Source organism: Archocentrus centrarchus, chromosome 22 (assembly GCF_007364275.1).
Source record: "Archocentrus centrarchus isolate MPI-CPG fArcCen1 chromosome 22, fArcCen1, whole genome shotgun sequence".
Classification (NCBI taxonomy): Eukaryota; Metazoa; Chordata; class Actinopteri; order Cichliformes; family Cichlidae; genus Archocentrus; species Archocentrus centrarchus.
The window spans coordinates 7,932,756-8,076,934 of record NC_044367.1 but is presented as its reverse complement, the minus strand read 5'-3'; the positions used below and the strand labels follow the sequence as shown (position 1 = coordinate 8,076,934).

Below are 144,179 nucleotides of genomic sequence, written 5' to 3'. Positions count from 1 at the left end.
TCCTGTGATGACACAATGGCCCAAACTGATTAAAATGACTCTTCTTCCCTCCTGTTTTTATTTCATAGTCAGCACTGACACATGTTCATATTGCTCAGTCCACTGGATTAAAATGGAGGCTCTGCTATTTATTTACCCACTGCTATCATATTATCGAGGCTCCATTGATGAAGGTTTTCTTTCCTTACGCATGTGTTTAGCTCAGGGTGAACATACTCAGAGTTGATTGAACTCACGCTGATCAGCTGTTCTGGAACAGGAAATTCAGGGCGTTGTCGATCTCAGACTTATTCAGCTCAGAGTTATTTTTAAATTCAGTGTTTGCTGAACATGCTTCCTGGAACAGGGCCCTGCAAAGTTCTGAAAAGGTTTTATTAACCAGAAGACTGTGGTTTGCATCCTGTTTGGACCTTTTTCATTTCTACTAAGTTTGTACCTGCTTATAAAGTTTAGACAGATAAACTACTTGTTCAAGGTTAGCAAAAAATTGTGGTTAAAAATAAGTTCTGAGTGACAGCTCCATCTCAGGATACCACATTGAGGACATATTTAGATACAGTTCTGAATGAACAATTATCCAAAAAACATGTCCAGTAAAAAATGAGAATGTTTTGGTTTTGCAATTAACAGACCCAACGAGCAGACTCAGACAACTGGAGAAAGATTTCAAATATTTATTTACAAACTGGACTGAATAATGCGCTGGCAGTAAATTTATTGAGCAGGTGCTAACTTCAATGCTGATGATCAAGCAGGCCCTGCAGAGAGGGAGAGAGGCTATTAACGAAGGGAAACAGTAATTCCACTGTGAATTTTTGTTTTGAGTCCTTACTTGAGAGCTAATAGAGTTGCTCTGCAAGCAAGGTTGCTGGGGGTTGGGCTGGAATCCAGAGATGACTGAAGAGGTTCAGCAGAGAGTGGGCTTCAGGTAAATGCTTTTTTACATGGAGATCCACAAGGTGAGAGTGCTGATGAAGAGAAAGTCTGGCTGAGAGCTTAGGACTCCACAAGAGAAAACAGCTAAGTACCTCAGGTAGTGAGGCAGGAAATACAGGCAAGGAACTAGAGACCAGATAAGAAATATGTATTACAGAGCAAAACGTATGAAGCTGAGCATCAAGCTGGGGGGGCATTTTACCACCATAGAGGCAACAATCTGCAGACAATCACTGTCACAGCCAGTCCTTTAATACTTAGCAATTGCAAGTGTGTGAGAACCGGGGAGGCTGGGAAGACTGGCTCTGCCCATGGGTGGAGGAACAGAACATCCACCCACCTCTACACTCCTCTCCTGAGAGAAAAGCAACAAAGGAGAGAGAGAGAGAGAGAGAGAGAAAACCCCAGCTTGCCCAGACCCTAACATAAAAAAAAAAAACACCCGTCCATTTGTGCAGGTGTAATTGTGAGAACTATGAGCGCATGACAAAAAAAAAAAAACCCTGCCATTTGATGGTATGACAACAGTTATCTATCCTTTGGCTTTGGCTGAACCAAGGACGTCAGTAGCCTGAGTGTGTCATCTTTCATCTGTGGTGACTATCACACTTGGAAACCAAACAAACATCCCTTCTGAGAAAAACCTGGTTGTTTGATGGATTGTGTGAAAGTGCCCTATAAGGTCAGGGGAAACACTCTTACATAAAGAATTACAAGTGTCATGCTAGGTCCAAATGAGGCAAATGTGCCTGTCAAAACTGCTTTAATATGAAAACATAATCAAAAGAACTGGTGGCATGTCAGAACAACATACTGGCTATTTTGTGCAGACACAGGTGGGACTTGAAATTATAGCTAACCCCCTTTTTTTTGTGGTGCAAAATGTTTGAAATCTACGCCCACTGACAACATTCAGAGATGACCTACATCCAGTGATGGTATACTTGCCTTAAAAAGTAATGCAATTACTGATTACTCCTTTAAAAAGTAACTTACCCACTTTACTGATTACTTAATTTTAGAAGTAACTAAGTTAGATTACAAGTTACTTTATTAGTTACAGTCAACAGATGCCGGTGTTGTGCCAAAAAGTGATCGTCTGCCATAAAGTGATTCTGATGTTTCTATTTGCTTTTATGTGTAATTCTTTGCTTATATTGGTAAATAGAGTGCAGACAGCATGATTTATGAAGGGCTTATATATAAAATGAAGAAATAACTTTATAAAACTGATATCCTTCACCAGATTTCTGGCACAGGGCTGGAGAAGGTCAAACCCTGAAATGTAAACTGTCCCATCTTCTGAAGGTTTGCAGCAAACACATTATACTGTATATTTGATATGCTGAAGTAATAGATTTTTTGTTGTTGTTGTTGTTGTTAAGATGGCTTCTGACACAGACAACATAAAAAAAACAGATCCACAAGAACACATTTGTCTTTATTTTCCACTTGTTTTTTTTCCTTTGACATATAAAAATAAACATTAAGCCTACAATAATGAAAAAGCACAGTAAACAAAATGGAAAATAGAGTTGTCTATATCAGTTATTGAGACACAAGCAGATTAACAATGAAAACAGATGCAATGGATCTGTGTCATATTGACCAGGTGCCGTTTTCTATCCAACCAGAGACTGAGTTGGGGACTCTTTCATCTAAGGTTTTCATTTGCACACCTGTGTCACAGTGACCAGAACAAACCATCTGTTCTGAGGAGCTTTCATTTCAAAACAATCATCTTGACATGTTCCAAATCTTGATCACTCATAAGCTCACAATGTTATTGAACTTCAACTATTAATATTTTGAGAATATGAAAACATTTAAGAATGTTTAATGGTTTCATGTTAAAATTAAATCTAAAGATATGAATCTGAAATAACACCTACACTAAACTGTTTAGTATGTATTTAAAAATGCAAATAATCTCCATTGAGTCTTGTTCATAAGACATGAGACGGAGAGCTCCGAGTAGGATCCTGAGATATATTTCTAAGATAAACGACAACAGTGAACTGAATTAAACAGTAAGGCATTCTTTGCCACTGTGAGGAAATTTTTTAAAAATCAGATTAACTTCAGAATTGACAGCACTGCTCTTGTAAATGGAGGACAAGCTACTCAAGGTGCAGATTATTTACTGTTTGTGACAGCTTGGTCACAGTTTGAGCTTAAGTGACAGTTTGTTTATAGACCAAAAAAAAAATGGAACAAAAAAAAAAAAAAAAAAAAACACCTGCAGGCATTCTAAAAGCTCCCATTGCCTCTCACCTGTCGTCAGAGTAACTGCTAGCTAACAACAGTTTTAACCACGATCCTAATATGATCTCTGGAAGTTCAGCTACAAAGTATAATGCATTTCTGTTAGTAATGAATGTTATTTATCTGAAGGTGAAAGAAAAAAAGGTTGATCACTAAGCCCATTTCTCACAGAGCATGAAAAGGAACTGACATGGATGAAGCAACGGGCATATTAACATCCACCAAGTCATCAGTGACAAGTATAGGGTTAGGATTACATTTACTGCTACCCCTTTATAAGGATTTTCACACATTATATATATATATATATCTCCTAGTTTCTGAAATTGTGACCGCTTAGCATGTAGCTAAATGCAACCTAACTCTAACCCTAACTAGTTCACTGGCAACCTGACTTAAAAGATTAACAAAAGTGCCACTTCACAAAACTTAGCCAAAGCATTCAACTTTCAGTACACAACATCCAGGACTCAGGATACAAGCTTCATTTGCTGATATTAAATTCTGTACATGTTAATACCTATAATCCACCCTGAGCATCTACCTATCATTTCTGCCTAATACCAGCCCGTGGGACCTCCCAAACTTGTCCTTAAGTCAACAAAGGTGCTTCTTCCTATACAAACCATGCAAAACAATTTTATAATATGTAAATGTGATTTCTACAATGGTTGGGGTACTTCGGTCTCTAGCTACATGCAAATTAAGCATCCAGTTATGATCAGAGGCGTTTAATGGTAATCTGTGCATGCAGTTATTCACTGTGCCTACACAATATTTTTGGAGGACGTTCAGTGTTCATCAACACTGAATCAAACTAGATTTGTTAGATTTAATGTGGCTGTTACACCCTTTAGTTAAAACAGATTTTTCCAAAATAATCTCAGGTAAAGCTGGGTATGTAGCAATAATAATCTTTCACCATGTTGTTACTCAAAATGTTAAAGAGGGAACTAGAGTACTCCACCTTCTCTGGGCTTTATTTTATCTAGTTACAACTACACACATCAGCCAATCCCAGGTCCTCTTAAATCACATCAAGTGAGTATTAAAAAGTAATAGAAAGTCCAGAGAGGAAGAAGCAGTGCAATGCAGACAACTTTTATGGAGAGCAGAGTTTTAGCTAAAAGTAAGCAGTGCTTTGAGAAGGGAGAGCTCTAGGATTGTTTATTTTCAAATGTTTTTCTTTTTGAGACTTACACCCACCGAAGCTTTGATTACAAATACAATATAATTCAAATAAAATTATTGAGCCTTGCTAATAATTCCTGACTTGTATAGTAACAAAAATAATAATAATTAAAAGATTTATTCCATCAAATACACTCCATTCATGAATATTTTGCTAATTTGATAACATTTTACTTGCCAAAGTCCTTCTAGATGCAAGTTTATTCTACAAAGGATGTTACGTGATCAGTTCTCCAAATCAACTTTAATTTTAATGATTGTAAAAATCCCGTTTATGGTTTGCTAACTTTTTCATAGAATAAAGTTTAAAGTTATACTTCTGCCAACATCAGTGCTGTTGCAGACTTTTCACTTCTTTGACTGCCACGTCTAAACGGCTCATATAACGTCTCTGTTATCTCAGTACGACCAACAGCGAAGGCAGTTAATGATAATGTACCAAAGTGCTGAGTGGAAAAGAACGTTCAAGGGTGTGTAATAAGTCATTATAGTTACTTTTTGAGAAGTTATTTGAATGACTACTATTACATCTGCTTAAAAGGTAACAGCACTATTTCTTCCTGAAATGGACACAAAAAGTTTAAGAAGTAAAAAGAAGGGAATTAATTATTCTCTCAAGGGGCTTCAGTTAATTGCAGAGCTAACTTTTGGAGAGTCAGAAGCAGTGCATGAAGATATAAAACCATATGCTAGAGATATAAAAAACAAGCAAAGTAAAAGGAGGGAGAGAAGAAATCTGAAGGTCACTGAACATCCATTCAGCTCCACTTAGTCTACAAGTTGTGTCTATAAAACTTCTGTGATTTGAACAATGGACCATATTAGAAGGAGTGTATGAAAGAGCAACATCCTCTCAATGCCAGTCACTGAATAAAATGTCCTTCTTTAAAAAGCCAAATGTCCATGTGACATGTCTGAGCATGGTGCTAGATTTTTTATTCTGTTTTTATCCTTAGTTTCAATGAGTTTTTACTCACTCTTCCCACAGCCAAAGGCCACATAGACAAGTTAGAGAGCTGTAGGAACAGTATTTTGTAACCAAAAAACAGAACTTTCTTTGTAAATGAGAAGTGTTCTGTTTGGAGAAATTAAAACACTGCATATAAGCCTTGGACTTTAATATGAATAACTGCCTTTATACTTTAGTACAGATATTAAGCTCTCACACTTTTGAGCAAAAGTAAAGTAAATCTTTCCAGGAGAGTAGTAAGAAAGTGAGAAAAGAAGAAACCCAGAAGAAAGATGTGATGCAAGATACATGGTACTGGAGAAAAGCTTTGTTTTCCAGCAAGATAATAAGCCCAGGAAGTCAAAGCTAAACTGGAAAACTAATTCCTTAACATCCACCAAATCACCTGTGACCTGGTCAGAGTTGGTGTTTGGTTCTGATGTAACCCCACACTAAACCCTGAGCTTCCTGAGCAACAACCATTTGGGGTGGCTGTAGCTCTTTAGGTCGGTGGTTTGATCCTTGGCTGCTCCGGTCTGGATGCCAAAGTATCCTTAGGTAAGACACTGAATCCCAAATTGCTCTCCAATGCATTCGTCAGACTGTGGATGTGTGTGAATGATAGAAATGATGTGTGTAGAAAAAAATGCTTGCATGAATTGGTGTGGATGGATGAAAGAGGCATGTTGTATAAAGCTCTTTGAGTGCTCGAATAGAAAAGTGCTATATAAGAACCAGTCCATTTACCATTTACCAATTTAAAAGGCTTGGCCTGGAAACTGGAAGACGTAGCATTTCAAATAAAGTTGTACATTCAATTTTGCATTACATTTCTTCGATGAAAAGCCCTTCAATTTAGGTTTTAGAAAAGTGAAAATGCTATAGACACTAAAAGGTACAGGAAGTAATTTTGTGGAGTTATTTAATAGAAAAAAAAAGAATTTCATAAAATAAACATTGATGAGTGTTCAATTACGTCTTCAAACAAACTGATGCGTTCTCACAAACTTAGACTTAATCCATTAAAAATACATAGCTGCAGGCCCTGGTTTGCCACAGTCTTGCACTGCCATCTTAAATGCAGTGGCCAAGATGGACATCACCATTCTGTCTAATCACCTTTTAGATATTTTTGTGCATGTATATTTTCATTAGCACTTTCTCATTATGCAGTGTTCTAGTCAGCAGTTGATGCTGGACTGAGAATTTCACTGGTTCCTCTGATAGCCGGCAAGTATATTTATGAAAAAGGTTCATAAATATACTTATTTATTCCAGTTATTGTTACAATAATTTATTGTCAGCAGACAGATAGACAGGCTACCCTACCGTTTCTGGACTGCTGACAATGAGATCTGTTTTACTTTTTACATTAAACTATTTTCTATTGGTCAGTGTGAAAAAGCCACATTAAATCTACTTTGATCTCTTTCAATATCAGGAAGTAAACAGAAGATCTCAGTGGAAAACAGTTTGTTCTTATATATTGAGTTGTGCATTAAAACATATACCAGTGAGCTTCAACATTAAATCCACATGATATATTGTAGGTCCCCTTCACACCACAAAAAGAGCTTTGACCAGTCAGGGCATCGATATGGGACCTCGTCACGTGTACTTCGGGTCCTGTGTTTTGTGGAGCAGAGCCTCTGTGGATCGGGTTTCTGCCACTGCATAGCAACAATTGGATTGTTTGTTTTCTGAGCTTCTTTCTTGTGTCTCATTACTTTATTGCAGTGTCCTGCTTTGGAAGACTATTGTTAGTGGAGAGTGCAATTACCATGGGGCAGGTGCTGGTCAGAGTATGTTAATGTGAGGACTCAAAGTTTCACAGCAGCACATTGATCACTACCTGTTCAGTTCAATTCAGTCAGCAGAATCTGGTGCCTGACCGGTGTAAAAACATGGTCTATAAAATCTAACATTTATATTGCCATAAGAATATGCAAAAAAGGGGGTGGGGGGGGTGGGTGAAATGGAGATTATTGATTTCCATCATTCATTTGGAAATCATACAAAAAATGATTTTAGCAGCAAAAAGAGGGCACAAATCCAGACGAAACATATACAGTGACAGCTTCATATGCTGCCTCTGATAAGCTTGCTAATGTGGATCATCACTACAGGTCACGTTCATCTCAGTTTCTATGAAATGGTGTGTGAAATTGTCTGATTTCAAATGCAAACCAAAATGTTTCCTTTGCAATTTAAGAATTCATACTAGCGTTATGTAAATGATACCATCATATCACATCATTTCACTTTTCTTTTTATGCTTATACAAAACCAAATAATCTGTTTTCCAAACTTTGAAAAGGCACTTGTCTTCCTCTCAACTTGTCCTTAGGTACTCCTACCGTCTACCATAGCTCTGTTCCAGCCACTGCCGCACATCCTTCAGATTGTAAAAAAATGGCCCTTTGCCGCCCAGGTAGGCAATTTTTTTTTGTTGTACTATACACACCCGTTCATAGGACACACCATAAGCCACATTAGCATTGTTGTCCATGCAGTCGGCGACTAGTTGACACTGCGGTGGTAGGGAAAAGTGCTCAGTGAGTTTACGTGCCGCTCCCAGTCTTTCCTCCAGGTTCTGGTGTTTCCGGAAATTGAAAGAGCAAGGACCCATTGGAGGAGCCACCCAGCCATCAGATGGGTGAGCCTCATCGATGTACACTAACAAAAAATCAGCCACATCGCTGAAGTCTTCCACTAACTGCCGGAAAGCTGGCAGGTGGCTGATGAAGGGGGGTCAGGTGGCTGAGCCAAAGTTGACCACCAGGGGGCGATCTGATGACTCAAAATCCAGAAGGCGGCACTCACCCCCATTTTGGATCCTGATGGTGCTGCTCCACCGAGGGCCATCAGGCACCTTCACCACTTTGGAATTGGGTGCCTCACAGCCAAGTTTCACCTAAGGGCGTAAAAATATACATTAACAATTATGTAGACTGTGCACATCTAGATAAGATGTAGAAGAAGAAGAAGAAGAAATGAGGTTTGCATTTATGCTTTATATACTTTTCTTGGTACAAATATGCATATTGGGCCTGCTATGGTTTCACAGTTGCAAACTATCCAGCATTGTGCTGGAATTTCAGTGTGGGGTTGTTATAGATATGACATATAATGACATACAACATATAATTATGAGTACAAGATATTTTTTTTTACTTTGTATTTGTAACTGTCACATAGTAACAATATGGTCCTGTATGTATAGTGCCATTTTGTATTAAAAAGGTTTATCTACTTAAAAAAAAAACCTTCTGTTCTGATCTTTCTGGTATAAGACTTGTAACTCATAAAGTGCTAGGCTATGTTTTTATGTTTTTAGCATCTCATACCACCAAGCGGGGAATGAAGGGATATGTCCCCAACATTTGGAAAACCCCACTAATGAAAAGATTTTTTTAAAAAAAGGAGAGGACTTTCTACCATTGTAAGTTTATATAGACACAACAGTGACTGACAGATCACTGTTGTGAGCTCAGCATCAGATGCATCTCTGGCATGAGCGCATGCAGGTTGAACACCAGATGAACCGCAAGTTAGAAGGAGAAGCAAATAAAGTTTTTTTTTAAAACCAAAGTCTCATGTACTTGAGTGCTTTAGCGCTCGCGTTTGCTGTTCCCCCTGTGTTCTCTCCTTACTTGTAAAAATTAATAAATAAATTTTAAATTTAAAAAAGTCTCAAAACAAAGTAAGTTATGAGTATAACTTAATGACTGTTAAAAAGCGTAATCAAGGCCAAAATATTTAATTATTTAGATTCCTGAAAGTAGTCACTTTGTCAGTTATCAAGGCAAATTCATATTAATGCCCCAAAATCTTCAACTTTCTAGTATTGTGTTATGTTATGTAGTGATAAGTGTAAGGCCTTTATTTAACTTAGTTCAGTAGAAAAGACATTTAAAGTTTGTAATCAATATTGCATTGCAATTTTCATCACCATTATGTCAGGGAAGCAGTTTTGCAACAAATCATGTTTTGATGGAGAGCCGCTGTTGACAGTTGACCACTATCAAATTGGATCACCTTGCAAGTTGTGGGATGGGATTGTAAAGAACTTCACTACATGATAGGGCCCAACATCAGGATGAGCCACTGTTCCCAACAAAAGCAATATGCCCAAAAAAAGCATATAAATTTGGGCATTAAATACTGAACGGCTTCCCATTACTAGGGAAAAATAACAGCAAGCGCAGCAACCCAATACGTAAGAGAGCATGTGTCCCTGACGCAGGTGGAGATCTTGGTGAGGGAAATAACACTAACAAATAAAGATTTTTTTGACTATGTCTAATGTGCTTCCTTCTGAAAATACAAGACATTTTTGAGGCATGTTTGCATTATTATTATTATTATTATTATTATTATTTAAAATAGAAGGGTGTCATTTAAATTGATTCAACTTTGTACCCACTGGCCTAATGTAATAATATTATAAATGATTTTATAAATGAGTTAATGTCTCAAATTATTGTTAGTGTTACCTTTGGTTGTTGGATGCTGAATTCGCTCTTTGTCTGGACCCTCACCCAGGACCAATTTACCTTGCTAGACCCTACCAGGGAGTAAAAGACCCCGGACAACAAAGCCCCTGGGTTCCCTGGGACACACAAACCCCTCAACCACAATAAGGTGGCGATTCGTGGAGGAGAATGTATCGAACAACCCCTATGAGATATAGCGTTACTGGGGCCCCCACCCTGGAGCCAGGCCTGGGGAGGGTGGACGAGAGGTTTGCTTCCCTGCACCTTTGGGCCAGGGAATGGGTCCTGAATGTTGTTGTATTTACGTGCTGAATGACAGTTCAGAAGACCCCGCCTTCTTGAGTTGCTGGGGGCGGTGCTCAAGGGTGCTCCGTCTGTAGGCTCCATTGTCCTACAGGGACGATTAACTTAACTCAAAAAGATCAATTGGAGGAAAAGACTAAATAAATATCAGCAGTACTGAAGGTAGCTGAACACAAACATACATTTGTGAGATGTTATGTATAATTAGTTTTGCGATGTTTAAAACAATTTATTTGTGAAGAAATTCATGAAGTTGTTACTAATTAAAGTTAAAGGAATATTCGGCTCAACAGAGCTCTGACTCTGTGTCAGCCTGGCTCCAGTGCTGAAAAGAAACCTGCGGTTGTTCTTATTTTCTTCAACCAATGATGAACAAGAAGATGTCCTCACTTTATGGAGGGCTTTTTTAATAGTGCAACAAACTCTTTTTCCAGGCTAAATTAGTCTATATCTATTGGAATGATACGATACTATGAGGCCTTTAAGATAAGTTGGAGTCTGATTATTCAAGACCTTGTAAATGAGAAGAAGGATTTTCAATTCAATTCTGGTTTTAACAGGGAGCCAATGAAGAGAAGCCAATATGGAAGAAATCTGCTCTCTCTTTCTAGTCCCTGTCAGTACTCTAGCTGCAGCATTTTGGATCAGCTGAAGGCTTTTCAGGGAGATTTAGGACAGCCTGACAATAATGAATTACAATAATCCAGCCTAGAAGCAATAAATGCACAAATTAACTTTTCAGCATCACTCTGAGACAGGATGTTTCTAATTTTAGAAATATTGCACAAATGCAAGAAAGAGTCCAAGGAAAAGAGGAAGAGAATTGCTTGGATTAAGAAGCAGAGTGACCTGTAGCTTTTCAGGTCACATGGCTTCCACAACTTCCCGATCTTAACCTAGCTGAGATGGAGCGACAAACAGCCAACGAGTGCTCAGCACATGTTTGAAATCTTCCAAGAGCTGGAAAAGTTAAAGTTGATGATCTCAAGAAGGAGGCAATGAGAATGAAGAGTGTGTTACACTGTTATCAAAGATAAAGGCGGTAACTATGAATAATTTAGCTTGTAATGTACAACCCTAATTCCAAAAATGTTGGGTCCTGTGTAAAATGTAAATAAAAACAGAATGCACTGACTTGGTTTATGAGATTTGCTTACACAAACCCATATTTTAATCACAATGAAACATAGAAAACATATCAAATGTTTAAACTGAGAAAATGTACCATTAAAAAAAACAATCATTTTGAAATTGATGGCTACAACATGTCTCAAAAAAAGTTGAGACAGAGACGTGTTTACCACTGCGTAGCATCCCTACTTCTTTTAACAACAGTCTGCGAATATCTGGGTACTGAGGAGAGCAGCTGCTGGACTCTTGGGAGGGGAATATTGTCTCATTCTTGTCTGCTTCAGTATTCTAACTGCTCAACAGTTCTGGGTCTTCTTTGTCATATTTTCCATTTGATGATGCACCCAGTGGTGCACCCAACTGGTGAAAGGTCTGACTGCAGGCATGCCAGTCTGGCACCCTGACTATACTGCAAAGCCACATACTGTTGTAATAACTGTAGTATGCATTGTCTTGCTAAAATATGAATGGGAAGCATATGTTGTTCTAAAGCTCGTACATACCTTTTAGCATTGATGGTGCCTTTCAGATGTGCAAGCTGCCAAGTCCATAGGTACTAATGCACCCCCCCCCTCCTCCACCACCACCCCAACACCACCACCACCCCTACCACCATCGGAGAAGCAGGCTTCTTTAACTGATCACATGGCATCCACGTCTTCCAAAAGGAATGTCACATTTCAATTTTTCTGACCACAGAACAGTTTCCCACTTTGCCTCAGTCAGTTTCAAATTAGTTTTGGCCCAGAGAAGACAGTGGCGTTTCTGGATCATGTTCACGCATGGCTTCCTCTTGCATGACAGAGCTTTAACCTATATTTGTGGATGGCATGGCAACATTGTTCACAGGCAATGCCTTCTGAAAGTGTTCGGAGCCAGCACAGTGACGGTATTGTGTCTGTTTTTAATGCAGCATTGATCACGGACATCCAATATTGATTTTTGTCTCTGTTCCTTGCGCAAAGACATTTTTTCAGATTCTCTGAGTCTTTATATGTGCTGCACATGATGACATATTTAAAGTCTTTGCATTTTTAAACTGGAGAACATTATTCTGAAATTGCTCCACAAATGGACCCAATTTTTTTCCAGATTAGTGAAGCCCAGTTTATTTGTGAGAAACTCTAACCTAATCATGTTACTGACCTGTTGCCAATTAATCTAATAATTAACCTAATTAGTTGCATAACGTTCCTCCAGCGGTTTCTTTTTAGTACCACTTATTGTTCCAGCCTTTTGCTGCCCCCATCCCAACTTTGATGGATATTTTTCACAAAATAGTAAAATTTCTCAGCTTCAACATTTGAAACGTTAAATGTTGTTCCACTGTGAATGAAATGTAGATAAATGAGATTTGCAAATCACTGCAGGACTACAGACTCCAGACAGAAAGGAAGGACCGGCACCAACTGTTAGCAGCACCTGACCTTTCAAAGATAAACATCAGTGTTTGCAGAGACTATTATCAGAGCCATATTTATATATAAAAAACAGACTCTGGTAATAATTATCTTTGCATATGGACATTGTGTGACTATCTGTTCACAGCTATTTAGTAACCAAATACGTTGTTAATCAGATTTTATTCTATCAAAAAACAAAGATACATGTATTTGCTTTTCTATTAACAGTTGTATGATTTATATCATTTTCATTAAGAGCGAGTCTGGCTAGATCACCAGTGTACATGGAAACAACATCTGTCTGCCTGTATTATGTTTTTTTGCTTGGACCTGTCACTGTTTTGAGCATGTTTGCTGGGATAATGCTGTCAGGACATTCACTGGGCTGCTGCTCTATCACTGGCTTAGCTTAGGCTTAGAGGTTTTTAGTAGACCTGTTCTGCTTATTTAGAGTAGCTTTGCATGATTCACAGGTCAAAATAATCCTTATGTATCCCATACTGGGCCTTAATGCAGCTCCTCATTTTACTTCTTAATCAGACTGTTTTAGTTCTCGCTCTCTTTAAATGAACTTTCTTCCATTAGACCGTCCCTCCTAAAGACTGATTTGCAGGTGGGCGGGGCTTCTATACTTTAGGCCAAAGCTACAAGCCTGAGATATTCCTTTTCTTTTCCACCATAAATGGAAAAGGTTATATAAAAATGTCTGGCTGTTTAAAGCAGCCTGAAGCTGCTGAGCTGCTGAGCTTTGGGCTCACTGGAATTTTTTTTCAACATACACTGATCTCATTATTCAAAACTCTGGCCAATTTTAATAGGATCTTTACAACAAAGAATAGAGAAAAGTAAAAACCTAAACCTTTAAACCTAATCTGAAGCTACAGTTTAAACTGCAGGCAGACTGTGATGTTTACATAGTGGGCTCCTGCTGTGGCAGAGGAATAGGATCTCTGCTGCAGAAATGAACCAGGGAGAATATACAAATAACTGCTTGGAGGTAAAACAGACAACGTGGTCTTACAGTGGGTCCCTGGCAGTTACCAGAAGGAAAGTGTGGGGATTCAGACAGACCCAAATGAATCCCTTGTGACATATTTCCCAGGATGAATGCTGCCAACAGGAACTCCTCAGTAGGGGTATACAGACTGCACTTGTCTTACTGTGCAATAATCACATGTAAGTTTTATCCATTCCTTGTCCCTGATACATGCCCTATTTAAGATTTAAAAAGTGCTCCCTAAACATTGTAAACTAATTAGAATTTGAGGTTTTCAAGTTATGTAATAACACTCACAGAAACACTGACAGATGTCAGTCAGGCATGGACTGTGTAAGCTTAAATGAAGGCCTCAGAAGACAAATAAAGGCTCTACACACCCATGGTACACCCAGGTGTACCATGGGTGTGTAGAGGCTTAACAGAGCATAGTAATCCGCAGAGATTTGTCTGTAGCTTCTTTTTTTAAGTAATCTTTGGGAGTGCAAATCTCAGGAAATCAAAATATGCAGGATAGTGGAACCTAGCTCCTCACGGAGTCTCTCTTTCATATTTTGATATTATTATAGCACAATAAGTTGACTTTAAAAAATGCGCAACTAATTTCTGATGATAAAACACACAGTGTTTTGTCTTGTGACATAAAAAGGGCCCTACATCCCTATAGGTTCAGGATGTCATGCTAAAAAAAGTGTGTCCAAGGTGCAAAGCTAAAGGATAAACACAACCAACACAGACTGAAGTCTGGCTACCGCACAACCTTTTTAGAAGCCTGCTGCACACTCACGTAACTAGTGTCATGCACCAACTACTCATTTCTAGCAGAACATTTTTGCTGAACCACTGTTTCACAAGGTCTGTCATTATATTATGAGCCTAATAATAATGTATTAACTTTATTAACAATTACCAAAAAACAAAGGGTCACAATAGTGTTTATTTCCATGGTAGCAAGAACTCCAACTCTCTGGACTTCCTGTTCCATTGGAGGCGCCTGATCAAAGCGGTTGAATCTCAGATACAGTTTCTTTTTTTTTTTTTACAGGTTGTGACTGCAATAAAATATATTTTTTGTATTATGAACATCACAGCATCATCAGTCACTTTCACTGAAACGTCACACAACCATCACAATTCTAAATTCATGCATTACATAAACATCAGGAGAGATATACATGTTGTTGTTTAACTACACTTCTAACGTCTATAAACAGGTGCCATCAACAGTGTCCTTAAAAAAATGACATTGATTTGTGTCATTTTAGTTCAGCTCACACATATAAATACTGTATATTTAAAATCGAAAATACAGTGGGGACTCTTACGTCCAGAAGAATATATAAATCATAATTTTAGCTGTATTGCGTGACTGTTATTTATTGAGGACTATCTCACGGGCGCCATCTGCTGCATTCCCAGATGAACTGCAACTAATTTCTATACAATGGGATAAACAGGGGGGAGAATAGCCCCCAGATTTCCTCCATGCATGCATAGTCTGTTAGTGACAAAACATGAACTAGTTTGCCTAGAGTGATTTGTCATGCATAAAGCTGAGACACACGCTACTCTTTGGGTGTTCAGCCTGGCTATCCTTTGGCTCCGCCACTGCTATGCGCCCCCCGCCCCCCGGTTTCTCTCTGTCACGCACTCGCGTGCGCACGCTAGGCTACAAACACGAAAAACAAGTTCTGCTCAATATGCGCGTCGACAATGAAAAAGCAAGAAAGTTTTCCGAGGGTGTGCCGCAAATATTCATGTAGACTATGGCGCAGACAGGTGTGGAAGCAAAAACACTGGACGTCTTTTAATAACAGTTGTGAGTTCCGTGGATCGACGTCAGTGCATCGAGGTATTAAAAGCACTTAGAGCCCCAATAAATAAACAGCAGAAACTTTACCTGCTTATAGGCGTCCAGGAGGAAGCTATTCCAGACAGAGCGCAGCCCCGCCGAGGTCAGCATGCGGCGCCACTCTCCGCAGCCGGCGGACCGAGAGCAGCTGAGCAGCGAAACGACGCGCTTCACCAGCACCACTGAGTCGTACAGGGCAAGGAAGAGACAGTTGGAAAAGAAACCGGGCAGTATCTGGAGTGTCACGAGCAGATCCTCGCCCGCCGTTCCCATGTCCTCTTTGCGTTTACACGACCGCCGGCGAATTACTGAAGAGCCTTCATCGCGTTGTGCCACAGCTCTTATGTGCTCAGCTCATAGTTTGGGATCTGTTTCATGCACTGGGCCAGACTGTGTGCATAAAATGAGAAAAGTGTATGAAGCGCGTCTTGCAAAGCGTCTCTCAGTTCGGCAGTGTGCGCACCGACGACAATCCCCTGGAGCGCTGTCGTTCTTTTTGAAAGGATGAACATTGTAGTTAATATTAAGCCTCACGGCTTATCTGTGCTGCAAGATTCTGACGTCAGATGTAGTGCAATCACTGTCTCCTCCTTCTCCTTCCTCTCCCCCCTCAGCTTCATGCGTAGTTTCTCGGCAAAGCCCCAAATCGACCCCCCGCCCCCCTTTTTTTTCCTACAGTTTTAAAGTTGTTCATAGTAGATTTCTATTTTCCACTGCCTGCTCGAATCTTAATTGGCTTCATGGCTTTTGTCATCCAGTTAACTGAATTTTATGGTATAAGGATGACAGTTGTGACTTGTAAAAAGTGTTATTTATTAAGTGGTGCTAATTCAAATAGATATGTGATATTACCGATTTAAAATATAATGTATTTAATCCATACCATACCAACACCTTTTGATATACTAACTTTTTTAAAGCAAATGTGTATAGTGTTTTGCATAGTAAGATGTTGGCGGTTCTTCTTCTACATTGCCTGCTGTGAGAGTGACCTCTACAAAGTCAAGTCAAATCAGATTTATTGGTATAGCACTATTCAGACACAACGTAATTCAAGTGCTTTACAGAGAGAGAGGGAGATAATGTATACATGTACACATACAATATAATTTAACCATACATGTACAATCATGATAAAATATAACAACAGTACTGAACGCAAAAAACATAGTAGAGATGTTTCCCATGTTCACAGGTGTCTACTGTCTAGTACAGTGGTTCCCAAACTATGGACCGCGGCCCCCTGGTGGGTCGTGAAGGTACTGCAGCGGGGCCGCAGTAATAACAGAAATTCAGTGTGAAATTACCTCGAAGTATGCATACTTACATATTTATATAAATGTATTTATTTATATAAAAGTGAATTAAAACTGACAATAGGAGGTGGTTAATTTGTTATATTACTCATTCTGACCTACATTTACTGCTCTTGTATTGAAGTTTATGTCCCAGTGGCAAGTGGATCACATATTGGCATGAGCACTTTACGTATGACTGGGTAGTATTAGCAATTTATAGCCAAGAGCCTGTGTTGTTTATGTTTTTGAATCAAATTTTCAAGGAAATACATCACTTTCTTTTGTGTTTTTATGAGAGTGAATACAGGAAAATTTCACAGGCCAGCACTATCAGATGACTGGGGCGATGGGGGACCCCATGGGATTTTCTGGTTTTTAAGTGGGCCTCAGCACTTCTGACTTTGGGAACCACTGATCTACTAGATGCAATTGTCAACACAAATCGAGACATTGCTCTCACCAAGGTTGTTTCTGCTACAACCTTAGTAAAAGCAATGTCAATACAGTGGTAGAACTATGGGATGAACCATGTCCCCGGGGCAGCTGTTTTAGGCTGGGATTAAGTGGTCTTGCAAATGTGTCCATCTGCATACAGGTTTCCATTCAGACAGTGTACAGAGAGGGGTTTTTCCCCACTGTAAATGTGGTCCTGTGCAGTGCTCCAAAATTCCAACTGTATGTTGCTAGACCCGAATGACCAATGCATTGATTGAATGCTGATTGGTTGGGCTGGAATAGGGAAAGGAATGAGCATGGAGTTCACCAGGAAATGGAAAAGCATGAAAAAGATCATCAAAGATGAAAAGTACTACACAAAAAGTATAGACAGTGGCTGTGATGGTCACTGGCTGACAGAACGCAACATGCAAGAGTAAGGCCTGAATTATGCTTCTGCCTCGGGTTTTTGCAGGTCCAATGTACGTAACCCCTCTGAAGCCTATGACATAACCTATGACGTAACCTAACATGCACCACACGAAAAATGTAACTACACGGTGGGTCGATGCATCCTGCATGGATTGTGATTACCGTTTAGGGTTCAGAGGGGATTTCCAGTTATGCAAGTAGGTAAGTAGGCCCCGTAAAGACTCAACGCAGAAGTCTAAATCAGGCTTAATGCTTGCGTTATGCTTCAGCTGCGGCAGCGCAAAGGCAGGTCTGTAGAGTTGTTGTTGTTGTCAGATGGAGTGTCAAACCAGTGATCCAACCAGTCTGTGGGCTACTCTTGCTTGAGCTGTTCTTGGTCCAAAATGCAGATGGACCATAAATTACACTTAACCCGCAGACTGGTTTAATAACATGTTTTTGACACTGCCTACATCTGAGAACCCTCTGCAGATAGACTGCCCCCCTCAAAAGATTATACCTTTCCCATCCACAAGCCCATTAGTCCACTTGAGTCTGCATGATGTAAATTTCATCATTAGATGGTGAATGTAAGGGTCCGTGTGGATGTCTGCATGCCTGCTTGTTTTTTGTGATCATATGGACTGTTTGTGGAGAATTTACATTACAATTCTCCAACTATGCATGCACCCCAAGCAGTAGACTTCAAATGGACGTCAAAGAAGCATAGAGCTCTTGAATTGTAATGCATTCTAGATAGCCACTACCATATAGTTCACGCAAAACAAAACAAAGACAGATGTCAACAAGTAATAAGGAGGGAACCACACTAACGAGTGCTGAAAAAACATCTAAATGACCTGTGAGAAGATCAACAGCATGACACGACAGAGAAAAGCTAAACAAGGCTGTAGTAATACCACAGCTGTGGTTGAGGAAACACACTTGGAGGCCGGAATTCTCTTCATGTGATGTGCAATTTATTTACAAGTGCTGATTACAAGGCAGGTCAGGCTGGTGATATGACCAAAAAAAAAAAATACAAAAACAATACAAAAACAAACTTAAAACTGTCCAAAAGAATTCAACATCAACTAAACCCAAGAACCCCACCCCCCCACCCCCCCACCCAAAGGTTAGGCCCAAAGATGTGGAATCTTCCATATCCTGTTTGGCAGTCTGTATCTCCAAGATGGTGGGAGCATGGAGCAGAGCATTCATCAAACATTTTGGCAATATTGATATGACGTGACTTTGTACTAATAATCTGTGGGCCCATTGTATCTTTATTTTTTATAGCATGGAAATAATGACAACGTTACTGCCTAGAAAAAAAATGACAGAAAATCTGCATCCTATTGAAAATAACTAAATTTAAAGTAACCCAGTGAAGGACTCGACCACAGTAGCGTTGGCCTCACATTCACCACTAAAAAACATCTATTTTGCCGGCAAGATGTCATAATAGTAGAGTCCTTCCATTGTGTTATTGGCCATTACCACATTTAGTCCTCTAGGGGCATGGGTTACCCTGTGACAGAGGCAAACAAGTGTTATTAGGAGAAAATAATGGTAATAGGAGGGTTTTTCCTTCTTCCAAATGCTACCCACACATACCTGGTTAACTATGCAACTTCAACTCCTTGTAGCTGCTTCCAAAGCACAAAAATCTTATTGCAACTCCTTGATTATTTTCTTTTTTCAAACATTTTATTGTAGATTTGCTGGTGTGCTTTGAATAATTGTCCTGTTGCATGACCCAGATTCAGCCAAGTTTTAAATGTCAGACAGATTGCAGCATGTTTGAGTCTAGAATGCTTTGGTATACAGAGGAGTTTGTGGTCAATTCAAGCCCAAATTACCACCCCCTCCATGTATCAGATTGTTTGTCCTGAAACCAAACATGGTACTCTGCATGGCTAAACATCTCCACTTAGACCTGGAGTGGCCAAATGTCATTGTTCCATAAGTCTTGTGATTTGTTCAGATGGAACTTTGAAAACCTAACCTGTGCTGCCATATTTTTTCAGAGAGAAGATTTCTCCTGGCAATCCTTCCAAACAAACCATACTTACTTGTTCAGTCTTTTTCTAATTGTACTGTCATGAACTTTAACATTTTACATTGTAACTGAGGTCTAAAGAATCTGAAATGTAGGTCTTGTTTTTTTGCAGTTTCTCTGAGGATTGCATTGTCTGACCTTGGGATGAATTTGCTGGGACAGCAACTCCTGGGAAAATTGTCCTGAATTTTTTTTCCACTGGAAAATTATCTTTCACATTGTAGAATGATGGAATTTGAATTGTTTGGAAATGGCCTTATAACCCTCCTAAAATAGATGTACCGTATTTTCCGGACTATAGAGCGCACCATACTATAAGCCGCACCTACAAATTTTTTGGAAAAAACTGGAAACGTACATATATAAGCCGCACCGGGCTATAAGCCGCTGGTATCTCCGCCGCTCTCGGTTTTCCACAATTACTCGGCACTCAGCAGAGGGGGACAGACAACCCCAAATTTGAGTTATAACAAGTCAATTCACCATTGATTCGTTCACGCCGAGCTTACGTGCAGCGGCTCTATTTCCCTCCTGTAGTGCCAGGTCGATAGCCCTCAACTTAAAAGCGGCATCATAGGAAGTTCTTTTTGTGGTTTCCATGATGAGGGAGTTTGAAAAAAATCTCTTTTGTGCCTGCTGCTAGCACTTGTTGGCGCTTTCTTCTTTGATTTCCAACTTTGACGTCCCATGATTCATATCCTGCTAAAGAGCCCCCTGGTGGTTAAAGAAAAATCCACAGAAACGCCGCACCGGGCTATAAGCCGCATGGTTCAAAACGTGGGAAAAAAGTAGCGGCTTATAGTCCGAAAAATACGGTAAATGTGTTTCCTCCTTGACCAACAAACTGCCAAAACTTCTGCTTCGATAGAGGTGGTCACATTCAGTGATCATCATTTAATCAAGTTCATTTGTTTAACAGCAACTGACTGCTACTTACCCTAGTAATTACTATGGAAGCAGTAAGACTGTAACACTGTTAGCATGTACAGACACACACACACACACACACACACACACACACACACACACACACACACACACACACACACACACACACACACACACACACACACAAACAGTCTGGACTCGAATCAGACTGAGATGTTTTGGGATGACCTTAAACAAGCCATTCATGCTCGAAAATCCTCCAGTGTGGCTGAATTAAAACAATTCTGCAAAGAAGAGCAGGCCCAGATTCCTCCACAGTGATGTGAAAAACTCATTGCCAGTTATCACAAACACTTCATTGCAGTTCTTGCAGCCAGCGTGGCACAACCAGTTATCAGGTTTAGAAGGCAGTTACTTTTTGACACAGGGCCAGGTTGGTTTGGATAACTTTTTCCTCTTAATAAATATAATTATCATTTAAAAACTGCATTTTGTCTTTACTTGGGCTATCTTTTTTTTTTTATTAAAATTTGATGATCTGAAACATATGAGTGTGACACACACACACACACACACACACACACACACATAAATATATATATATATATATATATATATATATATATATATACATATATATATGTGTGTGTGTACAAAAAAAAGGGAAAGAAACGCTTTTTATTCAAAATATAGCATCAACTCCCCGCGTGACCCTTTGTGTGTGTGTGTTTGGGGGGGCGTCACGGGCTTTCTGCAACAGAGTAAGTGAAATTACCGTAATTAACATATGCTAGTTGTGAAGCATAATAGAACAAATCATCACGTAATTACAGTAATGTAAAGTTGGCTTACACAAATGTGTCAGCGACAATACGGTTTAAATTCTGGGATATTGATCTGGTGAGCTAAGCTACGTGTTTTCCTTAAATTGCTGGCTGTCTGAATGGAGTCCAAAAAACTCCGGGCTTTATAGATAGTTGGGAAACCTTCTGGGGAAAACCTGGTCTTGTTAGGAGAGACGGCATCCATCCCACTTTAGATGGAGCAGCTCTCATTTCTAGAAACGAGGCTAAATTTATTAGCCCCCCAAGAATTAACTATCCAGAGTTGAAGCCAGTATGGAGATTTGCAGTCTAACACACCTTTATCCTCCAGTTTTCTTTTCAGCACTATAACCAGGCTGAAAAAGAGTCAAAGCTCCGTTGAGTCGAGTATTCTTTTAATCTTCATGAATTTCTTCACAAATTAAATTTTAACCATTAGAGAAAAAAATATTCATAACCATCTCACAGACATATCTTTGTGTACAGTAACTTTCAGTACTGGTGATATTTATTTAGACTCTTTCCAGTTGATCTTTCCAAGTTAACTTCAGTAGTTTCTTCCTACAAACCATCAAACTGCCATTAGACCCCATTCCCATATGACTGCTCACAGAAGTCCTATCATTAATTAATGCTACGATCATAAATATGATCCACCTTTTGTTTTGGAAAAGGAGAAATGGAAGGGGAGCCTTCAACATGCAAACAGAGTGCTTCTAGGAGGTTTGCAGAGAGGAAAGGACAGTGTGGCACACCAGCCAGGTCCAAATCTTCCCTGGCTCAGGGAGCAGAGTCACACCTCAGCTCTGCACCCTGAATGACACTGCCCCAGCAGTAAGCAGGTTCCAGCCACGAGAACACCAGGAGTCCAGGTTGGGTCACTTTCCCTCCATAGTTCAAAAGATCCTTTTCTATAGTTTTTTGCCACTGACACAGGCAAGGCAATTTACACCAACATCAACAAAAAGGCTGCAAAAAATAAGGACTTTGGGAAGAATACAAATGGACTGACAATGAGATGGAAGAGCTGTACGTTTATTTACATGAAGTTGGTGTCACAGTCAAGTTTCCAAGACTACTTTAAAGTGAATCATGTGTTGTCTGTGCCCCGTCCATCTAAAGTGATGTCGAGAGATAGGTTCCAATCAATATTTTCGAACATCCACCTCAGTGATCCTGAGGAGGATGTGCAAAATGACAGAAAGAGGGGAACACCAGGCCACGACAAACTGTTTAGAGTCAGGACTCTTTAAGATTAAGATTAAGATAGTGTTTATTTGTCACATGCACAGTTATACACAGTACAATGCACAGTGAAATGTATTTTGTACCTGCAACCATATACACACACACATATAAATAAGAAGAAGAATAAAAATAAAAAAAGTAATTCACACTATACACTATACTCTATATACTATACACTATACACACTTTTACGTGGAATTATAGATTATAAATTATAATATTTACATTGTGCAATAATGGTCCAGTTAGGGCTCAGAGTTGAGCAGACGGATGGCTTGTGGGTAAAAACTCTTCTTCAACCTTTCAGTCTTAGTCCTCAGGCAGCGGTAACGCCGGCCTGATGGGAGCAGGGAGAAGAGAGAGTGTCCGGGGTGGCTGGGCTGTTTTAGGATCTTCATGGCCCTCAGCCTGCACTGCTTGGTGTAAATGTCCTGCAGGTTGGGGAGGGTGGTTCTGATGGTCCGTTCAGCTGAACGAACCACCCTTTTTAGGGCCATGAAGTCCTGCTTGGTGCAGTTTCCCATCCAGGTGGTGATGCTCCCACGCATGATGCTCTCGATGGTGCAGGTGTAAAAATTCCTGAGCACCTTGAGTGGGAGCTTGAAGTCTCTCAGCCGCCTGAGGAGGTAGAGACGCTGTCTGGCCTTCTTCACAGTGATGTTTATGTGATGAGTCCAGGACAGGTCCTGTGAGATGGTCACTCCCAGGTATTTGAAAGTGTCCACTCTTTCCACCTCAGCACCACTGATGACAAGTGGATGGTAGTCCCTCTGCTGCTTCCTGCTGAAGTCCACGATCAGTTCCTTCGTTTTGCTGACGTTGAGCAGGAGGTGGTTCTCCTGGCACCAGTTCTCCAGGCAGGAGACCTCTCTCCTGTAGGCTGTCTCCTCATTGTGAGAGATTAGTCCCACAACAGCAGTGTCGTCAGCAAACTTGATGATGACGTTGGACTCTGACGTGGCCTCGCAGTCATGGGTGTACAGTGAGTACAGCAGAGGGCTGAGCACACAGCCTTGGGGGGATCCAGTGTTGAGGGTGAGGGAGGATGAGGTGAGGTGACCCACTCGTACCACCTGTGGTCTGCTGGTCAGGAAGCTGTGAACCCACCTGCACAGGGATGGGCCCAGGCCCAGGTCCAGCAGCTTAGAGACCAGCCTGGAGGGAACTATGGTGTTGAATGCTGAGCTGTAATCTACAAACAGCACTCTCACATAGTTCCCCTTACCAGTGTCTATGTGTGAAAGGGTCTTATGGAGGAGGAGGGATATGGCGTCATCTGTGGATCTGTCTGGCCGGTATGCAAACTGTAGTGGGTCGAGGGTGGTGGGCAGTGAGGAGGTGATGAATGTCTTGATGAGTCTCTCAAAACACTTCATCACCACAGAGGTGAGTGCTATGGGCCTGAAGTCATTGGGGCTGCTGGGGTGTGGTTTCTTTGGGACAGGGACTATGATGGACTTTTTAAAGCAGGTGGGAATCACACACAGTTTCAGTGAGAGGTTGAATATCAGTGTAAACACAGGTGCCAGCTGGTCAGTGCAGGTCTTAAGGACACGTCCACTAATACCGTCTGGTCCATGACGGCATCCTCTGGTCCATGACGGCATCCTCAGTGTGTGCAGTGTGTGTTGACTTGGCTGAGTCAAGCAGTGAACAATCACGTTCACCATATACACTGGCAAGAGTATAAAAGCAAGTAAGCACGGGCTGTCTTATGAAACTGATTCAGCCATCTTGTCTTTGCACTGGGTACCATATCTACATGGACAATTTTTACACCAGTCCCAAACTCTTCATGGGCCTGGGCAGCGAGAAGTTTGGAGCATGTAGCACCTACAGGGAGAGCAGAAAAGGATGCACCAGAGGGAGGGCAAATGCTCTCACCAAAAAAAAAAAAAGTGGACAAGGATCAGTGAGATGGATCAGAGAAGGCCTACTTGTTTTTGTAAAGTGGATGGACACATGGGAGCTGTCTGTGCGCTCCACCATCCATCCTGCATTTTCAGGTGAGACAGTGTAGTCAAAGGTGAAGGATAGAGACGGACACTGGGCTGTGAGAGACATTCCCTGTCCCACACCAGTCATGGCCTACAGTAAAAATAATGGTGGTTCTGGCCTGTCAGACTAGCACCCACAGAAAAACTGCTCACTGGTATAGGACCGTGCTGTTGCACTTCCTGGACGTTGCAGCAACAAATGCCTTCATCTTACACTGTGAGATAAGCAGTGCCAAGCAAGTCATGGCCATTTAAAAACCAGCCGTGGCACACAAAGACTTTGTGGCATAGACAAGGCAGGTGTTCCCCAGAGCTAGAGAGTTGATCATATTTCTGTGCCCGTTGTCACAGTCGCAGATGCTGCCAAAAAGCCACCAAAGGCAGACTCAAATGCAAACGCTGTCTCCAGGTGTACAATAAGAGGAGTGACACACCTGAAGTGTCAAGCCTGTGATGTGCTCATCTGTCTTGTGGAGGACATGATCTGTTTTTTTGGAGTGGCACAAATAATTTTGTGTGCCATCTGTTGTATCCAATCGGTCTAGCCAGCAAAAAAATGGAGTAGATCCGTGTACGAAATGATCACCTTTACTTAGCAGAAAACCAACGGTCACATCGGTACATCTCCATTACGCAACAACAACAAACACAGTGCATTCTGGGACATGAAATGCATCTTGGGAAATGTAGTTATAACTTCTGCTCAAACTAAGTTCAAACTGCAGCGTTAAATTAGGAACATACATTAACAAATCCTTTAACTAGTAACTGTTCACTCATGTAAATAAATCAAATATAACATGAAATCCTCAGTTGACTATAGTCGGTATTATATGGGAATATTGCCTTACTGTCCTTCAAAGTCCAACCAAACAAAGTTGCAACACCATCTTCTTGTGACATCTGATTGTTGTAAATAATTGTATAAAAATGCCTGAGGCATTGCTTGCATTTTAATGTAAATAGTTGTATCTAACTTTATTTGTTAAAATTTGTACATAAGTTTTTGTTGAAATCTATATTTGTGTTTTAATTTTAAAAATTATGCGTTAAACATGTTTGTGGTTATCACACTAAAAACATTTTTTTTTCTATTCAAATTTTATGTTTTTGTGGATTTTAGGTACAATGTGTTAAATACAGTATGTCAAAATAAAAAAACAAAACAAAACAAACAGTACAGTCACACAAATGTTACCAAGCAAGGCGAGATAAAACAGTTTTAAAGATGAAATTTAAAGATAAAATCAAAAGTAGCTAAACACCAGACAATTTCTCCAGTTTGCACAACATTCTGGAATATCTTCAGGAAGTTGGGGACTGCAAGGGATTGGTGGGATGCTGCCTGACATAAGAGCCAATCCTGGAAAGAATTTCATGATCATTTTTGTGCTGCCTTTCTTTATGAAGATTATGAGGATGAACTGACTGAAAGAGTATACATCAGAGAGAATGAAAGATTAGAGATCTTGCTTATATGTATCAGTCATTCTGCAAACACTGGAAAGCAGACAAACAAGAGGCAAAAATCATGAACCTGATTTTGAAAAATATTAATCCCTATCTTCAGATGTAGCAGCCTTACTTCTGTAGATGATCTTCTCTGCCTTGGTCAGCAACTGAAAAAGGACAAGGAAAACCAGCTACAGTATGAACAAAGAAATAACTCACAGGGAAAATCTTTCAAACTCCCTGTAGCTGTCCCTGCTGCAACAACCTCAACCTGGCAAGATCAGCTTAGACCCACTCAAGTGTTCTGCCAGCACTACAAAGGAAGTCATCCACCGACTTCCTGTCCACAGTGGAAGCCAGGAAAGAACTGATTAAACCCCCATAGAGCAGTGCAGCAGCAAGCAACTCAAATACCTGCAGAGACAGCTCATGCACCAGAAGGAAGGACGAGCTACACTTGACTCCTCTCTTGACCGAGTCACGTCTTGGCACCCTCCACTGCAAATTACTCTCCAATACCTGTTTGCTTCCCTGCCAGGTAATGGTACCATGAAACATCAGCCACTGGCAAGGCCCTGCCATCTTGGACTCTGGTTCATCTTACACTCTGATAAACAGAACTGTATGCTCAAGAGTGACAGGACCCCAAGATGTGCTAAAGCCTAGGGAAAGGGAAGCCTTGTATTTGGAAGATGGAGGGGAAAGGAAACCCTTAGGATGGAGTGAGCAGACTTCATATGTAAAATCTTAGATGGTAACCTTACCCTGTGTCATCTTATCTGCAGTGATCTTTTTCTCTGGACTACTCTGGTTCAAATCAAACAAAGCACCGGTAACAGTTCACTAGAGAAGGATCTGCCAGACCAAATGATCACCCACCTTTGCAACTTGTTTTTTTTCTCTGCAGTGGCACCATCAGACCTGATCCCTCTTCCTCCATGCTGGGGTCTCCTAGAGACAGCTGCCCATTATGCCCAACTGGGTGAGTTTGGGCCAAAACAATTGTTCAGTTAACTCCAAAACAATTCAGATGTCTGTATACCGACCCTAGGATGCATCACCCACAAAATTTATCTCACTCACAATTATTAAATAGAAACTATATCGTCCATCACCCACTAAGCTGCAGATAATAAAAGAGCACGTGGATTAGATGCCAGATAAAGGAACACAACAAACACAACAGTCACCTCAAGGCACATTATATTGTAAGATTAAGGCCCTACAATAATTACAGAGAAAACCCAACAATCAAAATGACCCCCCTATGAGCAAGCACTTGGTGACAGTGGGAAGGAAACACTCCCTTTTAACAGGAAGAAACCTCCAGCTGTGCATTTGTGAGTTATACCAGGGAGTCAAGCACTTCTGATTTAAAGCGTGCTTTTTCAGAGTATCATAGTCATAACATGTGAGGATGTGAAACTATTGACGAGATAATTGACCTCTGTGGGAATAGAGTTTAGGTAGCTGCTCTGCACTCTGTTGGCACATGGCATTGAAGAGCATAATTATGGAGGAATTATATCCTTGAACTTAGTTGCTGTTGTAAATTTTATTCCAGATAAATTTCATAGAAAAAGTCAGAGAAATGCCAGAAATACTGAGTATGGGCCAGGTGGATGATAGATAGCATAAATAAAACAAGTTTTTGAATACTCCAGCTAGGGTAGACAAGGCTGAGAGTCAGGATTTGACATTAATTAAAACTCTGTCTGGATTTTTGGTTAATTAATAAGCTGAAGTGAAAAATTGCTGCTCCTCCTCCTCCTCGGCCTGTGCTTTGAGGAAGCTGACAGTATGAGTTGGGGATGTTGATTCATTTAAAGAAGCATATTCATCCTGCTGTAACTATTGTCTCTGTAAGGCATAATCAATCAATTGTTGATTGTTCATCAATTATTAAATCGTTTACTATCAGGGGCTTAGAAGAGAAAAACCTAATGTTTAATTGTCCACATTTAACAGTTTTACTCTTTGGTGCAGTTGAGGATGTTACACTGTTTTTTTGTTTGTTTGTTTTATGTTTTTTTGTTTGTTTGTTTTTTGGCTAAGTTTGGTTTGTTTTCTGCTGCAAATCTGCTTACTGGTCTCAACTGTAGACAGTCACATTTTGGGGTGGTTCATAAATTTGGCCAGATTTCTAGAAATGAGAGCTGTTCCATCCAAAGTGACATGGATGCCATCGCTCCTAACAAGACCAGGTTTTCCCCAGAAAGTTTCCCAATTATCTATAAACCCCACATCATTTTTGGACAACACTCAGAGAGACAGCAATTTAAGGAGAACACATGGCTAAAGATGTCGTGCCTGGTCCAGTTGGGGTGGGAACCACAGATAAGTCCAGAATTAGACACTGTTTTGGCAAGGTTACACACATATTAATTTTTGATCTGATAGGCGTACCGATTAGCGTACATTACTGCCGACATGAATGTGTCAGGGTCTGGGGGGGGTTGACTCTGCTAGATTCAGACTCACCTCAGCCTAACAGCTGAATGTTTAAAATTCATGGTATAAGCAAAATACCACTCACACTGTAAATACACATGGTGAGCTGCTATGACTGAAAAGCTCAGATGACAGATGCTCCTGTTGTCTTTGTCTCCTGCTTGCTTACACTCATTTTTGCTATGTTTGGTGTAATATTTGTTGGTGTCTTCTTTAATTTATCATTTTATTTACATTCCCATTGTCATTTTTTTAAATTGTAAATTTTTAAATGTATTTGTTTGTTTTGTTTTTATATAATTGGGTCATGTTTAAGTTGAGTCTGGTGCAGCCTAAAACAGTTGCTTACTCACAGATCAGTACTTGGTATCAGCAGGTACTCGAAGCCAAAGTATTGGTATTGTGTGAGAACTGGAAAAAAGTTGGATCAATGTATTCCTAGTAAATGTATTGCATATTTAAAGAATTTCAGATTCATGTTAAGAAGTTTTCACAGTGTTTAGTTAATAATAAGAAATAGACTATCATGCTATTCAACCATCAAATTTGAAAGTCACAGATTCCAGTCATTAAACCCTGCATAGCAGGTGATCTTCACATGTTTAACAAATCAAAGATGCAGATCATTGTTGTGTCAACTTCTCATTCCTTGTATGGCTCGACTTCCCAGTATTCTGTGAATGCACTAACTAGAATGTTCCACTGCATAAACGTCCATATCAAAGCCAGATGTTTACTCAGTAAACAGGTCATAGGCCACTATTAGTGTAAAAACAGACAGTGACTGAGTGTGCTGGTATATCAAACACTATCACCAAAATGTCTACCATTGCATGTAACAAAAATTTTCATAATGCACTACAAGGTAAGATAATAATGTGGAAAATATGTGTTAGTATGCTAGTCTTAATACTGAAAAACACAAAGTCAATGATGCATGTGTAAAATCTAAAAAAACAAAAACAAAGGTTTACTCAATTGTTATAAGTCTTACAAAAATATATTTAAAGCCATAACAGCCAACTGTGATACCTCACACAGCTTTTTTCAACCCTTTAAGGCAGATAGTCTGTATTGTATCGGAGGTGGAGAAAACATGTCCCAACTAAAGTCCCAATTTTTAAAAAGGCTGATGCAGCATTTGTTACTGCATTTACACAATGAAGACCAAAGTTATGTGACTAAATCTTCCAAAGAAAGGGTAACTGTTATTTAGTGATGCCTACACATTCCCAAGTGAGGTGCAACTGACTGATCTTTGCTAGTGAGTGGGAGGGGAAACATGCAGGATTTGTTTAGAGAGTGTGGTTATGCAATGTTCGATAACGTTATCCTTGAACAACATGTGTTGTGTGAACTCAATGGTATATTTACAGGCTTTATCAATGGGCTCCTTCAACTAAAATTAAGGCGAGTTTTATCAAATTCAACACTTTCATTAAGTTTAATCTGATGGGAAATAAGTTTAATAAAACTGGAACAATATATATTAACAATCCAGTGTATATTTATAAAAAGTTATTTTTTCCACAGTATTTTTACTGTATAATGAATCAGTGTATTATGTTTGTTTCTCTTGTTTTGTCCATTGCCCAGATGGAAACTATAAGACAAGCGCATACATAAGAGAGTGCACCTGGAGAAGAAGAGATCCACAAATGTGACACAGTATGCTGAACTCTATTACCAGAGCCATCATTTCAAGCCTCAGCTGGGCAAATATGTAACAGTGAGTAAGTCTGTGCAAGTGGTGTAATCTTATATAATGTTACGAAAGACTGGGTTGGAGTTGGAGTTCATTCACATAGTGTCTGGTTGTTTCGCTACATTATGACCTTGTTAATCATTTGCAATTTAACCCCTTTGCATCTGAGTGCTGGTGAACCACTTTAGGGTAGGGTTAGGGATAGGATGTCTTTCAGAAACTAGGAGTTATCTTCTAAATCAAGTCACTTTAATATTTTGGCCTGTTGATTTACACCTACTGTTACAAGATTTCCTGTGGGATATGCAAATAGGTGAAAATTAAGTATAAAAGGGTAGGACCTACCCCTCACCTGAAACATATCACTGCCTGCAGATTCCAGTTGATAGTCTTCTTTTCACTAATAATTCAACCATTTGTGATGCTTTATATTTTGTATAACTAGGAGTGGTTGTTAATTTCTGACATTTAAACATGTTTTGAAAGTCATTCTATTTGAGACCAGAAGGTGGCTCTGGGAATTTGGAGGAGTGATTATGTCTTTAAATCTGCCTGGATACGCCACCAACAGGCCATCTTATATGACCATATCTACTTAGGGTGGAAAAGTCATGGTCAGGATACCAGGATGAGAAGAGTCCTTGATGATACTGCACTTGTCTCAGCCGCTTTCATTCCATCCATCTCAAAGCAAGTGAAGCAGTGGTTGAACTCCCCAGATAGCAAGTCACCATTGCTGTGTTACATGTCTATAATAATTTATAGAAAAAACATACACGCACAGCAGACTATGCTGGTTTCTAGTTTGGCATTTAACATGTGATGGGCAGTCTACCTTTTATTTGAAAGTGACTTGGCAACACCATTGTTAAGCAAATGCTGTAAGCATAAAAGTAAGCTAAATTTTTCACAGTTCTGATCTTGGTCCCAGATAATAGTCTTTTTATATTTTCCATTTTGCTACCAAAGTAACCATAAAAAAAAAAAGTCTGTTGTGGTATTTGAACTGCTGTTACCTTATTTTCTAAGAGTTTTAATTTTAATTTTTAACATTTTTAACATTTTAATGATGCTTGTATAGCCTCATTCCTGTCTATTTGGAGTGGGATTGTGTGTGAATGTTAGATAGAAAGCACTTAGACGTAGATAGTGACATAGAGCTGGAAAGTAATGGTTAAAAAACAGCAAACAATCTTTGAGAATATCCTTCCTGGTTTCCCAGTCTTTATGGAGATACAATTCCTGTTTCTTTATGGTAGTTACCATATTATTCTACTGAATTCAGCACAGCTTGTGACTTTTTTCATGCCTGAAAAAACTCCCTGCCGGGCATAGGACCCAAACAGGCTTAATCTAGAAAGAGGGGTAAAAAGGCTAAATTTCACAAGTCGCTGCTACTTTTACTGATTAGGGGGAATACAGCTGTTATTAACAGGCAAGTGAGGTACAGAAGTTACAGGAAATGCAGTGTTATTCAGTGAGCTTTGCATTTACCACTATCAATCATTAAAAATGTGTATACTAAACAGAAAACTAATTTTCTGCATTCTCAGAGGGCACCGTTTGAAATGATGCATTGAGCAATGGAATAAGAACAACAGTCACTCACTTTTTAGTTCTGTTTTGACGGATAGGTTAGGTTCTAAGAAAAGTACACTGCTCAAAAAAAACAAAAAAAAAACAAAATCAAGGCAACATTTGATCAGCAATATAATTCAAAGTCAGTTCAACTTCAAGGATATCGATCTGTCCACCTGCTTTGTTGTAAATGAACGTGACAACAGTTGGACCGGAGACTTTGACTATATGTTGGGTCGACACAGCCCATAAGGACAGTCATTACACGGTAGGTTTCAGGGGGAACTTCTGGTTACATACGTAGGCCCCGTAAAGACCCGATGCAGAAGTGTAAATCAGGCCTAAGTGGTGGTTGTGACTCAGGAGGTAGAGTGGGTTGTTTACCAATGGGAAGGTTGGTGGTTTGATCTCAGGCTCCTCCAGCCTGCAAATACTACTACTATAAATATACTGAACTCCAAGTTGGAGTGTCAGTGTGCGTGTGAATGTTAGATAAGATGCTTAGGCACAGAAAAAAGTGCAGTATGAATGTGTGTGACTGATCCTTATAGTAAAAAGTGTAATTACGGTAGAAAAACACTCAAAATACTTGGTAAGGTTTAGGAAAGGCCTAACCCTACTGTAGCTCTAGTTAATGCTAGTAACCTTGCTCTTTGACAAGCAGTTGAAAGTGACAGATCATTTTCACTAATGCTATTACCCAGAACATTAGAGCAAAGATGCTAAAGGAAACCTTTATTATCTGTGCCCTGATGTTCAATTCCATTAGTGCTCTTTTGTCAGCACTAATTCAGTGAGGACAGATCACTTGAATGAATATAATAGAATTTATTGAAGTACAGACTTTGAGTAATAAGCTATGTGGTGATTAGAGTCCAATGAAGCAATATGCAGCCTACTACTTACTGAGTTCAGACAAGACTACCTCTTTGTTTGTACTTCATGAGCCATCAGCAAATCATTCTAACAGGTCTACCAGCCCCTGGGATCACTGTGACAGCTAAATTGTCACAATGCACTAGTTGCACAATCACTTCCGTGTTCTTTGTAATACTGCGCCACTGTTTCCATTTAAACAATGGTGGCATTCTACACACACTGCCTAAACTAGCTCCCAAAATTGAACATCACTGATGTTCATTGGATTTGAAGGAAGATGAAAACCCCAGCTAAATTATATACTGCATCATATATATAAACAACTATGAAGGTAACAAAACAGCAATTAACTGACAAAGCAACATTAGCTAGTATTTAAATACCAATATTGTATTAAGTTACTCTTCTATTTGTTTACAACATTACCTCTCAACATATGTTCTTAAACTGTTTTGCAGTTGGAGTTTTGTCACTCTTATTGTTAGCCACTGTTAGAGTAGCGTTATAGGGAGTTAGCTATCTAATGCTCATCTTGCTGTGTGTAAAGTAAGTGTTGATGTGAGTAATATAGAAATAATGCTAACAGGACTTGCATCTGTGACTTTATTCAGTGTCCAATAAAGATAAGTTGTCAGGGGAGATCAGCGTGAGAGTCTTGGGCTACACGAGGAAGAGTGAGGCACCACAGGGGTTTAGAGTAGGCAGGAAGCTGTATAATGCTACTCACCGCATTCAGAGGGGTTCAGTTCAATTCATTCCTAAAGGCCCACCAACTTGAATGTTTTGTCTCCCTCTTTTATCATACCTAATTTGACTGGTCAATGGGTGTCTGGGTGATCAGAAATAAATTTATGTTAATACTGCTAATATATACCAAAGCTATTAAAGTTATCAAGGATGGTTAATTGGGTTTGTTTTAGTAGGGTGAGAAGGAAACACTAAGCATTGAGGAGGGTATGCCTGTTTTAGGAGCGTGGGTCAGTAACCATAACACTGAACCATGCTCCTGTTGGCACTTTCCCATGACAGTGATGTTAAATTTTGAATTTTCTTTGTCTTTCTTCTTTCTCTTCCACAGCAGATCTTTTGTCCTGTCTCTCTCCCATCAGACCCAACCGGTCATGGCAGATGACTGCCATCCCTGAGCCTGGTTTTGCTGGAGGTTTCTTCCTGTTTAAAGTTTTTCCTTCCCACTGTCGCCAAGTGCTTGCTCATTGGGGGGTCGTTTTGACTGTTGGGTTTTCTCCGTAATTATTGTAGGGTCTTTACCTTACAACATAATGCCTTGAGGCAACTGGTTGTTGTGATTTGGCACTATATAGATAAAATAAAATTGAATTGAATTGAAATTAAGCTTCTGGATTCATCACCAGTGGTACTGATGCAAAGCCAGTGCTCCTCTGTAGCAGGCACTGTTCTTCCAAATGGCACATTACTCATAAGTCAGAGTCCCGGATGTGCCTCCTGTGCATAGCTGCACCGAATCTGAATAGCAATGGCACAAGTTGCTCAATGGCAAATTAAATGAGGTTAAAGTTTTTCTATTAGTCCATATTTACATATAAACAGTAATACCATTCATAGTAAATGTGTCTTCTGTTAGGGTGTGAAATCAGAACCCATCAACTCCATGGTCTTGGTCTTCACTAAGCCATTACCAAATAGGATGATCCAGAATGGACTACGGTAAATTGATTTGTAAAATTTGGTTTCCTATGTTGCAAATGTATGTTGGTATTTGTTCATACATATATGCCAGGGATAGGTATTAATTTACATACAACATTATGCTTTGAGAAGGTAGCTGACTCATAGTCATGTAGAAATACAGTCTCAAACATCTGCACCAATGTTTCACACCTTTGTTTTTTTAGTATAGTTCTAGGTTAATATAATAATTTTGTTCCTCACATTATTAACTGGATAAGGCCATCAGTACATTATTAGCATGGTGGGTCAATTACCACATCCCTGCATTTTCAGAACAACAGAGGCCTATGCACAATTTAATATTGAGAACAGGCCACTTGTGACCACGATGAATATGAGACCTGACAAATCCCTTTTTGAAAGTGCCTTTGGGTTGGTGCAGGAGAGCAGTGTCATATCATCAGCCAGTTTTGATATCCTGATGCATCACATTACACCATGACGCACCACCAATACTGCACTGGCCTCTGGAGAGTCCACTGGTCCAGAGTGACTGCTTCTAGGATTCGTGAAGTATGCCATGTCAGAGGCCAGATCTCCATAGAGTGCACTGTGAAAGAAACAAGGCAGACAGTAGACGTGAGGAGAGATGCTGAGCAGGAGCCTGCAATAGCAGCTGAATACAGTAGCCTAATGAATGTTAACTACTCACCCTGTGGTCTAGTCATTCACCCCACTGCCCCCTGGCTTGCTACATCTCCTGATAGCATTGTTCTTGACCCCAGTTTGGTCTTGTTAAATTTAAATGCCCCAATGTACAAAACTTTATTGACTGCAAATATGCACAGATAGAATCTGGTCCCCCTGTACTAAAGAAGACCCACGCATATTACTGGCAAGTGCAGGGACATTTGCTCATTAGCGGGATGCAGTGATGTGACTTTGTTGTGTGGGCACAGGAGGACTATCATGTGCTAGAAATATACATGGATACAGATGTGCAAAGAGCAGTCAGAGAAAAAAACTGTTTCTTTTCCCATACATATAACAAGGTATATATCAATTTAGTGTTTTTATAATTTTGATAATTTTGTTCAATCTGTATAATAATGTAATAAAGTAGCATGACATAATACACTGCTCAAAAAAATAAAGGGAACACTCAAATAACACATCCTAGATCTGAATGAATGAAATATTCTCATTGAATACTTTGTTCTGTACAAAGTTGAATGTGCTGACAACAAAATCACACAAAAATCATCAATGGAAATCAAATTTATTAACCAATGGAGGCCTGGATTTGGAGTCACACACAAAATTAAAGTGGAAAAACACACTACAGGCTAATCCAACTTTGATGTAATGTCCTTAAAACAAGTCAAAACGAGGCTCTGTATTGTGTGTGGCCTCCACGTGCCTGTATGACCTCCCTACAATGCCTGGGCATGCTCCTGATGAGGTGGTGGATGGTCTCCTGAGGGATCTCCTCCCAGACCTGGACTAGCGCATCCGCCAACTCCTGGACAGTCTGTGGTGCAACGTGACGTTGGTGGATGGAGCGGGACATGATGTCCCAGATGTGCTCAATCGGATTCAGGTCTGGGGAATGGGCAGGCCAGTCCATAGCTTCAGTGCCTTCATCTTGCAGGAACCTAATGGCAGTCATGCTACCTCTGGCGAGCACATGGAGGGCTGTGCGGCCCTCCAAAGAAATGCCACCCCACACCATTACTGACCCACTGCCAAACTGGTCATGCTGAAGGATGTTGCAGGCAGCAGATCGCCTCTCCACGGCATCTCCAGACTCTGTCAGGTCTGTCACATATGCTCAGTGTGAACCTGCTGTGAAGAGCACAGGACGCCAGTGGCGAATTTGCCAATCCTGGTGTTCTCTGGCAAATGCCAAGCATCCTGCACGGCGTTGGCCTGTGAACACAACCCCCATCTGTGGACGTTGGGCACTCATACCATCCTCATGGAGTCGGTTTCTAACCGTTTGTGCAGACACATGCACATTTGTGGCCTGCTGGAGGTCATTTTGCAGGGCTCTGGCAGTGCTCCTCCTGTTCCTCCTTGCACAAAGGCGGAGGTAGCGGTCCTGCTGCTGGGTTGTTGCCTTCCTACGGCCTCCTCCATGTCTCCTGGTGTACTGGCCTGTCTCCTGGTAGCGCTTCCAGCCTCTGGACACTACGGTAACAGACACAGCAAACCTTGCCACAGCTCGCATTGATGTGCCATCCTGGATGAGCTGCACTACCTGAGCCACTTGTGTGGGTTGTAGAGTCCGTCTCATGCTACCATGAGTGTGAAAGCACCACCAACATTCAAAAGTGACCAAAACATCAGCCAGAAAGCGTCAGTACTGAGAAGTGGTCTGTGGTCCCCACCTGCAGAACCACTCCTTTATTGAGCGTGTTTTGCTAATTGCCAATAATTTCCACCTGTTGTCTATTCCATTTGCACAACAGCATGTGAAATTGATTGTCAATCAGCGTTGCTTCCTACGTGGACAGTTTGATTTCACAGAAGTTTGATTTACTTGGAGTTATATTGTGTTGTTTAAGTGTTCCCTTTATTTTTTTGAGCAGTGTAGTATTATTAATAGTCAACATTTGCAAAGAGTTAGAAGGATCACTAACTAGAATGTAACTATCAGCACTCAGGTATCAGTTCTGTAATCAGGCTTTGTTACCTGAAAAGCTGGTGGTTCAGGGGTGCATGGCCAGATGTTTCGGTGTGGTTGTTGACCCACTCCCTTGGAGGTTGTAGTCTGGGATGGAGTGGCCTTTTCGTCATGGATGGGAGCTCTCCTGGGTGCCGGAAGATTCTTGGGCGCTTGGGGCCCTGCCGCCCTCTTCTCGGCTTGCACTGGGATGGCTTACCTCTGGCGGGGTCGGCTACCCATTGCCTCTGGTTCTCTGGTTCTTTGGCCATGGGGGCTCCATCTGGGCCTCCCTCTTCCTCCATCAAGTATGTTTCATGACAAACACACAATACACAGACGCTCACACACACTCTTTCGCTCTCTCACACACACACACACACACACACACACACACACACACACACACACACACACACACACACACACACACACACACACACACACACACACACACACACACAAAGCAAGACTGTGTGCTTGTTACTGCTTGTTACTGTTTTTCTCTCTTTGATGTGTTGTTTGTTCTTATTTTGTGCTTTGTTACAGATGCACTAGTTGGCAACCCATTATTTGTGCTCTGTCTTATTTTATTTTTTTAGCGGCAAATTACAACAAACAGACACCTCATGGTGCATTATATTGTATGGGGCACCTGGGTGGCTTAGTGGTGAAGCCGGCGACCACATACATATTCTGCGTTGTGGTGCGGGCGGCGCGGGTTGGCGTCCCGGCCCGTCGCCAGTTTGCTCGCATGTCTTCCCCTGTATCTTTCCCCCATTTCCTGTCTCTCTCTACTGTCAATAAAAGCTGCTGTGGCCAAAAATGCTACCTCAGTGATGGACAAGTCATCCCCCTCATCCCCACACGGTTTCCTCTATAGGAGGTGTGTCAGTGGGATTTAGGAGGTCCTCAAAGTATTCCTTCCACTATATCCTCAGTTAAAGTCAGTAGCACCCCACCCACACTATACACTGTGTAAGTAGAGCACCACTTTCCCTTGTTGAGTCAGCTGACAGTTTGCTACAATCACTTCAAGACAGACTGAAAGTCTTTTTCCATGGCCTCACCAAACTCCTCCCACACCCGAGGTATTGCTTCAGCCACTGACCAAGCTGCGTTCTGGTTGGCCTGTTGGTATCAGCTTCCTCCAAAGCCCTACGGGCTAACCAAGCCTGATAGGGCTCCTTCTTCAGCTTCATGGCTCCCTTCACCTCTGCTGCCCACCATCTGGTTCAAGGCTTACCACCATGACAGGTACCAACCACCTTGCAGCCACAGATCCGTCCAGCAGCTTCAACAATCAAGGTATGGAACATGGTCCATTTAGACTAATGTCCTCAAACTCCCTCAAAACTCCCTCAAAATCTTGTGACAGGTCTGCCGGAGGTGGGAGTTGAAGATCTTGCCAACTGGAGCCTCTGCTAGATGTACCCAGTGCATGACCCTGGTGCACCCTCACTCTAGGTTTAGGTGTGCCAGGTCTGTCCAGCATTCTCCATCCAACTCACCATCAGGTGGGGATCAGTTAACAGGTCAGCTCCTCTCTTCACCTGAGTTATGATTACAAAATTGATCATCAGCCTGGGACCTAGGGTGTCTGGTGCCACATGCATTTATGAAAATCCTTATGTTTGAACATGGTGCTCGTTATTGACAAACTGTAGTTTGCACAGGAGTCCAATAACAGAATACCACTCTGGTTCAGATCAGGCAGGCTGTTCTTCGCGATCATGCCCCTCCAGGTCAATCAGTCTCCATGGATGGGTCTGCCAGAGCCTCCACCTTTGACCACCACCAGACACGCATTACACCCGACCCTTACAACAAGTCCAGTGGGTGGTGGGCCTACAGGAGGGCGGGCCCATGTCTCCTTTTAGTGCTGTGCCTGGCTGAGTTCCACGGGCTAAGGCCTGGCCACCAGACACTTTCCCTTTAGTACCCTCCCCAGGTAACCCTATGCTGAGCAGGTTAAACTGTTCCCTTGATCTTTCTTCCATAAAGTCATCTGGATTGGTTTTCGTTTGGCCCCTCACCCATAATAATAACTAATGATTAAATGCAGAGTGGTGTATAATAATAATACATTTTATTTATAAGCGTCTTTCATGACACCCAAGGACACGTGTGTGCAGAGTGGGAGAAAGCCTGTTCCCCATGGTGCTGAGGCGGGCAGGGGGAACAGTACGGCGGATAGAGGAGGAAGAGCGGAGGGTGCGGGAGGAGGAGGTGATGTGAAGTTACAAGACAATGAGCAAGGATGGAGGTGGTATGCGGGGAGAGGGAGGGGCAGAGATGATTTATGTTTCATAGGTGGAAATATGCAGACTGGGTAATATTATTGATATGGGAGTGGAAAGAAAGAAGAAGAAGAAGAAGAAAGAGTGCTGTCAAGGATGACACCCAGACTCTTAACCTGAAGGGAGGGGGAAACTGAGGAACTGTCAACTTTGGATAAGGTGGATTTTGCTCCAACAAGGAGGAACTCAGTTTTGTTGCTGTTTAATTTAAGGAAGTTTGAGGTGAACCAGGATTTGATTTCCCATGATGCACTGAGTGTTTCATCTACACTCATCTCTTTGTGTGTTTATATACCATTACTGTATTCAATCATTAGTAATTATTAAACTCTGGCTCTTTCTCCCATAGTGGGTCTTTTGTCCCATCTCTCTCTGCACCTTTCTCTTTCCATTCACCCAAATCAGTTGCAATAATGGCTGCCCTTCCCTGAGCCTGGTTCTTCCAGAAGTTTCTTCCATGAAAGGGAGTTTTTTCCTTCCCACTATCACCAAGTGCTTGCTCATAGGGGTTGTCTGATTATTGGGGTTTTCTCTGTTATAGGGTATTTACGTTACAATATAAAGCACCTTGAGGAGACTGTTGTTGTGATTTGGCACGATATAAATAAAATTGTATTGAATTGAACTCCATAATTAACCTTAGTGTGTGAAGAAGACTCCCCATTTACCTGAACAAATTGGAATCTATTAGATAAATATGATTTAAACCACTACAGCACAGTACCGTTAATACCTACAGTGTGTTCTAATCTCTGTAATAAAATATTATAGTCAACTCTATCGAATGCTGCACTGAAGTCTAGCAGGACAAGCACAGAGATGAGTCCACTGTCAGAGGCCGTAAGAAGATCATTTGTAACATTCACTAATGCTGTTTCTGTACTGTGATGAATTCTGAAACCTGAGTGAAACTCAAATAAACCGTTCCTCTGCAGATGATCAGTTAGCTGTTTTACAACTTTTTTGAGAGAAAAGGAAGGTTGGAGATTGGCCTACAATTAGCTAAGACAGCTGGGTCAAGTGATGGCTTTTTAAGTAGAGGTTTAATTACTGCCATGTAAAGTTATTATTGTTAACGAAAACAAACAAAATAACAAAAACTGAAATTGAAAGAACATTTTGAAAGAACTGAAATAAATGAAAATGGTAATTAAAAGGAAAAAATGATAACTAACTGAAACTATATTGTGGGTTTACAAAATGAACTGAAATTATATATAAAATGCCCTTTGTTTTTGTATTTGTCATTTTACTTAAAAGCCTTGTGGATTGATGTGAAATCATTTTTTCCCCACTCTAGCAGTTTTAGCTGGGAGCGCCATCCAGCACCTCACTGTGTGTGTGTGTGTGTGTGTGTGTGTGTGTGTGTGTGTGTGTGTGTGTGTGTGCTCACCATCCCAGTCTGCAAAATAATAGCAACGGCAAAAGATGGGTGAAAGTGGCAGAGTCCCATATGGGATTTCTTTGAGTTCGATAGCGAGACAGAAGCGAGTGTCTTGTTGTGGATGATGGTAAAATGTGTGAAACAGTTGTCAAGGGGGAAAAACCCACAACCTCAAAGTCCACCTGAGAAGTGCGCACAAGGCAGCTATGGATATATATATGTATATATATATATATATATATATATATGTATATATATATATATATATATATATGTATATATATATATATATATATATATATATATATATATATATATATATATATATATATATATATATATATATATATATATATACACACATATATATACATATATATATATACATATATATATACATATATATACATATATATATATACATACATATACATATATATACATACATATACATATATATATATATATATATATATATATATATATATATATATATATATATATATATATATATATATATATATATATATGTTTGTAGCCAAAAAAAAAAAAAAGAGCGTCGGCACAGGACTGCAAGGTAACTAACACACATAATGCAGCTCACACAAGCATAAATACGGCAACAATGTCAGCCACTTACGTAGGTTTTGTACAGAGGCCCCGCAAAGTTTTTACAGAAGTCTAATTAGTGAGTATCTATCTAAGCTAGCTCTCTGAGCAGCTCCAGGGAACCAGCATCGCAAATAAAAAAAAACTCACACAGTCTTTAAAAGCTGTATTTGAGCTTTGACTCCTTCAAAGACTTCAGTTTGTTTTTGTCAAACATTTGCTGTTTTCTGATGTTACACACCACATGCAAGGTTTTGTTAATCTACTGCACTGACGCTGAAGTTTATTGGGAGTTTAATGAGTTTTGGAGTTTATGTTTTTCTTTATGTTTCTCCCTGTTGATGTCTGATGATGTTCATGTGTGTCTTGAGTGTTACACACCTTTAGCACATAATGCTGCTGTCTTGTGAACAGTTGGTTGTTGATTGTTAAATACAGTTTTTTAAATGGTATCTTTTGTTGAGTTCTTATTACACAATAGTTACTCTTGCACCATGAATCTTGCACCTGACAAAGTATGAAAAAAACTAAAACTAAGCATTAAACAAAAATAAAAACAAGCAAAACTACTCAAAAAACAAATTAAAACTAACTGAATTAGAGAAAAATGTTACAACAAAATAATACTAAACTATAATATAAAATCCAAACCTTTTATAACCTTGCGGCCATGCTAAAGACCTGTGGTATGTAGCCCATTAACAGAGACAGACTGATGATATTTAAGATCACAGCATTATTTAATGGTAGGACATCTATGAGTAGTCTTGTAGGAATGGGGTCTAACAGACCTGTTAATGGTAGGAAGTAACTGCTGGAGTTAACTCAGATCAATCAGAGGGAAAGAGTCTAAATAAATATCAGTAGTGTTGAGAGATATGTCTGTGAAATGTTGTGAATATTTTTTTCTCTAATGGCTACATTCATATTTGTGAAGAAATTAATGAAGTCATTACTAGTTAAGATTAAAGGAATACTTGGCTCAACAAAGCTCTGACTCTTTGTTAGCCTGGCTACAGTGCTGAAAAGAAACCTGGGGTTGTTCTTATTTTCTTTAATAAATAGGAAGATGTCCTAGCTTTATGGAAAGCCTTTTTTTTTTTTTTTTTTAATAGAGCAACAAACTCTTCTTCCAAGCTAAATGAAGTACTTCTAGTCAGGCACTTCTGATTTTTGTGATTCAAGGCTTTTTATTTTCAGAGGAGCCACGGTATCCAAAGTCGACATAGCACTGTTAATGAGATAACTGACCTCTGTAGGAGTAGAGGTTAGGTAGCTGCTCTGCACTGTGTTGGGACATGGCACCGGGGATAACAATGGAGATATTATAGTTTTAAACTTAGTTACAGGACTTTCAGAGAAACCTCTACTGTAATGAAATTTATTCCCTGTGTAATCCATTATTGCAAATTTAAACATTATTAAGAAATGATCAGTATATGAAATGATCATGTATATATTTGAGTTTGTATGTATAATTTTGACCTTGTGTGGTCTCATGTTGAAAAGGTGTCCTTCCTTCTTATCACTGTATAGCGAGATTATGTGAACACTGTAGAGCCTTATTGTTGGGATTATTGTAAGGTCTTTACTTTCCTATGTAAAGCACCTTGAAACAACTGTTGTTGTGAACTGGTGATGTATAAATAAAATTCAATTCATCACCTAAACTGAGCCATTTTCTTATGTTTGTAATATATTATTGAACAATCTCAGCAGCAAACACATTTCATGGCAACATTGTCCATCAACACCTGTGTATGCTTTTATGACTGGCAGCTTGACTGATAACATAACAGCCAAGCAGATAAGATGAGAGCAACTGTCACACCAGAGTTTTGTCAAACTTTGATTGTTTCTTGTAGAAAATACACACCAGTGTAAACTTAATCGACTCCTTGGTGCCAGAAGTCACAAATTTCTCTGTTATATAGTTTTGTGCTTCAATTGTAATGGAAGCTTAGAAATGTCACAAGGAGTGCATCCTTAACATGGCAGGTGTTAAAACCTTCCTAAAAGCATCTTCACAAGCTTAAAGTCAGCCATGAACACATTAGAAATCACCATCATAGCAGACATTTCATTTCAAAGAAGGAGATCTGATCCATAGCAAAAGGAATTAACACATGTCATGTGCCCCTTTGTTTGGCTAAGTGACTGGCAGAGTATGAAAGAATTATTGACCTGTCTGAAAGGACAGACAGACAGCAAACATCCAAATAAATAGAGGCAACTGAAAAACAAACGGAAGCTCAGCAGGACAGATCTAGTTATTTATTCTATGTGAATGAGATTTATTTGATCGTACGTCTGGTCAACATGCCCCTCCAAGGTTATCTTTTGCAATGGCCTCCTGTGACTGGTTGCTGACTGGCAAGAAACCAGATAATGATGAATGCATGCAAGCACAATGTAGTATGTGACAATTGTCCTGGTCACCAGTGCAGGTATCCTACTGACAAATGAAAAAAAAACACAAACTGCTTTGATGAAGATATAAATCAATAAAAAAAAAAAACAGGCACCAGTGACATTTATTAGAAAAGCATAACTGTGCACACCATTAGAAAGCAACAGAAATCAACTCTGCGTTCCTTTTTGCAGAAGCCACTGCATAAAAAATGGGATTTCTATCAGCAAGCAGCACTATAAAATGATGAGAAAGTTTAGGTTACCAAGTTAAAGGCAGTACCAAGAACTTCCACAAACTTCTGCAAATTCTAATTGAATTTGAATATCTGCCATTTTTACCATTCGAGGACCTCCTTAATCCCATTGGCATGCCTTCTGTAGAGGAACCAGAGTCTGGGTCGAGGGGGATGACTTGTCCATCACAGAGTGGATAATGACATTTATTTGGCATTTTAAGTGACTTTTCATCTGGCTATGACATTTTCAGCGTTCCAGATAGTAAATGGACACTTTTTAAATTTACTGGATTAGTCAACATCTTCTTTGTTGTTTGTTGGACACACTACACATCATGCCCAGATACTCAGCTAATTGCTCTTTGGTAAAAGTACTATTTTATGCCTATCAAACTGTTATCGTTGACCTTTTTTTGCAGATTCAACAAAAGTGCCAAAAGCTACCATTTAAATCAGATTATTTGCTAAGTTGTCTGTTATGTGTAGACACAGCACTGGTTCATCCTTTGAGTTAAGTGTATTTTTTTATGCTTGAGTGATTGATGGGTCTGTGTTAAGTGGCTTAGGAAACATAAAAGAAAACTTCCTGGTGGGCCTTCCTAAGGACAGCTGTGGTGTTGGTGCAACATGTGAGTCTGCTGGTGACGTAAACACTGAGGTGCTTGATGGAAGGGATCATTTCCACCGCTGTTCCCTTAATGTAGAGAGGAGGGGGTGCCACCCCCCCACCCAGAGTACGCACAAGTAATTTGGTGTCATTACACTTTTGGGGGGTGCTGTAATTAACCAAAGTGTGCTTTACCATACAGCTTGCTGGCAGATCTTAACACCTCCTACTTGCTATTTTCACAACTTGTTTCCTAGCAACTGTCACGTCTCACTGCTTAGCCCCCTCATTGCTGCCTGCAGCTATATTTTTGGTAGCATTCACAACTTAGGCACCAGCAATTTCCCCTGAAGTGTCACATCTAATTTTTGGTGTCATGATTGCTATTGAATCACTATGCCTTTTATATTATTATTATTTCCCCCAGTCAGAAGGGTGGATTTTTTAACAAAATGCAATAAAACTTGGTAAAATAATACAGAAATTTATGCAGTATATGTAATTTATTTATATTTGGTCATTCCACTATTGTTTTTCTCTGGAAAAGCTACATTACACTAATGTATATAAATTAGATATTACACTACTTAAGTCACAGCAAACCAAATCCTGACTTGAAATCTTCCATCTAAGAATAAAAGATTCAAAAGGTTGAATTTTCTACAAACTGTCCAACAGTCCACAAACTGTTCTTAATAATATAAATTTTAAAAAAAATTACTAACTATGAATAATGTATTTGTAAACATGTTACATTTGTTTCTTGTGTGTCAGATGATGAGTTCTTTTGAAAAAAAAAAAATTGAAAATTTACTGAAGAAATATTCATATTGTTTTACCATACTGTAAGTCCTGGCTCTTTCTCTCCATAGTTGACAGCCTAAATTGGAATTCTAGATCCAGTACTTAGCACTAGTAATCAATTTGGTTTAAGGTTATCCAACCCAATATTACTTGAAAAAATGGCAGATAAATAAGATGGACTACCTGACCCTAGAGAGGAAAACATGGGATCTGACAGATTAAGCAACTAAGCTCCACATCACAACTGTTGAAAAATATTCTTAAATATCAGTCATCGTGGTCCAAAACTATCATTTGTGATTTGATTCTAATAAAAATTTAAGTCAGGGGGTTACTATTTAATAATAAAAGAACAAAGTACATTTGGAAATTATTCATATGTACTGTACAAATGCACTGACACTTTATAGGTTTATGTGGCAACAGCGAAGTATTACAAGCCCCGTGTTTATAAAAGTGAAAGAGTAATGCTGCCATCTAGAGATTGAAACCTGGACCTTCTAACATAATGGAGTTGCAGTGATTCAGCGATTCTAGGATGGTTTCCCAGACAGTTCCGCTTTTTCAGTCCATCCATCCATCCATCCATCCCATTTTCTACAAAATCCAGGAACTCAAGGCAAATCTCATCCACCCCAGGAGCCCTGCCACCAAAGAGTTGTTTAACCACCTCAGTGACCTCACCTCCAGTGATGGACAAGTCATCCCCTTCGACCCAGACTCTGCTTCCTCTACAGAAGGCATGCCAATGGGATAGGGTTAGGTCAGCCTTTTGCTATTTTTTCTCTGTATCTCTTCTGTTTACATTTTAACAGCACGGCTGCGAGTCTTTTGTTATGGAGGAAAAAAGCATTAATTTATTTGAGGAGCATTATTATTTAAATATGCAAGTGGTTTATTTTTGAGCAATTTCTCACGTACATTTACAGCTGAATGTTAATAAAAGTTTCTGTGTGACATTTGGGACATGTAACTTTGACTTAACAGTGCCTTTTGGTTTATACCTTTTGGGAAAAAAAAAATATCAAGATATATTTTGTATTTCACCATTAAGGTAAAAAAATATTGAGATATTATTTTGGTCCATATTTTTTTTGTCTCTTCAAAGATGTTACTCCTCTCTCCTACAGCCTCGATTGCAACTACATGCAAATAACCAAGTATGCAAATTCGGTGATGACGTCACACAGCGACTTTTAGGACAGCCAATAGCTACTTTCCTTACTGAGGAGTCGGCAACAGTGGACACGGGAGCGTTTCCAGGAGTGGAGATTTCTAAAAAAGAGGTTGTGAAATTTGAAAAAAACAACTGCTCAAGTATCGAAAAACGACCTCCGGTGGTTTTCGGTGAGATGTCAGCCCTCAATCAGCTTCACCCGTGGGTGACCGCTATGGTAAATTGTAGCAATAAAATATATTTAAAGTCACACAGAATCAAGTGCACATTAGAATGACCTTTAATCGCTTACAGTGATTAGGATTGGGATTAGGACTTCATGAGTGTGAAAATGTCATGTGAAATATTTATGCCAGACCTGAGAAACAATTTTAGGAGCCGCAAAAGGCTGTTTACTGTCTCAGGCAATCAGATGTTTACTTTAAAGACCGGAATGATGGTGTGTTATTCTTTGATTCTTGATTGTGTTACATTCCATTCTAGTCTGTTCTCTTTGTGTGTTACTAAGAGCGAATGATAATGGAAACATAAAAAATGAAACACAAGGATTCAGTTTATCTGCCCTCTTCTGTCTAAATAGCTGTTTAATGTTTATCTTTTTTCATCTGCTGTTTGCCTTATAGAGAGCAGAGATCGGTAATTCTTTTCATTTAGACAGTTTGTGCTGAAGTTACCCAGATAGCAAAAAACAGCGGCCACGGCAAGCGCCTTTTCCCCCGCTTTTTTCCCCCTGCTGGAGGACACGGCTGTAATGTACTTATATTGTGTACTAAATAGACAGGAACGAGCTTGTTCTCAACTGGCGCATTCTTTTATTATTCCACAAACATGGCCGGGCCGCTTTCCTGACTGCCCCAACTGCTAGGTACGGATACCCATTAGGGACATACAGAACGCGTACCACACACGCACTTTCCAACAATACATTACATCCCCCTTTCTCAACAGTAAAACAAATGCAGTGCTACATGTAACAAACTGAAAGAAGCATTCCCCTAAACACTACCCCAACTGAAATTATCATTTAGCTTCACAACAGTGTAACCATAACCGAACAATACTTTCACTGATACAATACTTACTTTCACTGATACCTGTAATCTTAATACAGTGAATATTAAGCTTATTACTGAACAAGTAGTCAAACTAAACTAGGAAGGAGAGGTTACTAGCACATCACTTCCAACAGACGTCTTACCACGCCTGTCCCTGACTAAGACAGTTCATAAGTTGAGCCTCTCAGGTGGTCTTACTGTTCTGCCCAGCCTAGTGCGAAAGAGTCCACCTGTTTGGGCCTGCGTGAGCCGGGGTACCTCTGAGGGTGACAGAGGGGACGCTGGCGGGCCTGCCGATGACTGCGGCTCCTCAGCTGCTGGTTCGTGCCAGGGCTCATCAGGCAGATCATGCCGGGACTGATTGGCAGTTTGAGTGGCTCTGCGGAGATGTTGCATATTGCGCCGAAACAGCTTGCCCTTGCTGTCCACAATGTACGACCGAGGTGAACTGTGCTGCTGAGTGATAACTCCAGGGGCCCATCTCTGATTGCCTGGGTACGGTGCCATCCTGACCTCGTCCCCAGGACGTAGGTCTGGACGCGAGCGGCTTGCTCTTCTGTCGTAATAGAACTTCTGGGTGTCTTTAGTCTTGTCTAGTAGGTGCTTTACTTGAGGGGGTCATAGGTCATCGGTCTAAGTAATGCACGAGCAGTTGGCAGTTTATTGCGGGGTCTCCTGCCCATGAGCAGCTGTGCTGGCGACAGGCCGACTGACTCAAGAGGAGTTGTCCTGTAGTCCAGTAGAGCCAGATGTTTGTCAGTTGCTTTGCTCCACAATTTCTTAACTGTTTGTACTGCCCGCTCTGCTTCGCCATTGGAGTGTGGCAAATGAGGTGAAGATGTTTTGTGCAGAATGCTGTAGCTTTCGCAGAACTCTTTGAATTCCTCTGAAGCATACTGCGGGCCGTTATCTGTCCGCAGAATGGCAGGGATTCCATGTCTGCTGAACTGAGATTTCAGGGCTTCAATAGCAGTGCGGCTGCGCTGGTCTCTTAACAGTTCAACCTCAATGTATTTAGAATGATAGTCCACTAGTATGATGTACTGTTTGTCCTCAAACTCAAACAGATCAGAGGCCACAACTTCAAACGGTAGCTCAGGTGTTTCTGTTGGAATGAGTGGCTGCTTAGGAAGTCTGTTCTGAATCTCAGCACACTTACAACAATTTCTGATCGCGTTTTCAATTTCGGCACTCATACCTGGCCAATATAACACTTCACGTGCTCGTTGTTTGCTCTTCACCATGCCCAGGTGAGACTGGTGTATTAGCTCCAGCATGTGTCTTCGCATGGTGGGGGGGACAACGATGCGCATTCCTTTGTACACTACGCCGTCGGTTATAGTCAGCTGACTTCTTGAGTCCCAGTACGGCTGGACAGGGATGGGTAGTTCCCTCCTGTTGTCTGGCCAACCTTGCTGGATGATTTGCTGGAGAGGACTTAATTCCTCTTTGGTGTATTGCTGCAGTTCGGCGTACTTATCGCTACTTACAGACAGAAAGCTGAGCATTGAGACACATTCCAGGCTGCCTGCCTCTGGGGTCTTATCAGGCAGCTGTGCCCTGGACAGTGTATCAGGGAGCTCCATGTCTTTCCCTCTTCTGTACTTAACCGTGATGTCATACCACTGCAGTCGCAAGCGCATCCTCTGTATGCGCATCGGAGTTGACAGTAACGGTTTCTTATAGATGTCCTCCAGTGGCTTGTGGTCATTGTATATTGTGACATGTTTCCCAAATATGTAGTGGTGAAACTTGGCGCAGGCATGAACAATGGAGAGCATCTCCTTCTCAATCTGTGCGTAGCGCGTCTCGGCATCCGTCATAGACCTAGATGAGAAGGCGACTGGTTGATCATCCTGTATCAGAACAGCTCCCAGTCCTGTGCTGCTTGCATCACAATATATCTCCACAGGTTTCGTCACATCATAAAACTTCAGCACGGGGTGACGAGTGCATAAGTGCTTAAGTTTGTCAAATGCCTGCTGCTGTGCTGGATCCCATGAGAACTCCACATCGCTTTTTGTAAGTTGTCGTAAGGGAGCATCAATCTCACTAAGGTTTGGAATTAACTTTGACAAATATGTCACAAATCCCAAGAAGCGGCGAACACCGTCTTTGTCAGTTGGTGGTGGCATGCGTCGCACAGCTTCTGTTTTAGCAGGATCTGGTTTTCAATCCGTCAGCTGTTATTAAATGTCCCACATATGGCACTTCTAGCTGCCGGATGTGGCATTTGCTGAAGTTTAGCCTCAGATTGTAGCTCGTGGCTCTCTCTACAACTTTTCTGAGTATTTTGTCGTGCTCTTCCACTGTGTGTGCTGCGATGAGAATGTCATCCATTATGGCAGTTGCCCCACTGACGCCTTCCAGCATCTGGTCCATGATGCGCTGGAATATTTCCGGTGCACACTTTATGCCGAAGGGTAGCCTCAGCCATCTGAACCTCCCAATAGGGGTGTTGAATGTTGTCAAGAAAGATGATGCTTCGTCTAACTCAATCTGCAAGAAGCCTGACTTTGCATCTAGTACAGAGAACACCTTTGCATTGGGCATAGTAGCTACAACCTCTTCGATTGTGCGCATTGGGTAATGCTCCCGTTTGATAGCGTGGTTCAGGTCACTTGGATCTATGCATATTCGGAGTTTGTCTTTGTTGTGACCACAACCATAGAGCTCACCCACTCAGTTGGTCGGTTAACTTTGGTGATGTAGCCGTCATTTACCATCTCATTGAGCTTATTCTCTATCTTTGCTCTGAGGGCTACTGGTTGTCGGCGCACAGGATGCACCACTGGTTTTGCTTCAGGGTCGATCTTTATTGTATATTTGCCTGGCAATGTTCCTGTAGTACGTGTTAGTTCAGGAAAGTTTTCTAGACCAGCAGGTGGGCTCGGGTTCGTGGCGGTGTTGTTAACTGTGCTCACATCGTTTGCCACTCTGCCGACATTTAGAGAGTCCAGTCTAGCAATTAGGCCAAAGGCCTCGGCTGTTGTGCCACTGAGCACATTCTCTTGTGCAATGTCCACTATTTCGAACTCCGCTGTGCATTTACAGTCCTTATACTTTAGTGGAAGGTCGACTGCAGCTACTGGCTTTATTTTGTGATTGGAGTAGGTTCTCAGCACTCTTTTGGAACTCTTTAGCTCCCCCATGTGGTTCAGCAACTGATAACAGTTCAGAGTCAGCGTATTGCATTTAGCACCTGTATCTATTCTAAACTGCACTTTGTGAGCCAGAACAAAAATGTCACCAACCACTTATCGTCTGTAAGAATTGCTATGGGAACATCCTCTGTTGTCAGGTTTATGTCCAGAATGTCCTCGTCACTCTGGAAGGAGGGTGACTCTGCATTAAGTGCACTTACTAATCGGCTTCGGCAGACTGATGCCCAGTGGTTTGGTTTTTGACAGCATGAGCATAAAGAGCCTTTTGCTGGGCATTTTCCTCCATTCCACTTGTGTTTGTTATCTTTACCACATCTTGAACAATTGTTTGTTTATTTGGTGCAGTTTGCATTGGTTGTGTGGGCTTATGCTGCTTGTGACTGTAAGTTTTTTGTTTTGGTTATAGTGCTTCGGTCTGGTTGACACATGCGCCACCTGTGCATCTTCCTCTCTAACAATTCGCATCTGAATTTGAGACATTTCGTATTGCTGGGGAATTTCAACTGCTTTAGCCAGTGTCAAATCCTCACCTTTATCCAGCAGTCTCTCCTGGACACGTTTCTCTCTGACTCCTGCTATTATTGCAATCGATCAACATGTCATCTGCGTTTGGATACTCACAGTCCATTAGAAGCAGCTTCAGGTCCTTCACAAAGTGGTCAAAACTTTCTGTTGCGCCTTGCTTTCTCTGCTTGAAGCGGTGTCTGGCGATCCGTTTATTTTCCTCGGTCTGATGTACCCCGGCGAACTTATCCAGCACTTTCGCGGGGTCGTCTTTTCGCCATCCGCCCACTGAAGCGTCTTGTAAATCTCTCTCCCTTGCTCGCCTATCCACGTACCCAGCCAGCCGGCTTTCTGTTTTGCTTCCAGCGCGGCGAGGGGTCCTGCGAACACGAAGCTAACGTGGCAGCTAAACCGCTGAAACTCCTGATATAAATCCGCGGCATCCCAGTCAATCTTCGGGTGTTCAAACTGCGTAGTCATGGCGGCGTGGTTGCCGTTCTTACTAGACTTCTGACACCATGTAATGTACTTATATTGTGTACTAAATAGACAGGAACGAGCTTGTTCTCAACTGGCGCATTCTTTTATTATTCCACAAACATGGCCGGGCCGCTTTCCTGACTGCCCCCAACTGCTAGGTACGGATACCCATTAGGGACATACAGAACGCGTACCACACACGCACTTTCCAACAATACATTACAACGGCTTCTCAAAGGTAATCGCTGTATTTGTTTCTGTTAAATACGCTTCATTCATGCCGTTACCAGTTAAGTAAAATTATTCTGGTAGGATATAATGAAGGTAATTGCTTTATTTGTAGTTTTTATTCAGAAATGTGAGATTGTGGCGGTGGAGTTAGCTTATAGAACATTAGCTACCTGCATATTAGCTAACATAGAGGGAAGTCTTGAGGTTAAAACTTGAAAAAGCCCCTGGGATTTATTTCGGTGGGGCAGATGAGGTGATTTGGTTACCTGTCCCGGTAGTTAATGTTACTCCGGGCTGATTTTATTGACCCTCTCAAGAACTGACTGCAGATAAAGTTAAACAGGTGGCTCTCAGCTGTTCAGTTGTTGTGTTTTCCATGTCTGAGTCCAAGTTTTGGCATACAGTTGATTGTATTTTGGCCATAAAATCATCCTGAATGAGTTATTAGCAGCTTATTTTGAAAAACATCCTTCATTTACTGCTGAAATCATTTATTGTTACTATTTTTCTTGTTTTCACCTGTCAGAAAACAGGAGAGAAAACAAGAAACAGGTAAAGTATGCAAAGGAAGAATTGAATTGAATTGAATTGAATTGAATTAACACTGATCAGTGATTCTTTTCTTGTTTTTGACTTTTTGATGACATCATTAACTTTTATTATCCTTTATGCATTTGAATTTCAGAGATGGGAGGAGACAGGATGCACTGTAACTCTCATTTTACAAAAGGAAGTTGTGTTTACTTTTGTTAGTGTATCAATTTCTCCTCAAATAAACAGTTCTTCTAGCTGCTGATATCATTTATTAATTTTTTCTTCCCTTTTTTCTTGTTTTCACCTGTCACCGAAAACAGAGGAGAGAAAACAAGAAAAAGGTAAAATATGTAAACAACGTGGTATCAAACACTCTGATTTTAAAGCTCTTTAAGCACACATTTAATCAATGATTTTACAGTGAACCCTCGTTTATCGCGGGGGTTACGTTCCAAAAATAACCCGCGATAGGCGAAATCCGCGAAGTAGTCAGCTTTATTTTTTACAATTATTATACAGTACTATAGAAGGAAACCAAAGATCAAAACCTGTTTTCAAGCCGAACACATTCTGTGCTGGACAGAGACGAGGGACGGAGGAGATTGATTGACAGCCAATCAGGACGCAGACACGATGCGCGTTCATACACTGTTATAAAAAAAAAAAAACATAAAAAACTGCACTAAAAAAAATCCGTGAAACAGCGAGGCCGCGAGAGGTGAAGCGCGCTATAACGAGGGTTCACTGTATTAGAACTCTGATCAATGATTCTTTTCTTGTTTCTGAGTTTTTGATGAAGTTTTTAACTGTTATTATCCTTTATGCTTTTGAATTTCAGAGAAGGGAGGAGACAGGATGCACTGTAACTCTCATTTTACAAAAGGAAGTTGGGTTTACTTTTGTTATATAACAATTTCTCCTCAAATAAAGAGTTCTTCTAGCTGCTGATATCATTTATTAATTGTTTTCTTCCCTTTTTGTCTTTTTACCTGTCACAGAAAACAGAAGAGAGAAAACAAGAAACAGGTAAAGTATGCAAAGGGAGAATTGAATTGAATTGAATTGAATTGAATTAACACTGATCAATGATTCTTTTCTTGTTTTTGACTTTTTGATGATGTCATTAACTGTTATTATCCTTTATGCATTTGAATTTCAGAGATGGGAGGAGACAGGATGCACTGTAACTCATTTTACAAAAGGAAGTTGTGTTTACTTTTGTTATTGTATCAATTTCTCCTCAAATAAACAGTTCTTCTAGCTGCTGATATCATTTATTAATTGTTTTCTTCTTTTTTTTCTTTTCACCTGTCACAGAAAACAGAGGAGAGAAAACAAGAAACAGGTAAAATATGTAAACAACGTGGTATCAAACACTCTGATTTTAAAGCTCTTTAAGCACATATTTAATCAATGATTGTATTAGAACTCTGATCAGTGATTCTTTTTACTTTGTTCAGTTTTTGATGAAGTTATTAACTGTTATTATCCTTTATGCATTTGAATTTCAGAGAAGGGAGGAGACAGGATGCACTGTAACTCTCATTTACAAAAGGAAGTTGTGTTTACTTTTGTTATTGTATCAATTTCTCCTCAAATAAACAGTTCTCTAGCTGCTGATATCATTTATTAATTGTTTCTTCCCTTTTTTCTTGTTTTCACCTGTCACAGAAAACAGAGGAGAGAAAACAAGAAACAGGTAAAATATACAAACAACGTGGTACACTGTAAACCCAGAATTTGATTCCACTTAAAAATACTGAGTTCATATTACTTAAAATTACCTGTACTGTGAACATTACTTGTTAATGCTGAGTAGACTGTACTTTTTGATGGTCTATCTTATTGTAATCATCTGTTTGAGTTCAAACAACTTAATATCATCAAGTTTTGCACCTGCTAAAAATCTAGTTTATACCAGTTTAAAAGACTGGGCTAATGAGCAGCAGCATGGTGGCATGATGGTTAGCACTGCTGCCTCACAGGTAAAATACTGTCTAGAAGGTCTGGGTTCAAGTCCACCTTGGCCCAGGCCTCTTGCTGCGTGGAGTTTGAAATAGCAGATATTTGGTCCTTTTGTTTGGTTTTTATTTACAACTCTCTCTCATATAGTTTTTTATTGTTCCATGGACAAATGTTATCTGTGAATGTTAATGTATGAGTTTTATCATGTTTATTTACCAAATTTAAACAGACACAGTTCAACACTGTAAAAAAATACTGGGCAGCACGATAGTGTGGTGGTTAGCACTGCTGCCTCACAGCTAGAATAGCTATCTGATAGTTTGGGTTCAATTCCACCTTAGCCTGGGACTCTTGCTGTGTGGAGTTTGTATGTTCTCCCTGTGTCTGTATGGGTTTCCCTTCACAATCTGAAGACATGTAGTTACTGGGGTTAGGTTAACTGGTCACTCTAAATTGCCCACAGGTGTGAATGGTTATCTCCCTCTCTCTGTGTTAGCCCTGTAACAGGCCGATGACCCTGCATCTTACTGCCTTGTCAGCTGGGATAGGCTCCAGCTCCCACCACCCCCACACGACCATGAAAAGGATAGGGGAATTGATTGATCAAACGACATTTTATTTTTTCATGAACTATAAAAGATAAGTTTGGTCAATTAGAACATATAATTTAGTTCAATTGGAAACGGAGTAGTGCTTACTTAACAGGCTGAGTTAAATAAATGGGTGGTGATTGCTTAAACTAAGTATCTTCAGTTACTGAAACTCTGTTATTAGTACATTCAACTTAGATCTTTCATTCCATTCCAAAATGTCTCAAGTACACTGAACATAGTCCCCTGCACTTATTCAACTGTTTCATTACTTAAACAATTTAAGGCAACGACTTACCTTGGTTTTTTTTAAGTAGATTCAGCTTATCCGGGTTTACAGTGTATCAAACACTCTGATTTTAAAGCTCTTTAAGCACACATTTAATCAGTGATTGTATTAGAACTCTGATCAATGATTCTTTTTACTTTGTTCAGTTTTTGATGAAGTTATTAACTGTTATTATCCTTTATGCATTTGAATTTCAGAGAAGGGAGGAGACAGGATGCACTGTAACTCTCATTTTACAAAAGGAAAATTTGTTTACTTTTGTTATTGTAACAATTTCTCCTCAAATAAACAGTTCTTCTTGCTGCTGATATCATTTATTAATTGTTTTCTTCCCTTTTTTTCTTGTTTTCACCTGTCACAGAAAACAGAGGAGAGAAAACAAGAAACAGGTAAAATATGTAAACAACGTGGTATCAAACACTCTGATTTTAAAGCTCTTTAAGCACACATTTAATCAATGATTGTACATTGAACCCTCGTTTATCGCGGGGGTTACGTTCCAAAAATAACCCGCGATAGGCGAAATCCGCGAAGTAGTCAGCTTTATTTTTTACAATTATTATACAGTACTATAGAAGGAAACCAAAGATCAAAACCTGTTTTCAAGCCGAACACATTCTGTGCTGGACAGAGACGAGGGACGGAGGAGATTGATTGACAGCCAATCAGGACGCAGAACATGATGCGGGTTCATACACTGTTATAAAAAAAAAAAAAAAAAACATAAAAAACTGCACTAAAAAAATCCGTGAAACAGCGAGGCCGCGAGAGGTGAAGCGCGCTATAAACGAGGGTTCACTGTATTAGAACTCTGATCAATGATTCTTTTCTTGTTTCTGAGTGTTGATGAAGTTTTTAACTGTTATTATCCTTTATGCTTTTGAATTTCAGAGATGGGAGGAGACAGGATGCACTGTAACTCTCATTTTACAAAAGGAAGTTGTGTTTACTTTTGTTATTGTATCAATTTCTCCTCAAATAAAGAGTTCTTCTTGCTGCTGATATTATTTATTAATTGTTTTCTTCCCTTTTTTTCTTTTTACCTGTCACAGAAAACAGAGCAGAGAAAACAAGAAACAGGTAAAATATGTAAACAACATTTATCAAACACCTTCATTTTAAAGCGCTTTAAGAAGGTCCTTGAAGTATTCCTTCCACTGCCTGATTCTCCCCTTTCTCTCCCCCCCACCCTCTCTCTCTTGCCTCTCTCTCTTTCCCTCCTCTGTCAGGATGAATGTGTGGGTGTGGGTGTGTCTCTGCTCTCCCTCCAGAGGTGGAGTTCTGTGGAGAGCTCCGCCTCACCTGAAGAGCATTCCTAATTACCCACCTGCGGACCAGTGGAGTAATGAGGTTCTGCTCCATAAGAAGCCAGTATTTCCACTCAGTCAAAGCTACACAAGTGCTTGTTGATAAATGTGCTATTGCTGCTCAGCTTTGTTTCTCTTTCCCCACAAAGCCACCTTCACCAGAGAAGGCTGTGGAGGAGAAAGGGGAGAGAGAGGATTTCACTAAGCCTGCTCATCTGATCTCTTGGAGACTGAGCCCACAAAAAGATTATTTAAATAAACTTCCTTTAACTGAGAATCGGGGTTCTGCGTGTGTGTCCAGGTACACTGGGAGCTTAACAAAACCAAAATTACAGATTAGATTTTCTGTCTGTGCCCAAGGTAAGCTTTTAAACAAAGCAATGAAAGAAATACAGGTGTCTAATCAATTAGTTTATATTATTAAGACCAACATACCTCACTACTGACAAACAGCAGAGATACTTGTTAATATTTCACAACTCAGCAACTACCATGGCAAAGCATAATTGGCAGGGTGGAGAGGAAGACAGAGATCATTATTGTTTTCATCTGAAATTAAAGATCAGTTAAGCATGCATTCCTCACTTCTATTCAAATGCTGAGACAAGTATTCATGCACAGAAACAGTATATTCAACACTGAATGAGTGCGTATACATTTATCCTGGAATTCCAGTCCAAACTTGCTATGTGGCAACCGGTCTTGGACAGAGGGAAGGCCTAGGTCACTACTGAATGTCTGGAAATGCTAGGGACTCTGTGTCCAGTAACAACTTCGATACATGGACGCATCTTAGTGCTACTCCTGTTTAGATACACACATGATGTCACAGCTGGAGATTCACAGAAGCTTATATGGTGGGGAATGCTCCCCTACAGGTGACTATACCTGTACATCACTGAGTAGTCCTGGTGAGGCTGCTGGGTGTTCCCATGATGCACTGACTGTTTCTTTTTAATTCACCTCTTTTCACTCTGTTTATACCCCACTCTGCATTTAACCACTAGTTGTTATTAATCTCTGGCTCTCTTCCACAGCGTGTCTTCTGGCCTGTCTCTCTCCCTTCAGCCCCAACCAGTCGCTGGCAGATGGCTGCCCCTCCCTGAGCCTGGTTCTCTGGGAAGTTTCTTCCTGTTGAAAGGGAGTTTTTCCTTCCCACTATCACCAAGTGCTTGCTCATAGGGGTCGTTTTGATTGTAGGGTCTAAAGCACCTTGAGGGAAATGTGATTTGGCAAAATATACATAAAATTAAATTGAATTGAACTTGTCCTCCAGTGTGAGTATTTTTATTGCTTTGTGCTTTTACAGTATTCTGTGTGGCCTTATTTGTCTTGTATTGCATGCTTTTAGTGTGAAATTGCTGGGTTTTAATAACAAAGTTAGTTTTACGTCCCCATGATGTTTCACTTTAAATGGACTGAATCATTTACACCTGCGCGGATAACTGTCATGCTCCTGATAGGCATAATTTTCAACCAATCATTATAGCTTCAACATCACCATTTATAGTCGATTTAATCTTTCTAAAAGTAGGCGTCCAATTGTAGTGCGCGATAGGAGGGGTTTTGTTAAATTTACATTAAAAAACGTTCAAGTTTCTGGGGCATGCTGTCCAACAACCAATTAGAACACCAGAAGCCAGTATTTTGATGTGGGCGTGGAGCGGGCATGAGGCGTACCCATGGGCGTACCTACTTCACGTCCGCTCCAACGCATGCGCGACTTAGTCAGGGTTGGTTTCAGTGCAGGGTTAGAGGGAACTGCTGCTGTCACTTCAGAAGGTATGACTGACTCAGAGAAAATGTTAATGTGGTTTGGTTTGCCAAAGGTCTGATTCGGCGTTGACTGCGCTTTTGTATAAATACTCGTGTGTGGCGTGGAAGTCGTTTTGTTTATAACAGACAAGACTTTAAGTAACTAGCTAGTCCTATAATTTAGCCCACGTTAAAACTGCAACCTAACCCTTCATCTGTTGCCAACTAAGCAGTTCGCAACTAGCTCGCTAACCTTCAGACAGAGCAGCTAGTCGGCGATGAATGAACCGTTTCCTTGCCCCGCTTCAGTTACCTCTCCGTTCAGATTGGCGTGATTTACTTGCAATCGTAAGCTAGCTGCTGGCCTCGAGAGAAAGGCGAAACAACCCGAGACTCTAAACTAGTCGTGTGTGGCAGTTATCTTGTTAGAGGGTGAAGCCTCGCTAATACCCCACTTACCCCCTGTTTAAAATGAAGCCCCGAAACTTATTTGCTGTTTGGAGCAAAGAAAAATTTTGCATTTTATGGCTTGTCGCTATATGTTAGACCTGGCAGAAATAAGTTGAAGTTAACAAGATTCGTGACAAACCGCTATTGCAACCTTTAGCTTACAGTCAAGTAGCTCCACGTTTTTCTTTTCTTTTTATTTCTTGCAGCTTTCACTTCGTTACAGACTTTGGCACAGATAAACTGTTTTCAGAGGATGTTGAGTCTTGACTTTAGCAACGGAAAATTCATTTTTAAGCAAGTGTGTTTCAGTGACAAACTTTAGAGGTTTCAGATCTTCTGCCAAAAATAGATTTCCGGTATTTGCCAAAAAGCGATTGCCTGTATTTAAACTGACTTGTTAAAATACTTGTTTAAACAAGTATATAATGACTTGTTTGCCTATAATCTGTCAAACATAGCTCAAACACATCTCTCATGAATCATATCGTCATTTTGAGCCCGAGAGAGCATTCCTACCACAAAGTAGAAGCTGCAGTCAGTTTTTGGCAAAGTAACTTTGACATATCCTTTTTTCTATTTGGGTAAAAAGTGTCATTGACATTAAAAATGTCTTTTTCAAGAGAGATCTGGCCAAGAGGGCAGCAGAAATTGCAACAAATACCATCACAGTTCTATCAAGATGTATTATTAATTACAGTGTAGGTACAATAACCTAGAATCATAAAAATACTTTCAAAACAGGTCATTGCTTTATTTTATATATACCCCTTCATAAATTCTGTTGACTGAAGTCTAGTTACCAACATGAGCAAACATATCAGACATTAAAAAAATCACATGGAAACATTGGAAATTACTTTTTGGAACAACACTGGTTTCCACTCTTCCATATACTGCTGTCTATTACATCACCACCCTTCAAGTAGGGATGCAGACAATATACTTACTGGTATACAAAACGTATGTAAAGTTTTCTGTTGGACTGATAATTTCCCTGTTGACTGCTGGTGACTGATGTCAAATAACATGACCCCTACCAGGAACTTCACACAAATGACAATTACTCAGATCAGCAGGAGGTGACTTCCAGTTGTAGTTCATGGGAACAGGACCTCAGCTCCCCCACTCTATGACCCCAGTAACTGTTTTCTTGATGACTTTGTCTCAGTTACTAGCTTCTGATCATATTTAATACAAGTGTATTTTATAAATTGTGGCTCTCATTAGAGTCAAATAGGAAGATAAATCACGTTATGCTTACTAGTGAAGTGTCCCTTGATTTGTAGTCGTACAGTCTGCCCTTATGTCTGTTTTCCAAACGATAGTGACACCAAAAATGCTTCTCAGTGGGGCTTCGGACATCTTTTTGATGTAGTCTATGAATAAGTCATACCATACACTTGCTAACAGTGAGATACGTTCATTAGGATAAGACACACTTTATTTATCCAAGAAGTTGGGAAATTCCTTTATGGTAAGTGAATGGTGGGGTGCTTTTTGAGCAGGTGAATGCCAATACAGAGGCATGGGTTCGACTCCACCCTAGGTCCTCCCCTCTTTCACCTTCCACACCCTCATGTTTTCCTGACTTCTCTCCACTGTTCTAACACAACAAAAGATTTAAAAAAAAAGACAAAGTATAACAAACCAAAACCAAACAAAAATGGCTTTCTAAGTGTAGTAAATAATCTTGGCTAAATGTAAGCCTACTTACATAAAAATACTTAAAAATCACTCCTATTGAGTTTGATAGCTGGGCTGTGAATTTTTTTTTCCTTGCTAGATCCCTGGGGAATGTCACAGTAGCTTTATCTATCGTTTATGTACTGTCTGTGGGTAAAACCTGCACATTCTAACAATTGAGAACTATTAAAGTTTGCAAGCTGTTGCGCATTTGTATTAATACATTTTTTTAAGCCCGATTTAAAGTATACAAATGTATAACCTGTAAAAATGTATGTATAACTATAAAAATAATCCCCCAAAGTTTGGGGGCGCCCTCAGCCAGGCGCAGCACTGGGCGATCAACTGCTAGCTAGCTAGAACCCTGTTGAGGTCCCTTGTATGTTGAATTTGTTTCATATTTAGGCCATTGGAGGACAGCTGCCGCAGGCTCTGTTCTTTTTGTGACAGGCTTTACACTATGATGAGAGCTGCAGTTGAATTTCAGTGAGCAGCTGTGAGGTGTTTATGAAATGAAGAGTGAAACCCAGGCTCACTGTGGTAAATCGGGTGGATGGGCCTGTCTTCTACAGAAACAGAAAATGATTACCAAAAATGGCATTCTGTTTTTGTTTTTTGGTTTGTTTTTTTTAACTTTATTTTACCAGGTAAAATGTTTGAGAACCAGTTCTCATTTACAAATATGAAATTACTCACAAATATGCATAGTTGCATATTACATGCATTTATTTATTTATGTAAAAAGTGAATTAAAATGTGTAATGGGAGGTACTTGGACCTAAATTTACTGCTCTTGTATTGAAATTTTTGTCCCAATAGCAAGTGGGCCACATATTGGCATTAGCAGTTTACATATGGCTGGTAGTATTAGCAATTTATAGCCAACAGCCTGTGTTGTTTGTTTTTTAAATCAAATCTTCCAAGGAAATGCATCACTTTCTCTTGTATTTTGATGAAAGTAAAGATAGGCTTCTAGCGAGGAAAATTTCACGTGCCGGCGCTAACGGACGACAGGGGGGGGCATAGGATTTTTCTGTTTTTTAAGGGGGCCACAACATTCTTGACTTTGGGAACCACTGGTCTATAGAATAGTTTGTGTCACTGAGGCAGGAACCTTGCTTATCAAAAAAAAAACATATAGGACAGACAGGTGAATTCAGTATCATAGCTCAAAACATCTTTGACAGTGCTGTGGACACCTTCCCAGAAATATTTAAGAGCGGGACAACTCCAGAAACTGTGCGAATGACCAACAGCGCAGTGGCCACATTCCTGCCAGCATTCAGGTGGAAGGCCAGTCTGTTTAGATTTTTGTCTTGGGGTTATAAAGTATCTGACACTGTTTTTCCAGGAGAAGTCTCCACATTTGTGAATTTGTTGTTGTGTTTTGCGTGTCAATTATAGTGCCCCAGGTTTGATTACAATGTCCAGTTCTCTCTCCTATTTCTCCTTAATATAAAATGTGGAGTGGCCTCGTATTTGAATTATGCTCCAGTATAGTTCACCAATTATTTTCCTGAGCTGTTTTTATTTATAGGCCTCAAACATTTGTGTGAAAGCAGAGATATTCTTTGGCAGTGAACTTTTAATAACTGTAGCATAATAATGACAAAGCTTGAGATCTGTAGAAGTCTTGTCAGACTAAATGATATCGTACACACATGATTTTTAAATGAATAATCTCTTGATTGTCTGCTCTTCATCAATCAGGAAGGGAAACACTTCCTCCATCCTTTCAGCTAATTTTGTAGTTCTGGTTCAGAACACCAGTCGGTCTATAGAACCACATTTTGTCAGATCGTTTCCCTCTTTAGGAATTACTGAAATGGTGGCCTCCCTCCAAAATGGGGGGAGGACCCCGTCCCTAAAGATAAAGTTAAAACTCTTTACCAGTTTTGGTATTAATTGCTCTCTCATTGATGTATACCATTCCCCCGGGAATCTGTCTGGTCCCGGGGAACTTTGCTCGATTTCAAAGAGGAGATAACCTTACCGATTTCTTCAACTGTACAGACATCAAATGGTTTTGGTTGGCCATGAAAGACCTGATAGAAAAGCTTTTTGTATTCTTCTAATTCAAGTGTAATATTTTTAGTGGAAGAGTCTTTAATTTTAAAAGTTGTAGCATCGGATTGCTGTTTGCGCCACCTCCAGGCTAAGATTTTGGAAGTGATGACCCTTCTACCTGATTTCTGTAGTTTTTTACTTTTGTCAGGTGGGCATTAATACTGTTCTGTTGTTTTGTATTTCTGACATTCCCTGAAAAAAACCAAAACTTCTTGTTTGCTTTTATGTCTATTTCTTTCTGTTGTCATTTTATAATATGTAAATCTTTGAATGAAAAATAAAGTACAAAAAAAGGAATTTACAAATTTACGCAGGTGTTCCACATGGTTTCCTCAGAGGAAACTTATCCATGAGTGTGGATCAAGTGCTGGCTTTAGCTTTATACCTTGAACTCTGAATAAGCACTGACACACAATACTGCTTCATGTATCAGGTTTTTTTTTGTTTTTTTTTTTTTTAAAACATAAATCTGTCAACTGACCTGTTGGAAGAAGCTTAAAGATAAACACACAGTACACACACATGCACGGGGGGAAAAACATGTACAGTGAATAATGGTGTACCGTCTCTTTCAGCCAGGTTGTCCAACCAGCATCATGGGAAAGAAGAGTCGAGTGAAGACTCAGAAGTCAGGCTCAGGAGGCACGGCTGTGGTTTCCCCCAAGGAGATGATGAACCTGATCTCTGAACTGTTGCAGAGTGTGTTCATATTCACAGTGATCTTTTTACACCTGTTTTATTGCTATAGAATAATGAACTAGTTAAAAGGAAGGTGTTCATGTTCATAAACTGCTTGACTTTTTTGCCACAAGCTTCAAATCAGGCAGGCTTCTTGTAGACTTTGCCCCAAGCTGACAGCAGTCATTCCCTCTCTGCTGCTGTCATACCTGCAGCGTGCATGCTTTAGTTATTATGTTTTGCAGATTTAGATTATTCATATAAAACCTAAATAACTAATAAGACTATGCTCTTGTACATTAAGCTACCTTTTTTTTTTTTTCTCTCTCTTTTGCACACCAGTAAAAATACAGAAGATCAGTTGGAGTCTGATGGACCAGCTCAGGGAAAAAATGTAAACACTGAAGGATATTCAAAGTCTTAAACTTAACTGGCAAAACCATGAACTCTGTATCACAGCCTGTTGGGTAACATTACAAACCTTTAGAATAAATTGAGGTATGCTTGTAAACATCGTCACAGCTGCATTGTACTGCTGTGGCCTGATGCTTACTTTCTCCCCTCAAGGAATAGAACGATGCAAATGGAGAACTTTTGGGATGCTGTTAAATAAATTTGCACTAAGATGAGCTTTATGTGTGTAAGCTAATGCTAGCTTAGTTTGATTTGTGCTCTCCTGTGCAGACTGCTCTAGGTCCTTTTTAGATAAGCACTGATAGCTGAATGCACACAACCTGAGATGCGGCAAATACCCCTGATTTGACACCCCCTTCACTTGGCTTCTGTCAGTCATGTTTCTCTCGTGCATGATTTAAACCGCAGTGACCGGCTTTCTGCAGATGTTCAACAGCTTTCACATGCAGAGTTCTGCTCTGTATGCTTGAATATTTATTGCTCTTTATTGTTTCATGGTTAAGGCAGCTGTATAGTTGAAGTACTGACAGTCTCTGTGTTTTCCCAGAATGCAGCAGTGCAGCACCCTCTTCTGGTAAAGAGTGGGAAGAGTACATCCAAATCAGAGGTTTGGTGGAAAGAATCCGCAAAAAGCAGAAGGGTTAGTATGTGTACAATATTTTTATCTTCACACATGATTGAGATTTGTATCAGTCACGTGGGGCTAAATAATGATACTTCTGATGTTTATTTTTTTGTACGTTCAGGCATGTCCATCATGTTTGAGGGCAACAGGGAGGACCACTTCCCTGACCTGATGTCTTGGGCTAAAGAGAATGGGGCGTCCTGTGATTGCTTCACTGTGGCCAACTTCGGAACAGAAGGCTACGGCCTGCGAGCCACCAGAGACATCAAGGTTTTCAGTTTGATTTTTAGAAGAATTTCAGAGGTTCTATCCTACTTAACCCTCAAATGACCATTTCATAGAGAAATTGGTTTTCACACTGGAACCACCACAGGCTTCATTTTGACTCCTTTGGCATTTCAAAGTGATGTAACTCTGTTAAAGTAAAAATCCGTAATATCTTATTTCATCACCTTTCCTAAAATCGGTTTATTTATTATACAGGAATTTTGGGGTGTGTATGACATATTTAAAAAAGGGGAAAAAAATAAAACCATTTATACGTGGAAATGCTGAGGGAGTCATTTTGACCCCATAGAACAATCATCACGTCACACCTGGTTGCCTTTAAAGGTGTATTGAATGCTGCTGTGTAATGAGCTGAGTTGCTAAATGAGATTGGGAGATGAATATATATATAGGGTGCTGGAGTTTTTTTTTTTTTTTTTTTTTTTAAGTTATTGCAGGTATGATTGGCTTGAAGACTGAAGCATTAGCTGTCCACACATAATAGTCCAGAGTGTGGAGAATGAATCTGACCAATTAAGGGTGAGCAGAGCAATGGAGTGACCTCCCTCTGGAAGCTACCAACTGCCCACATTAATTCAGTTCATTTTTATTTATATAGCGCCAAATCACAACAGTCACCTCAAGGCGCTTTATATTGTGAGGTAAAGACCCTACAATAATTACAGAGAAAGCCTAAATGCCAAAACGACCCCCTATGAGCAAGCACTTGGCAAAAGTGGGAAGGAAAAACTCTAAGTTTAATCAAAAAGGAAAGTTTTAAGCCTTACTTAGACCAGGGAGGTAGTACTACTTGGGTAACTGCAACATAGATCGTACAGATATCCGTGAAAGCAGCTGGTTAGTTCATAGCCTGCCTGTCTGCTCTGATACTTCAAGATATCTGATTTGTGTTCTTGGGCTAATGAGTTATTTTAAGGTTAAAACAGTCTACAGGCTTTCAGTACAATACAGAATCAATTTTAAAATCAGAAGATCAAAATACATTAAGCTGAACATTTGATCTGTTGTGCTAAATATTACTTAAACTGTGTGGTTTACAGGCAGAGGAACTGTTCCTGTGGATTCCCAGGAAGATGCTGATGACAGTGGAATCAGCTCAGAACTCTGTGCTGGGTAAGAAATTAAGATCTTCGTAGAACCTCAATCTGTTATTTCAGCTGATGAAAATGGCTCTTTTGCTGTATAGATGCCAAACAAACTTCAACTCACTACATACTGTTTTACACGTAAAGGGGGACATTGTAGCATGAGAGAGCTCTTTGCCTAAAAAATGTTACAACTCTGCACAGCCAGCCTTTCAGACTGCTGCAGGATGATGGCACTGGCACGGGTGGGCCAGTACAACGGCAGAAAACAAGTGCATTGTTGGAAAAGTCAAAATGAGCAGTGAGGAGAGTCAGATGTGGAAGAAGATGTTTGATTTGGATTCTAATGCTGGATTAAAAGCTGTTTTTAAAGCTCTGAAGAGCTTGTGGTCACATGACAAAGGCAGGCGTGTGCTTTTTCAGTCATTCATTTATTTTTCCTTTTGTGATATGAGTCAAAATTTGTTACTCTTATTAGTCAAGATTTTCATACGGTTCTGTTTTTATCCAGTTCCGATCTTTTTGTCGTTAAACAGCAGTGATGTGTTTCGTGGGTGGAGTGGAACGTGCAGTGATGGTCTGCAGTAGCATATCTTTGTATTTCTTGTTAAAAATCCAAGTTTAAAAAAAAAAACTGTAGAAATTAATGTTCCATCATTTTTAAAATGAATAAATAAATGCATTAAAAATATCAGTTGCTACATTATTTCTGGTCATATCACACAGTCCCTTTAACCTCTTCTTCAGGTCCTCTGTATAGCCAGGACCGGATCCTGCAGGCTATGGGCAATGTGACGCTGGCCCTCCACCTGCTGTGTGAGCGAGCCAACCCCGCCTCATTCTGGCTGCCGTACATCCGCAGTCTTCCTCAAGAATACGACATACCTTTGTACTACCAGCAAGAGGACGTGCAGCTGCTGCTGGGCACGCAGGCAGTGCAAGATGTCCTAAGCCAGTATAAAAACACTGCACGCCAGTATGCTTACTTCTACAAACTGGTACAGGTGGGCAGATACACAACACGACACTAAGACAGTTTATTTTGAAGAAAAACATTTCTTGATGCAAAAATAAATAAGGGAAACATACAGCCTAAAATATAAGGTCCTTCACTCTGTTTACTCTCCTCTTACATTAATTGGAGGCAAAAAAAAAAAAAAGTGTTGCATCTCCTGGATGGTTTGCTGTGCATTTTTGTGTGCACGTGTTTAAGTGTGCTAGTGAATGAGTGTGTGGTTGTAAGCCTTTGAAGGAGCATGCAGAAACAGACGTTATGCTGGCGTAGACGCTCCCCTTTAGACTCACCCCTGCTTTCTGCAGGGGTCACTGTGATGGAAAGCAGGACGGCTGCTGTCAGCCTTCAGCAGGCTGCCCAATTTAGACCTCAGATCAGGCTACGTTTACAGTTCATTTACATATTTTATTTTAACTTCTGCAGCTGTACTGAAGATTTGTTGCTCTTCTAAACAGCAGTGAATGGAAGCAGCTCCAAAGTGAACTTTTTCCATTTTGGAACTTGATGATCAGGTGGTTCGATGAAGGACTCCTGTCAGCTGTTTCCCAGTAAAGGTTTTTATGGTGACTACAATAACAAGCGCGGCTGTTTTGGATGTTAGAAAACAAAACTATTGTTCACTCCAACTGAGTTCAGTCTCAGTAACGGCTCCGCCTGTCTGTTCTTCGCCGTTTGTGTGTGTGTGTGTGTGTGTAGACACGCTCCACGTTAAACTGACAGCATCGTCACTTCTGCTGTTATCACTCGTATTGAGAAAACTGAGGTCAGCTTTGGCTTAATGTTGTGATATTTTTTTTTTATTCACACGTGTGTTCCTAAATGCGTTTCTATTGGAGGTCTATTTTCATCGCTCTACAGAAACGTGCATTAAACGAAGCATCAAAGCAAAAAAATTGCATTGTGGAGTTTTTGCGACTGGATTATTCGAGTTACTCAATGAATCGTTGCAGCCCTGTTCAGGAGACTGTTTTCATTTTCATTAGTAATAAATCACAAAAGGGGGGAAATCCAGAACAAACAGACAAAAGGTCCAGATGAGAGCAGCATGACTGGAACATAAAACATGTGTCTTTAAATAGTGAATGGACTGGTTCTTATATGGTGCTTTTCTACTCTACATGAGCACTCTTAAGTGCTTTATATAACTTCAACACAGTTTGATGATGAATATTTATTCAAGGTTCAGTTAACCTGATGTCAGGACTTCATGTCTTCTATTAAATAACTGTTAAACAGTGAAGTTCTGTTTTTAAGCAGCAGTGGACTGCAAGTCTAACTCTTTTGAATTTCTTGTAACTGGTCATCCATCCCCAGTAAAATTAAATAAATGGTGCCTTTGAAGCCATGATATTTGTAACCATTGTTTCTTTTTTCTAACTTACATCCTATTGACAGCTTTCCAGTGAGACATTGAAGTTAAATAAAACTATCCAGTTATGAAGCTTAACTTTAATCACAGCCCAACTAATTTCCTCAGGAACAACAGTGAAATAAAGCAAACATGAACAGTTAGGTATCCGTGTTTAACTTCCACTCAGTGTGAAAGCTGGTGGGGGTTTTCAAGATGATGTGACAGAAGTCAGGCGTTCTCTCCTGACCAGCAGGAGCAGACATCTCCAAAAATTAATTTGGAGATGAAGCAATATCTTGATAAATCGAACCGATATTTAAGGTTTACATGTCACCATTCTTTCCTGAAAACATTATAAAAGTCTATTTTGCGTCACAGAAACGGTAATATTTCAAAAATTTCGGCTGCTCTCCTCCACAATTCCTGCAACAGGCTTCAACCTGCAATGAATCATGGGGATACACCCAGCCTGTCCCTAAAATCCAGGGAAGCGTGCCTTCGTACTGGGACAGCCTTCGTTTCCTGGCTGTGAGGTAATCTGCCTTTAAAATGTGGCCTTAAAAGGATGCAGCCCCTGAATTGGGACACACCCTATGTGAGTCACCCTTTCAACTTGTGTCAAATGTGCGACCTTCAAAACACATACCAGTTTTTAAGTTGTGTTGGTAGGCCAAGTAAAACCAGAGTTATGATCAGTCATTTATGCCTTGCTTTTTCACGTTTGATGCAGGAAGAAACAGAAAAAAAATCACTAGCAGGAAGGGCTTGCAGGCAAAAAAGGAAAGAGGAAAAAAAAATCACGGCATCCCCTTTTGTGTCGGTGGAAAAATGTGCCACATCAACCTATCAAATTTGTGGCAATGTGTGGCATTGCTTTGCTGAGGAACAGGTGAAAGTTGTGGGAGTGGCCAAAGACAGACAGCGATACTGATGGCGAGTTTTGAAATTTGGCATTGGCAGTTTCATCTGATCCACAAAAACTTTCAAATTGGCCATAACTCAAGATCAGTGTGACCTAGGATGTTCAAATTCACACTATAGATGCACACTGCTGAGGCTAGACCCATCAAATATCACACACTTGTTCACTGACTTTACTATAACAGCATTTTGATTAAAATGTTATCACTTTTACCTATACCTATTTTGCCTGTTTCACACTGTTATTGTTACATCTGCTCTTACCAGTAGAGAGAAAATGAATATTGAGCAGAACTGAGTGCAGTTTATTGGTGCAGCCCTCCACAATACTCTGTTTCTCATATGACCGCTTGGGAAAATGAATTGCCCACCCCTGATCTAGATGGAAGTTTTGTTTTAATTAAACTGGGAAAACATTAGCCATGTAAAAGGGGGCTCTTAAAGTTAGCTTTTAAAAATGGAAAATATCATGAAGCAGTGTTTCATTGAGCTTATGTCCAGCAGAGCAATTTTTTTGACTTGACAATCACAGAATATAAAATATTTGCAAATAATTCTGCTCACCTTTTTACTACAAATCCACCATAAAGCCAAACAATGTAGGTCCACAGTTCTTTTTTTTTTTTTTTCTTTCTTCAGAATAAGAAAGAAAATTTCATCTCTTTCTTCATCTCTCTACTCCATCCTTCATAGGCCCTCCCCACACACAGCAGCCTTTCACCAACAACTACACATCTGGTGGTGGAAAAAGTTGAGGATGAAAATAAATGTTTGCAAATGTGTACTTGGTAAATAGACTGGTACTTGTATAGTGCCTTGCAGTTCAATTTGAGCACCCAAAGCCCTTTTTTCAAGTCTTTCACCCAGTTGCACACACTGAGCTTTTAGCTGTGCCTAAGCACACAGATCTTGCCCAAAGACCTTCATGAAGGAGGATTTCATGCTGCACTGCTGTATTAGACAGCACCAGCTTTACCTAGGTGTACCTAATAAGTGCCAACTGAAGGTAGTTGTCCTGTGCTTGAAATTCTCCGCCATGACCAGGAGAGGGAGGCATTGGGTCAGAAATGAGACAGAAAAGAACACAAAACATCTAAAATTAGCAAAAGAATTCTAGATGGGGCTGAACCACAGATGGGGTTCTTTGGTCACAGATGAACTATGGATTATGATTGCTGATATTTCCCTTTCTTTGGAATTCAGTTGGCTTATAAGCTTCTAATCAGAATGTGATGGATAGCAAAGTGATTTTTATAACAAGATCAGCAGAACCTTTTTTTTACAGTTAGGAGAAAGATTCAGTTTATGAACTTTGAAGATCATCACAGAGACTTTTTCTGTCCAGTTTAATGTGCCAACAAATGGAATAAGAGAGACAGTGATTATATGATACGTTTAACAGCCTGAGACAACAGATAGTGGGATGGTAATCTGAAAATATGCTAATGTTCCATTATTAATCTAAATCATGGTGAAATGCCAGCTCAGCTTTGATCAGAACTCAGAACAGTTCTCCTCTCTGAAGTCAGCCTCGTCTTCTTAAATCAAAGAGGCAGCAGAAGAAGACTTTGTCAAGTAATTATTTTTGTTTCTCTGTATCTAGGTGTTTTTAATTAGATGATGTACAACTTATTTTGCATATTAAGATAACTGGTATGAATGAGACCTATATTTGGTTCAGTAATTTTTTCAGACCCACATAGTCACACGTAATTGTGTGTGTGTGTGTGTGTGTGTGTACACACTATATTGCCAGAAGTATATGCTTGCCCATCTTCATACCCACATGAACTTGAGTGACATCCCACCCTTTGCAGCTATAACAGCTTCAACTCTTCTGGAAAGGCGTTCCACAGGTTTAGGAGTGTTTATGGGAATTTTTGACCATTCTTCCAGAAGCACGTTTACGAGCACAGACACTGATGTTGGACAAGAAGTCCTGGCTCGCAGTCTGTCAAAGGCCTTCTGTGGGGTTGAGGTCAGGGCTCTGTGCAGGCAGTCAAGTTCTTCTACACAAAACACACTCATCCATGTCTTTGTTCACTGGTGTGCAGTCATGTTGGAACAGGAAGGGGCCATCCCCCAACTTTTCCCGCAAAGTTTGGATCATAAATTTGTCCAAGTTGTCTTTGGCATTAAGAGTTCCTAGTTTTAGAATCTGTTGAGGACCAGATGAGTGTTTTATGTCCTGACATGTAAAAAACCCCACAACTGAAAGAATACAGACTTTTTTTCTGACTGCATTTAAATGTTGTTTACAGAGCTTAAGTGTAGGCTAATTGTTGTTTTTGGTTGGCTGCTTGTATTTTGTTTTCATTGAATGACATTGTTTTTGTTTTTTCGTTTTTTAAATTTCATGCACTCCTGTCAGAAGAATGAGGCATTGTAAAGGCATCTTCACAACATATTAATGGGAATAATACTGTGACATCAGTTTCTTTCTTTTTTTAATTATTTTTTTTTATTATTCAGGACCAAAGCGTTGTATGTGACGTGTCAATTCAGTTGTTCAGTGTGTGGGCCTTTCACTTAAGTCAGGATGAACCTCTGAGGAAAAAGGGTGTTCTTGGTTTAGTGTCTTGACCTTGTTTTTCTTGTTTTACTAAAGTTTAATTAACACATGGATGTGAGTAGAAGTACTGCAATATCTGTGATGAGACCAGATTTTCATTGCAATATCTGCAGAAATGTTTAAAAAGGAAGGCGGAGTCATATTTATAAAACTTGGTTTGTGGTTTCTGTTTTTTCCCAAATTAAACACATGCACATGAAAATGTCAGTATAATGTATAAAAATGAATTGTCAGTAGCTTATATACTACAAATATCACTGTTTGCAGAGTAGTGTGTGCAGCACAGTAGCAGAATAAGAGCTGGTGTTATGAAAGATTTATGGTGGCTCATTGGTGTCTGTTTCTGTAGGTATGCGGCTACACAAAAAGGATTTTGGGTTTGCAACAAACAGACTTTCTTGCATGCAGTGGCCCCAAAAAAGGAACAGCAGGTAGCTTTACGGTAGTGATGCTCAGCCCAATTAAACTCTACTAACTACACTAAACTATATTAAAAAAAAAAAAAAAAAAAAATGCTCCTACTGCTCTGAGTTTGACTTTTATCTGTCAGGAGAGGAGACTTTCTCTGGTGCATGCACGCTGCACACAGTGACACTGATTCATCCCTACAAATGATTGCAGAGGATCATGCTTGTAAAGTTAAAGCGGGAAAGTTCACCCTCCATAAATCAGCCAGCTTGATAAACTGGCCAATATTAACTATTTGCACATACATCACTCTGTGTACAGCTCGAGCAGTACACAAAAAAGTGAAATGGAGTAATTTTACAGTTATGTTCATAAACGCTGCTACTACTGCTCAGTATATCCATCAGAGAGTAGTGACGAGTTTACCTCAAACAGGCCCCGTGTGCGTGCTAATATGAACAACGTGTATCTACCTCTGTCTTTGCTGTTGCTCCCATAGATTTCAGTTGCAGATTCCTAGTCTGTTCTTCAGCTCACACCTTGACCTACATATTATGCAGGTGTGGGTGTGTGTAGATTGTATATACACACTGTCCAGTAAGTGGACTCGAGTTTGATGTAATCCATCTTTGTAACTACAGATGTTTATAACCTAACATCATTCAACACAGAACTCGGCACTTTTTAAAAAATATCTGTCTATATTTATATTTACTATATTTATGTCTTTACTGTTCATAATATACATAGACTACTGAGGTACTAGGCAAGTGTCAAGTGCCTAGTACATCAGTTGTCTTGGATGTTAGTGGTGTCTGTGTACATCAATTTTCTATCAGTGTGGATGGTGTATATGTGTGTGTATAATATAAATAATAAAATAAATTCATAATATATAAAAACACACACACTGGCCAGAGGGACATAGGCGGTGGGGGTGGGGTGAGGGCGTTGAGGAAGGTGCATTCAGGTCAGTTCTATTCAAAGCAAATGTGACAAGCTCATTTTCAGGGGGAGGTGTGTGTGTGTGTGTGTGTGTGTGTGTGTGTGTGTGTGTGTGTGTTTGTGTGTGTGTGTGTGTGTGTGTGTGTGTGTGTGTGTGTGTGTGCATGGTACACTAGGAAGGGAGATGTATCACAGATGAGAGGATGGAGCACACACACCTCCATGAGCCCTCCTCGCTCAATCTCCACGTCAAGCCAAATGTAACCCAGAGCTCTGTGTGTTTTAGCCGTGTGTGTAATATAAAAATTTAGCTGGCTTAGAATTACGTTATGGTTAGGTTGAGGTTTTGACTGGTAGTGGCTAGAACTGGGGGTAGGGTTAGGGGGTCATTGTAAGGAAATAAGTGCAGTGCAGTGTAATGTTCTCTGAAGTGATGGAAACATGACTGTGTGTGTGTGTGTGTGTGTGTGTGTGTGTGTGTGTGTGTGTGTGTGTGTGTGTGTGTGTGTGTGTGTGTGTGTGTGTGTGTTTCAGGTTTGAGCATGATGTTGAGTTCTTGATCATCATGAAAATGGGGTGTTGTGAAGCTAGAAGTTTAAAACTGAACAGTTTCTTCCAAATAAATGTTACTCTAATGTTTTTATTGTAAATGTAATTTTACATGTAAGAAACAAGTTTTTGTGGCCAGGAATGGAGAGAAGACACAAAGATGTACAGTATTTTATTTTAATGTAATTGTTTTATTATTTATTATATCAGGGATATAAACCATTGTTAAATATCATGAAGTAAAAAATTTCAAGGAAATTGAAGTTCACATGTATATTTTAAATATTGTAAGTTTTCAGTAATGTGACGTTAGTCAGCTTCTGTATTTCTTTCTTTGCATCACAAGACTTTAGCATGGTACTGTTTTTGTGTTTGTGTGGAAACCAGTCTGTATATAAAACACAGCAGTATCACCTGCTGGTTTTGAACTTTGCAGTTTGAAGCCTCCGTGTGTTGTTTTGGTTTTGGTTTTTGTTTTTTTTGTTTCTTTCTTTTAAACAGGAAAGAAATCACTCTATACATCTGTTTATGAAAGAGGAAACTACCCATAGAGCTCAAAATTTTATTCATTTATTTCTTTAATACAAATTTGCTTTTTAATGTTGTAAAGTTGGACATGGGAGTCTATAGAAGTTGACTATTTTGGAGCCAGCCTCAAGTGGCCATTAGAGGAACCGCAGCTTTTGGCACATCCATGTTGGCTTTATTCATGAGCCTAAGAGGTTGCCACTATGTCACTACAGTACATTCATCTGATCTGTTGCTTAAAACAAAGCTTAAGTATGTGTGCCTGTTCAGCTCACCTGGTTGAGCAGGTGACCAAGTTTGTGTGGGTGTGTGTGTGTGTGTGTGTTTGTTTTTGTTTTTTCAGAATGGAAAACACACCGTTGGTAGTTAAAGCATTAGAGCACAGATCCACCTCTCACTGGGCACTGTTTCTACTTTCTTATGCTTTTCTGTCTTTATGTCCTTCCATTTTTCCCCTCCTCTTTATTATGGATTCCACTGCACTCTCTTTCTGCTGCTTAAGCTCAAAACAGTTTACAGATGGCTCTGCTAGGTGGTGGCTGAGGCTTTAAATGGAGGAACCAGCGGCATCCATGGGCACACACATGCGAACACACATGTGAACACACACTGATTCTTGCTGAAACCGATGAGGCAGATTTATGACAGCTGCTGGCCACAACAAATTAAGTTGACAGTGATGTATGTGTGAGGTCAAATGTCATACTACACTAACAGACCACACACTGTCATACATCCCTGTGGTAGCCCTGTACTCCCAGTCCTTCTTGTTAGATAGCCCCCCCCCCCAAGCTTACCTACATAATGAAATTCCTCATACTGATTTGTCCATTTAAAAAAATATATATATATATATTTTTTTTAATTCCCTTCTTGTCTACCACCTTCTTTGTATCTCCAGACTCATCCCACTGCCAGTAAGCTGCCCTTGAAGGACGGCTTCACATTTGATGACTACAGGTCAGTGCATAAGTCACTTTACATGTTTGTGGATCTTTTTTGTGTAAACTGGAGCAGAATATTTTTGCTTTGTTACAGCTTAGTTGTGACTGTCACAGATTTACCTTCGTTTTGGCCTCGTGCCACATCTGACAAACTAAGGCAGTTAGTTCGTTCCATTAGAACACATTTCTTCCTTAAACTGTGCTTAAACGCACACATTTGTGCTAGTAGAGAACGTACTGTGTATTCTAAAGGCAAGGGTTTAGATACATTTCACATCTTGATCCATAGGCAGTATTATAGCAGACTTAAATTGCTTTATACTCCAAGTCACATTTAACCATACATTAATACAGTGACCACTAGCTCGAACCCTGAAGTATTCATTGGGCAAATCTTTACAAAATGCTGCTGATGAAGTTTTTTTTTTTGGGGGGGGGGGGGGGGGGGGGGGGGTTACTTTATTTTTTATGAATTTTCAAGAAAAAACTGTAGACTGATAAACGTCTATGGCTACTCCTTCCTTATTTATAAGCTGGCTCTTCTGAAATGTGGCACAAGTTTTCGTTGGCAAAATTCTACAAAATGTTGGAGATGAATTTTTGATTTTTGACTATGTGGAAGTTGAACTTCAAACACTTTATCGACCTCACCTAATTTGCATGTCTTTGGACGGTGTGAGGAAGTCGGGATGCCCAGAGAGAACAAACTCCACAGAGAGGCCCTAGCCAACCAGATTTTGAACCAGTAACCTTCTTGCTGTGAACTGCCAGTGCTAACCACTCCACCACCATGCTTCCCAGTCTTAATTTAATTATAAAATTAAGCTGTTTGTTTTTTTTTTGTTTTTTTAAGTTCTCTTCCACAAATATTTATTTACCAAGTACTTTGTGGCAAATAACGGATCAATATATTAGTTTCATCCGTGTTGAGTTTACTACTGTACAATCCTCTCATTCTTATTTGAGAGCACAGTTGTTGCTACAGTAAGTAGCCAACCTCAGGCCTTTCTGTCCTGTTTTTGGTGAGTTACAGTGTAGCCAGTTCTGTCTGCTGCAGGTTTTAGTTTAAACTGCTTTGGAGATCTGTTGTGATCTTCCAGATCTCTCAGCATGAAGTACCTTTTCCTGCTGTAGATCTGTGTTCTGATGATTGTGTGTCACAGGTGGGCAGTGTCCTCCGTGATGACCCGTCAGAATCAAATCCCAACTGAGGACGGCAGCCGGGTCACTCTGGCCCTCATCCCGCTCTGGGATATGTGCAACCATACAAATGGACTGGTATATACATACACACACACACATGTGCACACTGTTGTAACCTGATGGTTTAAGCCATCAGTATGGACACACTCTTCCATACTGTGAAGTGTGGTTTCATTATCAGAAAGTTGGAAAACATTCTGTTGACATCAGAACAGAGACACAGAGCTGTGAGAAAGTATTTACCCCTTCCTGATTTCTTAGTTTTTATGCAGATTTGTCACATTTCAGTTCATAAAACAAATTTTAATATTAGACAAAGATAACCTGAGTAAATACAAAATGCAGGGTTTTTTTTTTAAATGACGATTTTATTTATTATGGGAAAATGATTGTCCAGACCTGCCAGGCCCTTTGAGATGCTTTGGCATGACCGTAAACAGACCGTTCATGCTCAGTCTGATCTGAGTCGAGACCAGATCAGTGTGCAGGTCAAAGACTCCATCAGTTACTGCAAGTTACTGGGACACAAACTTCAGTACAAGACCAGTAAATTTAGGTCAGAGTAATGAATAATATCACAAACTAACCACCTCATTGTAACAGTTTCACTTTTTATATAAATGAATACAGTTATATAAATATGTAACTATGCATGCTTTGTGACCTTCTGGATGATTGGTCGATGTGCTCTTGGAGTAATTTATGCAGGCTGGCCGCTCCTGGGAAGATTCACCACTGTTCAGAGTTTTGTTTGTGGGTAATGGCTCTGACTGCAGTTCACTCGAATCCCAAAGCCTTAGAAACTGCTTTGTTACCCTGAGAAATGTCAGTGACTTTGTTTACTAGCTGTTTCTTAATGTTTACAAATTACCAAAAACTGTGTAAAGAAATAAAGTATCAGCTCAATGATGGTTGACCTGCAGCCAAATTAGTTTCCTTTCCTATATATCTCACATTGTTGAAGTAAAACATTTGACAGTGGAGCTCTACAGGCTCACAGGTCTCTTGTTGAAACTGAAGGGTTCTGGATTCTTTCTGCTGCTAATATATTTAGCCGTGGTAAGGGCTGCGTTAATAACATCACTTTCCAATTTGCAGATCACCACCGGATACAACCTAGAGGACGATCGCTGTGAGTGTGTGGCACTGCAGGACTACAAGAAGAATGAACAGGTGAGGAGATGGTCACACGTTGGTCTTTCTGTCCTCCTCGTCTCTGTTTACACGCAGCCTCTTTTCAGTAATATTGATGTTAGCAGCTGTATGAAAGCAGGAGAAATATTGACTGACTCTGTACAGCATGCACAAATTATTATGCACAAATTTGTACTTTTAAAAGGTAATACATAATACTGATCTATTAATAATGATTAAATAACAGTGTAATCTTTACTGTGCAGATGGTAGATCCACTGTTATGTTGCAAAAAGGAATGCAGGCTAAGAATGGATGGCTGCTAAAAGCAACATGAAAGTTGGGAATAAATGGGATTATGGCAAAAAGGCAACTGAGGATGAGTATCAGTGGCACCAGCAGCCATAATCCTGTATGCACATTTAAAAAAAAAATAAATAAATAAATATATTGACAACAGTATATTTTATCAGAAAGAAAAAAGAAAGTGAGTTGCTGAGAGTCTGTGCTGCGAGTTTTATGATGTGGCGCTTGAATCCTGCTTACTATGAAATGTATTCCTGCCAGCACCACTGAGTATTGTGTCACTGGGTGTCACTTGGTGTTGGCTCTCACTGCGGTATTGTATCACTTCCTGTTCCTGTTTCGGAGCACAGTGTTTTGCTGTGTGTTAGCTGTTATATCTGTATAACTAGATTTATCTGGATAATAACATATTTTAGTGTAATCTTCACCTACTTTAAATAGCATACTCTTTGCTGAATCACCTGTATTCACATTACTCACTTTATTTGTTTTTAGAAATTCGCTAGCTTAGCTTAGCTAGTAGCTTAGCCCTTAGCCGACTCACTACCAGCATGGCTTCTTCTCCTGTCTCTCCTGCACTTTCCTGCTCTGGGTGTCACATGTTTAGTTACTCCTCGGCCTCCTTTAGCAGTAACGGTACTTGTAATAAATGTAGTCTGTTTGTAGCTCTGGAGGCCAGGCTTTCTGAACTGGAGACTCGGCTCCGCACACTGGAAAATCCTACATCTAGCCAGGCCCCTGTAGCGGGTGCGGACCATGGTAGCTTAGCCGCCGTTAGCTCCCCCCCAGCAGATCCCGAGCAGCAGGGAAAACAGGCCAGCTGGGTGACGGTGAGGAGGAAGCGTAGTCCTAAGCAGAAGCCCCGGGTACACCACCAACCTATTCACGTCTCTAATCGTTTTTCTCCACTCGGCGACACACCCGCCGAGGAACAAACTCTGGTTATTGGTGACTCTGTTTTGAGAAACGTGAAGCTAGAGACACCGGCGACCATAGTCAAATGTCTTCCAGGGGCCAGAGCAGGCGACATTCATGGAAATTTGAAACTGCTGGCTAAGGCTAATCGTAGATTTGGTAAGATCGTTATTCACGTCGGCAGTAATGACACCCGGTTACGCCAATCGGAGGTCACTAAAATTAATATTGACTCGGTGTGTAACTTTGCAAAAACGATGTCGGACTCTGTAGTTTTCTCTGGGCCCCTCCCCAATCAGACCAGGAGCGACATGTTTAGCCGCATGTTCTCCTTGAATCGCTGGCTGTCTGAGTGGTGTCCAAAAAACGACGTGGGCTTCATAGATAATTGGCAAAGTTTCTGGGGAAAACCTGGTCTTGTTAGGAGAGACGGCATCCATCCCACTTTGGATGGAGCAGCTCTCATTTCTAGAAATCTGGCCAAATTTATTAACCCTCCTAAAAACTGACTACCCAGGGTTGAGACCAGGAAGCAGAGTTGCAGTCTTACACGCCTCTCTGCAGCTTCTCTCCTCCTGCCATCCCCCCAAAACCCCATCCCCATAGAGTCGGTGCCTGCTCCCAGACCACCAAAAACCAAAGCTAAAATCAGCAAAAAACTATTTAAGCATAAAAATTCAAAAACAATAAATAATACAGCTTCATCAACTGCACCAAAGAATAAAACAATTAAATGTGGATTGTTAAACATTAGGTCTCTCTCTTCCAAGTCCCTATTAGTAAATGATTTAATAATTGATCAACGTATTGATTTATTCTGCCTTACAGAAACCTGGTTACAGCAGGATGAATATGTTAGTTTAAATGAATCAACACCCCCGAGTCACAGTAACTGTCAGAATGCTCGAAGCACAGGTCGAGGAGGAGGATTAGCTGCAATCTTCAATTCCAGCTTATTAATTAATCAGAGACCCAGACAAAGTTTTCATTCTTTTGAAAGCCTGACTCTTAGTCTTGTCCATCCTAATTGGGAAAATCAAAAACCTGTTTTATTTGTTATTATCTATCGTCCACCTGGTCCCTACTCAGAGTTTCTGTCTGATTTCTCAGACTTTTTATCTGATTTAGTGCTCAGTTCAGATAAAATAATTATAGTGGGTGATTTCAACATCCATGTAGATGCTGAGAATGACAGCCTCAACACTGCATTTAATCTATTGTTAGATTCAATTGGCTTCTCTCAAAATGTAAAGGAGCCCACCCACCACTTTAATCATACTCTGGATCTTGTCCTAACATATGGCATAGAAACTGAAGACTTAACAGTATTCCCTGAAAGCCCCCTCCTGTCTGATCATTTCTTAGTAACATTTACATTTACTTTAATGGATTACACAGCAGTGGGGAATAAGTTTATTTACAGTAGAAGTCTTTCTGAAAGTGCTGTAACTAAGTTTAAGGATCTAATTCCTTCATTGTTATGCTCTTCAGTGCCATGTGCCAACACAGTGCAGAGCAGCTACCTAAACTCTGCTCCCAGTGAGGTCGATTATCTCGTCAATAGTTTTACTTCCTCACTGCGTATGACTTTGGATACTGTGGCTCCTCTGAAAAGGAAAGCTTCAAATCAGAAGTGCCTGACTCCGTGGTATAATTCACAAACGCACAGCTTAAAGCAGATAACCCGAAAGCTGGAGAGGGAATGGCGTCTCACTAAATTAGAAGATGCTCATTTAGCCTGGAAAAAGAGTTTGTTGCTCTATAAAAAAGCCCTCCGTAAAGCTAGGACATCTTACTATTCATCATTAATTGAAGAAAATAAGAACAACCCCAGGTTTCTTTTCAGCACTGTAGCCAGGCTGACAAAGAGTCAGAGCTCTGTAGAGCCGAGTATTCCATTAACCTTAACTAGTAGTGACTTCATGGATTTCTTTACAAATAAAATTTTAGACATTCGAGAAAAAATTATTCATAACCATCTCAAAGATTATTCTTCATGTTCGGCTGTTTTCAGCACTGCTGGTATTTGTTTAGACTCTTTTGCTCCAGTTGATCTTTCAGAGTTAACTTCAATAGTTACTTCCTCCAAACCAGCAACATGTTTATTAGATCCCATTCCTACTAGACTGTTCAAAGAAGTCTTTCCAATTATTGATGCTTCAATCTTAAAAATGATCAATCAGTCTTTATTAGTTGGCTATGTACCACAGACCTTCAAGGTGGCTGTAATTAAACCTCTGCTTAAAAAGCCATCACTTGACCCAGCTGTCTTAGCTAATTATAGGCCAATCTCCAACCATCCTTTTCTCTCAAAGATTCTTGAAAGAGTAGTTGTAAAACAGCTAACTGATCATCTGCAGAGGAACGGTTTATTTGAAGAGTTTCAGTCAGGTTTCAGAATTCATCACAGTACAGAAACAGCATTAGTGAAGGTTACAAATGATCTTCTTAGAGCCTCTGACAGTGGACTCATCTCTGTTCTTGTCCTGTTGGACCTCAGTGCAGCTTTTGATACTGTTGACCATAACATTTTATTACAGAGATTAGAGCTTGCTATAGGTATTAAAGGTACTGCACTGCAGTGGTTTGAATCATATTTATCTCATAGACTCCAATTTGTTCATGTAAATGGGGAGTCTTCTTCAGACAGTAAGGTTAATTATGGAGTTCCACAGGGTTCTGTGCTAGGACCAATTTTATTTACATTATACATGCTTCCCTTAGGCAGTATTATTAGAAAGCACTGCATCAATTTTCATTGTTATGCAGATGATACTCAGCTTTACCTATCAATGAAGCCAGATGACACACATCAATTAGTTAAACTGCAGGAATGTCTTAAAGACATTAAGGCCTGGATGACCTCTAATTTCCTGCTTCTAAATTCAGATAAAACTGAAATTCTTGTTCTCGGCCCCACAAATCTTAGAAACATGGTGTCTAACCACATACTTACTCTGGATGGCATTACTTTGGCCTCCAGTAACACTGTGAGAAATCTTGGAGTCATTTTTGACCAGGATATGTCCTTCAATGCACATATTAAACAAATATGTAGGACCGCTTTTTTGCATTTGCGCAATATTTCTAAAATTAGAAACATCCTTTCTCAGAGTGATGCTGAAAAGCTCATTCATGCATTTATTACTTCTAGGCTGGATTATTGTAATTCATTATTATCAGGCTGTCCTAAAAGCTTTCTGAAAAGCCTTCAGCTGATCCAAAATGCTGCAGCTAGAGTACTGACAGGGACTAGAAAGAGAGAGCATATTTCTCCCATATTGGCTTCTCTTCATTGGCTCCCTGTTAAATCTAGAATAGAATTTAAAATTCTTCTCCTCACATACAAGGTCTTGAATAATCAGGCACCATCTTATCTCAAAGACCTCATAGTACCATATCACCCCAACAGAGCACTTCGCTCTCAGACTGCTGGCTTACTTGTGGTTCCTAGGATACTTAAGAGTAGAATGGGAGGCAGAGCCTTCAGCTTTCAGGCGCCTCTTCTGTGGAACCAGCTTCCAGCTTGGATTCGAGAGACAGACACCCTCTCTATTTTTAAGATTAGGCTTAAAACTTTCCTTTATGATAAAGCTTATAGTTAGGGCTGGATCAGGTGACCCTGAACCATCCCTTAGTTATGCTGCTATAGGCCTAGTCTGCTGGGGGGTTCACATAATGCACTGTTTCTCATTCACCTTATTTACTTTGTTTATACTCCACTCTGCATTTAATCATTAATTGATATTAATCTCTGGCTCTCTTCCACAGCATGTCTTTCTCTCCCCTCAGCCCAACCGGTCGCGGCAGATGACTGCCCCTCCCTGAGCCTGGTTCTGCTGGAGGTTTCTTCCTGTTAAAAGGGAGTTTTTCCTTTCCACTGTCGCCAAGTGCTGCTCATAGGGGGTCGTTTTGACTGTTGGGTTTTCTCTGTATTATTGTAGGGTCTTTACCCACAATACAAAGCGCCTTGAGGCGACAGTTTGTTGTGATTTGGCGCTATATAAATAAAATTGAATTGAATTGAATAGAATCTGATGATCTGTTCTTCCCACAGATCTACATCTTTTATGGCACAAGATCCAATGCCGAGTTCGTAATCCACAACGGCTTCTTCTTCCAAGACAACTCTCACGACCGGGTGAAGATCAAGCTTGGTGTCAGCAAGAGCGAACGCCTCTACGCCATGAAGGCCGAAGTTCTGGCGAGAGCTGGCATCCCAGCGTAGGTTCAGCCCCTCCAGTGTAACCCTGCTGTAAATGTTTGACGTGCTCTGTTCACACTAAGCCCTTTAATATGGGTCAACGAGGGCTCCAGGCTCACCACAAACTCTGCACCTTTTTATATAGCTGTGCTGTGTCTTCCAGCAGTAGATATTTCAACCAATTAGGCCCCTCTTTGGTATAATTTAAGCACATAATCTAAATGTTGCAACACCCCCCACCCCCACCTACCAAGTTTCAATTTACTATCCACCCCAACACTTTCATCACCAAGAAGCTTAATCAGTTTATCATTAGCCTCTTAATTTTATGCAGCATTCTCGGTGCAGCATTTTTAATCAGATGCTTTTAATCTCTTATTGATGACAGCCTAAATCTCAACAGTGGAAATTAAGTGAAACAATCCCCGTTGTTGCTGCGGTGCTCTATTAAACTGACAGATTTGCTCATAGATCATTTTCAAAGGAAAGAGCAACAGATTCAGGCCTTGGTGACATGTGGAGTAGCTGCTATCATCAGACTCTTTTTACATCATGCAGATCAGTCCGTGTGGGTATTTTAAGTGGCAAAAACAACCTTTAAGCTCACTGCAGGGCGTAGAATGAACTTTCCTGAGCTGGCTGCTCTCCTGCTTCTACAGCATTGGACAGAGGGATAATTTAATAGGAAGAACGGGGAGGCGGCTGTAATGCATTTCTTCCTTGTAATAATGCCGACCCTGTGCTACTCTGATCGCCACATCGATCACTTTGCTGAGGCAGGAAAATATTGTCACTTAAGTTCTAATATATCCCATGTTTTCTGGCCTCCTGCTGACTTTTGCAATCCACAGGAATACATGAAATTGCTGCATTAACATTATTGTTCAGAGAGGCCAAAGAAAAAATTAGATCTGCGAGAATGAGGTGAGCTGCAGGCAGATGTCAGGTTCACAGGATTTGTTTGTAAAAGCTCAAATTTGGACATGTATTAGTTCTTAAAGCAGCCTGTTCAGCTTTTCCTGTTCTGTCAGTCTGTTCTGATGGAGGTCCATATTAAACATGGCCTAAGTTTCAAAGAATGAGGTCAGTGTGTGGCAAAGTAATCCCCGTGAACCAAAGGTTCAGCACTTTTTCAGCTCTTGGTTTTCATAAGTTAATTACAAATGAGGTATTGGCTTGTTTTGGAGCCATCCTCAAGGGAACATTTGAAAGAGCAGTTTTGGGCACTTCCATGTTGGCTTTATTCTTTTTCATGCCAGGAAATTGTTGCTTTTTTTTTTTCTTTTTTTTTTTAAATTGGACTAAAAATGTGATTCAGTCACTTTCTTGTTTTTTACATTGATCTCCATCCATGTTTGGATGGAGATCAATACTGGATGTAAAAACATTGGTAAGTACTAGTTTAGAGCCATTTTTGGGACTTTTGTGTTGGATTAATTTTTCAGTGTTTCATCACAGTAAAGTCACATGTTTTATAGCTCAAAAAACATTTTTCTACACCTCTTTCACCACACCATCCAGGTTGTGCACGCTCCTGTATAGTTGAGGTGCACTATTTTAATGAAGTTGTTTCTCTCTAACTTAAAATAATGTGTTTTTGGCATTTGTGAATCTCAACTGTGGGAGATGAGAATCAGGATTTTGAAAAGTTTTTTAAAGGCTTACTCCTTGTAGTCATGTGTTGACCTGTTTACTAACATGTTGGCCTTTATGCTGCTGTCTTTCAGATCCTATGTTTTTGCTCTGCACTGTAATGAACCCCCAATTTCAGCCCAGCTCCTCGCCTTCCTAAGAGTCTTCTGCATGACAGAGGGTAAGGCACCAATACAACACACACACATTCAGAGTGAAATCTCTGTAGAACCTGCAGGTTACAAACCTGATAGCTCTGTAAAACTAAGCACACTACGTGCTTTTTTTTTTTTTTTTTCTTAAATGCTTTGAGATGGCCGTCAGGCGACTGCTTCCTCTGCAAGAATCAAAGAGGTGGAGGAGTAAGGCCTGTCCATTTCTGAGCTGGTTAATTGATCAAGGCAGGCAACCAGATGTGTGGAAGGAGCAATTCACTTTGGGGTTTGCAATATTCATTGGCCTATATGCAGAAAGGCACCACTGTCATGAATCCCCAACCACACAAGGCCATATCCTCCTCCTATCACAGGACTCATCGCTGATACATTATTCTGATTTTTTTTTTGTTTGTTTTTGTTTTTTGCTGCATGTTAATTTTTCAAAGGACCCAGTGCCTTTTGGATTTGTGTGTGTTGCTGTGTGTATCAACATTTCTTAACAGATGTGACATGATGGAATTGTGTGCACATACAACTGGGATGCTGCGTTTCTCCCCTTTCATCTTCCAGTGTAACCAAACCATGTTCATGTCTAAAGATCAAAGGCAGCAGGATAATGAAGCAGAGCGTGTTCAGAACTTCTTTACGCTCACTGACAGAAATGGAAATATCAAACTTGTGTTGAGTCAGACGGCGTTAGGAGGTCGAGTGGTTGGCTTATTACATCTTTTGACAGTGGTCACAAATTAAAGGGACGCTGATGCAATAAGGCTGAGTTTCAATCACATTTGAGTCAAATCTGCCGGATACAGTAGTAAGTTTAGCTTTTCATAATTCCATCTGAATTTATATGTAACACAAGGTTTGTCGTCTTCATCGACCAATAAAGTTGATAACAAATGAACGTTTTACTGTTCACTGATCCAAATGACCTGCGAGTAGTTCCAGTTCAGAATCAACAAGCTGATGAGCTTAAACTTGAAACAATTTATGATATTATCCTTGCTATAAATCTAACCCTTTGTGTTCCTCATGCCAACAAGTAGCTATTTTATTTTTGTGAACTCACATTCTTACATGCATGTCAAGGCTGACCTTCATTGTTCATTAGGGATCCAAAACACTCAGGAAACGCACGTTAAACATTGTCCATACAATATCGTGCGTGCATTTAAAGTCAATTTGAAAAGTTTGGCATATTATTTTATAATCAAATTATGTTTTAAGTGTCACTGAAATGTGTGAAACTTGGCTGCGTAACATCACACACACACAATGTCAAACTGGTGCTCTGCGCGTGGGTAAAGTTAGCAGTTCTAGCAGCAGCTTTCTTTATTGCTCATGTCTGCACACCTGCACTATAGAATAGAATACCTCTTTTTTTTGTTATTGCCATACATAAACATACATGAAATTTGGTTTGCAGTTGGCATTCTTGTTTGGACTGCCTCTGTTTCAGCTGACTGCATTTTTGGATGTTTTAGGTCCATTCCAGATTTGTCATGTTGACAATTTCAAATCGGATGCATTTTATGATTTTTGTTGTTTAAAGATGAAACCACATGCTCCTTTGACCTTTTAAGTCTACCTCCATGTTACTACTTGTCTCTTATGGCCCTAGAGATACTGACATTTATCTTAATTTCAGATGAACTGAAAGACTACCTGCTCGGAGATCGTGCCATCAATAAGATTTTCACCCTAGGCAACAGTGAGTTCCCTGTCAGCTGGGAGAATGAGATCAAGTTGTGGACATTCCTTGAGACTCGGGCTGCTCTTCTGCTCAAGACCTACAAGACCACTTCAGAGGTCAGTTGGCTGGAGTTTTGTCCTGTTAAAATGTGTCTAATGAAAATCATTTAAAGGTTCTGCACTTTCAGAGGCAAAAATCTTTGCTCTGAAAAGTCTGCTCTGTAAGCAAAATTTACGGGGTCATTGATTCCATAAATTTTGTAATTCCCTCCCCCCAGCGTGGTATTTGTTTGTTCCTTGTTTCTACCTTATTTTTTCTCCTCCCCTTTTGAAACCTTTCCTTATTCAGGAGGACTGCTCCATTCTGGAGAAACCTGATCTAGCTCTTCACTCTCGCATGGCTATCCAGCTCCGCCTGGCTGAGAAGCAGATCCTGGAGAAGGCATTGGCTTGTGGCCGGGCCAAACGTCAGCATTTCCAGAAGAAGCTGGAGGAGGGGGCTTTGTTGCCCCGTTATGAGGAAAGTGATATAGCTTTGCTGGAGAATACAGAAGCAGATGCAAAGCTTCCAGTAATCCTGCGCGAGGTTGAGGAAGGCCAGGAGATCCAGGTGGAGGAGGACAGTCCACTCCTGAATGGGGTGAAGGTGGTCTATGGGACTAATGTAGAGCAAGTGCGGGACGAGACTCAGGTCAGCACAGATGTTGACTCTGCTTTGGCCTCGATTGGAAGTTCAAACCAAAAGGGCCAAAGGGAACAGGCTAACCCAAGTGCCAGTCGAACTGAAGATAAACCCAAAGAGAACACCGATTAAATAATTCCACTTACTGCCACAGTCCATGCTATTTATTTATTTTTGTGTCTCTTCAATGACTCAGAAAAATAGAAGCTGAAAAGAAATTGAATTAAAAGTCATAGAACGTCTGTGTTCATCCAGCGTGGGTTTTCTTAGTTGTTGGCTGCTGAACTGCCTTCTAGGCTTCTATGCAGATGATGTTCTGGTTAAATTGGCTGAAACATAAGTGTACACTGAAAGTTCGAGGACTAGTGCATGGGAGGAAAGCAAAGTGAGGCACCGTAGAACAGGTTTTTGTACGAGTCGGAAAAAAGAGAAGCAGTGAATTAAGTGAATGTTTCAACAAAGCCAAAATCTCTCATATTGTGAATAGGTTGGTTTGTGTGTGCAGTTTTTTTTTTTTCTTAAATGTCTCCAGTATGTTTTGAGTTGACAATCATATTTGTGTGGTGTGCACTTAAGTCTAGATCGCCACTGCCATATCGGTCTGTTTAATAGAAGAACAGAGAATGCTCTGTTAGTTGTTGAGACTAATGCATGTTCTCAGTCGTTGCTAACTGTCATGATTCAAAATGGCAGCCCAATCTGGAAGATCCTGTTTTCTTAGTGGAAATAAATTAATTAGCATTTTCTGAAACTAATGATGAATCTGTAGTGTAAGCTGCATTGATTAACCTGAGGAAGCCATATAGCACTGAGGACTCAGTGAGACAGAGGAACGTGTTTGAAAGCTTTTTGTTCAACCGCCTTAAAATGTGGTCAACCCAATCAGTGACACTTGACACGTGAATGCAAAGAAGCACTATCTGTAGGTTCTGTAGGTTAGCGTCAGTTGAAGGAGTGGCCCCAATAACTGTGCTCTGATAATGACAAAAATTTGACAGTCCTTGCAGTGCAACACGTTACCTGCTCTAGACTGTGGAAGTCAGGACTCGCCATATATCACATTGGACTGGTGATTTCAAGCCAGTTACTGACCTGAGTGTGTTAGTAAAGTAGATTTTACATGGATGTATAGTGAGGTCTCAGAACATGTTTAAATGACTGCATTAGGGATGGCTGTGGCTCAAGAGGTAGAGCAGGTCATCTGCTATTGGAAGGTTGGTGGTTCGATCCCTGGCTGTTCTAGTCCGCATGCCAATTTATCCTTGGGCAAGATACAGAACTCTGAGTTGCTCCCGATGCGTTCATTGTAGTTTGTGTGTGAATGTTAGAAAGCGCTTAGATGTAGAAAGTGCTTGTATGAATGTATGTGTAAAGTACTTTGACTGTTCATGTAGAGTAGAAAGGCAGTAGACAAGAACCAGCCCATTTTGGATAAACTGCACCAAAGATGTTGGAGGTCACCCAGGGACTTCTTTGCATGAAACTCTGGTAAATGTATCTTATTTGCAACATCGGTACATTTCTTGGTACCAATTAAAATTTAAAGTACAGTTTTCTCAGTCATTTCTTTGAAAGTGGAAAGAGATAAAATACTGTTACAGTTTAGTGCTGTTACAGCTGGAGACTAACCAACTATAACAGTTGTCATATAAATAAAACAAAAAAGCTACATTAACTGGAACAGTTAAATTGTGTGGATTAAAGGACATCCACACTTTCTTAAATACATAAATACTATATATATATACTGTTTTGGCACAATAATCAGCTGCCTCTATCCAGTGCTGTGTACCCTCAGGTTCTGCTGTCAAAGTCAACAGAGCTGGAAAGAGTGTTGGGACACAGCAGAAAGACATTAAGGACTGCTGCAGCAACCAGATCAGCCTGACGTTAGGGAGACCGGAGGTTGGCTGGTTAGCAGCAACGTTCAAAAAGCATTCTCTCAGAAAGATGGAAAAAATAATCTGTAAAAACAGGCTTTCATATACCTGGGCAGCCCACCCAAGTAACACTGAGTTTCACAGTTAAAACAATAACATTAAAAAATAGAAAGGGACCAAATGGTGTGTCCCACCTTTTTGTGTGTGTGTGTGTGTGGGGGGGTCATGTTCTTCAGTCTTCTTGGGAAGCTTTATAATAGAAAATCTAAAATTCCAGCCCTGTTTTCGTGTGTGTTTAAGCCATTAAAGATGTATGCTGTACAATCCTTCCACCCTGGAAAAAACTATTCAAAGAAATCCCAAAAAATCCCAAATTACCACGATATTAATGCCCATGAATGTGTATAAACTTCTAACCACAACTGTGTCTGAAAGTTCATCCTCTGAAACATCATTTTAGCTCCTGTTCTTAAAGACTCATCATATACTGCTGTGTGCATAGTCTGCTGTGCAGGTTGTTGTGAGTCTGTGAGAACTGTCACGCTACTTTGTTATGTAAGAATAAAAAATAGGAGCTGAAAATGAGCATAAGTCCCCTTTAAAAATGTTTCTTTTCAAATATTCAACCAGGAAAGTAACACAAACACTAACAATTTTTACAGTCTGAATGGGGAAGTAATTATCAGTCCATACAGAGACTGAGACAGGGGACTTCATTAACCAAGGGGTGACATCATGGTTAATGGTCTGTTTCTTTATTTTATATTAAAGCTATGGTTGTGTGTATATACCAGGGCTGACAGTAAAACTGTTTTCTCAAACTACTTGTGTGGCACAGAATTGTCAGAAAATGAATATCAGTTCCCCACAGCTGAGTGGCTACAAGTTATTCTTTTATTGTGATAAAACAAAAAGAAAATGCATGTCTTAAGCAGAATATTTATTGTTAATGTCACTGACAATGTGCAGTCATTTTGTGGGGTAAGTGAATAGCTAATCATCTTGGCTCAGCAGAAATCTGTATATAAAAGATGGACATAGCCAACATGCTGTCACCCACTGGTTCGTGAATTCTGGATTTTAGTCTTTAGCTTTATGGCTGCTGTCGTCATTTCCTAGAGCCTGAAGTGAAAGTATTTGGATGAAAGGGTAGGATGCTGAGTTCTCAAGTCGCCGTCAGAGGACCTGCAGTTTTTGAGCTTGACTGAACTTGTTAGCTAAGATGTAAGATTGATTAGCAGATGACTGATGGATTTCATTTTTTTTTTTTTTTTTTTAAATCAGATGTAACCTTAATATTTACAGTTATAAATATGTACTGTGACTGTCAGTGAACCGCTGGCTTCAGCTTCACCATTTTTTGCAAAAACATTTGAATTGGGGTCACTCCTCATTAACACGCAGAGTTGTGCAAACTTAGCATGTTGTTAGCTAATGGAAGCTTGCTGGTAGTATGAAGGCAAGGCAGTGAGTAATGCCTACTGTCATTAATCTGAGTCAGTTGGCCCAGTGCCCAGTACTGCTGAGCACTTTGTACCCCGTGTGTGTGTGTGTGTGTGTGTGTGTGTGTGTGTGTGTGTGTACACAAAAATACAAATCTGTATTTTTATGAAATTGTATACATTTACCAACCTTAGAAGACATTTGCTGCTTTTTTTAAGGACTTACGTGGCGTGTGCTTGTGTGTGACGATGAGGGAGAGCGAGGGCTCCTAGCTTTAACCATAGACTCAACAAGTCCTGTCCTGCATGGATATGTTTTCCCACTGACCCACACTCCTCCTCATCTCACTATGCAGAGAGGGAAACTTGTCCTGATGCTGTCATCATCATCATCCAAAAATGAGAGATTAAACTTCATCCATTTCTCGCCTCTTGTGTGGAGTGGTGTTCTTTCTCTGGTAGGGGCCACGTTCTTTAAAGACAGGTCAGCATCTTTCTATTCCTCTGGCTTCTCCGTTTGTTGATAAGGTAAGAAAAGGTTTATCAATTTTTATTTATTTTTGTTTTGTTTTCCCCTTTCTTTGCCCCCAGGCTATATTAGGAATTTATAAAGGTAACATTATCTTGAATCATTGAATTCGGGGCAATTAAATTTTGATGTGCTTCGTTCATAATTCATGTATGTCTAAGATAAAACCCCTTTAATCCTTGAATATATTATTATAATGGGCACTGGTTTGGGCAGCAGAGAGTGAGGCATGTCCAGTATTGTTAGTACTTGCTGTGTCAATGCTGGGAGCAGGCCTGGGAACAGCACACCCAACTAATCTTGCCCTCTGAATTATATACCTCCATCCATATTAATTCTGAGTGTTTGCATCCCTGGTTGGGCCCAGATGGAGCACCATTGCCATGCAAGTGCTTACAGGTATAAGGGTAGGTTGAGCTAGAGCAGTAGGCAAAGAAAATGATGGATAAACAAGTGCTCTCCCATCTGCTGCTTCTGATTTAAGACTGCTCCCTATTTTCTTAAAAATTGTCCAAGTAATGCTAAAATCTCTATTCCTTTAAGCAAACAGCTTTCAGTTTTCAGCATATAGTCAATTAAATTTTAGGGAGACATACAATATACAGTATAACATCACACGAAGCAGTTAGCCATGCTGTTAGGAGAAAAAGTTGAACTTTAGAGATGTTTTAAGAAAGATGTTCAGCTAAAAAGTGTGTCTAAACAGAGTTGCAAGAACAAGTGGTAAACAGGATGAGTTTGAGAATAAACGTGCAGAGAAACAAAATCTATATATTTCTGTACTGTAAATGCATTTTACAATTAAGTTGTTCAAACACAAAGTTGTAAAAATGAGGGGGAAAAAAGTGTGGCCTTTAAGATCATTGTTTACCTCATCCACGTCTACATACCCTGGAGGAGGCTGTAAGACTTTGTGAAGATTTCGATACAAGTTGATGAGTCAGAGAAGCTCACTTCTGTCCGATGGCAGCGATACTGAGGAGAATTTTTAAGGATTTCCAGGACTTGTGTTGGTAATCGCTGCTGTGTTTTCTTCGAGGTGGATCTAATTTTAGTGACTCAGACGCTACGCAAATAAACTCTGAGGAAAAGTGTTTTTTTTTTTGTTTCTTTTAGGATATTGGAGGCTAACATTAGCTGACATAATGTTAGCTTATAACCAGCTGTGTGCCATAAAGCGATTTCCAGTATTTGCCAGAAAATTATTGCCTTTATTTAAACTGTTGTAAATTACTTTTTGGCTCAATTTGCGACAATATTGGTAATAAATAAGGTGATATGTAGATATACTTCTCAGGTGATCTGTCTATACTGATTTATATGGTTCTCGTCAATCTCATCAGAAGAGGATTATTTTGTCAGCTCTTTTTGTCTGAGGGATGTTGTTGCATTGTGCTTTAGTAGCGAAGCAATAACATCTCTCAGGTGATATGCAGTAGAAGCTGATCAATTGATCACTTTTTTTTTTTTCTTTTTAACTAAATTTTAATTTGTTTTCTAGTCAAATGTGGCTCCTTTATATTAGAACTTTTTTTATTCCTTGCACAGAATAACAAAAAATAAGTAATTTTTGGTTTAGTCACACAAAATCATCATTTGATCCAGAAATAACGATTTTATATATGCCAAAATGAAATTCACCAACCCGTGTCTTCTAATCGCAATATGAACTGAACCGTGGAATTTTGCACCATTACACCCCTGTTGTCTAACCAGTTACTGGATGGCATTACCTTGGCCTCCAGTTGCACTTCGGAGAATCTTGACCATCGATGCACATATTAAACAAATACGGAGGACCGTTTCTTTGCATGTGCGCAATATTTCTTAAATTGGAAACATGTCTCAGCATGATGCTGAAAAACTAATTCATGCATTTATTACTTCTACGCTGGACTATTGTAATTCATTATTATCAGGTGGTTCAAAAAGCTCCCTGAAAAGCCTTCAGCTGATCCAAAATGCTGCAGCTTGAATACTGACAGGGACTAGAAAGAGAGAGCAGATTTCTCCCATATTGGTTTCTCTTCATTGGCTCCCTGTTAAATCCAGAATAGAATTAAAAATCCTTCTTCTCACATACAAGGTCGTGAATAATCAGGCCCTAATAGAGCACTTCGCTCTCAGACTGCTGGCTTACTTGTGGTTCCTAGCATACTTAAGAGTAGAGTGGGAGGCAGAGCCTTCAGCTTTCAGGCCCCTCTTCTGTGGAACCAGCTCCCAGCTTGGATTCATTAAACATTCTCGCTATTAAAATTAGGCTTAAAACTTTCCTTTTTGTTCAAGTTTATACACTGCTCAAAAAAAATAAAGGGAACACTTAACACAATATAACTCCAAGTAAATCAATCTTCTGTGAGAATCAATTTCACATGCTGTTGTGCAAATGGAATAGACAACAGGTGGAAATTATTGGCAATCAGCAAAACACACTCAATAAAGGAGTGGTTCTGCAGGTGGGGACCACAGACCACTTCTCAGTACCTATGCTTTCTGGCTGATGTTTTGGTCACTTTTGAATGTTGGTGGTGCTTTCACACTCATGGTAGCATGAGACGGACTCTACAACCCACACAAATGGCTCAGGTAGTGCAGCTCATCCAGGATGGCACATCAATGCGAGCTGTGGCAAGAAGGTTTGCTGTGTTTGTCAGCATAGTGTCCAGAGGCTGGAGGCACTACCAGGAGACGTGGAGGAGGCCGTAGGAGGGCAACAACCCAGCAGCAGGACCGCTACCTCCGCCTTTGTGCAAGGAGGAACAGGAGGAGCACTGCCAGAGCCCTGCAAAATGACCTCCAGCAGGCTACAAATGTGCATGTGTCTGCACAAACGGTTAGAAACCGACTCCATGAGGATGGTATGAGGGCCCAACGTCCACAGATGGGGGTTGTGCTCACAGCCCAACACCGTGCAGGACGCTTGGCATTTGCCTGAGAACACCAGGATTGGCAAATTCGCCACTGGTGCCCTGTGCGCTTCACAGATGAAAGCAGGTTCACACTGAGCACATGTGACAGTCTGGAAACGCCATGGAGAGCGATCTGCTGCCTGCAACATCCTTCAGCATGACCAGTTTGGCAGTGGGTCAGTAATGGTGTGGGGTGGCATTTCTTTGGAGGGCCGCACAGCCCTTCATGTGCTCGCCAGAGGTAGCATGACTGCCATTAGGTACCGAGATGAGATCCTCAGACCCCTTGTGAGACCATATGCTGGTGCGGTTGGCCCTGGGTTCCTCCTAATGCAGGACAATGCTAGACCTCATGTGGCTGGAGTGTGTCAGCAGTTCCTGCAAGATGAAGGCATTGAAGCTATGGACTGGCCCGCCCGTTCCCCAGACCTGAATCCGATTGAGCACATCTGGGACATCATGTCCCGCTCCATCCACCAACGTCACGTTGCACCACAGACTGTCCCGGAGTTGGCGGATGCTTTGGTCCAGGTCTGGGAGGAGATCCCATCCACCACCTCATCAGGAGCTTGCCCAGGCATTGTAGGGAGGTCATAGAGGCACGTGGAGGCCACACACAATACTGAGCCTCATTTTGACTTGTTTTAAGGACATTACATCAAAGTTGGATCAGCCTGTAGTGTGTTTTTCCACTTTAATTTTGTGTGTGACTCCAAATCCAGGCCTCCATTGGTTAATAAATTTGATTTCTATTGATGATTTTTATATGATTTTGTTGTCAGCACATTCAACTTTGTACAGAACAAAGTATTCAATGAGAATATTTCATTCATTCAGATCTAGTATGTGTTATTTGAGTCTTTATTTTTTTGAGCAGTGTAGTTAGGGGTGGATCAGATGACTCTGAACCCTCCCTTAGTTGCTGTAATCCAGTTAAGTGATGACGTAGAATTCCATTTCTGGGTCCAAACTGTCGCAGTGCTGCAATGCTGTGTCCCTGGTTGTTTTAACCGATCCGACTCTTTAAAAAAAAAAAAAAAAAAAACACACTCAGCTGTCATTTTACGATGAGAAAGAGAAGCGGAAATAGCTGCAGTTGATAAGGTGTGTTACAATCATCTTTAATAGTGAACAGTCATTGGTTATGCCATTGCTGTTTATTTAGGAGCATTTGGACCCAGAAATGACGTCAGACTTAAAGACCGGATAGGCCAAGGTTGCTGGGGGTTTCTGATGATGCACTGTTTCTTGTTAACTCACTTTTTTTTTTCTCACTCTCTGTGTTTATTTAATCATTAGTGGTTATTAATCTCTGGCTCTCTCCCCTCGGCCCAACCAGTTGCAGCAGATGACTGCCCCTCCCTGAGCGTGGTTCTGCTGGATTTTTCTTCCTGTTTTTCCTTCCCACTGTTGCAAAGTGCTTGCTCAAAGGGGTTGTCCTCTTGTACAAATATTTGTGAAATAATAGGTCACTCTTAAGAGCTTAGTGAACTGCAGTATGGTACTGTGATAAGATGCCACCTGTGCAACAAGTCCAGTCATGAACTTTCCTTGCTACTAAATATTGCTTCATATCTATGGGATGAATCAGGCCACTTTGTCCAACATCAGTACCTGTCCTCACAAATGTGCTTCTGGAAAAATTGTCAAAAATTCCCATGAACACACTAAACCTTGTGGAAAGACTTCCCAGAAGAGCTGTTGTAGCTGCAAAGGTTGGGCCGACATCATATTAAACCCTATGGATTAAGAATGGGGTATCACTCAGGTATATATGTGTATCTTCAGGTAAATGAGCGTATGACACTATAGTGTATATAAATAAAATCGAACTGAACTGTATGTTAGCCGCAGCTTGTGGTGATTGAAGGTGACTACTATCAGGAGGCTGCTGCTGAATATTCTTCTAATACTCAAAGATATTTTTACTATTAAAGTATTTGGGGAGGGGGACTCTAAAAATGCAAATACAGCTGTTTCACGTGCTTCTATCAAAAAAATATGAAATTAAAAATGATGTATTAAATATGATGAAACTATGAGCACAGAGGGTTGCTGGGAGTTCTTGATTATATTAGGAGTTCCCTGTTATGGACATGTAATACAAGTCAGAAGAGCAGGTTTCTTTAGTCCTCAGAACACAGGACTGCAATGGAAACCCACTAATATAAACTGCCTTTTAGTTTTCTCAGCCTCTTGGTCTATGTAACTCACTGAGCTACTGACCAAGACTCTCTTTTAAACCCTCAGGAAGACCGTTGTGGCCACAGGTGAATCAAATATATTCACACAGAGCTTATCACAGCCTCCTGGGAAGACCAGGGCACTGAGCATTCTCCTAAATGTAGCCACACTACTGTACACACTGCAGTGTGTTCACATCTTGTGGTTGAACGTTGAGCCTCTTTGAAACAGCTGTACGCAAATAGAAAGTGTGAACAGAAAGACACAAGGTACATATTTACTTCAGAACACTGTGGTTGAGACTTTAGTTGATGGCCAGCTTTTCTAAAGAACACCACTCACTACAGCCGAATATAACCACTGTACTTTTTTTCTCTGTCCATGTCTGTGAGTTTTGGTCATATTTAGATTTTGGATGGCAGCTGCCTGGCCTTTTCTTAGATGTCGAAATTTACTCATCTAATTCTCTCGCACGACTTTAAAAAAAATCTCAAAGGACTCTAAACTGTGTGAAAATGCAGTTAAAAAAAAAAAAGGTGTTCATGCTAGATTGATTCAGGTATGTTCCACACTGCATGATAACCACATAAATAAGACATCTCCAGAAATATTCCAGGCTGGCCCCTTGTCTCCATATCATGAGGGACTGTGATCTAACTTGCAGGCAGCTCGTAATGGAACCTTCCATTTATTATAGAAGAGGCGAGTGGATTAGAGGGGTGGAGAACTCTGTGATCTGGTTTGAAAGGCAACGCAAATGAAAAACAACGGTGAGGAAGAGCATGTCCTCCCCGCCACTGAACAAGCTCCTCGTGTGGGAGCGGTGGTTATGTTGAAATGGTGCCTACGGAGGAAGGTTCTCTCAAACACAAAACGATTCCATGATTTTGGTCAACAGTGACGAGTAATGGCAGCCAAGTAAAGGGAAGAATACTAGTGCATTTAGCATTATTTGTGGCCCTTCAGATAAAATAACCTGGTTCTTTAACGCTCAGTTAAAACAGTTTGACAATCCTTTATACACACAAAGTGCACAAAAAAGCATTGAAGATGCAGAAGATCATATTTTGTTAAACATAATAAACGTCCCTTTCAGACATGCACCCCTTTCTGTTGACCTGTCAACATCTGAATGCACCACATACACAGGTGAATCCAATGAAAAAAACATTTTACACACTGTAAACACTGCAATGGCAATCTTACCAGGCCAGACCTACTAACATTTATCCACAACTTTCTGAATGCAAGCAGTCGCATTAACAGGAAAACAAAAGATTACATCTGTGTGCATGTCTCTCCTGTAGCTTGTGTTATTTGTATTCTGTTCAGTATGGCGGTCCAGTTAAAATGCTAAATTGAAGGTACTCTAAAGCACTATTAAATAAATACTGCCATTCAGAGACCTTTATGATGTGAGATTAGACTCATAAGGAATAGACAAAGCAGGGGTGAAGTGTGTTACCAATGATGTTCTTGGTGACTGTGGTCCCAACTGCCTTCAGATCATTAACAAGCTCCTCCCCATGTAGTTTTTGGCTGATCTACAACCTTTCTCTTGATCTTCCTCACCGCATGAGACAAGATCTTGCATGGACCTCCAGACAGAGGGCGGTTGATATTTCTTCCATTTCCGAATAATTGTAACAATAGTTGTCGGTTTCGCACCAAGCTTCTTGCATGATGGTCTGGTAGCCCATTGCAGCCTTTTGCAGGTCTACAGTCTTACCCATAATGATGGAGAGGTTGAAATGGAAGAAATTGATTGTGTGGACAGGTATGCTTTATACACACAATGAGTTGAGATCATGAGTTTCTCTGATTGATTGATTGTAATATGTGTGCCACATCAGCACACATACTAGAAACTGTTTGTTTTTCTGTAAGTGAGCAAATTTGCAGGGGATCAAATACTTTCCCCCACTGTAGATTCAAGTGGAATTCTAATGAGAGCCCACTAGTCATGTGTGTAAAAGCATGTATATGGCTCTAAGTAAACTTAAATGCAGGCCTCTATAATAAATTTAATGGATAGGCAGTTATGGCCTAGATTATTTGTCTTTCCTACTCTTCTCTCCTTCTCTTTTTCTTCTTTTGTCCTCTTCTAATCTGACCTAGAAACAGAAACTATGCGCAAACCCAGATTGGCCCACATTCATTTTCTCTCTTTTTCTCTCTCTTTCTTTCCTCTCAGGAAGAGAGGAACATCATTCTCTATTCTCCAGGTCAGAGAGGGAACAATTAAGTGTGGAGGGCGCTGGGAGTCGCTGACAGGTGATGAATGGCCGAGCTGGCTGCAACTGACAATATGCAGACAAGCTAGATCATTTGCAAATGGATGCACGGGGATGGGGGGGTGGCAGATGGAAGCGAATAAAGTCAGGGGCAGGAGAAGGAGAGGTGGTGGTGAAGGGGGGGTTAACCCTTCCAGGATCATTTCTCACCAATGAGAGGAGGGAAGCGAACCACCTGCCCAGCAGAGAGGCTCATTTGTTTGAGGTGATGGAGGCTTCCAGACAGCATGTTCCCCTGGGGAATACAGTGCAGGCCAGTTAGCGTCGTAGCATCATCACATCAATGTGTTGACCAACAGCCTTGTACACAACTTATTGTGATGAGTTCAAAGTGCTGGTGCTCACAATGTGTTTTGGGTTTGTTTATCATAACTCAGCCATTTTCAGTGTTCATTTTTACTGATGGAAAAAGGCAGAGTTTGAAGCAATCAACAATTGAAGACTGAAAATTATGTATGTGTAAAATTACAAAAAACATACACTGAATTTGCATGTACAGTGCCCGTCAAAAGTTTGGATATGCTTACGTGAGTGTGTCCATACTTTTGACTGTTACTGTAAAACGTTAAAATAACATAGGAAAACCTATAACTGAATAAAAATATTTTTTACAGAAAATTTTTGTTTTTTTAAATGTCTTTCATGAAACTCAGGGCTGCTTTGCAAAAAAAGTAAATAAACAAAAAGGCTAGAGGTTGAAGGCCTTGTTGAAGAGGTGAGGTTTGAGGAGTTTCTTAAGACTCCACTGATGGGATGTTGCAGAGCTCAGATGGGAGAGAGTTCCAGAGGACTGTCATACTGAAGGCTCTGTTCCCAAAGGTATGGAGTTAGGTATAAGGGACAGAAAGGAGACCCATGGCTGAAGATCATAACATCCAAGACTGTGTGTACGAGTGGAAGTCAGGTAGATACCAAGGGGCCAGGACATCGAGGGACTTGTAAGTGAGAATAAGGATCTTGTAAGTGATGCGTGACTTGACTGGGAGCCGGTAGAAAGAAAAAAAAAAATCCCAGCTTGCCCCTATGGGCGGTCTTTTTGCCCTCCACGCTTGGGTCCTCTACCAGAGGCCTGGGAGCTTGAGGGTCCTGTGCAGTAGTTGTGCAGGGTTGTGCTGTTCTGGACAGAGATCTCAGATGTCGTTCCAGGAAACTGCTGGAGCCACTCCCCCAGTTTGGGGGTCACTGCCCCGAGTGTTCCTATTACCACGGGGGACCACTGTCACCTTCATCTTCCACATCCTTTCCAGCTCCTCTCTGAGCCCTCGGTCACTGATGTCAAGACAAGAAAGCTCCTTACCATACATGCAGGGTTTCATGCCAAATCCAGCACCCTGAGACTGTACGCTAAGCAGAAGGAAGATGGCCGAGGACTAGTGAGTGTCAGAATCACTATCCCAGATGAAACAATGAAGATCCATGAATAAATACATCAGGAAGATGGCCACAAAGGATCATGTGCTTAGTGAGTACCTCAGGCAGCAGAAACCTAAGAATGAAGAGGCGGAAGAACAGGAACCATCATGGAAGGACAGGCCTCTACACGGCACGTAACACTGGCAGATTGAAGAAGTGGCTAATATAGAAAAATCCTACCAATGGCTGGACAAAGTTGGACTGACAGACAGCACAGAGGCACCAATCATGGCAGCACATGAACAAGCTCTGAGTACAAGATTGATAGAGGCTGGGGGCTACCACACATGGCAAGACCCCAGGTGCAGGCTGTGCAGAGATGCCCCTGAGACAATCCAGCACATAACAGCAGGGTGCAAGATGCTAACAGGCAGGGCATACATGGAACGCCATCACCAAGTGGCCGGCATAGTATACAGGAACATCTGTGCCAAGTATGACCTGGAAGTCCCGAGGTCAAAATGGGACACGCCCCCCCCAAGGGTGGATGAGAATGACCAAGCTAAGATCCTGTGGGACTTCCAGATACAGACAAACTTGTGATGGCTAACCAACCGGACATCGTAGTGGTGGACAAACAAAGGTAGTGATAGATGTTGCAATACCAAGGCAACATCAAGAAGTGTGTGTGTGTGTGTGTGTGTGTGTGTGTATATGTGTATATGTGTATATATATATATATATACATATATGTATATATGTGTTTATATATATATATATATATATATATATATATATATATATATATATATATATATATATATATATATATATAAGTTTAGGCCCAAAAACAGCGTTGGAAAGATCAGAGTTTAGTTGTGACATGGAGGATGTTAATTATCATGACTAAAATCAGTTTTTTTCTTGACCCCCTTTTACACCAACCTCCTCTCTATATGGACATTTTTTTATGCAGTGAGCTGATATGATTGTTTTCTCCACCTTTTACACTTTTATTTTGCCAAATGTTCAACATTAGTAACATGTCTATATCGTTTATAAATATTAATAATGTGTTGTATGAAAACAACAAAACAGTTTAGCTTCAGGATAGAAATGATTTCCTCAGAACTTAATAAATGAAAATATTACATTGACTGCAAATGACCTCATATGACACAAATTGCAACTGACTTTAATTTAAAGGAAGTCTTATGCAAAAAAAAAAAAAAAAAAGTAACATTTATACTGAGTTTATTAGCCGGCCACAGAGGTGCCCGGAGTGATTTCTTCTTCTTTCCTCTGCTCTTTCCTATCCCCCTCTCTGGTCTTTGTCCTGGTTATGGTGTGACAGCCTGTCAGGAGATGCCGCTGAGAGGACCGAGAGTCGACAAAATCAGATCAGACCTGATCCCCTCACACGCACACACGGCCAGGCACAGCAGTGCGCTGACCAGTGAGCGGTGAAGAGGCCCAGTATTGGTGTCCCACCTTATCTTCATCAGACCTCCCAGGTCTGACCCAGAATCCTCCAGACCTGCCACTCCGGCTCCCGCTGCCTCCGTGTGTGTGTGTGTGTGTGTGTGTGTGTTTGTGTGTGTGTGTGGGCTTCCTCTGACCACATCAATGATTAATGCGGTTATGGCCCCGGTTGCTCAGGTGGACAGAGAGGGTGTGACATGATGGTTTTTGGCACTGTGGGCTTTTCTGCCCACTAGCCTGACTGTCAAACCAAATCTCTGACGAGGAGAAAAAAAATGGAAGGATGGGGAGAGAGACAGGAGAAAGGAGGAGAAAGTAAAAGGGGTTAAAAAAAAGTAATAAATTCAGGACTAAACAGCAACCAGTTATATTATATTTAATCCAGAGTGGTATATCAAATAAAGCAAAACAAACCCTACAAATAGGTAATAACTAAGTAGGAATGTGGAGATATACACGATAGCTGCTGTAAAAGTGCTGAAGGTTAAGAAATAGAAATTGAAAGCTGAAGAGGACAGAACAGGAGAGGGCAGTGGAGGACAGCAAACCAACCAGAGCTGGAACCCAAACAGAAAGACAGACAAGGAGAGAAAGAATAAAACATCACATTCTGTCAGCATCTGTCTTTTTAGGTGAAGCTTAAACAGAGCACTGTGGGCATTATTGTCTGTTTAGCCATTGTTTTATTCTAATAAAATGTAGAGATGTGTGACAAATTAAAGGAAAAACAGGGGCGTTCCCAGGATTTTGCAGATGGTGCACCACTGAGGGATTGATTCTTTAAAATAATAATCACTGCAAATATATGTTTTGCAATGTTTTTTCATCAAACTCCACTCATATTGAATAAAAAAAAAAATGAGATGATGTTGCAGATATCCAAATATCCAAAATAACAAGTAACTAAAGTATAAATTCAAAATGCATTTTTTTTTTAAATGATGATTTAATTTATTAAGGGGAAAAAATTTATCCAGACTTGTTAAGTCATGAATTGTGTTTGGGATCATTGCCAAACAGATGGTATTACATGGTAGATCAAAATCTGATGGTACATTTCTGCATTCATAATTCCAACACTGGCTGAAATGCAGCCCCAAACCATGACACAGCTTCCACCGTGTTATGTGTAGACACAACACTGGTTCATCACTTGAGTTAGGTGCCTTTTTATGCTTGAATGGTTCATAGGTCAGTGTTGTTAAGTGGTTCAACAAACAAACCTTCCTCTGAAAACTTTAAAAAACTACAGGAAAGTCTGACCTTTTGGAAGCAAAATACAGTATAAAGAAATGAGGAGTGTCTCAAAACTTTTGCATAGTACTGTATGTGTAGTGTGTTTCACATGTACTTTATGTAAAAGAGAGATTACAACATGTCATGGTTGAAAGCCTCTGAAGTCCACATAATCTGGTGTTTCTTTAAGGCATTATTTGGGTAATAAGAAGGGGCACTTTGTCTGCCCCCAAACATGATGTGGATTTTTCAGGTCCACTGTCTTGTGTTTACTTGCTCGGTGATTGTATGTTGGGCTCTAAGTGCTTCTGAATGCTCTCCAGGTAAATACACTGCCTGGCTGTGGAGACATTTGGAGCCTCAAACATTACACTCTTTAGTGCGTGGTGTTTTTAGTGTTTCGGTGATGGGAATGTAAGTGGAAATCTTTCAGCAAGGACTTGCTCCAGAATGAGATCAGTTCAGGTTCTATTTGTTTATTTTAAATTCAAAACTAGCTCCTTGTTAAATCTGGAGGAATCAGATGCTGGACTGGATGGAAACATGCAGGAATCCACTGAGCAACTTTCTGTTGTTGCACTGCAGCAGCTAAAGTGTAGCTAAGGCAGATTCTGGGTGTCAATCAGCTGGTCATATGAAGACTTTACGGAGGTCAAGAGGAATAAATGTCAGAATAGAGCCTGGGAGTCACAATGCATTCTGGGTAGTCTCCACCATGTTGATGTTAATGCAAAACCAAAACATGGCACAATATTTCATTAGAACACTTTGTGTTCTGGTGCCACAGCAGCTGCAGGAACTTTGACTGCGAGTCAGAGTCGTCGACTTCTGCGTGTCCGTGTAACGATGGTACCCGGTCAGGATCACACTGCTGATGTTGTTGCTGCAGCTGCTGTGTTTCAGCCGCCCTGCAGCCCTGGAACAGATGTGTGCCTGAAGTGTAACGGCAGCATCACACTGTCGCTTTTCACAAGCTGCTTGTTAAAAAACAAAAGCTATTGCTGCCATGCAGCTACAGCCAAGATAAGCGCCACATCTAAGGTGTGCAGCATAAGAGCTGGGTGTCAATCAGCTGGTCATCTGGTAGCAACAGCAACAGTTAAATGTGACCTCAGGCTCTTTTTTGCATTCTGATCTTCTATCCATATATCCATGCTTATGCACCACTCACTGCTCTCTGGCCTGCCTTCACCTGGTCCAGAAAGCAGCAATTAGGTTTCTAACAAAAACTAGAGGTGACCACAAATGTGATGTATGAACCTTCCTCAACCCATCAGGTTGGCTGAGTTTTTGGGTCATTTTAATATCTTCTGAAACAGATTTTCTCCTTGTTTCAGTTTATTCTGAGCATGTCCTCATCGCTTTGGGCTGTAGTTCATACCTGTTTGCAGATAGGTATGTGAGAGTGTATGCTTGCATGTATATATCTGTATATGTTTGTTGGAATATGCAAACTTTAATTTGTGGATTTCATCCAAATTGTGAAGCACTCTGTAATGGTGTGTTTTAAAAAGTGATAAATCAAATATTACTATTATTATTTCACTATCCAACCAAATTTAGAAGTAATAATCAAACTTTCTAGATGACCTCATAATACTGTTCAATTTTCCCTTTCTGACCTGATCTCAGTGGTTTTTAGATATCTGGTAAACTCTTCCACATCTTTCTGTTGGCTGGGGAGCGTCTGCATGCCTGAACTGTCCCGTGCTCGCTGTTTGTGAGTTCATGCGTTTGCCTCAAAGCCAGTTCTTATAAACGTAGCAGGTTCTAGAATGAGTCGACCTCTCTCTGGTTCTCCCTCTCTCTCATACAGCACAGTGATGGATCGGCTCAGCTCTGTCTGACACAGGAGTCAGCCACAGTTCAGCCTGATAAGAGCTGAACCTCAGCTTCATTTACATGAACACTAACACAGTTACACTCTCGCTCTCTCTGTTTGTGCGTGTATATGTTTTCCTTTAATATTGATCATTTCAGCTCTTCTTACGACAGCACCGTCTCACATCTTGACTTCATCCTGAGGAAGACTCACTGCTGTGTTTATCTGCACGTTCGCTCACTGACAAACTTCTGTCATTACATCTTAGCTTTCTCAACCTGAACCCCAAACTCTTGCAGTGTGGGTACAAGCACTGAGACTGTGCTGCGTTCCTCCTTTCAGTCTGTCACAGCTCTGAGCTTCCGCATCTTTCCTGTTTCCCCATCATCCACTGACTAAATTAAATATGCTTTGGTGAGTTTACATATTGAGCTAACCTAACAGTGTGACAGCCTGTTGTCATTGTCTTTTGTTAAATCAACCTCTTTGAGCCCTCTCTTTAAAAATGGGAGTAGACCTGTGAGATTTGGCGCTGAATTTTTAACGTATTGTTCCTTTTTTATTCACATGAGGCAAGAGTGTGAGGTTACACAGGGAAAAGTCATGTCAGCACTGGAGAAGGAAAAGGACACAAGAGGTTCTTTAACACAAAAGCAAGGACTTGGCTCACTAGCGCTGGGTTTAGGACGAGTGTCTGAGGATGGAGCTAATTGTGGTGAATACAAAGCTTTGGCAATGCGGGGATCCTCTATCAGATGCCAACGTTTGAGTGTGTGTGTGTTCTTGGTTGTGCATTCACTCATTTGTTTGCTTTGTCTCCCATCTTCCTCCAGAGACTCTTGTGGAAGTAGGCCTGTCAACTGGCTGCCAAGCAAACCTGATTTAGCCATTTTTCTGCAGACAAACAGTCGTGTTTGGTCCAGCAACTGGTGAACGGCGGCTGGATGGCTTCAGTTTCAGGGGTCCTGAAGTGGTCTAGGTGGACAGTGCTCTCCACTGCAGGACTCTGCCACCATTTACCTACCTGTGTGTTGTAAAGGGCAGAACTTTAATGGATTTGAGCTTCCCAAATTGCAGATTTCTGTTACTGCTAACTTGTGCTTCACTGCCACTAACAACCAAAAGCCAAGATCAGGATTAGACTTAAAGCACCGTGTATGACATGCTCACTTTATCCTCTGCACATCTACCTGTAAGAGACGAGAGAACTCACACTTCTTTGTTTTTGACAGTTTCACATATGAATCATTTTAAGGCCTCAGGCTCATAAAAACTGGGCTGCAGTGCAAGAATCTACCTTTTACTGTACCTGTGTGTAAAGGTACATACGGGTACCTTTCTGGCCCATTAAACGGAGCACATAGTTAGTATATTCATGGAGATTATGCCTGTAGAAACAGAAATAGACTTTTACTGTACCCCTGTTTCTGAGAGTGACTGTTTGGCATCCTGTTGCCCCCAAAAGTCCCAAATAGTCCCTGAAAATGCACAATTTACTAAAGATGAGCAGCTGTTTAAGGACATTCTCGTCTTTTTAGAGTAAAATTCGATGCAAAGTAAAACATTTGGATGGCTGGATGAACAAAGTTACACTTCACACACACATCACTGTGTGACACTTTTTCTCAACTGATTTTTTTTAAAGATGTGCTGACTGTGAAACTCTGAGCTGATACTCGTATTTAAAATAAGAGTTTGGCAGATTTTTTTTTCTTCTGTCTCTAAACTCACTGGTTTAACCGTATCTACCAGGTCATCACCTCACCATCTAGGGTTAGAGTTAGGGTTAGGGTTCCACCCCTTTAAATAGATTTTCTGGCCTGTTTGGAACACTAAAGTGCCAAAAAACTATAATGACAAAATGAATGCATGAAACTTAATTTATAAGTTAAAATGATCTAGTTTCTTTTCATTTAGAAAGGGGTTAAAACAAAACCCAACCACAACTCTACCAGTGACCTGGTTGTAGTTAAGAGATTACAGGTTTGTTTTTGTTTTTTTACACAATTTTTAAACATTAACCAAAATGAAACGAATGTGACAGAACAGAAATATCGGCCACATCTCTGAAATTTGGGGATTTAACCTGATGTGTGAGACTGTTGGAGCCTTCATTCATTTGGTGAACATATAGTACACATCACACCAGGCTGCTCTTCTTCTCTTACCGATTTTTTTAATTTTCTTTGTATGTTGTCGGTTTTCTGAAATAATTTTAAGAATTTTTTGCTTCTTTTTGCTTAATAAAAAAAAAAAAAAAAAAAAAAAACAGACCCTTCTTCTAAAACTAGATTTGTAAAAGTTTTCTACTTTGCTTTTATAAATCTACTTAGATTTAAATCTGCTCAGAAGTTTCCTTGCAAAAAAGTCCATTTTTAGTATAGCATTTTGTGTATGTAGCTCCAAGTTTCACTTAATATTTAAAAACTAAGTGGGCTGGCCCGCTCATATAGCCTCTAATTGAAGGCAAAGCTTATTAGAACACTACACGTTGGGATGAGAGCACATCCTTTTTCTTGTTTCCTCTCTTGCTGCCTCATTATATGAGAATGAATAATGACCATCATATACATTAACCACTGCTATAATTGCGGTGGAATTAATGATTCTGAAAATAAACCTCTCTGAAAAGAAAGAGGGAAAGAATAAAAGAGAGGAAAAAGGTCTTGAAGTGTGAGCGCACACGTGTTTGTGTGAAAGTGTATGTGCTGGTAATGAGAGTTCAGCAGTGCTAACTTACTCTAAATAAATCCATCATTAGCATTTTCTCTTTAAACGGAATAATTTCAACTTTGATATCGGTAATTGTGCTTAAGGGCTTCTGCGCTCCTCTGTGAGCCCTCAAACACTCACTCTTCAGCCCATGCAGAGACTATCAGAGCAGAGCTTTATTCACTTAGCACTTCATTCAGAAGCAATAATAACGAGCTTTGCTCAGTGCTGTTTGAATAAACCAATGCAATGCCCGAAGAGGGGGTGAATCCAAGTAGGTACAGCGTAATACATACAACAGCAGACCCACAGAACACATGCCCAGAGTTATCAATCACACTTTCAAACAGCCTCACACACCAAGAAAAGTCTGCTGTAGACTCCTCCTTTGTCTGCACGCACACACAAACACACACACAGCATACATACTGCAACTTTGCATGTAGCAGTGGATAACCAATAGAGGGCGGTGTTGCATTGCTGGTCTGAGCTCAGAGGGTCATCATTTTGAGCTGCGAGGAGCGAGAGCAGAGCTCATCACTTCAGCACCTGCCTTTCTAATCTGCTTTTCATCACCAATAACTGGATGAAAAAAAAAAGAAAAGACAATCACCCCTTTAATGAAGCTGATATTAAGAGCGGATAGCTGCTGTTAAAGAGGACTCCTCAGCTGCTCCTTGATGAACTGGATGTTAGAAATGTGCAGTTAATGTGTCTCTTTAGCTTTGGTCCATCTTAAATAAACAATAAAATACTTTAAAAAATAAAGTTTGAATTTAACCTCTCGTGAAGCACTTATAAATACTGTAGGGTTAGGGTTAGGCTGGACAAGCATGATGTCAGAAACTAGAAGATGTTACCTTTCATATCAAATCTCACTGACTGTAAAGTTCCTGTGAAATAAGATTCCCATTTCAATGTACATTCTTCTTAAATATTCTTAAATTTCCACTGCAGTCATGCCAAATAGCTGAAAACTTTATGAAAAAAAAAACCTAAGCAGGTCACTGGTAACCTGCTGGATGCAAAGAGAGTAAACACACTTATGTTTTGAAATGTTTGTGACTTTGTTTTAAAATTATTAAATATTTTTAGGGTTCATTTTACAGGTGCTAGTCCAGACAGAAAACATGTTCTTAAAGTGGACGGGGAAAATGTCCACACTTACAACTCCACGATGGAAAAATTGGTACTTGCTGGGTGGATCTGGCCCCAGTACAGAAGCTTCTGATTGGCTCAGAACCTGCTCTTGAATAGCTAAAAAAAAAGCCCTCTTTTTCAGTCTCATTGCCTACATTTGTTTCTCTCCACACTCTTCTTTATCTGCCAGCCTGCATCTGAGCACATAAACATCAATATTAGTGGTGAACAGTTGTTGGCAAAGTGATCTTAAAACTCCAAAGGACACCTCCATGTCCCTCTAATTAAAATTTAACCACCCAGCCGAGGCGACGGGCAAAAGGAGGAGGGGTTATTTAGCATTAACATAAAAACAAACAGCCTCATATATATATGCAAATGAAGGAAGGGCAAAAGCAGGATGCCAGGAGCCATTCGCCATAACTCACACTGATGGCCTTTAAGTGAGAAATCGCCTTCGAAAAATGTCCAATAAGAAAGTGGAATGATGCACCTGTCGCCCATCTGACTAATGAGCCAATCAGGTTGCAAGGACAAGGAAGCACATCTAGATAGTGATGTTGGCCTGGAGTGTCACTTCATGCAGAAGGTGCTCGTGATTCCACAACAGTGAGTGCTTCTGATGATGAAAAAATGGCCTAAAACACTGCGTCTCAAAGCTGCAATTAAAACTGATTTATCACTTGTGGTAAAAATGAGCAGGGCTTTTTTTTCAAGTAAGAACCTGAAAACCAAAAGCATCCCTGCAGTGTGTGTGTGTGTGTGTGTGTGTGTGTGTGTGTGTGTACATGTGAGGACTGAATGTGAGTGACAATGAAGACAGCTTCTTCTTCTTTTCCTCTCCTTCATCCACGAGCTGCATAAAGCAGCTTTAATCGCATATCTTCATTAAAAAAAAAAAAAAAGCGCTGGCACTGAGTTGTGCCTTAAAACTGACAATGATTTACATTTCAACATAATGCTCTCTGTCGCCTGTTATTGTGACAAAGTGCTGCCCGTATCCCCCCAAATGAAAGTGGGTGTTCTGTTGTGTGTGTGACAAAGACATTTGGACAAACCTGCCATCTTCTCCTTTTTCTTGTAAATGAGCATGGGAAATCTATTTATGTCCTCCTACAGTATACTGGTGAAATAAGCAGAGGCTTGTTGGGAGACAGCCTGAGCCACAGTCAAGATGAGCCCCGTGAAGATACATATATATTTTTTTTTTAAAAAAAAAAGAGGAAGAGGGACAGAAGAGGGAAGGCACGAACACTCGAGGCAAGAAGTCCAAATGGATTGGGAGAGGCGTTTTCGCCAGATGAGCTGCTGCTCTTACAACACCTGGCCCAGGAACAAACTGCAGGCTTGTCTACATGCAAGGAGGGAGGACTAAAAAGAACCCTGAGGCCTTCACCACAACCATTTGTACTGTGAGGGTTGAGGATAGAGATGGAACAACCGAGCTGACACAGAGACATGCAGACTGGGAGGGGGTGGGGTGGGGGTTCTGGAATGTGATAGCACCTAATCCAGCTCAGATGTGGTGCTGCAGGGATGAAGAGTTGGCAGCTGCAGTTTCTAGTCAAGGCTGAATGACCAAAGCTTCAAACAGCTACTTTAATAATAATAATAATCATATTCAAGTAATCTAAAACTGTGTTAGGTGGAATTTCATCATAAGACTGCAACCTCACCCACTTTTTTTTTCCTCCATGCCATCAAATTTTACTCGTGCCTCTCTTCGGATCCTTCTCCTCTCCCGCTGAGGGTGTACGAAAATCACAGGCTTCTACTGTACGTACCTCTCTGTTTAACAGCGGCTGCTGCTGCAAAGATGCTGCTTTCTGTCGAGCCACTTATCTGTCATCAGCCTGCGAACTGAACAAACACGCACACATGCGCGCGCGCGTGCGCACGCACAGGGGCGGCTGTGGCTGGTGGTTCGAACCCTGGCTGCTCCCGTCTGCTGCTCCTTGGGCAAGATACTGAACGCCGAGTTCATTCATCGGAGTGTGAGTGTTAGATAGAGAGCACTTAGAGAGAGAGAGAAAAAAAACGTGCCTGTGTGAATGAGACGGGTTGTATGAAGCGCTTTGAGCGCTCAAGTAGAAAAGCTCTATATAACAACCAGTCCGTTTACACACAGCCCTCTGTTCATCTGCGAGCCCAACTGTGTTCTGGAAATAATTCAGTTTCTTGATTATAAAATATCAAATTGCTCAACTAATATAACTTAAAATCATCTTAAATTCAAACCTTCAATTTCTCTTTTCCCCCATTTGGCACTGAAGTCACCGCGAGGTCACAAACCTGCCCCATTTTTTTTTTTTTTAAGTCTCGTCTCCTGAATTAAATTCCCTGACGTTCATATCGCTTACATAACTGATTAATGCCGTAATGCCATCAAACAGTTCCGACAGAATGAGGCGTGTATTTACAAACTACGAGCTACCCACGCGGGTTATTATTAACTGATTTGGATGTGAATGAAAAACGAGTGAAACATGTGCGTGTGATCGATACGTTTGTGCAGAAATGTAGGCCACAGAAACGCACTGATCCGACTCCAAGTCGGATAAAAATGAAGTGAAATAAATGTGAAATGGCATTTCAGGCAGTCTACTTATACAAAATCTGAATGTAAAGTCAGAAAATATTTAGGGAGTACTTATGTTTTTACACATTTGCACGTCACTCACCTCGACTCTGAGCGGGTCAGCTACACAGTTACCTGACAGGCCTCTGCCGTGGTAAAAGTCACCCTCACCCGCATACGTAACACAGTTTAAAAAGGTCAAACGGAAATGTGAAATCAGGGCATTATTTAGCAGTCTGAGAGGTGGATCTGATAAATTGAAGTAGCGCAAGATTAAGACATTACAAGCCTGCGTGGACTTTAAATGTGAGGACAAGTTCGTGCAAATAGTCCAGCATCATGTGGACCAGCAGGTACGGAAGCCCCTCGGGTCACACTTTAACAGAAATAAATGCAGCAGTGACGCTTTATCGGCGGAGATTACCTGAGCGACTCTGACCACTGCTGCCGTGCGCCCCACAAACCCGAGTGTGTGCGTGCGTGCGTGCGTGCGTGTGTGTGTGTGTGTGCGTGTGTGTGTGTGTGAAAGCTACCACTAGTCGCCCCCAGTGCTCTTCAGTCTCCACTTTCCCTTCTCACCGCAGACTGAACGTCACGTCCGCACTTGAACTTGAGTTTTCTCCCATCGTAGAAGCCAGAGAGCCACTCAGAGCCGCACGCAGAGTCCGGGGGATGCGGGACTCTGTAGCTGTAACACAAAGAGAAAACAGGGTGGCAGTCTGTCCTCACACCAGTAGCTTTGACTTGAAGAGTTAAAGTCTAACCCGCCCGATCGACTGCCCGCCCGGCCGGCGCTGTCAATGCAGTAGTAGAAGTGCCCACCACTTGGCGACATTTTCGTGAAGTGCCGGGAAGAAAACTGGATTCCTATTTTACATATTTTACAAACGTTAATTGGCGTCCTGACGCCCGCTTTCTTCACGCCGGAACGGGCAGTGTCCGGAGTGGCCGGATAGTGGACATAGGTAGAGACTGACCATCAGGAGGTGACCGCCGACCTTTCGCCTCTTTCCGTCTCTTCATCCTTTCCACTCCGCTCCTTTCTCGGCTCTCCTCTGACAGATGGTGTGAAAGCGGCGGAGAGAACAGCAGCTCCCCTCCCTTACCTCAGATCGAAGAACGGAGGCGCGCAGCCACTTTGGCACCGAACTCCGAACAAGCGCCCGACGCTGCGCCACGGCCGCCCACCGCGGAGCGCAGGAGCCGCTGCCCACTGAAGAGATCACCTCGAAGGGGGACATTTGGGCCAGCGCCTAGTGGTCAGCTTGGGGTGGCCGGCAAGCAAACGATTTTGGGGGCGGTTTGGTCGGTTATAGGAGCAGCAGGAGGAGGAGGAGGAGGAGAAGGAGAGCCGACCCTTCCAGCGCCGCTCTCCGGGCGATGCCAGTGTAAATGCCAGGGCGATGTCCCGACGCAAGCAGGGGAATCCGCAGCACCTGTCCCAGAGAGAAATAACGCGTAAGTGAACCTGCAGAAGTTGACCTCGTCACAGCACAGCATCAGTCTCTCTTTGCATTTCTTACTTTTCTATTTGAGAAGTTTATTTATTTATTGTCTTTTTCTGGGTAAAAATAAACATTTTAAGACCTAGAGGAGAAAGTTTGCCGAAGTGCCTCACCGAGGCCATTCTCTTCTCTAGTTTACTGACAAAATTAGATCAACGCTTTAATTTGCTGATCTGATTATTACTCTCTATAAACAAAGCGCAATAATTAGAGTCAGTTTACACACAGAACTCAGAGTGAAAAACTCCTCAGCTGCGTTTCAGACTTTTACTGTAAAAATGCTTCTGGAGAAGGTCTGAGATCAGTTTCGATTTATGAAGACTTTATTATTCCACCATTTGTCTGAAATTAGGCATAAGCAGCGTTATCACTACGGGGATAATTACAGTTAATTTTCAATTTTTCAATTTACAATAAAACAGTTTGATATATATATATATATATATATATATATATATATATATATATATATATATATATATATATATATATATATATATACAGTCACTCCATTGATTGTCGGTGGACATTTTAAACACTATTTTAAAAAAACAGTTACTTTATATCAAAGAAAAATAAATTTGAATAAATTCTGTCGCGTTTGGAAAGTGTTGATACTTTGTTGAGACATCAGAGAACTTTGAACTTTTTTTTTTAACAGATACCATCAACAAAAACAATAAATGAAACAAATCGAATAGCTCTTTCTCTCTCTCCTGCGCTTCAAAGCACCTGCAGCGGCTCAGCTTTAGAATCTGTTTTCTTTTATCGCAGGTTTCTGAATTTTCCACGCTGCACTTTGGAGTCGATCCGTCCCGTTCATCTGTTTAATTGGCCCGTCTCTTCCACGCTGCTTTCTGCTGTACGCATGTAAAGCTCATTCTTCCCCTGGTTGTAATATTAATACCAGGTTTGGATTATTGAATAGGTCTGCACGCCTCAACAGCGAAAAGAAGAAGGGTTTCCCTCACGGCGCTTTAATGCGGAACACAGTAAGTGACGGCATTTCTTGGAGATTAATTTGCGGAAGATTAATGTCCAAGAAAGAAAACACGTTCAAGAGTCAATATATTATTATTATTTTTTTATTCAACTAATTTGATATATTAAAATATGTTAATTACTCAAATTAATTTCCAATGACAAAATCGCTTTGCCGTTAAACTTCTCAGCGGTAAACTAATATTTTCTGGCCTGAGATCAGTTTTGTGGATCAGGTGTCCTGATAGCAGCGCAGAGCTGCTCGTGCTGGACTTTAACGAAGGAAAACAGTAAATATTCACTGCTGTCACTGGACTCCTTCTTCATTAATCACACAGCAGCAGGAGGAAGTGTAGATGTAGGATTTTTTTTTTTTTAAAGATCTGTATGTAGTGAATATTACTCCTCTCTGTCCTCCAGCTAGAGGTTATTTGGGGAGACTTGTGTGAAGCCTGCCAGATCAGATCAACTTACACTACAGTGTATCAGTGTTCACCTCAGTAGCTCGGTGTGTATAACACTCATATTTACCTTAGAGACTCAGCTTGAATGCATGCATGGGTTTGAGGCCACACAGCCTGCCATGTCTTTGCTGCAAGGCCTGTGTTTAGGGCATCGTGGAGTCAACCCAAACAGAGACAAACACCTGAAGACACTATGCTAGATTTAAAAACCCACCCTCACATGAGGAGTAGATGGAGGTAACACTACAATGCAGGCCTAGTTACCTTTTCAAATGGGTCACATTGTGAGATCAGCTTGTGCTGCTCAGAGCAGGAAATACACAACACGTGAGCAAACAGGTAGACAAGAAATACCAAGATGGAGGTTAAGAAATGAGCTTCCTGTTTGTTCTGCAACAAAAATACATCTATACATTCCATAATTTAGGATTTACTGTGGTTGAGCGCGCATACACACACACACACACACACACACACACACACACACACACACACACACACACACACACACACACACACACACACACAGAGAGAGAGAGAGAGAGAGAGCATGGACAACAACAAACATACACACATATGCAAATGCAGACATGTGAGTGAATCCTCCACCTTTGCCAAAATCTACCAAAAACTCTTCTTCTTGAGTTGTCAGGTGACAAAATCTATCTGACCCGGCTTTGATTGCAGTGCATTTATCATTTTCCAACGTGATGCATGACACACTCTGCAAAATAATAGTCATGCACTTGAGGAGAAGAGTTGCTTCTCCCATTTTTGTCAGTATCTGGTGGAAGAGCCAGGAAAGGTGAGACAGATTTTTCTGGAGGTTAACACACTTGTTTTTCCAGTGCAGTTTGGCAAGGCCTCAGTCATAAAGCAGCATTCTCGCACTCACATTTTTAGGCACATTTTCCTGACACTGATTGCAGATCATTTTTTGGACAAACTCCACCTAACTGAGTTCTAAAAATCAACCACAGATCACAGTTTGGACAACTGTTCACTGCCCTCCCCGAACACTGAAGGGTAATTTGCATGTTTATCGTCTCCTTCTGCAGTAAATATGCACCAAACTTAGTTCTTCCCCGCCACAGTAAAATCAAACAAGCCACCCGGAGTGTCAAGTCCGAGCAGAATTCAGTGCAACTTCCCTTGTGGGCATGAGCTTCATCACTGGGAATCTATATTGTTTTATTTGTCACACAGATTTGGGTGCCCTTTTATTTTTATTTTTTTGCCAACAGACATTTTACACCTGAAGGTGCAGACGTACCTTCTGCTTCTCATTCACTCCAAATAACCCCGGCTTTCCTCCGATTTAAGCGTGAAGAGATGCAACCAGGACGAAAGCTGTCATTGTAGTCTCTCTCTCTCTCTCTCACACACACACACACACACACACACACACAAAGGGCTGCGTGTAAATTGCAGTTGCCCACTTGAGATGCATGTTTCCCTTCGGCTTGTCAAATAGCTGTGCACCCTGCTGGGCTAAGTCTTTGTTAGAGAGAGAGGGGGAGAAAGGGAAAGAAGTCAGCATCTCCTGCTTTTAAGCATTCTGTAGATGAGGTGTGTTTAAAATGCCACAAATGAAAATACGCTGCCTCGCAGCATCTTATTAAGTATCACACTTGTGATGGATGCGTAATGAAAATCCCGATAGTCATATTGCTCGTTATTTTCACAAATGTCTTCAGGACTGTGCTGCTAAAGCTTAAAGGCCAAAACAACAGCAAACAAACAGAAATACATATTTCTCTGTGTTTTTTCTAAAAAAGATTTCATTTGCTTAGCTGTCACATTTTAAACCACCAACCACATTTTTTAGTAGTTAAAAATAAAATGTGTTTTTTCCCCATAATTTTCCTTAAAATTTCCATCACTTTCCTTCCCCATATATTATCTTTTCATAGCATTTTTTTTCTTGTGGAAATTGGAAAGAAATGCAACCGAAAAGGTGGAGTGTGTATGCAGATGAATGCAGGACGAGTTTCCAGATCCCCAAAAGCATGCCTGAACTCATTTAAGCTGCACATAGTTTCACACCACTGACACTACAGAACACACACACACACACACACACACACACACACACACACACACACACACACACACACACACACACACACACACACACTCCAACATATCCTACATACCAGAGCGCTGGTTTGCTCAGCTGAGGCTTTGTAAGCTGTCTGTCTTCCCCCCCTTTTCTCTGTCTGTCTCTCTCTCTGTGTCTCTTCCTGCTAGGGGGAGCTCTCAGGCTGTCAGCACCACACGTCTGCCAATGAGAGAAGTGTGTGTGTGTGTGTGTGTGTGTGTGTGTGTGTGTGTGTTAATCAGATGACATCAGTGCTGAAAGACCACATTCACCTCTCTTAACTGTCAACAGCTGCACACCCCACACTCAACTGTCTGCCTCTCCTCTCCGTGGCACTTCTTATTTAGAGCATGCATGTCAATTCACAGCAGTGACTGACACATTTTGTGTGTGTGTGTGTGTGTGTGCGCGCACGCATGCATGCATGCATGCACCGTTGTGAATTAACATGATTGGAGCTACATCTTTCATTTGTACCTAATTTCTGTGCGTAAATGTTGCTGCAGTTATTTTTGTCCTGTGGCATCTGATTCAGATTATTTTGTGTATTTGGTCTGCAGACAAACGGTTTGTTTAGTTTAAATAAAAATGACTCATTTTCTAAAAGTGTGTTTGATAATATAATGTTTAACAGAGAGCAATTATTAAATCTATAAATCTATGGAATATAAAAATGCAAGTTTTTTTTTTTTTGTTTTTGTTTATTTGTTTTAAATAAAACAGCCTAACCTCGTAACGTCTGCTGTGTCAGCAGCGAAGCAGTGACGATTAAATTCAGTTACTATTCTCCCTTTCTGTATATTTTCATCTATTTGGAACACCCAAATGTAAACGTTTAAAAGAACAGCTGAACATATGACTTCATTTTAAAGATAACCTGTTCTAGATTCTGAAAATGTGCATATTTAGCATGTGGCTGAAAACAAAACAAGACAAAACAAACAAAGAAAAAACAACTTTAACCCCCATGAGGGGTTGAAATTAAGATGTTAAAAAGCACCTCAATCTCAGCTCTTTTGGAGATGAACTCTGCATTATTTCTGAGCAGCACTTCTTCCCCCGCTGCAGCACCTCCTGGGTGGGTGGCTCCGTGCTCAGGCACTACTCTGATCTGTCTGTAACTCGCTGTCGTTGCTGCAGCATCAGGCTGAAACAAACAATTACAATTATTTGCACATTTGGCATTAGTCCACTCCTGACTGGCTCGACGTGGTCATCCAGCCTTCAGCCAGCACACGGGATTTACCCCGAATTAGCTCTGAGGTAAACGGGTTTTTATTTAAAACTAGGTCGAGTCTGAAAATAGGCTGCGAGTCAAAACACTTCCCTGGATGCAAAGGCATATTTTTAATAGCTTAAACATTGAAAATGGTCCTTCAAAGTAAAATGTATGAAATCAAAGTGAAGTTTTGGCTGTTAAAAACTCTTTTTTAAGCCATTTTTTTGGTTGATAGGTAGAAAGAAAGAAGTAACAGGAAACGAGTGAAGATTGAAACTGGGGGACGTGATATGGTTTGTACTCTTTAACACCTGCCAGCAAAGCACTCCCATACTGTGTGAACATAATTACAGTAAATTTTAAAAGTAAATTTTTTTCACAAAAGTGAACAAGCTGCTGCAAAGCTGCCTACAGTTTATATAATTCCCAAAATTAATGAATTAGTCAACTTACAAAAAATACATACACAAAAAAGACTCAGAGATTTTTGGCCTTTTTTAAAAATTGTTTTCTCCTAACACACACACACACACACACACACACATATTTATATATATATATATATATATATATATATATATATATTTTTTTTTTTTTTTTTTTTTTTTTTTCTCAAAATTGACTTCCTGTTTAGACGAAAGTTTTCTGAGGGCACATCTTGACTTTGACGGTCTTTGCGGTGGCAGATTATTTTCATCAGCTTGAGTCTTCCTCTCACTGCTATCACAAACATCACACACATCTGTGCTGTATCACACTATATCTGTGAGCTCTTTTTGCATGGATCACAGGTAATTCTTGCAAAACAATAAAAACAGCTCTTTAGACAGACAGCATGTGCGTCCACATGTGTCTGAGTGTGTGTGTTTATATGTGTTAACAGTGTGGCTAAGTGTCGCGCTGTGACTGTAGTTTATCGGGTGATGAGTGAGTGAGCTGCTGTCAGTTCTGAGTGCGTGTCGTGAGGAGTGTGTGAGACCTCTGCTCTGTGTGTGAGTCAGTGTAATGTGCAGTCGCAGCCACAAACATTATATCTTGATTTAAGACTGTGCGTATGTACGTGTGTGTTGGAGGTAATGGTAAAAAAAACACAGAAGCCAAGATGAGTTTTGATCACACACACACACGCACGCACATCCAAGGAGGGACCAGTTATCACTGGTCTCAACTGGCAGAATCTTTCTGGTTCTCTGAGCTAACCATGATGGCAGAGATAAAAGTAAAATCATTAAAACGGCTCTCGAGGAGAGGTGAAAACAAATATTTGATTGGCATCTGGCCACTAATGTGCTATCCCATTTGTGTGAATATTATGTGTGTTAAAGATTTAGATGGATTTACAGCACATGTTTGGTGTTAGGTGCTAAATGGAGGGAACCAAACCCAGAGATGATCACCTGCTGAAGGAAAACATTCTCTCTGAGTTCAGAACAGCCCTTTGTGGCCTTAAGAATGTGTGCCGATTTAACCATGAGCAGCATGCCTGGTGGATGTGAAGAGATTCATATTAAGATGGTCCTTTTCTGTTGTCTTTTGCTAAGCAATATCAGCACGGTGCTCTTATATGACTCAGTCGAGCCTTGTTAGGTAAAATCAGGCTGAAATGACTTGAAAAGCATCTTTTGCACACGCTTTCATCTTCACTGGACATTTCGGGGCTTTGCTGCAGTCTTTGACTCTCTCCTGAGGCTTCATTTAGAGTTTATTTATGAGAACTGATCATTTGTGCATTTTCAGTGTGAATTTGTTGTAAGATGTTTGCGGTTTCATGAGAATCAGATTGTCAACCATGCATTTAAGGACCATCATTTTTTTAAAATAATTAATGTCTTTGATGAAGTGGAGTTTGTATGGGTCACTGTACACACACACACACACACACACACACACACACACACACACACACACACACACACACACACACACACACACACACACACACACACACACACTTAATGCATGTGCCTGGGAATCCAAAAGATGAACCGACAGACACGTTTTGATGCACAATGCGTGTAACACATACACACGAATGCAGAGGCAGCAGGACAGTGCTGATTTTGGCTGACAAAGTTTGGATATTGGACATCTGCTGACACACACACGGCTCCTTAAAGTATAAAGCATGAACCAACTATAAATACAGAAATGCATTTGTATGTATATACAACTTTGCATACTATTAGTGTAAAAGGCAGAGGGCTGTATATGTAAAAAGCAGATCTAAATCAGGTATATGGTGGAGTGGGGTGGGGTGTTCCATCTGGAGCCTTCATCTACATTTGACATCCCAAATCTGTTTGCATTTCTAATGTGGAGGCTGAGACAAATGGCCAACCTGCTGCTAATTCATCATCTTGTATTAGAGAGAGACGGAGAGAGGTGATGGTGATTAGTTCACTCTTCATCACATCATCATTCCCACTCCCTTTTACCTCAGAGGGTCAGTTCTTTACTCCACCATCTTTCAGACTCCTCATCCTTTTTGCAGATATCCCTCACTCATAAAGCTCATTCATAAAGCTGTTTGCATTTGCTTTCACCACACATCTGCTCTCTCGCTGCTGTTTCCCAGCAAAAGCCTGAACACTGGCCAAAACGTGTCTGTTTATTCACAAACACTGAAAAAATATTGGTAATATTTATCAGCGTCTTATTCCGATCGACTAATATGTAGAACCTTAATGTACACCATGCCATAACTCAACATACACTGGTAGATACTTGCAGGTCGATGTGATGCTGCAAGTACGCATTACTTTGCTTTAACCTCCTAACCTCTGAACATCCACAGGATCTCTGGCAGCCCATTCTGGGTCAGGGTAGCGTTATAGCCACACACTGAACAAGCAAAAAGAACAAGATTTCATAAATGCCACATTCACACCTCCTCAAACCTTATGACTTAATGCTACTTTACCTGTTCAGCATCGACTTATGCCAGCATGTCAGGGTAGGCTCTGTGTGCAGAGCTCTCTGTGCTTCCACACTGTAAGCATTCAGCATTATAGCAGGTGAATGAACTGCAGGTCTAACAGCTTATTTCTGGTGGAGCTCCAGCACACTTAACCCCCTGAAAGGTCCTTAGACCTGTATTTAAAGCTTGTGGTAGTCAGAATAATTTGCATGTTGATCATACTACTTGGTTCTGTTTTATATTTACAGTAACTCATGCAACAGCATTACAAGAGCAGCTTTTTTTCTTGTGTTGCTCACAGACAGCTGGCAATGTAATGACATGTTTGCATCTGTGTCATGTACAGAATTGAGCCTCTGATGAGTGAACAAACATCCAGGTTAACTTTGACCTCTCTTCTATTTTGTTTCTTGTACAGCGGAGGTTGAGCATCCAGATGGCGCTCTGCTCTCTGACTCCCTACCCTCCCACCCACTTACCCTTCCCTCCAATACACTTGGCCTACGTCCCCACCCTTTGGACCCCAGCTTGGCCCACACCCTGCCTCCTGGTCTCCACTCTGACCACGACCTGCTGACTTGTGGCCAGTGCCAGATGACTTTCCCATTGGGTGACATACTCCTCTTCATTGAGCACAAGAAGAAGCAGTGCCAAACACCGCTGCTGGCCAACGGCTGTTATGACAAAATGAATGATCGAGGAGGAGGACAAGGAGAGAGTCCAACTCTGCAAAGCCTTCATCACTATGCCCAGAGGGTGGAGCTAAGAAAGGTACTGGAGCCGGTAGAGATTGGCATCCAGGTGACACCAGAGGAGGACGAGGAGGTAGGAGCAGGAGGTGAGAGAGGACAGAAGACACCAACCAAAGGAATTTGCCCGAAGCAGGAAAACACACCATCAGGTAGGCGTGACAAACACACATTCTGACGGAGAGAGTAGAGCATTTTGGGAAACACACTAATGTCTCAGCATTACATAAAGACACCAGTATCAGTTTCATATTTAATGAAATTCATTTAATTCAGTTCAATTCAAATTTATTTAGACTGTCTCTATTACTGTTTCATATATGGCCAGGCAGGTTTGAATAGATATTTTCCATTAATAAATGAAATCATCATTTAAAAACTGCATCTTATATTTACTTGGCTTATCTTTGTCTAACATTAAAATTTAAAATATGGAAAAAATAAGAATTCAGGAAGGGGGCAATTAATTATTGACAGCACTGTATGTTCACTTTTTTTATATATCTTTTTGATGAACAGTATTGCTGTCTTTAATTTGCTATATTACTGTATTGTGCAGAGCTGTCAGCTGTAGTGCATGTTGCCAGATTCAGCTGCTGAGTGCAGGCTTAGGTTTGATTTCTCCCTCCCTCCTCCCTGTGACAATAACCACGACTCTATGATGCCTGAGCGTGACCCTCAAAAACCAACCACAACTTTGACTTTGACTGCGAGTCATATCAACAGCATATTTATCAGTGGCCTTTAGCGGTGCGGGTAGGCTGACCCTCCCAGGCTAGTCCCTCTGATTCATATAGTTAAATAGTTCAGAGAAGCTTTCTCATTCCATCTGTAGGAACTTATATTTGGTAGCATTGCACACACATGCAAATTAGGCCTCACTGAAAACAGGCACAACATTGGGTGGAGACTCAGTGAGTTTCAATGTGGCTCACAGATGAGGATCTGTACTTTCCTTTATCACTTGGATGCACTGAAGGAAATCTGCTGAAGCATCAGCTGATGTGGTCTGGCATTGAAAACAGCTCACCTGCTGGGATTCCAGCTGAGCTCGACTTTGTGGCCTGCCTGGACCTGGAATTAATAATTATTATTATCTGGACATGTTATCAGGATGCCGACATCCAGCTCATGCATGCTAGCATCACGTGGAAACAGGAAAAAGGCAACGATCAGTTTTCCCAAAATGGTGAACGGTTTCATTCCAGAGAAAGGTTTTTGGACAGCAACAAACCTGCAGTTTTTTTCATCAGTCTAAATCCATTTCACTTTCTTTTACTAATCCTGCAGCTGCATGTGCACACACACACATTTGTTGTTTTATTTTTCATGGAGGCGTCCTCTCATTCACGAGAGAAAGAGAGATGTTCATTTCATTAGAGGACACGGACAACAGAGGGAGGGAGAGAGAAGAGAAAGAGGGGTGAGACAGGCACATTACCCACTCAAATCTCTAAACCCCCTCAAGGACTCAGCTAGTTGAAACAAATTGAGCAAAACATGACAGAGAGACTCACCCTGACTTTCATGGAGAAATCCAGCCTAAGCCATCTGCTTAAAAAGGTGAAAAGCTCATTAAAATTCAAATAAGCAAAGACAGGGAAAAAAAAAACACCATGAGAGGAGAAGAAAAAGTAGGAAAAGACAGAAAGAGGGATTAAAAAGAGGATAGTTTCATCCCCATTCAGTGAAGTAAAGAGACAGTTTAGCAGGAGAGCATCTGTGGGGGGAAGAGCACCAGCAGTTATCTCTCAAACCAGTCAAGACACTCATACAGAAGCCTGAGAAAAAAGCAGACTGTTCCTGCTGGCAACAATAACTCTGTCCTGGTTTCCAAGAGGTCAGTTTTATTAGAGCTGAGAGTCTGCAGCTCAGCCACCACCAACAAGCAAGTACTACAGTCAGCCACATGTCAGCGGCTAAAATGCAGTGAGAGTGTTTTAACATGAAAGCATATAAAACACGTCTCAACTCTGACATTGAAAGTATTACAGATGAGAACAGACTGCTCTGTATGTCATCATTCAGTATTCTAGTAAAGTACGTCTGGATGGTTAGCACTGCTGTGGTTAAATCCTTTAGACATTTGCAGAAGGAATGAATAATAAAAGACTCACAGATTTCCCATTAACCCATACATACATGAGACATACATGATGCACAAACATATCTGAATGACGGAGTGTAATTGCAAACTGCCCACACGTCATCAACGCCGATCCCATTCAGATGAGAGAGAGATGTAAGGAAAAATAAAATAAAATAAAATACAGAAATACGATGTTAAGGTGAAGTTTCAGTGCAGTTATCGTCTGACTAAACAGCCCAAACTGTAATAAATAGATAAAAAAATGTACTTACTTTGGTCTACTTTGGTGCACACCTCCAAAATAAACTTTAGTAGATAAGTTCCAGATGACCTGAGAGGTCTATGGGTTTCAAAATATAGAAATAGATGTATAATATATTATATTTCCTTTTTATTTTGAAGTGAACTTAAGCTTCATTAAGAAATCACATTATATGTGATCATTGTGCATCAAATCAAACCGTTAGAAATGCCAAATTTGTTGTTTCTCATATGAGTTTGTGGAGTCCATTAGAACTCGTCGTACCTCAGCTTTAAAAAGAAGTATGTATGCATGAAGTATGTTCAGCATTACAACATGTCAGAGACAATTCCTGCATGAGTTTTCCCTTTCTTGGGATGAAAACACCAATGATAACACCCTCTCAGACGTATGTGCAAAATCATTATGACATTTAGATGGAAACATGAATATATTCATCAACGGCAGCATTCTAAATTTAGAAGAACACATTGGCCCAAAGCCATGTGAGGAAATGCACTCGCAGGTAACCCTCCTGCCTCTGTTGTCCCGTCCGGGGTGCGAGAGCGGGACAGCGGTTTCGCCTACATTGTAAACACTGTGTTTGGGCCTGAACTTCATCAATATTTCATCAGGCTGTTACAACTCTGCCTGGCAGCTGTGCGTTGCTGCTGTGGACAGCATGGCCGCCTGTACCTCTGAAGGTTTGGTGCTTAGCTCTAAAACGGCACTCCAGCTTTGCGTTCAACACAACACGCAGAGCTGCACTCAGGCACGTGTGCTAAACGAGTGGCCTTGGTCACACTATTAGGTTGTCATTTTATATCTATCCCCCTGTGTTTAAATGCTTGCAATATAACTGCAACGCTCCTGTGAAATCAGCCCCACGTGTCCTGTGTTGGAAGACTGGAAAATGTAATTGCACAATATTTCTTTATAACAGAAAGTGCAATAATTTTCACATTAAAAGCAAAAACAAATTAGCGGCTCAATTGGACGTGCTCTGCAGCAACTGTAAACTATATTGCTCCAATAACATTTTATGTTTGAAAATTACCCACAGTGTTTCACCATTTCCACATGAAATATGTCCAGCCAGCATCTTATTAACACGAGCAGAAGACAGAAGGATTTATTAATCAAGCTGGAGTTCAGTTTGGCGAGAGCACACTCGGCCCCTCTCGTGATCACTGGGGGGGGGACTGAAATGCGGCAGGTGGAATTTTGTCTTTGTAACTCAGACCGAGTTTTTCCTTCACTGCATTTTTTTTTTTTTTAGCACCTTTCATTACCTGGTGGAGGGGGGGAGGAAACATAGGAAAGGAAGTGAGAGAGGAGAGAGAAAGATGGGAAAACTGATCAGGGACATGACGGACGACAGCGCTTTGTAATTGGCTCCCAGCAGGTCAAACTACTCCTTTATTCTTAAGCTTTTACACTTCCATTTGTTCTCCATGTGAAATGGAACACACACGTATCCACACACTTATACGAGCATCATGCCAAGATTTTTTAAACCCCTAAATTAGGAGAGGTGTTCCTGCTCTGCGAGAGCTGCTGCTGAGTTTTTTTTTTCTTTTCCTCTCTCCATCTGTCAGGTAGTGAAACGCAGAGAGAAATAACAGAGCACCAAGCTTTTCATTCAGTCTGTGCAACTTAGACCTGATATTGTGCTGAAGGATTCGGAACAATGGTCTTAGTTCAAATTCACGTCTGTTTAGTGGCGTTTTTGTGCTGTTTCGACTGTTGTTGTCAACACAGCAGAGAGGGAACGCTCTACTTGTGTGTGCAATGGACACAGCTCAGAGAGAGAGGAGCTTTAACTGTGCTTCTGTAGCCATCACCTCAACATTTAAACAAGGAGTGATTATTCAAAAACCAAAAGAAAAAAAAAACTGTGCAAGAAATGGCAATTATGAGAAAAAAAAATCCACAATTCTCTGAATAGATAAACTGCAAACAACTAAATGTGTTTGATGTGTGCAGACATAACCAACAATTGACCATTAAAACTTGTTTTAAATGAGGCTTATACCCAAATATTGTCGCCCTCCTAAAATAACGGCCTAAGTCATTTTTTTTTAACAAAAAGTTTATTTTTGCCTGAATCAAAATTTCAATACTTGGTTCAGTTTTTTGTTTTCTGAAAAATCTGAAAAAAAAAAAAAAAGATTTATTTTAAGAAGGTGATGATATTTGTGTACAGGCCTAATTTAAAACCATCAACCTTTTGTATATAGAAGATGGGTACACACTGACTGAATACCTTTTGGTAGTGTTTAGGATTTTAACCGGCAACCCTGAGGTCATATACCCTCCAGAGGTCCACTGACAGCTTGACAGAGGTGCAAACACTGACAGTGTGGATCAGAGAAAGAGAAGGAAACCTGCCATTTTTACTATAAAGCGATCACACTTTGCACTCACGCTGTGTACACTTATCACTGAGTAGTATTTAACACCCCCGACACAGTGCTGTGCAGCGCTTAAATCCTCGTCAAATAGGGTTTAATTCAGGCATTTAACTAAGTCCAGTTGAAGTGGAAACACACACACACACACACACACACACACACACACACACACACACACACACACACACACACACACACACACACACACATGACCTGTCAAATGGCTCTCAGATTGAAAAAGGTGTCACCATATCTGAGCTGGTCAATACCACTCCCTCCTGTGTGTGTGTGTGTGTGTGTGTGTGTGTGTGTGTGTGTGCTTGTGTGTGTTTTACATGTGTGTACCAGCTGTCCAGCTCTACCTCTGCTTTCACACACACACACTTCCTCTGTCCTTTTTTCCCAGCTGACAACTTTTTTTTTCTGTTTGTTCCACTTCATTCTCTGTCTTTCACACACAGATGGTTACTTGTACACATTTAAAGCTACCTCTCTCTCTCTCTCTCTCTCTCTCTCTCACACACACACACACACACACACAGATTTAGAAAACAGAATAATTAACGCACTTTATTTCCACAGGGATGTGCAATTTTGCAGAGTAAGAGTAAGAACGCACATATTGAAAAACACAATTTTTCAGGCGTGTTTGTGTGTTTGAATCTTATGTAAATATTATTCACATGGACACACACATCTTCAATAAATAATGACTGAGAACAGTGGCATGTCCCTAAAATATTTACCATATGCTTATTTATCTTCCAAATGAAACTGCACAAAGACGTAACAAAGAGCTATGTTGCAGTAAGTATGCTCTGTATGTGTGTGAGTGTGTGTGTGTGTGTGTGTGTGTGTGTGTGTGTGTGTGTGTGTTTGATATAACAGCCTGTACTTTAGAGGCATTACGGTCCCTGCTGCTCTTGTTTTTTTGAGTTGTTTCAATAAAGCTGGGAGGCCTCTCGGATGGAGCGACGGCCTTTTTGAAGTGGTAATCACTCTGGTTTGTGTTGCTGCTCGCTCTCTCCCTCTGTATGTGTGCTTTGGCTAGTTTGGGTACATGCGGGTGTTTTTTCATTGCACAGCCCTGATGCATTCCTAATAGGTCTGAAAAAGTGTGGATGCACACACGCACACACACACACTTTAATAAGTAAACTACATTCACTGTGTCGTGCAGTGATGGACAGGCTGCTTAAACGATGAATCCATCACTGCTTATTACTCAGTTCAGTGTTAGAAATATTGAGCTATTTTGCTAATTCCTCCTGAGAACATTCATTTTCTTAACCACTTATTGAATTCAGGATTGCAGGTGGGCTGGAAGTTATCCCAGCTGTCAGTGGGTGAGAGGATACACCACGGACATGCCACCAGTTACAGAACAATAAATTATGTTGATTTAAAACTTCCAACCTGATGTCACAGCCTCTGCTGTGAGGAACTTTCACCATCTTAATGCAATATTTAAGATTCAAAAATGGTGAACGTTTGAAGATAAGTTAGTTCATATTTTTAAGATAAAGGTTTTTGTCTCTGCATACATATAAATTCAGAAATAGTATCAACACCAGCACAAACATGTCAAACTTTTGCAGACACAGAAACCAAGCAGTGCGATTGTTAAGCAGCTAGCAGTATGCACTCAGCTCTGGCTGCTGCATGCTAACAGTAAAGGCATGCAGAGCTAAAAGCCTCCCGACTCCCAGTTTGTACAATCCAAGCAAACTCTGGAAGTACAGTCTCTGCAGTGAACTGATATCAAACTGGTAAAGGATAGGGTCGCTCATGATATTCAAATATTAGTATAGTCATTAAATTATATTAAAATGAATTAATAATTTATGGCACTATTTATGGCACTACTCTTTTTCTCTGCTAATATCTTCCCGTTGGGTGTAACATGCTGCTGCTACCTGAAGGTGGTGGCAGTGAACATAAAGGCTGTTTGCTAAGCACCATAAAACAGCAAAAGTAGAAGAACACACCCCTACCTGCCAAATACATGCTGCACAGGGAGATCAGACACCACTGTGCAGATAGGAACAACATGTGAAGCCAAAGGAAAATAAATTTGTAAACTATTCAGCAGGTAAGCTAGCATGTCACAGGTCTGCCACAAATATGTACATGCTACATGTTCAAAGAATAGTCAAATAGTTCCCACTATATACTGAATAGTATTTTTTGCTTGAATTGCACTTATTGACTCTTTTGTGGCAGTCTGACTGCTGACTCAGCGTGCATCCTGTCATGTCGCTCGTTCGGGATCACCTTTGGTTAATCTGTTAGTTCCATTTTCCCCCCTAAACCTTAACAAGTAGTGTTGGTGTCCATCCCAACTGTAATTTCCTGTTTAAAAATCTTTTGGTTTAAGTCATCAAAGCCCCTCATATCTCCTTATGCACAGTTTATTGGTCTTGAATCTTACATCCAATATTGTCATATCAGTGCATCACGCCAGTGTTCCAGTTTGACAAGATGGCACTCATTCACGCCCTGAGAATGAGAATGACTGGGTCTGAGACTTTTTTGGACAACAGACCACTAAAAATGCACCAGCAGCAGCAGCAGCAGCAACGTGTCACTGGGACTAACTGCCATGCATCAAAGTCCACATTAGAGTCCTTTAAAGTGCTTTTGTCATGACCCATCTCCCCTCCTGAACTTTAAACTTACCCGTGTTTGTGTTTGCAGCCCTGTGGGCGCATCGATCCACTTCTTGTGTGAGCCTTGTGTAAATCCAGTGGCCACTGAAAGGGCCAAAAGACACACAGACGTGGAGAAACAGAGAGAACATATTTACCATTAATAGAGCATCTCATTTATGTGCTTCTTAGCATTTTCAAAATCCCTTTTTGCGATTTTTGCCTTGTTGCCTCTCTCTGCTGTTAATCACTTTGCATGCACTCATTTAAATATTAAAATTTTTTTAATCATCAAAGCCAGTGAGCATCATGCATATTCATACCCCCCCCCCCCCCCCCCCCCCCCCCCCCCATTCCCTGGATCTCAGGTTCATTACTCTGCTGCTAGCCATTAGCCACTTCCCTAATCACACAGTTTACACACACAGACTAGCCTATGTATGCATGCACAAGTGAGTGTGCACGCACGCACGCACGCACACACACACACACACACACAGGTAGCCACCAGCGCTAACCAGTGGTAATCCACTAACTAGAGTAAAACAGGCAGGCAACCCTCCAGGCTAAACTGAGTGAGCAGACTTGTCATCCATCCCGGCTGCTCGATGGCTGGAGCTCAGAGTATTTGTCAAGAGGCTCGGCGAAACCCTCATTAGCATAATGACTTTGTAGTTCTGCATTAATAAAATTTGCATATGAAGCCATGTTAATTACTTCTGATCAGCCTTTTTTGCATTCATGCATGGTAATTTTGGGCGACTTGCAAAAATTGATGTCCTGGCGTCGGTGATGAGATTGGTGGAGGAGGCTCTCTGTAACTGTGTGTGTGTGTGTGTGTGTGAGGCTGAAGGGGGGGTGGAGATGATGAAGGTGAAGTGTGGAGGGTGAGGGTGTGTTTTGGGGCTTTATCAAAGCAGAATAGATGGCAGATTGGTGTGGTTTGCTTTCCGGGTGGCAGCTATCTTTCTCCCTTTAACTGTTTTTTTTTTTTTTTTTTGAATCTCAGTGAAAAGAGAAGCTTTCCAGTAAAATCCTCTCCTAATTTTGTTGTATAACACATACACACTCACATATTCTCACAGAGGCTGGCTGGCAGTCATTTGTGAATCTATTGTTTACTCTCAGTTCTACATTTCAAACAGCAGACTTCTCAGACTCTGCCATCTTTGATCAACAATCGATCATTTTCAAACCATTTTGTACACGATTTTTGGTTCTCGTAAGAATTTCCTTTAACTTTGAATTACCTCCATTTTTCTCTGTAAGCTAGAGTTTTATAGACCGTTACTCACGGCATGTCCTCAGCTTTACTGTAATACAGTATCATTTACACTGTGCATTTTGAGGACAGGTTTCCTGGACCCCACTTTGAGAAGCAGTTGCTTTAATGATTCCTGAGATATGATGTCAGCTTTTCTCTTTGGCTTTTAATGGCTGTAGAAAACCAGCTTTCTTTATTGAAAATAGCATCTAAGTAAACAAAGCCTGATTTTTGAAGCTTTCCATTTATTGAAGACTTTTCCCTCAAGGACAAACTCATTTGAATTCCCTACAGGACCGATCAGGTTTAACAAACCTGCTAAACCAGTTAGAGCTTCTTCATGGTCCTTCTCGATTTCAGGCATTTTTCCTTTTTCATTTTTTCATTTTGCTTGTGGTTTTTGGCACCGAGCCTTTAATGTATGCATCATGTATCATGCTTTTCTTAGAATCAAGCAAAACAAAGTGCAAGGAGAGAAATTCATTCCAATGCAACAACAGAATTAAAGCCAGACGTTTTTAATGTTGACCTGCACCCTGGAGGCTCCGCGCTTCTACAACATCAACGGGATGGACACAAATCACCGGCAGCATCCCTCAAGGTTCTTAAAGTGGGAACACTAAAGATGATTTTTTTAGCTGGTCAGTTGGTTTTTACTGATGAAAACTTTGCTCATCATGTCCTGCTGATCAATTTGCTAGTTCTCCATGGTAATTTATGATTAAATGATTAATGATTAAAATAACTTCCTGGCTTCCTTTGGACGACATGTTTGAGCTGCAGGAAAGAACATTATCTACACACCACTGGCTGTTTAGTTTATTGAGCACACAAGTTCTGAAACCATCTATGGATTTTTTTCCTTTTTTTTGTATGTATATGTATGTCTATACATTATCACATGTACATTATTCCCAAAATAAAAGTATTTCATTTAAAAATCTACATGATTATTGTGCGAACTGTAGCAGCAGCTCTAAAAAGTAAAAGTAATGGAAATGAACCACTTTAGGACATGAACACCATTCCAGCGTCAGCAGAGCTGCAAGGATCACTCTGCACAAAATGTATCGTATCTATAAAGTGTAGGTTCACCAGGGTCCTTACTGAATAAGCACTAATTTGGTGGGAGAATCTTTCTTATAGCATGTTGACTTCTTTGAGAATGCCAGATCGAATCAGGTAGTGATAAAACACTGCAAAGCTTTGTGAAGGTGACGATGGCTGGATGCAAAGCTATGCTTGTGTCTGCAGTCGCTTAGACTGGCTGACGATATTTGAGGCCTTCCAGCGAAGGCTGCAGTGGCATTCAGCTCTCTGTGCCACTGCATGCTGAGTGTGTGTTTATAGTGAAGCAGGGCTAGCTGCTCCACTGTGTGTGTGTGTGTGTGTGTGTGTGTGTGTGTGTGTGCGCACACATGTGTTTTATGTTTTATGAACAGAAAATCTGTGTAATCATGTGCGTCCTTGTTCAAACAAAGCAGGGGTTATTGTTGATTACTGCTGTAGAACCAGATTCAGTGTTTCCTCCTCTGAGCTCGATGTGATGATTTCTTTTAGAGATCTGACACATTTGCCTCAAAAGTGCTTTTCCAACTCACTCAAAGGTTTATGTGTAACAACAGAGTGAAAATTGGTGTCTTAGGACCATCTGCAGCATAATTATTCATTCATGATATTTTGATGCAAATAAATCTGTTTCACTTTGTGTTTCTGTTTCGTGTGGCACAAGCCAAACTATATTATTATTATTCTTTATTTCAAGTGTAGGAAGGCGGAGCCAAACGAATCAGAATTGTACAGAAAAACTGTACAGAAAGGACACGTCTGTCTCAGTCATCCAGGTCATGCTGGTCTCAAGAGCTTGAAAAAAGGTGACTGCATTTCTTTATTATCAGAAGTTCAGTCACCTTATTTTCAAGCTCTTGAAATTCTATAAAAAGAACAATTATGCAGTTATTTACAGCATTATTTGCCTGTGGTCAGTGTTAAGAAGTTAAAATAATATAAACTTAGGGTGAACTCTTCTGGTCTTTTAGAAATCTGTTAATCTGTTTGTCATGGGTTTCATCAGCATAGCAAATATTTTTTCACACATCAAGGCTGTAAGAAGTGCTGGAAAGTTTTTTTTTTTTTTTTTACTTGTCCTGTCCGGCAGTTTAAGCAAGCAAAATTATTGTCTTCATGCTCTGTTGTGCCAAACACCTTTGCTGTGCCAAGAGGAGCTCTACTGTAGGCTCCTCTTGTTAGTCTCTTTCTTTGTTCCTTTATTTACATGTTTAAATGGCCAACAACACCAGACCCCCCCCCCCCCCCCCCCCCCCCCCCACACACACACACACACACACACACACACACACACAGAGGACTCTGCCATAAAACGGAGGGTTAATAAATTGTTCACAGGAGTGCCAAACACAAACGAGTGCTTGTGCTTTCTTCAGATGTGCCTTTTAATTACTGGGTAATTCTATGTGTTCTGTACCATAAAAAATATTTAGACTTTGCAACATTAAAACATGCAGACAATGCTTTGCTTTAGAGGCTCTCAAACCTCAAATGTATGGGAATCATAATTAAAATGTAAATACAGCAAAGTTGGATGAGTGTATTGGGATTTAGGCACTTGTAGAGCTGAACTGTATCACTGCGGTGTAAAAATAGAAAAAAAAAGAACTCACCTATTTGTCAAGCTCTGTTTCTGGTATCTGGAAAGTGTTCCACCCAAACACACTTTGTACAGGAACTTCCACTTAGGCTGAAATAAATAACAGAACTGGGTAGTTAGTATGAGGGACGGCAATTTTGCATCTAATTTGCAGCAACAAACACACAAAAAAGACACATATTCATGCAAAGGTGAATTTTCCCACAAACGGTGTCCTGCATGAATACATTCAAGTCCAGAACTTTGGTATCCTCCCACAGTCCAGAATGAAGAGTCATCTAGGCTGAGATTGGCAAGCTGGTCACTGTCAGCTTTCTCTAGCAGCACTTTTATTTATTCATTTTTATTTTGTTTTTGATTGCCTGAATATATCGTGCCTTCTGGCTATGTCATAACACCCTGCAATTAAAATCTTCTCTGAATTAACTGCTGAATTTTGCTCGGACTGAGACCGAGTCGCGGGGATTTTCTGTGGCAGATTTCTCCCTGCTGTGTCTCAGAGACAACGCTGTGCTTTGTCTTGTCTGCCCCTGTGACAACAGCCTGTTCCATCTCGCCAGCTTTGAGGATCTGAATCCGCAGCCTTTCCTTGTGTTGTCTATCAGCCTGACACTGGTGGCTTTTGCTGTAACTCTGCATCCGAGATTTGATTTAGTAAAGTTGGGCGGTGGCAGCGAGAGGGCTTTGGAGAGCTGGGGAGGCATGTACGTGCTGCAAAACAGACACAACACCTCAGAGACAGGTAATATATACAACAGGCTTTTCTAGCTAAGCTGACATGGTGATGCTTCAAACCTTTTTAGACCAACCAGGGAAAGACATATCTCTTGACTAAAAATAATTTGACAGTACTGTCACTGTGCACTAGCAGGCTGCAGCATTTCCAGTCTAGCCACACAGACAGGATGGGATTATCGCAGTATTTCGGTGAGTTTGGGGGAGACTCATAACTGCCTCTCTCCTCTACAATAGCCTGTTGGCGTTTAACACTGGCCAAATCGCCACTTAACAAAAGCTAATTTCTCACTTGGTTAAACTGGGAAGGATTAGGGGCCCTGTGTTGGTGCAGTCCATGTTTGGTGAAGAGTGAGGGATGGAAGGATGTTAGGAAAAGATTTAAACCTCAATTACAAGAGACCGAGGACTTTTGTGCATGCGTGGCGAAGGTGGGATGCTGAGGTTTAGCGACTTTGCTGGAAATGTTTGCTGCCTCGTGTGTGTGTGTGTGTGTGTGTGTGTGTGTGTGTGTGTGTGTGTGTGTGGGTGTATGTGCATGTGTGTGCATGCAGCTGAGGGTGACACAGCCTGACAAATACATGATGATCCCCTTGTTTAGAAGGGTTTAAATCTCCCCAGTTTCACATACTTACTGGTTGGGAGGTAAGACATCCAATCCAAGCAATTTAAGCCTCTCCTATTCATCTTATATGATAGAAACACATTTAGTCGTGTGGCTGCTGCATTTCCCCTTAACCCTCTGAGGTCTAAGCAATCACAGGTGATAATCCTGACCTTGTATTTTGGAGAAATACAAACTATGGAAATGTGATATGTATCAGCTAAAATTATTTTCTTTGCTCCCTAGTTGCCAAAAGCTGGTACAATTTAATAAAACCTAAAAAGACTTATTCTGATCGTCTAGGATTAGCATTACGTTTCAGATCAGGGCTGGGGGTCTTCACCAGTGATGACTTGGTTCTCAGAGAGTCAGAGACATTTTATTAACTACTGTACATCCTTCAGGTCACTGGTGGGGTAGGTTTGCATGTACCCCTTTATATGGATTTGCACCTATTTTTCATCCCCATCTATAGTTAACATCTTCTGAATCTATGCTTGATTAGCATTTAGCGAAACATGAAGTGGGTGTGAAACCTGTTAGAGGACCACAGCTGGTTTCACCCCATGAAATGGTGAGCTTTGTCAACAATTAAAGAATCATTTTGGGAATTGTTTTGAGGGTTGCATGAAAATGCTTATTATGTGCAGGAGGCTATTGCTGTACATGGCAGCCATGCCTGCAGTAAGTAATGATCTCACCCTATAAAAATGCTCTGGCTCTGACACTGCCTGACTTCACCTCTAAGTGACACCTCTGCCCTCATGTTTAGGAGACGCAGAGTGGAAACTACTTCAAGCCTCCTTTTTCACCCCCTTCATCACTGCCAAAGCTAATTTCACAACAAAAGCTTCTTTTTTTTTAATCCTTTAACATTTGTTTGCATTTCCCAAAGCCCTTAAAAGCAGTTACCTCCCCTCCTCTACCACAGCAGCACAATCCTTTACTGTGTTTTCCTCACACGAGTATGTAAACAGTGTTCATAATCACTTATTTTGTGTGAGGGACATTCTTCGTTGTGCTGTAAAATCAGAGACGCAGTCTCCTCAGTCTTTCACCTCGAACCGGATTTTTCGCTGCTTTCAGCGTCTCATCTCCTCCAGACTTTTGGGGGAAGAACAGTGGGATAAAGAGGGAGTTAGATTTCCCCCTCCCGCAAACACCAAACCCTTTCGTTTGTATCAAAGCTTTGCCTCACCCCTGCTGACACCCCTGAATTATTCACTTAGAGGACAGGATAAACAAAGCTTGCTAGCTACAGTTGTTCTATTGATTTCTCTGAGCAACATCACAGATAACAAAAAGAGGGCTGGAGGAGAGGATCTGGGCTGCTGCCGTCTCTCTCTGTTTTTTTTGTTTTTTTTTAAATCTGTAAATAAATCAATAACGTGTAGTTTTTCTCCTGAGAAAGCGGCCTGTGTCCTGTTTCACAGGAATGCAAGTAATGCAATCATAAATTGTATTCTTTATTTGTTGTTATTTAGGTAGTGAAAGCATACGTGAGTGCCTTCCCCACGGGAACAACCTTTCCTACCTGTTGGTTAAACTAAAATTGCCCGTTGCTGGAATAATTTGTTGTTCAGAGTGAGGCTGAGGCGACTGGCCAAGCAAACAATACTGGCTGTGTGCCAATAACTGGCAGCACCCCTCTGATTAGAAACAGGAAGATCCTCTTCAGTGTTTCCGTCTTGCCCTTCTGCACTCGAGGTGGAGGTTCAAAATAAAAGCCGCTCATAACCCGCTGACTTGGTTACATTACTTAAAAGTCTCTTGAGCTTTGAGAGGAACATCTTCACGTGTGCTCCTGTATACCTGACCAAGAATGCTTCTGTCATGTGTTTGAGATTTTGACTTGACCCTTTGGCACCACTTTGACGTCAGATAAATAAAAGGCATACCTGGGAGGAAGCTGCAAGTTAGCAGGTGTTTTCTCACTCTCTGTCTATGGCTGCTTAATCACCACAGGGCTTCTCCACTGCATTTACTACCACTGTCCCACAGCATGCTCTTATGCTGTCTAGATGCTTAGGTACACTGCAGTACCATTTGACCACCTATGCATGCATTGACAAAAACTGCAGGGTCTGAGGCATTTTTTTCCAGCTGTGATTGGTCAGTGGATAAAGCATGACAGGTGGCCAGCAGGCCTCAACCTCTGCAGGCCTCACATCATAGTCCTAAACACAGCAGCACGGTTTTCCAGGCTGTGGTGAGGAGGTGCAATGGCATGGGAAATCAGCTCAGGGCATCCAGGGTAGCTTGGTGTGGGCCTGCTAGCACTCACATGCACAGAAACACTCCCAAGCAGAGCAAAACCAGCAGCAGATGCCTTCAATTCAATTCAATTCAATTCAATTCAATTTCAATTTTATTTATATAGCGCCAAATCACAACAAACTGTCGCCTCAAGGCGCTTTGTATTGTGGGTAAAGACCCTACAATAATAGGGTCTTTACCCACATTCAAGCCTTGACCTAAATGGTCAGGGCTTGAATCTAATGAGCAGTGAGGCTGGCTGGACCCTCACACCCATCAACTCTCTGTGTGTCTCTGTGACATTAAGGTCTGTGAAGAGAGAAAAAAGACGCTCGAACTTTTCTGCTTGAAGGACTTTGAAAAGGCAACTATTATTGATAAAATCTTTCTCCCTCACACACATGTGCAAACATACACCTACAGGACCTACAGAACCAGTGGGACTGAAAGTCTCCTGTGTATTCTGCTCCAACTGAAGGATGATTTAAAGCAACTTCACATCTAAGTTTTCTATGAAATTAGACAACTAGAAAATTAATTTTCTTCTGTGTATCTCACTGATGAGGGTAAAATTAGAGGTCTGAACAAAGACTGAATCTTTGTCTGTGAGTGGTTTCTGAGCAAGTGGTCATTTTTCTACAGTAAAGTACCCTTAAGAAATAAACTATGATTCAATGATTCTTTCTTATCTGGAAGCTAGCTAATGTCTAATGTCCCAAAAATTCTAATCACTTCTCCTAAATTGACCCATGCTAAACTAGTGCTGACCTGCAATGAAGATGAAGCAAAATATAAAGAAATGAGAGTCGGCTTTTGTATAATATTGTAACTACTAAAATACAGACCATGAATAACATGTATGTGGCTTTGCTGAAGGACAGTTTAGTAATTTTGGTTGTAGAACTGCATCACATTCCTCCTCCAAAACACTTAAGCTAACAAGCTGTTGTACTTTAGCACTTAACCAGTGTTAATGGTAACAACCAGTCACACAATGTCAGCTATTCTACCGTACTCAGCTGCTGACAGATGGCTGACCAGTTTACTATCTGTTTGAGCTGATTCTGTGGACGTCAAGTGGTAATTATTGGATTTTGTTAAGCTGCAATTAAACTCAGACTTCATGTGCTGTTAATACGGACATTTTAACCTCTTGATATCCACCCAATCACCAGTGAGCCACTTAGGGGTATGGTGCGCTAAAGAAGCATAGTTTCAGAAAACTAGAATATGTCACCTTTCAAATCAACTCAGTTACATGCATTTTGGCCTTACAGCTTTTCTGTTGTAAGGTTTCACAGGGCGGGCCATTTAGGTAAAAGACCCATGGAAAGGAGTAGCTATAAGGTTACATTATATAATGAAAAGATTGTGAGGAGGGTCCCCCTGCCTGCAGGTATATACTTTAGCAGTGACACTGCTGGCTTTCCAGAGCACTCCAGTCGTGCAGGCCTTATAAGGGCCTCCAGCACAGACCTGTCCCATCATCCCTCCATCCACGTCCTCCCCTAACCCCCTTCTGGTCTGGATCTGCTCTCGACCTGCCCCACTTCCCTTCCCGCTTCTACTTCTCGCTGCTATTTCTGTATAAACAAGTGGAGTCTGACCAAAACACTCAGAACCCAGCCTCCACTCCTCCACCGTCACCCCCTCCCTTCTCTTATTCACCTCTTATTCTACTTCGAAAGCTTTTCTTTCTGCTTCTGTTTGCACATGCACAGTTAATCATGTCAAATATTTCTCCTTTTATCCTGCAATTTTAGGGATGAAGACATTTAAACAGCTGCTAAAGGATACATTCACATGCTGGTCGGGTTCAGTGGTGAAGTGAGGGAGAAAGGTGCCGAAACAACAGAGGGAGAGAGATCCTCTTCTTGATACTGGTGTCGGGCGAAGCTGTAATATGTCTTATTCAGACAGGAGGTGCACTGCTACATCATAGTCTTGGATGGAGCTGCAAGCATATGTGTGTGTGCATGTGGTTTGTTCCAGGAGACTCCCACTTGGCAGTGTGCAATTTGGACGAGCTTTACATAAGAGGAGGAGGTGGCGAGTGGGTGCGGAGGGATTTGGATAGGACAGGTGACAGGGAGACAGAGAGGAGAAGGTGAGGGTTCCAAAAATGTGTTGGACTGCTGTCTCAGTCAAATCAAGCTCATGGCAGCGTTTCTTTATTGTGGCTACAGAACCCAAACCAAGTCTTCACCTGACAAGATGTCAATGACTTCACCTCGTCAGACAAAACGCAGAGCATCCACAAGATTCAAGACGTTTACTGTCATATACGCAGCAAAACACCATGGTTATGCTGTCCAATGAAATTAAATAAACCCGGAGGGCAGTCAGAATATAGAGTTCAATTAGTTATGCATACTATTACAATGGTAACACATTCAGAATGAACAAGTGTTATTATATAAAATTGAATTATATTGTGTGCAAAATTGCAAATGCACAGGTCAGTGTTGAAAGACTTATGGCAGATAATTATAGTTCAGTAATCAGTCAGTGGTTCAGTAGGCTGATGGCCTGTGGATAGAAACAGTGTTTTAGTCGGGCTGTTCTTGCTTTCACACTCCTGTAACGTTACATTGGACAGCATAACCTCTTTATAACCCGGGTATTATAAGTTTCCTGTAGCGATGGGAAAGGCAACTCCACAAATGAATTGTGCTACTGGAGAGTCTGAATGTCCCGAAGAACACGGTTCCTAGACCACACTATGATGGAGTTTGTCAGGACGCTCTCCACTGTGGATGTGGAAAAGTTACTGAAGAGTTTGGGGGATTGTCCAGATTTCCTCAGCTTCCTTAGAAAGAAGCCTTTTTTAGCCTTCTTGATGATCTGCAGTGTGTCATGGGTCCAGGTGAGATGTAAGTGCAGAAGAGTTTGAAGGTCTTCACCCTCTCCAGCTTTTCAACCAGTTGGGTTGGAATGACGATGGTGAATGCTGAACTGTAGTAAACATTTGAACACAAGCATCCTTAGTTTCATGGTGTGAGAGGGCTGTATAGATGGCTGCATTAACAGTGTTGTCAGTAGAACAGTTACAATATACAAACTGCAGGAAATCTAATGTGTCCAGAATGGTTTTTCTAATATGGGAATATGACCGTCCTCTTAAAGCACTTCATTACAGCTGAAGTGAGTGCGATGGGACAGTAATCATTCAAACAGGTTGTGATGTTTTTTCTTAGCGAGGGGCACTATGGTGGTGGACTTGAAGCATGTAGGCACAAATGACCGCCAGAGGGACAAGTTAAAAATGTCTGTAAAAACCTCAGCCATAACCTCAGGGATTTCCTCTGCTTAAAGTATATATATATATATATATACATACAAAATGCCTTATGACAGAAAATATTTATGTATGGCATGTATGGCATGTATTTATGTATGGCATGTATTTATTGTAAAATACATGCCAGCAAGCACATGTTTTACATTTAAATACATTTTAATGGCTGATTAAAATAATTGATCCTTAAAAGCCCTGCATAAAGCTAGGACATTTTACTACCCTTTCATTCACTTCTGCTTATCCTGTTTAGGGTCACACGGAGGCTGGAGGCCTATCCCAGCTGTCACAGGGCAAGAGGCAGGCTACACCCTGTACAGGTAACCAGCCTGTCGCGGCGCTAACACAGAGAGACAGACAACCATTCACACCTATGGGCAATTTAGAATCACCAGTTAGTCTAAACCCACTAACTGCATGTCTTTAGACTGTGGGAAGAAAATTGGAATACCTGGAGAAAACCCACACAGACACGGGGAGAACATGTAAACTCCACACAGAAAGGTCCCGGCCCAAGGTAGATTCTAACCAGACCTTCTAGCTGTGAGGCAACAGTGCTAACCACTGTGCTACCCATTTTGCTATTCATCACTAACTGAATAAAATAAGAACAACCCCAGGTTTCTTTTCAGCCAAGTATTCCTTTAACCTTAACTAGTAAGGACTTCATGAATTTCTTCATGAAGGTTCTTACATACAGTGGACCATACAGTCCTGCCATAGGCAGAGGGAAATCTGGCTGTGACATATAGATGAAAATTCCCTTTGAAAGATCCTCGCACTATCCCTTACACTGCACTGGTGTCCTGTTAAGATATTAACAGGTTTGAAAAAGACTCCTGAAGTTTACTTTCAACTGTAACGCTTGTCTTTTGTAACAGAAACACAAATTCCACACACGCTGACAGAGTGGCAAGATATCAGGTGCACCCTCCATGCCATGTGCATATGTGTGTGTCCAGGAATTAGGCGCTCCACCCCGCAGGCTTCAGAGGCTGTGTTTGGCCAGGATGAACCATTGTGTATAGCCTACTGGTGGCAGGAAGAGCTTCTTCCTCCCACCACCACCCCCCAACACACATATGCACAGCTTCAACACACGCTCCCCCAGGTGCAGTGGTGCAGGCCAGTGTGTGGGATTAGCTGGTATGCTCTGGCACTCTCCTCTGGTAATCCCTCTAATTTGTTAAACAGGGCACAGAGGACAGGGATGCACGCAGACACACACATAGCTTTCTGCAGCAGTTTGTTTTGGAGTGCATCTCACCCCCTCATTTTGACTACGGGACCACTTGTCATGTGGCGAGAGGGGACAGAGAATCTCCTCTTTGTCCTCCTCTTCTTTTTCTCACTGCTGCCTCCCTAATGAGCTAAATGCATTGTAATTTGGCTATGATGAGCTAATGCCTCCTTTACATTCCAAGAATGTCAAAGCCCCCCTCCTTCCCCTTCTTGTATGAGTGTAGGGCTTGTATACACACTTGTATGCACACACCTTGCACAACCATAATCCTTTGTTGGCTGGATAACATGCAGAGAAGATGGGGTAATGCTAAAGTTCAGCACATACTGGGATAAAAGAGGATGTTGAACCACTGACAGAGACAGAGTAAGGTACAGAACAAGAGAGGGCAACAATATCTAAATAAATGTCTAAATATCTAAATAAATTCACTTGTTCCAAACATCTCAAGTTCATTTCATGAGACCTTTTGAGATGCTGCTGTTTAAGTCGGGGCTTTCCAAATCAACCGCAGCGACTGTAGTTACCCATCACCGTCTTTTCTTGCCCTTTTTGTGCCTCAGAAATGACATATATGCCAATTCTAGTAGATCTGGTGTGTATTTGTTTTTCTTGGCAAACATACAACCAAAGTATTGAGAACTGCGTAGACTCCCTGAAATAAGGATCTGGTAAAAGTCACTTTTTGCCTCTTCAGATCTACATATGTATATGTTAAAGGTACAAAAAGATACTTCTTTTCTGAGAGTGTAAGTGAGATTAAGACTGGAGATTTCATCTTCCTCTTCTATAGCCAAAATATTGCTACTAATATATGGCTGCAACTTGGCTCTTAATAAGCAGCTTGCACAAATTATTTGAAAAAAATGATTTCTAGGAAGGTTTCCTTACTGATGTCATAAAAGGAGAACCTTCACACTCTCAGGCTCTTTTAAAAAGGGGGGAAAACACTTTTCAGCTGTTGTGTTATATAACACATGCATCTCCAATTTATTTATTTCTTTTACTAAGAGCCAGCCATACTTTAAATTAGCCCAAAATCCCTTCCAAACCAAGCACTAAATTTTCCATTCAGTTTTTCACTCTGGACACATCAAATCCACCCAGAAACTGAGTTTGTGGTATGTCGGCTGACAGTAACAGTCTGTATAGCAGCAAGGGTTTGGGGTTTGCCTCTTGGTCTGTAGCCAGGAGCATCTGTGGTGAGCTGGACTAAGCAATGACTCAGTTTTCCCACATGAACATTTCAGTCTGAGTGACTGGAAGCTCCGTGAGCTGTGAGGAAGCTGCAGTCGATCGTCGACTCAGATGCGGTCGATAAAGAGTTTGATGTTGGAAGAAAAGTACAAAGTTCTCATGTTTGCACAGCTAGGATGATTAATTAAAGCCGCTTGCTGCTGTGTGGTCTTGTTGTGATTTTAGTGTAAACTATTAAATCCAATATAAAATGCATGTTGGAGGCCTTTAAAACCCTGCACTCCAAACCACTTCATTGAAAACTAACACACGACGCGAAGAATGGTGGCAACTCGGCGCCAATATGAACTCTGCTTTTTGAATTTATCTCATTAGGTGGAGACACAAACCAAATAAACATCTATTAATTCCCCCAGAGCAAAAATAAATAAATAATAAATAAAATTATAGCGTCCTCTACTGTGGCAATGATGTATGTAGAGTGTAAAACACATATAAGAGTGGGCAAACATGGTGTGTGATTTGTTTTGCTGCCGTGCTATGATAGCAATTAGCCACGCAGGATGAGGGAACTCGGCCTCTGTGTGTGTGTGTGTGGTGTGTGTGTGTGCGCATCTGGGCCGTGGGGTTGGGAATCACCATGGAAGAATAGTAACACAGCTTATGTATGCAGAAAAAAAATGTCAAGAAACTTTTTTAGAAGCGGAACAAAAGGCTACGAGGAGAACACACACACACACACACCACACACACACACACACACACACACACACACACACACACACACAACACACACACACACACACACACACACAGATGTACACACAGAGCCACTGCACCCTTGGCTCATGTCAGCTCCTTCTTCTTCTTCTTTTTTTGATATGCAAATTCTTCAGGAAGGTAAAACAAATGTTGCCTTAAAACAGCTGCATTAACGTCTCTTAAAGTGGACCAGGTCATTGGTGACCCATCTGGGGTCAGAGTTTAGCCGGTGGGGTGTTTGATTCAGTCCACTCCTTTATGTGACGTTTGCCTGTTTGAACACCTTAAACGAGGAAAAGCTCCTGAGAGAAACAGTGTGAAATGTGTGGGACTGTGGCTAAAGGTTCAGAGGTTAAAAGCATTAAAAATAATGCTGACAGAGGATACGTTATGGGCTGTCACCTCTTTTTGATCTATAGCCAGAGGAACAAAAAATTGAAAAAGTTTTACTTTTTGATGATGGCTTGTGTTTGAGACTAGTTGGCTGAAGATTTAATGATGCAGCTCATGAAGTAAAACTTTATACAGTGGGCTTTTTTCCAGAGAAAATTAAGAACCATGTGGTTTTACCTGTTTTCTGTTGTTTGTTTTGTTTTGTTTTTTTTTTTGCTGTTGGGTGCTCTGGTTAGTGGAGGTGTTGTGATTGCAAAACAGTAACATTAAGTATTTAAGCTACTTAGCCTGAGGGAAGGTGTCAATATACAATAATTGGGGCTAATAAATCACTTTGTCTTTATTTTGTAAAGCAGTTTGATTTGTATCAGATTTATTATGAACAAAACTAAGACTGGCCTAACGCTGCATTACCAGGTCTACACTTATCTTTATGAAACCAGCCTGAGGTTGTGTCAGTAACTCAGTGCAGTGAAAACACCAGAGGGTAATGCGAAGCCTCTTAGAGTATTATACTGTTCTTAATATATTGTTTATAGATTAATTATCAACATCAACTAAGTAAGTTCAGAAAATAAACATAGCTATAACCACAAGGTTTTAAATAAAATTAATACCCCCCTTCACTTCGAACTAGCTGGATAACTTTGACATTTTACTTCAGCATTTAATATGAAATATGTCCAGCAGCAGTTTGGAGTTAAAATAGTCAATAAATATGTGAAAATGACTCAGTTCTGTAATATGTTTACAGCATTGTGGACCTCAGGCTGTAACTTGTGACCGATGCAGTGAATGAAGATGAGGATAGGGATGATCTTTAACATACAGTGTTGCTGCTCCAGTCAACAACTGTGCGTGTAAAATTTCTTCAGAAAGCTTCATATCAGTGCTGTGGAGACAGCAGCCCTGCTGCATAACTGCAAGCTGAAATCAGAAGCTGCAGATCTTATCTTTGTAGACGATCAGGTGTGCAGTTTACACTCAGTAAATCTCAGTCGTTTTCATTTCTCTGTTATTTAGCTAGCAGTAGTTTTCACTTAGTAGCAGTGGCGCTCGGTGGCACCGTGAAAATGCAGTGTCCTCTCTGCTGCCCCGGGATGCTGAGTGTTGAAAGTAAAAGTCCATTTCTGATTTGATTATTGTTTGCTCTGCAGACGTTTTCAAGATGCAGCACTAAAAATCGAGAGTGGGGATAAAATTTTACTTCACTGTGGATAAAAAAATAATTTATCAGAGACAGGGACGGTAGGGCCCACCCCAGAAAAATGTACCCTGTAGATCGCTCTGCTCCAAGAAGTTTGCTTTGATGTTCTAAAGTTCAGGGAGTGACTGCAGTGGTTGAAAGTTTAACTGTGGTGGTAAAATTCAGTTTACAGTTTTTCTGCATGTAAGAAAACAAAGGAATAGCTGCAGTTTACGAGGATCCAAAACACTGAAAGGATCAGTCATCTGAACTCTGCTCCGGCTGCTTAAACTCCGCTTGCTCTCTCTGTGTGAGTTTTCTTGGCCTCTGACTGTAGAGAAAAAGGATCTTTGTGACAATTTAACACAATAATCCTGCCAGCACTCCACTGACACTCACTGCATTTATCGCACACTTTTGTGTTGATGTGTGCTTCTGCTTTAATTGTACATATCCGACTCCCTCTCCCCCTCTCCCCCCCTCCTTCAACTGTAATAGCTGTGATTTAATTTAGCTATTTAACCTGTAATTCCAGCGATATTTATTGAGGGCCGAGGAGGAGAAAATTGGGCCATTAGCCGCCCCAGATGAATACACTGAGATGAAAATGAATGCTGCTAACTGCCAGTTGACCTTTGCACCTTTGCTTTTCGAGACATTCCCTCTCTTCCCTTTTTTTTTTTTATTAGTGGCAGCAACAGTAATTATGGCAAATTGAATCATAGCGAAAACTGGAATCTGACAGTAATGAGAGTTTTATACTGTG

At 40.8% G+C, this 144,179-nt stretch overlaps 3 protein-coding genes and 1 pseudogene across 6 annotated transcripts; 3 read left to right on the top strand and 1 right to left on the bottom strand.

Moving 5' to 3' along the window:
* Nucleotides 1-2,393: 2,393 nt before the first annotated feature.
* dio2 (iodothyronine deiodinase 2) lies at nucleotides 2,394-16,027 on the bottom strand. Its single transcript, XM_030718785.1, has 2 exons — nucleotides 15,572-16,027; nucleotides 2,394-8,255 (listed from the first exon to the last, which is right to left on the bottom strand). Exons 1-2 carry the CDS (start codon nucleotides 15,794-15,796, stop codon nucleotides 7,695-7,697), a joined length of 786 nt encoding a protein of 261 aa, XP_030574645.1. The 5' UTR covers nucleotides 15,797-16,027; the 3' UTR covers nucleotides 2,394-7,694.
* A 30,664-nt stretch (nucleotides 16,028-46,691) lies between these two features.
* setd3 (SET domain containing 3, actin histidine methyltransferase) lies at nucleotides 46,692-90,638 on the top strand. Of its 4 annotated transcripts, none has more exons than XM_030718876.1 (13): nucleotides 46,692-46,812; nucleotides 63,245-63,368; nucleotides 64,309-64,401; nucleotides 64,508-64,656; nucleotides 65,715-65,787; nucleotides 66,507-66,763; nucleotides 74,950-75,008; nucleotides 76,156-76,270; nucleotides 77,294-77,368; nucleotides 82,608-82,774; nucleotides 84,482-84,567; nucleotides 86,193-86,353; nucleotides 86,586-90,638. In XM_030718876.1, the coding sequence occupies exons 1-13, from the start codon at nucleotides 46,771-46,773 to the stop codon at nucleotides 87,048-87,050; spliced, it is 1,866 nt and encodes a 621-aa protein (XP_030574736.1). In that variant the 5' UTR covers nucleotides 46,692-46,770; the 3' UTR covers nucleotides 87,051-90,638. The 4 variants fall into 4 exon arrangements, with proteins under 4 accessions (XP_030574736.1, XP_030574737.1, XP_030574735.1 ...); XM_030718877.1 differs by lacking the exon at nucleotides 46,692-46,812 and adding an exon at nucleotides 58,375-58,496; XM_030718875.1 differs by lacking the exon at nucleotides 46,692-46,812 and adding an exon at nucleotides 58,389-58,496 and having other exon boundaries at nucleotides 63,249-63,368.
* A 20,629-nt stretch (nucleotides 90,639-111,267) lies between these two features.
* On the top strand, nucleotides 111,268-129,615 carry LOC115772585 (B-cell lymphoma/leukemia 11B-like). Its single transcript, XM_030718920.1, has 3 exons — nucleotides 111,268-111,937; nucleotides 120,085-120,567; nucleotides 129,520-129,615. The coding sequence occupies exons 1-3, from the start codon at nucleotides 111,883-111,885 to the stop codon at nucleotides 129,591-129,593; spliced, it is 612 nt and encodes a 203-aa protein (XP_030574780.1). The 5' UTR covers nucleotides 111,268-111,882; the 3' UTR covers nucleotides 129,594-129,615.
* An 8,444-nt stretch (nucleotides 129,616-138,059) lies between these two features.
* The window catches only part of LOC115772690 (B-cell lymphoma/leukemia 11B-like), a 13,135-nt pseudogene continuing 7,015 nt past the window's right edge, over nucleotides 138,060-144,179 (top strand).

Coding starts and splice junctions, on each gene's coding strand:
- setd3 (XM_030718875.1), top strand. CDS start 58,397: ATGGGCGTACCTACTTCACGTCCGCTCCAACGCATGCGCGACTTAGTC. Junction 64,402..64,507: donor AATCCGCAAAAAGCAGAAGG/GTTAGTATGTGT, acceptor TTGTACGTTCAG/GCATGTCCATCATGTTTGAG. Junction 82,775..84,481: donor GCGAGAGCTGGCATCCCAGC/GTAGGTTCAGCC, acceptor GCTGTCTTTCAG/ATCCTATGTTTTTGCTCTGC.
- LOC115772585 (XM_030718920.1), top strand. CDS start 111,883: ATGTCCCGACGCAAGCAGGGGAATCCGCAGCACCTGTCCCAGAGAGAA. Junction 111,938..120,084: donor GTCCCAGAGAGAAATAACGC/GTAAGTGAACCT, acceptor TTTCTTGTACAG/CGGAGGTTGAGCATCCAGAT. Junction 120,568..129,519: donor GCAGGAAAACACACCATCAG/GTAGGCGTGACA, acceptor TGCTTTTCTTAG/AATCAAGCAAAACAAAGTGC.